This window comes from Pongo abelii, chromosome 10 (genome assembly GCF_028885655.2).
Source record: "Pongo abelii isolate AG06213 chromosome 10, NHGRI_mPonAbe1-v2.0_pri, whole genome shotgun sequence".
In the NCBI taxonomy this organism is placed as follows: Eukaryota; Metazoa; Chordata; class Mammalia; order Primates; family Hominidae; genus Pongo; species Pongo abelii.
Window position 1 is genome coordinate 86893019 of NC_071995.2, and position 128649 is coordinate 87021667.

The 128649-nt window shown below is 36.8% G+C and overlaps 1 protein-coding gene across 2 annotated transcripts; it reads right to left on the bottom strand.

The window, feature by feature from the left end:
• Positions 1-28513: 28513 nt before the first annotated feature.
• KITLG (KIT ligand) lies at positions 28514-105545 on the bottom strand. Of its 2 annotated transcripts, XM_002823566.5 has the most exons (9): positions 105287-105545; positions 71069-71182; positions 55733-55795; positions 42000-42170; positions 39637-39793; positions 38836-38919; positions 30387-30496; positions 29671-29738; positions 28514-28590 (listed from the first exon to the last, which is right to left on the bottom strand). In XM_002823566.5, the coding sequence occupies exons 1-9, from the start codon at positions 105299-105301 to the stop codon at positions 28551-28553; spliced, it is 822 nt and encodes a 273-aa protein (XP_002823612.2). In that variant the 5' UTR covers positions 105302-105545; the 3' UTR covers positions 28514-28550. The 2 variants fall into 2 exon arrangements, with proteins under 2 accessions (XP_002823612.2, XP_024113035.1); XM_024257267.3 differs by lacking the exon at positions 38836-38919.
• Positions 105546-128649: the final 23104 nt, after the last annotated feature.

A 128649-nucleotide genomic window follows, 5' to 3' on the forward strand; every position in this document is an offset into this window, starting at 1 on the left:
AAATAATGAGTGAACTCCCATTCACAATTGCTACAAAGATAATAAAATACCTAGGAATACAACTTACAAGAAATGTGAAGGATCTCTTCAAGGAGAACTGCAAACCACTGATCAAGGGAATAGGAGAGGACACAAACAAATGGAAAAACATTCCATGCTCATGGATAGGAAGAATCAATATCATAAAAATGGCCATACTACTGAAAGTAATTTATAGATTCAATGTTATCCCCATTAAGCTACCATTGACTTTCTTCACAGAATTAGAAAAAACTACTTTAAATTTCATATGAAACCAAAAAAGAGCCCATATAGCCAAGACAATTTTAAGCAAAAAGAACAAAGCTGGAAGTATCTTGCTACCTGACTTCAAACTATACTACAAGACTACAGTAACCAAAACAGCATGGTACTGGTACCAAAACAGATATGCAAACCAATGGAACAGAACAGAGGCCCCAGAAATAATGCCACACATCTACAACCACCTGATATTTGAAAAACCTGACAAAAACAAGCAATGGGGAAAGGATTCCCTATTTAATAAATGGTGTTGGGAAAACTCGCTAGCCATAGGCAAAAAACTGAAACGGGACTCCTTCCCTACATGTTATACAAAAATTAACTCAAGATGGATTAAACGTAAGACCTAAAACCATAAAAACCCTAGAAGAAAACCTAGGCAATACCATTCAGGACACAGGCATGGGCAAAGACTTCATGACTAAAACGCCAAAAGCAATCGCAACAAAAGCCAAAATTGACAAAAGGGATTTAATTAAACTAAAGGGCTCCTGCACAGCAAAAGAAACTGTCATCAGAGTGAACAGGTAACCTACAGAATGGGAGAAAATTTTTGCAATCTATCCATCTGACAAAGGGCTAATATCCAGAATCTACAAAGAACTTAAACAAATTTACAAGAAAAAAACAAACAAACAACCCCATAAAAAGGGGGCGAAGGATATGAGCAGACACTTCTCAAAAGAAGACATTTATACAGCGAACAGACATAAGAAAAAATGCCCATCATCACTGGTCATTAGAGAAATGCAAATCAAAACCACAATGAGATACCATCTCATGCCAGTTAGAATAGCAATCATTAAAAAGTCAGGAAACAACAGATGATGGAGAGGATGTGGAGAAATAGGAATGCTTTTACACTGTTGGTGGGAGTGTGAATTAGTTCAGCCATTGTGGGAGACAGTGTGGTTCTAGATCCTTAAGGATCTAGAAATACCATTTAACCCAGCAATCCCATTACTGGGTATATACCCAAAGGATTATAAATCATTCTACTATAAAGACACATGCACACGTATGTTTATTGCAGCACTGTTCACAATAGCAAAGACTTGGAACCAACCCAGATGCCCATCAACAATAGACTGGATAAAGAAAATGTGGCACATATACACCATGGAATACTATGCAGCCATAGAAAGGATCATCAGTTCATGTTCTTTGCAGGGACATGGATGAAGCTGGAAACCATCCTTCTTAGCAAACTAACACAGGAACAGAAAACCAAACAATGCATGTTCTTAGTCATAAGTGGGAGTTGAACAATGAGAACACATGGAGACAGGGAGGGGAACATCACACACTGGGGCCTGTCTGGGGATGGGGGGCCAGGGGAGGGAAAGCATTAGGAGAAATATCTAATGTAGATGACCGGTTGATGGGTGCAGCAAACCCACCATGGCACGTGTATACCTATGTAACAAACCTGTATGTTCTGCGCATGTATCCCAGAACTTAAAGTATAAAAAAAAAAGATAACTTAAAAAAATAAGCTTTTTAATATACATAAATTCCAAAATAAATATTTTATTTTAGTTTAAAAACACACTTATATTTGAATTTTCTCATATTTCAATAAACTCTACACCATGTAGAGTTGATATACATAAAATTCCAACTACTATTGTGTATGTTTCCAAATCATGTATATTTTAAAATAAATAAATGTAGCTATTATCTTAGAAAACAGCTTTCTACCTTAGAAGTCGATCATTTAATGACATCATTGCTTAAGATAGAAAGTGGTCATACAGAAAATAACAGGCTACAAACAAACGATTTGCTTGCCATTCCATTTTCACCTACAGAAAAAACCCTTCTGGTAATTTAGCATAGTAGTGCTCAATCTTAAATTTAAAAACAATTGTGTGTATAGAATAGCGGGAGATAATTTTATTTTACAATAGTTTTTCACCATCAAACATCTAAAGAATTATAAATAGTGAGTGAATTATTTTTAAACAGTAATCTTTAAGGTTATATTTTCTGAAAACTTTTGGAGGGATGTTATGCTAACACATTTTAAAATATTTTAAATGTCAAATACTCTATATTATATAAATATTCTCAATTACATACAATATTTTCTTTCACCTGAGATTAAAATTCGATAGTCTTTGTGACCCCACATAAATACTATAACTTGAGTTCATTTCAGAATGAGAACTAGGCAAATTAGTAGAGACAAATTAGTATTAATTATAGACAAATTAGTATTAAAGTTACTGTTCATATCCTGAAAAGAGCAATATACCATCAGATACACTTAAGTCACAGCACAAGTATTATTTGTGTAAATATTATTCTGTTGAATAATTTTTAATGTAGTAAACAATACTGGTAATCAAACATTTTTCAATTAATAGAAGTAGAGGAGCTGAGTGGAGCAAGATGGCCAAATGAAAACCTTCACCAATCACCCGCCCTGTAGGAACACCAAATTTGACAAGTATCTACACAAAAAGCACCTTCATAAGAAACAAAAATCAAGTGAGCAATCACAGTACTTGGTTTTAACTTCATATCTCTGAAAGACATACTAAAGAGGGTAGGAAAGACAGTCTAGAGTTGTTGATGCCATCCTTACTCCATTTGCTGGTAGCAGCCACATGGCATGGAGAGAGAATCTAAGTGCTTGGGGAAAGGAAAATGCAGTGCCTATGGGACTGTGCATTGAATTCAGAATTGCCTTGTCAGAGCAGAAAGCAAAACTAACTTGGCTGAACTCAGCAGATACCTGCCCACAGAAGGACCATTTAGACCAGCTCTAGCTAGAGGGGAATAACCCATCCCCGTGGTCAGAACTTGAGTTCCAGCAAGCCTCGCAACCATGGGCTAAAGTGTTCTGGGGTCCTAAATAAAATTGAAAAACTATCTGAGCCACAGGGACCGCAATTCTTTTTTTTTTTTTTTGATGGAGTCTCGCTCTGTTGCCCAGGCTGGAGTGCAGTGGCGCAATCTTGGCTCACTGCAGGCTGCACTTCCTGAGTTCACACCATTCTCCTGCCTCAGCCTCCCGAGTAGCTGGGACTACAGGTGCCTGCCACCACGCCCGGCTAATTTTTTATATTTTTAGTAGAGACGGGGTTTCACCATGTTAGCAAGGATGGTCTCGGTCTCCTGACCTCATGATCCACCCGTCTTGGCCTCCCAAAGTGCTGGGATTACAGTTGTGAGCCACCGCGCCTGGCCAGGGACTGCAATTCTTAGGCAAGTCCTTGGAGCCTAAGGACTTGGAGCCGTGCTGGGCTCCAAGCCAGTGGACATAGGGGACACATGACCCAGTGAGACATTAGCTGGGGTGGCTAAGGGAATGTTTGTGCCACCCCTCCCTCAACCCCGGGTAGTGCAACTCACAGCAACAAAAGTAATTCCTTCCTTCTGCTTGAGGAGAGGAGAAAGAATAGTAAAGAGGATTTTGTCTTGCATCTTGTAGCCACAGTAAGATAGGGCTACAACATCAGGCCCCCTTTCCAGACTGTAGCTCTCAGATGACATTTTCAGACACAACCTTAGGCCATATGGGAACCCACTGTCTTGAAGGAAAGAAACTATTCCTAGCAGGTTTCATTACCTGCTGACTAAAGAGGCCTCAAGCCCTGAATAACCAGTGGTGATACCCAGGTAGCATGCCGTGGGCCTTGGGTAAGACTCTGAGATATGCTGGCTTCAGGTGAGATCCAGCATGTTTGCTGGGGTGGTGGCTGTAGTGAGAGACTCCTTCTGCTTGAGAATAGCAGAGGGAAAGGAAAAAGGGACTCTGTCTTGCACCTTAGGTACGAGCTTGGTCACAGTGGGGTAGAGCACCAAGTGGGCTCTTGGGGATCCAATTTCAAGCCTTGGCTTTTGGATGGCATTTCTAGACCCACTCTGGGCCATAGGGGACCCCATGACCCTGAAAGGTGAGTCTCAGGCCTGGCAGCATTCACCACAAGCTGACTGAAGAGCCCTTGGGACTTAAATGAACACTGACAGTAGCCTGGCAGTACTTCCCTTGGGCCTTTGATGGTGGTGGTCATGGGAAGAGGCTCCTCTGTCTGTGGAAAAGGGAGGAAAAACTGGGAAGAACTCTGCCTTGTGATTTAAGCGCCAGCTTAGCTTCAGTAGTACAGAGCAGCAAGTAGATTTCTAAGGTTTTTGACTCTAGTCCCTGGCTCCTGAACAGCATCTCTGGATCAACCTGGGGCCTCAGAAAACTCACTGCCCTGAAGGAAAAGACACAAGCCTGGCTGGTTTCACTACCTGCAGATTGTAGAGTCCTAGAACCTTGAACAAACATAGGCAGTAGCCAGATAGTGGTTACAGTGGACCTTGAGCAAGACCTAGTGTTTTGCTGGATTCAGGTATGACCCAGTACAGTCTCAGTGGTGGTGACCACTGAATTGCCTGTGTCATCCCACCCACAGCTCCAGGTGGCTCAGCACAGAGAGAGAGAGAGAGAGAGAGAGAGAGAGAGAGAGAGAGAGAGAGAGAGAGACTACATTTGTTTCGGAGAAAGTGAAGAGAGCGAGAGTTTCTGCCTGGTAGTTCAAATAATTCTTCCAGATTTTATCCAAGACCACAAAGGCAGTACCTTTACAAGGCTGTAAGCACAACAGCATTACTGGGCTTGGGGTAATTAGGGGTGCGCCCTAATGCAGATGCATCTTAGATCACAACACCCAAGTCCCTTCAAATACCTGGAAAGCCTTCCCAAGAGAGACAGGTACAAAGAAGCCCACACTGTGAAGACTACAATAAATACCTGACTCTTCAATCCAGAGACACCAACATATATCCACAAGTATCAAGACTATCCAGGAAAACATGTCCTCACCAAATGAACTAAGCAAGGCACCAGGGATCAATCCTGGAGAAACACAGATATGTGACCTTTTAGACAAGAATGCAAAATAGCTGTTTTGAGGAAACCTAAAGAAATTCAAGATAACACAGAGAAGGAATTTAGTAATCTGTCAGATAAATTTAACAGAGATTTAAATAATCAGAAAGAATCAAGTAGAAATTCTGGAGCTGAAAAATGCAATTGACATGTTTAAGAATGCATCAAAGTTTCTTAATAGCAGAATTGATCAATCAGAAGGAAGAATTAGTGAGCTGGAAGACAGGCTATTTGAAAATACAGAGTCAGAGGAGACAAAATAAAAAACAATGAGAGAGAAAGAGAGAGGTAGAAAGTTTCTTGAAAGAGATAATAACAGAGAACTTCCCAAACATAGAGAAAGATATTAATATCCAAGTACGAGAAGGGTATTGAATATCAAGCAGATTTAACCCAAAGAAGACTTCCTCAAGGCATTTAACAATCAAACTCTCAAAGGTCAAGGATAAAGAAAGGATCCTAAAAGCAGCAAGAGAAAAGAAACAAATAACAAACAATAGGGCTCCAATCTGTCTGGCAGCAGACATTTTAGTGGAAAGCTTACAGGCCAGGAGAGAGTGGCATGACATATTTAAAATGCTGAAAGAAAAAAAAACTTTTACACTAGAATAGTCGTTCAGGAAAAATATTCTTCAAACATGAAAAAGAAATAAAGAGTTTCCCAGACAAACAAAAGCTGAGGAATTTCATCAACACCAGATCTGCCTTATAAGAAATGCTGAAGAGAGTTCTTCAGTCTGAAAGAAAAGAAAGTTAATAAGCAGTAAGAAATCATCTGAAGGTATAAAACTCACTGGTAATAGTAATTACACAGACAAACACAGAATATTACAACACTGTAATTGTGGTGTATGAAATACTCATATCTTAAGTAGAAAGACACAAAGATGAACCAATCAAAAATAATAACTACAACTTTTCAAGAAATAAACAGCACAATAAGATATAAATAGAGACAACAAAAGTTAAAAAGCTGGGAGACCAAGTTAAAGTGTAGATTTTTATTAGTTTTTTTCTTGCTTGTTTATTTATGAGATCAGTGTTAAATTGTCATCAATTTAAAATAATGGGTTGTAAGATATTATTTGCAAGCATCATGATAACATCAAATCTAAAAACATACAATGGATACCCAAAAAATAAAAGGGAAGAAATTAAATTATACCAACAGAGAAAATCACCTTCAACAAAAGGAAGACAGAAAGGAAGGAAAGAAGTAAGAGAAGATCAGAAAACAACAAAATGACAGGAGTAAGTTCTTACTTATCAATAATAACATAGAGTGTAAATGGACTAAACTCTCCAATAATAAAAAATAGAGTGACTGAATACATTTAAAAAAAATAGAGTGGCTGAATGGATAAAAAAGAAAACAGACCAAATGATCTGTTTCCTATGATAAACACACTCTACCTATAAAGATACATATTGACTGAAATTAAAGGGATGTAAATAGATATTCCATGCCAATGGAAATGGATAAAGGGCAGAAGTAGCTATACTTATATCAGACAAAATGGATTTCAAGACAACAATGGTAAGAAAAGACAAAGAAGGTTATTATAGAATAATAAAGGGGTCAATTCAGCAAGAGGATATGACAGTTGTAAGTACATATGCACCCAACACTGGAGCACCCAGATATATAAAGCAAATATTATAAGAGCTAAAGAGAGAGATAGACCCCAATGCAATAATAGCTGGAGATTTCAACACCCCTCTTTCAGCATTGAATAGATCTCTGACACATAAAATCAAGAACACAATGTTGGACTTAATCTGTACTATAGAACAAGTAAACCTAATAGATACTTACAGAAAATTTTATCCAATGGCTGCAGAATACACATTTTTCTTAGCACACAGATCATTCTCAAAAATACACCATATGTTAGGTCACAAAACAAGTCTTAAAAGATTTAAAAAATTGAAATAATATCAAGCATCTTCTATGACCACACTGGAATAAAACTACAAATCAATAACAAGAGGAATTTTGGAAACTATACAAGCACATGGAAATTAAACAATGTGCTCCTGAATGACCAGTGGGTCAATGAAGAAATTAAGAAGGAAATAAAAAAAATTTCTTGAAACAAATGATAACAGGAACACAACATACCAAAACCTATGGGATACAGCAAAAGCAGTAGTAAGAGGGAAGTTTATAGCTATAAGTGCTTACATCAAAAAGGAAGAAAAACTTCAAATACATAATCTAAAAATGCATCTTAAAGAATTGGAAAAGAAGAGCAAACCAAATCCAAAATAAGTAGAAGAAAAGAAATAATGAAAGTCGGAGCAGAAATAAATGAAATTGAAATGACAAAAACAGTACAAAAGATCATTGAAATGAAAAGTGGGGGTTTTTTTGAAAAGATAAACAAAATTGACAAACCTTTAGCCAGATTAAAAAAAAGAGAGAGAAGACCTAAATAAATAAAATCATAGATGAAAAAGGAGACATTACAACTGATATCACAGAAATTCAAAGGATCATTAATGGCTACTGTGAGCAACTATATGCCCCAAATTGACAAATCTAGAATAAATGGATAAATTTCTAGACACCTACTAAGATTGAACCATAAAGAAATCCAAAACCTGAACAGACCAATAACATGTAACAAGATTTAAGCTGTAAAAAAAACCTCCCAGCAAGAGAAACCTGGGACCTGATGGCTTCACTGCTCAATTCTACCAAACATTTAAAGAAAAGCTAACACCAATGCTACTCAAACTATTTTGAAAAATAGAAGAGGAGGAAATAATTCAAAACTCATTCTACAAGGCTGGTATCACCCTTATACCAAACCAGACAAAGGCACACACACAAAAAGAAAACTACAGACCAATATCCCTGATGAATGATAATGCAAAAATCCTCAACAAAATCTTGCAAACTGAATTTATCAACACATTAAAAAGATCATTCATCATGACCAAGTGGGATTTACCCCAGGGATGCAAGGATGGGTCAAGGTTCAACATACACAAATCAATCAGTGTGATACATCATATCATATCAGAATGAAGGATAAAAATCATATGATCATTTCAACTGATGCTGGAAGATGCACTTGCTAAAAGTCAACGTCCTTTCATAATAAAATCCTCAAAAAATTGGCTTTAAAAGGAACATACTTCAACATAAGAAAAGCCATACTTGACAGACCCACAGTTAGTATTATACTAAATGAGGAAAAACTGAAAGCATTTCTTCTAACATATAGAACACGACAAGGATGCCTACTGTCACCACTGTTACTCAACAGTACTGGAAGTCCTAGCTTGAGCAATCAGACAAGAGATAGATATAAGGGGCATCCAAATTGGAAAGGAATAAGTAAAATTTCCTTGTTTGCTGGTGATATGATCTCATATTTGGAAAATCCTAAAGACTCCACAAGATAACCATTAGAACTAATAAACAAAGTCAATAAAGTTCCAGGATACAAAATCAACATCCAAAAATCAGTGGCATTTCTATAGGCCAACAGTAAACAATCTAAAAAAGAAATTAAGAAAGTAATCCTATTTACAATAGATAAAAATAAAATACAAATCTTAGGAATTAACTAAAGAGTGAAAGATCTCTACAATAAAAACTATAAAAAACATTGATGAAAGAAATTGAAGAAGACACACAAAAATAATGGAAAGATATTTCATATTATGTATTGGAAGAATTGTTATTGTTAAAATGTTCATGCTACCTGAAGCAAGCTACAGAGTCAATGCAATCCCTATGAAAATACCAATGACATTCTCCACAGAAGTAGAAAAAAGAATCCTAAAACTTATAGGGAACCACAAAAGACCCAGAATAGCCAAACCTGTCATGAACACAAAGAACAAAACTGGAGTAATCACATTACCTGACTTCAAAGTAAACTACAGAGCTATAGTAACCAAAACAACATGATACTGGCATAAAAACAGACACATAGACCAATGGAACAGAATACAGGACCAAGAAGCAAATCCATACATCTATAGTAAACTCATTTTCAACAAAGCAAGAACATACATTGAGGAAAGGACAGTGTCTCTAAAGGTGCTGGGAAAACGACATCTATATGCAGAACAATGAAACTAGACCCCTATCTCTCATAATAAACAAAAATCAAATCAAAATGGATTAAAGACAAATCTAAGACCTCAAACTATGAAACTACTCGAAGAAAATATTGGAGAAACCTTCCACGATATTGGAGTGGGTAAAGATATCTTGAGTAATACCCCTTAAGCACAGGCAACCAAAGCAAAAATGAACAAGTGGGATCACATAAAGTTAAAAAACTTCTGCACAGGAAAAGAAATAGACAATCAACGAAGTGAAGAGACAATCCACAGAATGGGAGAAAATATTTGCAAACTACTTTTCTGACAAGGGATTAAAAAACAGAGTATATAAGGCACTCAACAACTCAATAGGAAAATATTTAATAATTTGATTTAAAGCTGGGCAAAAGATATGAATGGACATTTCTTAAACGAGGACATAGAAATGGCAAACAGGCATATGAAAAGGTGCTCAACATCATTGATCATCAGAGAAATGCAAATCAAATCTACAGAGAGATATCTATCATCTCCTCCCAGTTAAAATGGCTTGTATCCAAAAGACAGGCAATAACAAATGCTGGTGAGGTTGTGGGGAAAAGGGAACCCTCGTACACTGCTGGTGGGAATGTAAATTAATAAAATATATGATCTAGAAATCACACTGCTAGGTATGTACCCAAAAGAAAGCAAATCAGTATATTGAAGAGATATCTGTACTCCCACGTTTATTGCAGCACTATTTGCAATAGCCAAGATTTAATAATCCATTTTAGTGGATCCAGTTTTTTGGGGGACTCAAAACTGATAATTTAGTGGGTTCTTTAAGAAAAATAATATAGATATTATGAATATAGAAGTAGGTAGGAAAATAAATATTTTAAGAACGAAAGGATATAACAAAAACTTTGTTATAAGAAGTTGACAAATACAAACATTATGATAATTTTAAAAATAGTATTTTGATTAGTTAACCGCCATACATATACCTATAACAATTATTTTCCCTTTTGTGGTTACATACATTTTTATCACTTCTTCATATGGAAATATGGAAATATGTTTTATAGAAATAATTTAGTATTCCTACCACTATCACACTACCATGATTGATATGATTGAACAATTTTATTTACTTATTTTTTTACTATTGGTAATGTAGAAGGTTTCTTTCGTCTTTACAGCTCATTTCGGCAATATCATGTAAATTTGTAGAATTGTCAAATTTGGTAAAAACTCTGTAAAGTTTTTTTCTTATACATGAGCTCTGTAAGATTTGAGGACATTTTACATTTTTCTTTTGGTGTGATTAATTTTTAATGTTTTAAAAATTGATGACATTCATTAACCAGTTTATATCTGATACCCTTGTTGTGAAGATGTATTGTATTTTAAGTTATTTTCATCAATATAGTATTTTGTATTAAATCAGCGAAAAATCAAAATCATTTGCCATTGTGTTCTAGTGACCCACTCTCTTTATTAGTTTGATTGTAAAGCAATCTAAGGGCCTATTTATAACTCCTATTGGAAAGTTATCTTTTCCTGTTAACACATTACTGCTTTTGATGTGATACTGTTTTGTTACAGTTTGCTTCTCAAAATTAGAATAATTTAAATTTATTTTCTCAATTATTTATATTGATCTTTGTTTCATATCAGTTTATTTTGTATTTAAACATACTCTCAATTCTTTAATAAAATAAATACAAAGATGTCAGAAAGAGATCCTTTATATTCATTTTATATGTTTGAATCAGGAGCCCATAATTTCATATTTGTTTTTATAAAACTTTTAAAGCATCTTTTAAAATTGGAGTTAAATGTACATGAATTCCACCAACTTTTTACTTCTCATGTGTTGGAGCTTTTTAAGTCTTTAAAAATATAGTTCTAGCCTAGGTGACAATGAAACCCTGTCTCTAAAAACATAAGAAATAAAGATAAAAATATATTTTAGAAGTAATCAAAATATTGTTAATTATGTTGCAAGGTCTTATAATAAGAGAGCATTTCACTACACAAAAACTCTTAAAAATCCAAGTTTACATGTATTTAAAATACTCCTTCAAAAAGAGAAACTTGAAAAGAAAATATGATACATGCAAAATATCAAAGTAATCAACTTCAGGTACTGTGGAGACTGCTTTTTCTCTGTGAGATTAGGGAATAAATCAACCAAGATATATACTCTGTTCTTATGTTTTAAAAAAATGCTTGCAGCTGGTCTGTGACAAACAGGAGAATGAAAACACAAACCATAGACTGGAATAAAATATGTGCAAAACACATACCTAACAATGAACTTGTATAAAAATATACAAAGAACTCTTAAAACCCAACAATAAGTAAAAGAACAACCCAATTTAAAAATGGACAAAAGATTTGGACAGAAATCTCATCAAACAAGTTACACAGATGGCAAATAAGCATATGAAAAGATGCTCAACATCATTTGTCATTAGGGACTTGCAAATTGAAACAATAATGATATAACATTACCCTCCTATTAGAATGGCTAAAATCCAAAAAACTGACAATAGCAATTGCTAGCCAAGATGAAGGACAGCGGGAACTCTCACTTATAGCTGCTGGAAATGCAAAATAGTACAGCCACTTAGGAAGACAGGTTTGCAATATCTTATAAATCTAAACATAGTCTTACCATATAATCTGGCAATGGTGCTCTTAGGTAGTTATCAAAATGAATTGAAAACATGTTCACACAAAAGGTTGCACACTAATGTTTACAGTAGCTTTATTAATAATCGTCAAAAAGTGAAAGCAACCAACATGTCTTTTCTTTTAGGTGAATTGATAAACAAACTGTGATACATCCTTACAATGAAACATTATTCATTGACAAAAAGAAATGAGCTATCAAGGCACAAACTACATAGATGAATCTTAAATGCATGTTGTTAAATGACAGAAGCCAGCCTGAAAAGGTTCATACTGTAGGATTTTAATTATATGACATTCTGTAAAAGGTAAAAGACAGTTAAAACATCAGTGGTTCATGGAAGTTCAGGGAGAGGGAAGAATCACTGAATACATGAAGAATGAGGGATTTTTAAAAAGGGTATTTAAATAATTATGTATGATAATATAATGGCGGATACATGACATTACGCATTTGTCAAAATATGTATGTGAGGTCACCTGTTTTAGGCTTCCAATGTACTTTCAGGAGCATAAAACATGTGACCTGATGTACATATTTTCTAGCTTTGTAACTACAGCAGTTTTGTTAAATTCTATTGTGTTTCTTCATTATTAACAACCAAAAAAAGGTTTTTTATGGTCTGTTTATAACTGTATACTCTACATTACTATTTTCCTGACAGGAGAAAATTTCTGTTTTGGTCAAGCACTAATAAAAGCTGAATTCCTACTTAGAATTTCACCCATCAGGGGACTGTTATGATTGTGAGAATTTTCCACAATGGGCTGCTGGGTCCATTCATTTCAAACCTTGTTTCTCCTCCATTACATACATACTTTTGATGCCAGGTCTACAGGACATGTTCACATCATGATACAGCCTCTGCCCACACACCTTTGGGTCATGATGCCCTGGTGAGCTGTTGCCATGATCAGTAGGAGTGTCGTTGAAAGCCATTCCCACACCAAAACAGCCACTGATAAATAGAAGTCGCTGCAAATTTTACGAAAACGTATTACGATGTGAACACATTCCTAGGTCCCCTCCTGGAACTTATAAATAACCTGGATAGGTAAGAGTTTTTGAAATGTAAGCTTCAGAAAATCAGCCTCTAGCTTCTAGGAGTCTTTGAAAGTTATCTTTTTTTTTTCTTCAATATTCAAGGTGCCATAGTAGTCAAGATAATAAGCTAAGAGTGAGAATGAGAACAAGGTGTGTGTTTTGGAAGAGAAAATAATGTATGAAATAGTCTGTTTTGAGAATAGAAAAGCAAATGGACTAGGGAAGTATAGTGCCTACTTGAAGTTCATGGGAAGGAATTTACAGAGACCAGTAGACCTGAAGGTGCCTTGTGCTCTAGCCATGTTAGCCATACAAGTATAGACAAAGAGTGAGTAGCGAATGGGATTTGAGCTGGGCTATGGTTTGCCAAACAAATACTAGAAAGTGAGAGGGACCAAGGGTGAAGAAGGTGTATGCAGGAGGACAATGATAATGCCAGACCACAGATTTTAATAACTGCCTAGGAAGGGAAGAGAGGGCATCAGAGATGACAGTAGTAAAGAATGGTAGAATCAATAGGTTGACAGGCCCAGTGAGTTAAAGGACTGTTAGGATTGAGGTGTATGAGGGAGTAAAACGGAGAGATACAAAGTTGTGCTCAGAGATGGAATGAATGCAATTGACATACGAATGGGTTGCAGTTAATGGCAACAGCAAGGTGTATAGGAAGACCATGAGACCGATCGGTTAGAATAGTGTTGAAGGCAAGTTTCCTAGGAGGACAGAAATTCAATAACCTGAAAGTGCAGAATGTTTAAAGGCCCATTTATGGTTATATTAACACCCTCAAGAACTAAAACAATAGTATTATACAAATGAATCCAGTGACAGTGATCCACCTAGGTGCTAAACCCATCAAGAAACCAGGTATAAAAACCTGGGAGTTAGTACATGAAAGCAGAAATGAGTGGCAGTGGGTATATAATCTGATAGCAGGAGATTCTAATCTACAAAGGTCTAAGGATGAGAAAAGAATGACCCAGAAGCTGCAATGAGGAGCAGGGAACCCACCTCCAGACCCGGTAACACCTGTAGGGGGAATAGAGCCACCAATTGAGAGTGTTGCTGAGGCTAATATGTCCTTGAAAGAGAGCTTCATTTTGAGTTAGGTAATTAAAAAAAAATTCTGATAGTATGTTAGATTTTGCTGAGTACTGAAATTCCAAAGGGCACACATTATATTACAATCATAATGCCTATCTATAATTTCTTGGTTATTATGGTGCAGTGGGTAAAGATTTATCTAGGCTGATAGAGTGTTCCACGTTCTCCTAATAAATGAAAGAGATAAGGTTAGAGACTAGTATTGCATATACATGTATATATAGTTTGTACATGCCAAAAAATTCTAGAAGTTAATGAGGAATAATTAGCAGTGTTTACCTCTGGGGAAACTAACTTTAATGTTCAAGGGGGACTTTTAACTGTATTTTATACCCTACTCTAGTGCAATACTGCAGTGTACAGTGTAAGAGAGTTAAAATGTAAATACTTGTTGGCTCCTTGGTATTAAGAAATTATTAATAACTTTTCTTAGGTATAACAAGGGTATCAGGGTTACGCTTTCTGAAAGTTAACAATTAGAGATATAAATAGAAATATTTCCAGATCTAATACTCTTAAGTACTTTCCTGAAAATGATACGAAATGGGGAGTGGATAGGGAGTTTAGATAAAACAAGATTATTCAGGAGTTGAGTAAGGTTGAAGTAGGGTTATGGTTATATGAATTTATTACACTATCTTATCGACTTTTGCATATATTTCGAATTGTTCATAATAAAAATCTTAAAAATAACTTCTTAGTGCAATAGGTGATAGCTATTTAGATCACATTTTTTCAATTCCATTAATTATTTGCACTAAATTTGAGGACTGCAGTTATATTAGTATTTATGGGCCCAATCTTCATGTTGTTTATGGATTAAAGGCAAAAACAATGAGCAATCCAAAACAAAACAAAAAAGATGAGATGGCTCAAGTAGAGCCTTGTAGGCTATGTTGAAGAGTTTGGGCTTTATCTAAAATATAATGAGAAGCCATCCAAGTGTTTTAGCCAGAAACACACACACACACAGACACACACACACACCCACACCCACACACACCCACCAGATGTCTCCCTATTATTGACTATAATGTGATGAACTGATTGAAAAAGGGTGAAAGTAGAATCTTGTGATCAGTTAGGAGGCTATTCTAGTTATCTAGTCATATATTGGTCGAAGTTGGCAATATAAAAGGTAAACAGAGAAGAGAGGATCAGCAAATTCTGAAAAGAAATGGTGGGTGAATAATTGTGGTGTCATATAGCAAGGGTATGTGCTTGAGAGTCAAATAGCAACCAGTGGTTAAGCAGGATGATTATCTACTGCCTAAATCACAGGAGCCGTAGTGAGTTTTGATCTTGTCATTCCTCTTCTCAGAAACAAGCAAAGGAGTCTAGGCTTCTCAGGGACCCTAAGAATAGTGTCTGCACTCCCTGTTGTTACACTGAAGGGTCTGGTCTTATCTCTCTGTGTGTCTTTTTATTTGGTGTATGCTAAGGACATACCTGTTTGATTTGGTAAAATAAGCTTAGAAATTTTATAACTTATTTCTATGGAAAATGCTGCTCTGACTGGGCATAATTCTCACTATAAAAATTTGTCTCATCCTTCTAAGTATTAGCCCAAACATCAACTCCTCCACAGTCCTCCTTATTCTGTATCCATTTATCCTTCCTGCATGCCCTAAGCACATTAACTGGACCTCTGTTTTGCATGTAGGTAGTTACTTCAGGGACTATACATATTATACTGCTTTTCTATATCTATATCTGTATCTATTTTCTGTATCTATATCTATTATAGTGCTTTTCTGTATATCTATTGCATTTCTTTTCTCCAACCAAGTTATAAATCTCTTGAAAGCAAACCTTGTGTTAATTCATTTTTTATTTTCCTTGATTACTTATTTTAGTAATCAATAAATATTTATTGAATTTAAATAATTTCTTATCCCCTTGTGCCCATATTTCAACAAAATCTAGATTAATGACAAAAGTTTCCACAGACTGTAGCTTAATAAATGCTCAACCATGTTGTAGACATATGTGATAACCTTAAGATATAAAATGACAGGGCAAATTTATGAGAGTGCATAAAATTCTTTATTTAGAACAATAAAGTATATGTATATATAATGTAATTTTAAATTCAAACCTGTATAAAAAAGGGTTGGGACATACACCTATTTTAAAAAGTACACATACAGTATATACACATACACATCACATTTTACAATCTTTTTTATTTAATTAAATTTCAGTCATAATAAAACTATTTAGAATAGTGTTGACATACATTTACATTATTATATGCAAACTCCAATCTATGACTGAACTAAGGGTATATCTGCGCATCCGTCTAAATTAATACTTTTCAAGTCCATTGATTTAAAAAAAATGGTGGCAAGTGGACACCATAATCACATATTAACCCTTAGAATATAGAATAGAATATTTTGATTGGAAAATTATATTTAGTGAGTATTGTAGCTCAGAGATCAAGTACTGGAAAATGGTGTGGTTTTTAGTTTAAACAGTTGTTTTAATTTTAATTGTTAAAAACATCATAAGGATGTAGTTGGAGATGGCAGTTATAAATAAATTTACAAGGCTTAGTAAACACTTCAGGATCACAAATATCCATTTTAGCATGGATTATTTCTTAAAAAAAACACCTTGTTATAAAATGAAAGTACCATTATTTTATTTTTACAAACAAAGGCATTTCAAGACTAGTTAATGGAAAGCAGCAACATTACCAATTGTGTGATCAAATTCCACAAATGAACTAATTAGAATTTCAATCTGAATGGTTTTATTTTAAATCCAATTTCAAAACAATATTGTTTCAAAGATAAGCTGGTTTACTTTAGAATTCTTATCCCACTTTCCAATTTTAAAGTGTAATTAATGAATTACCCCTTTATAAATTGATTCTAAAATATCTTTTGGCATTCAAAACCTTCATGAGCATTTTACATTTTCTGCTCTTAGTTTTCAATAAAATGAGAAGATTTAAACACTCACTTTGGTGCATTTCCAAATGTTACACACATCTTATAGTTTCTCATCCTGACTAATATGACTAAAACGTACTGCTGGTGTTCATTCTTTGGAGGTGATCCAAAATGTTTCTTCAAGCAAAGGAAAAAGCCATCTCTTGTGTAAATGGTGATCCAATTCACCCTACTTGAGACTGAATTTCACTTTTACTAATGGACACTATTTACATTAGAAACAAGAACAGCAATGACTTTTTATGGTCAAGGTACTTATTCACAGAATCCAGAGTTGGATATTTTGTATGGGTTAGTTTCAATGCTATTTTGTCTTCTTTGTCAGTCATATTGCAATAGGACTCACCCTTAAGGAGTGATCTCTGAGTTTACCATATAGATAAATAAAAAATTGAGATCCAAAGAGGAGAGGTGATTTACCGTATCAGTTAATGACAGACTGGAGGCTCCGGATATCTTTTGCAACATCCATCCCACCATGCCAAAATGCATTTTTGAAGAACATATTTTTTAAATATACAGAATGCCTAAAAGCTCCAAACTGGAATTGCATTTTGAAATGAAAACTTGGCTGCAGTAAAACATTTTTAAAATCCATGATTTCTGAATGAATTTTTCTCTTTATTTATAACTTTAGTTGAATTAGAGTAGCAAAACGTGCCCCAAAGTTTCTCCAAAGTACTTTAAAGCTCAATGAAATGTATTTAATTCTTACTAAAACCAATACTTCATTAGGTATGCATAATTTTTCATAATTTTCACTTTTTCACATACTTTTTAAGGGAATAGGCTACTTGTTCTATTATTGTATTGAAGAAAAATCAATTTGTCTCTGACTCATTAAAATGTGGCAGCGTGGTAAGCACATTAAATTACAATACAATATCCAGGAAGACTTCATTATCACTCAGGAGGCACCATTTATCATAAAGCCATTTTCTAAATAGACTTGGTTTCTACCAAAGAGGTGCGAAGCTTTCAGTATCGTTGAGAATCTACAGACTTCTGAGATCATTTTAAAAGGTAATTTTGAAAGCTTCTAAGATGGAACTATTAGATACATGGCACCAACTGAAAGGGCGATTTCATGGTTTACTATCTCAGCAGTGAGTTTTCCATGATTTATGAAGAAGGCTATTCAGAACACATCTGGGATGAAATAAGCAAAGATAAATATATATTTTTATCTCAAAGCAGAAATGACAGTTAATGTCCAAGCAGCTAGCATCCAAAATAATGTTCAGCATTTTTCTATTGTTCATGCATTTTATTCAACTTTAGTGTTTTAAAAATTGGCAATCCATGTAACTTTCAATGGACCAATACATTTAATAAGCAGGACACATCTCCCCTCTCCTACCATGTCAGATTTAATAACTTGCTGAATTTGTTTATTTAACTCCATTGATTAAGACCATGTCCATCAGTGTTAAAACCCAGCTACTAGGTTTGAGGACAAAAGTACATTTATTATACTCTTAAGCACATTAAGCAGCATTTTCATATGCTCAAGCAAACTGAAACCATTGGTTAAATAAATCAAACTACTAGATTGAGAAGTATCTATCTTCTCAATCTATACACAACCTACACGCATAACTCATATTAATCTGTATCTATTTTCCTGAAAACAATCAATGCCACACACTGAGACAGGACCTATCAGCAATTAAATTGATCTCTGGTTTTATTACTAATCAAGTGTACCATGTGATATCTGAGGGCCTGAACACCTTAATGCAGCTTCTCAAAGCACCTGGGTTATATCTTAGAGAAATTACTCATATTTAAGGAACCACAGCATGTTAGAGAAGAAAGGGACTGTAGGAATCATCTGGGCTCTTTGGTACAAAAAAGAGCAAAGGCCACTTACTGGAGTTGCATCTGGATTCGCTTTGAACAGAAGCTAAAATCCAAATATACTAGAAATTCTTGGACTTTTGAAATGAAAGGAAAGCTAGCAGTTAGTTTTTCATGCCCTTTTGTGTCACTACATTGAAAACTGTCATCTTATGGTTGTAGAACATGGCAATAATGTTATCACAAAGATTAAGTTAGAATGGAAAGCTTTGGATTCCTTTATGTGTACATTCAAGACATGTTAAAAGAACTTTCATCAAAATAAACCATAAGAAGTCATTCTTTGACTTTAGTCAGATGTTTTCTTGATTATCAAAAAAATTGGCAAGGGATATTCACATAATGTCTTACAAGTTCTAGTTTAAAAGCACAATGTCCATCTTGGGAATTCCTGCCAAATTCACTCTTAATATGACAAACACTGTCACACATTTTAAATAGCAAACTGACATGCATAACTACATAAAGCTTTCTTTTTATTTTTAATTCATAAACCTTAATGAATATAGAGTGCCCGATTTTAACTAAATGGATCCTTTAAACAGATAATGGTGATTATACTATAAATAACTAAAGTTTCCTGATTCCTTGCATTCCAAGTAACCTAGTTTTCAACACCCATATTAGCACGTGGGCGTGGTTTTCTAACCTTAGATACTAAATGTCATAATTTATTTTTAGTCTCTCCCATGGTGGAAATTGAAATGGGACCATCTTACATTCAGCATTTTCTCCTAAGTCCCTTTACAAAGCTCTGTAATAGTTTTAGAATATAAACACGTCATAACACATTTTGCAAACACGATTTATACACCCTATAGTGGTCAAGGGAAAAGGCAGACTTTCCCAGGATGCCAATGTCCTCCTTAGCAGACTGTTCTGATGTTCAGTGTTCTTAACTTCTTCCTGCGATGACTCTTTTGGAGAGTCTCCCCTCTGCCAAGGCATAATTCAGTACTGGCTCCCTTGCATAAATGGAACCAGGCAACCATTTGCATTTGTTTAGTGGGATATGGGTGAGCATGGTTTACATCGGGAAGAGATCAAAATCAGACCCATATCACTAATCAGCAACTATAAAGCTGACATGTTGCCAACTCCAATCACAGTTCCCACTGCTTTCTACACTGTACAGTGGCTGATAACTACTGAGTTTTAAACACTTTTTCTAGATCCCTTTGAGAAAAATTGTTACCCCTACTATCCAAGCTGAAATCTACTTGCAGAGACCAGGATAACTACAGGCTGCAGTTTGTATCTGAAGAATAAAGCTAGGTGTTTTTTCAGCATTTAGACATTTCCGGAGCCATGCAAATGGTACATGCAGTCTGAGACACGTGCTTTCTCTTCCAACATCAGCTGCAAGTTCTAAATGAGACCCAAGTCCCGCAGTCCTTAAAATAGAGTCCTGCTCCATGCAAGTTCTTCTTTATAGATGATTAATCCAGTGCCAGTTTCACAGTAAAACATTCTGTTCCAATTTCTGAATCATCCATATAAAGTCACGGGTAGCAAGAACAGATAAAGATGTGGTCTGTCACTCCAGACAGAATATGAATTTGCTTAAAGCTGCTTCATTTATGAAGCAAACATGAACTGTTACCAGCCTAGAAAGGAAGGAAAAAAAGAGAGATTATGGTGTATCTGCCTCCTGCCTGTTTAAAAATCTCAATAGCTGAAATCATATATGACCACAGAATGAGTAACAGATTTGCAATGTATGCTTCACTTATATAGCATAAAAGAACTTGATAAATGTTTTCTTAGATGCAGTGATCAGTCATTTTCTATGATCTCCTTGGTAACACATTATCTGAAACAATACTTATTGTTTATTATCAACAATAAAGATACTTACTGTTTATTATCTATGTCCTCCCATTAAAATGTAAGCTCCATGAGGGCAGGGAGCTTCTCTATCTCTTTTACTGCTGTACCTCCACTCTTATAATAATGTCTGGCACTTAATAGACAATAAATATTTCACCCTGTGACTTTCATACCTCCTGACATTCTACCAATGATGTCAGTTTGTGATAATATAATTATCAACTTAGTTAGCTTTGAATTTCTCTAGCAAGACTATAAAAGGTAGTAGACAGGGGTGAAGGGAGAAGGATTGATGAGCAAAGTGTCTGGAGAGTGGAGACTAGAGAAGTGGAGATAGATGGAGTAGCATGAAAGAGATCCCTAGGACAGATGGAGAAGCTGGTCAATGGCCACCAACAAGTAATAGCCTCACATGGCCACTGAGCTGCTCTAGTATCTTGACTATCTAGTTAGGTTCTAGCAATCATTTCTCCCAGCTGAGGAAATAGCAGCAGAAAGATTTCATTCAATACTTCCAGCCAAAAAAAGAAAGACTGTAATCTTGGCACCGCATCCCAACAAAGTTCTGGGTAAGGTTCATTTGGCCTCAGCATAGCTTATTGTACTTGTTGAAGCATGAAAGCCATATTTTGTTTTAGTTCTTCAGTACTTGTGTTAATCTACTAGCTTTCAGATGTTTCAACTTTCCTGTAAAGTATTTGTATTTCCTTTTCTACTTAAAAAGAAATATATAGATGGTATCATCATCCCATCTTCAATCCCAGTCTCTAAATAAATGTGTTTTGCATTTCTCATCTTCTCTGCTCAATCTCTTTCACTACTTTTGTCCTTGTTTATCAACCTAGCGTCACAGATCACTGTTTTTAAAGTATTGAGATCATTACACAGATTAGCCATAAAATTCCATAGTGTAATAAGAATTGCAATATTTTTCCGGTCTCTCTAAATGTAATATGTTAAAAACTGTCTTATACAACAATTTACCAAGCAGAGAACTCTAGAAGCTAGACAACCTGTATTTAGGAAATCAGAATTAAATCTAGAACAAAAATTAAGAGATACTAAGATAAAACCTCAGAAATCCAAACTATATAGAAGATATTTTAAAAGCATGGTTAGAAAGCAAAACGGAATCACAAAAAGCAAAAGGACGTATTTTTTAAATGTATAAATAATTGGAAACACAAAGCTTAATGTAGAGAATTAAATGTAGGATGGGCATGGTGGCTCATGCCTGTAATCCCAGCACTTTGGGAGGCTGAGGTAGGCGGATCATCTGAAGTCCGGAGTTTGAGACCAGCCTGGCCAACACAGTGAAACCCTGTCTTTACTAAAAATACAAAAATTAGCTGGGTGTGGTAGTGCACACTTGTAGTCCCAGCTACTCGGGGGGTGAGGCACAAAAACCCCTTCAACCAAGGAGGCGGAGCATGCAGTGAGCTGAGATCACGCCACGGCACTCCAGCCTGGGCTACAGAGCAAGACTCTTAAGAAAGAAAGACTCTCAAGAAAGAAAGAGAGAGAGAGAGAAAATTAAATGTAGAGAAGATTGGAAATCTATTTTTGATTTTGTCCCTGGGTCACTTAGCAAAGAAAATAAACTTAAAGACTGGCACGTGCTTTCCCATAGAACAAAACTACAATTTTTATAATGATAACCTGGGTTCTTGCAAGAACCCTTGTGAAATAAGAAGAGTAAATTTATCATTAACCCTCGTTACACATGAAAAACTAGGGTTTAAAAGACATGAACTGATAACTGATATAAACTCATCTAGTATTCTACACCAAAGAGTCAAGGCTTGAACCCAAGTCTAATCCTTTCTAATCATCTGCTTTACAATGTATCTACAGAAACCAAACTCCCAAAGATTTGAAAGTCTTAGGAAATATCTGGGCAAAGAATCACAGATCTTGTTATTTGGTAACCAACCATTCCCAAGCCTTGAGGCCTAAATTTCCAAGCTTGTCTTCAGCTTGTCCTTTATTCCAATTCTAAGATTTATTTTCTTCCCCCTTAGCTCAGATATACCGAAATTTTGTTTGTGTTTCTTTAGTGAATCTCTCCACAATCAAACCCATGCTATTTACTATCAACCACACGGGGCCATTTCTGTGACTAAGCAATTTTTCTTTCAAGGTCTCAGATAAGATTCTTTGCAGATAACTCTCAAATTGCAAATCATTCTTTCGAGGCCTGACTGTTATCTGAAGTTCCAGTCTAACATATTTGGCCACTGGTCAGTTTCAATAATATTTACCAATAGCTTCTTCTCCTGATTTTCCATTTCCTGTTAATGCCACCGCACTCTGGTAAGTCCCATAGTCTCCAAATCATTCTTGAGTTCTGCCTGTGACGCCAAGTCTCACATCCCATTAGTAACTAGGATTTGTTGATTCTTTTACTGCAATGTCTTCAAATGGTCTATGCTTTCTTATTTCCTGGCCCTGATGCTAACTGAGTTGTCATTCTCTCTCACATCTTATTTAAAGACTGGCCTGGTAAGTGGACTCCATTTCTCTAGTTAACCACTCCCGTACATCTTGCCATACCAACACCCAATTAGTTTTCCCACACCTCAGCTTTGATTGTCACTGACATCTTTCCTACACCATTTTCTCCCAATACCTCCTTATGTGACACAAGGCATTTAAGCCCCATTCCTGGAATTCAAACCCTTTCTCAAACCAATGCTCACCCTTTCTTCTCAGCATTTTAACTCTTTATATGTGACTTCCACTGGAATCCAACTGTCCAAACTGACCCTGGAACACAGTTTCTACTTTGGGACTTTCCTGACTTAGTTTACGCCATGTGCTCAGTACAGATGCTACCTCCACCACTTACAAAGTGAAGCTTTTCTCCTATTGTTAGTGATTTCTCTCTCCTTTCAAAAATAGGTAATTGTATTTGGGTGTGCTCAATTCTAAGATGTCATCCATTCCAGTATCTAGAACTGCGTTGAATTCACAACTTGTATGACCATATGCAGACGCCTGGACTTTGATCAAAGTAACTCTGTAAACTTTTAGTTCACTTATAAAAATTGGTTATTATGTATATGTCTGATTTCCTTTTGTAGGCTATAAACAATTTGAGGACACAACAAAGTTATATTAAGCTTTGCATCTATCAATGAACCTACTAGAGTTTGTTGGAATCACATTTGTGAGAAGAGTAAAGAGCAAAAGTTTCCTGTAATGTATTAACATAAATAAAGTTTTTAATGCAATCTATCTGTTTTATTTATTTATCTTAATCTTTGCTATATACAAACCAATATGAAAAAGGTTTTTGTAGGATGCTACTATGGATATTTGGCATAAGCTATGTGACCAAGTAAATTTTTAACTTTTCACATAGCTGTTCTCACGCATGGTGTCAAATAAACACACTTCAGTTAATTTTTTATTTTTATATTTTGAGACCAGGCCTTGCTCCATCACCCAGGTTGGAATGCTGTGATTTGATCATGGCTTATTACAGCCTCAACCTTTCGGGCTCAGGCAATCCTCCTGCCTCAGCCTCCTGAGTAGCTGAGACCACAGGTGCACACCACCATGCCCACCCAATTTTTAAATTATTTGTAGAGATGGGTTCTTCCTATGTTTCCCAGGCTGGTCTCGAACTCCTGGGCTCAAGTGATCCTCCCACCTCAGTCCCCCAAGGTACTGGGATTACAGGCATGAGCTACCACTCCTGGCCTATTTATTCCTAGGTGCAACTTTTTTTGTTGTTGTTTCTAGTTCAATACATTCCTTCCACGTCCGTTCCTTGTATTTAAGATATTAAACCCTCCTTCTTTTCATTTTCCAATTATAGGTTATTTCCTTCAGAGAACTAGCCCATATGTTCTCTATTCTGGTGTTCCAATATTTGTCTTGCTAATTTGTTTTAGTTGGTGAAACTTCCATTTCAGGGAGAAATCCTTGCCATAAACCTGAGTCATTCCTTGTATTTTTCCCCTTCCTTGCTAACCAAGAAAATGATTATAATCCAAATTATATCTATTTTTTAAATGTATAATTGCAACTCCACATTTTATTTCTGTCTTGGTATTTTTTACTACAGTTATTCTTATTTTTTAGAAGAATTTCTCTCCAACCACATCATAGTTTGTTCTCCCAGACCTTCCCTCTACTACACACCTATCTAGGAACTAGACTTAAGAGTTCCTTGGAGAGTTTTCCATCTCTGTTAGTAGAAGGCCAAATGTAAGGGTTTACTTCATATAATGGGTAGTCAATAGATGATTACAAATGATAGACACATTTTTACTTTGGGGTTTTCAGATTCTGATGACGAACTGGCCCTTTTCTCCTTCTTTTCCTACTTTTCCCTCAGCATTTGAATTCTTATGTACTCATAGACACATACAAGTTTATTTCTGTTTTTATTTTCATATATTTTATTCTCATCTTATTGTAATTCTGAGCTATTCACTCATCTTTCCATTAATTTATTCAACAAATAGTTATTCATCATTTATATGTGCACAGTATAAGTGACATTGTTTAGTGGGGCTCCAAAATTAAATTAAGAAAAAAAATCCTGCCCCCTAAGAGCTTATGGTTTTGAAAAGGGCACAAAATGTTCATTTAAGTGACCGTGATGTCCTACCAAGTGTCATATGAAATCTATTTAGAGGGCCACAAATAGAGATTATTTTCATTTGGGAAGTCAGCTTTTTGTAGGTGGCAGTATGTGACCTGAGCCTTGGTGGAGCTTTGCAGAGATGACGAGTAAGGCACTTTGTGAAGGAGAATGAGTCATGTTTTCATTCACTCTGCCATCTATTTCCCATTGACTACTGAATAAGTGAGCTGGGTTTTTTTCTGGATAATTCTGGCTTCTTTAACCTGGCTAATGTGATTCATTTTATACACGAGTAATAATTCATACCTTAAGAAAAATAATTTATTAGTTAATTTCCCATGTGATTATATTCCCTCTTGATATGCATACCTTGTGTCTCATTAATCCAACCCAATAAATTAAACACACACATTCACACAAAAGATAAAAACAAACCCTACTTCAGAAGAACAATCTTTGCCATTTGCTTAAACTTTCATTTAGGGCTGAGTCACTCACTCAGTGTCTCATTCAACAAACATTTATAGAGAGCCAACAATGCACAGGCAGCAAGTTAGGTGTTGAGGGTACAGCAAGAAACAGAAATACCTAGCTCTTGTCTTGGAATGCTAACTGACTATTCAACACATGCATAAGTTGTTTGACTATGGTTGCTTTAAAATACCATCTTTTTTCCTCCTAAACAAGTGGCCTGGGTTTCTGTATCCTAATCCACTCCCAAATGTCATGGGACAAATGTCATAATTAAAACCACATGATTAAAGACCTGTGTGCGAAAACAGGATCCCAGCAATGCAATCCCAAATCAAACAACAGAGGACATTACTTGAGCATTTGAGCATTTAAGACTCAATTAACCATTTAATGTGTGGTTTGTGAATGCCGTTTGAGAGAACTGAAATGGCTGTCAAGAAGAAGAAGAAAGGGAAGGAAAAAAAAAAAAAGAAAACAGTGAATCTCATCTTATGGTTCAAAGGCAAAAAAAATGAATTTCTAGGAAAAAGCATGGTTTCAGCTTGGGAAATATTACTCCAGAAAATAAAAAGTGTCAAGCAAAGGGTCTATCCATTTACATTATTTGACAGGAAGAATGAGCCTAGAAAGAAGTGGGAATGTGCAGCAGAAAATAGAGGGTGCTATTCATGCTACGGACATGTTAATCAAGAGTATGATTGAAGGTAAAAGTGACAGAGTGTGTAGAATAAAGTATTACGGTGTTAGAGAAATGCGCAACATAATTATATCATGTTATCTTGAGTTGTTAAAAAAATGTTTTTGTATAACCCTAAAAGTAAGCTCATACAGGAGGCAAGATAATTTATGACTCAGCTCCACTGAAGAAGATTAAGTCTGGAGACAAACTCTGAACCTGGGACAGGAGTTAAAGCTGGAAGGGCAGTGACTAGCAGGGTAAAGAAGGAACTCACCACAGACTATCTAGGTAATAAAGAGGAGAGTAAATAATCCTTTGACAATGAGGGAATGCACAGAAGAAATGAGGAATTAGAAAGAGGAGAGAATATTCGCATGCAACTGTGGTAAATGCTCTCAGGATTCCACACCAGTAACAAAAATAACAGCCAATTAGCAGAAGCAAAAGTGAGGGACAGCATGAATCAATACTGATTAAGTTAATGCAGCTGTGGGTCTTCCCGCAACAGTATCTGCAGCAAGGGAGCAGAGAAAGTAGACGGGACAGGAGATAATGATACCAGTGCCTTCTAGCCACGTCTTACTCTCCTTTCTCCCACAATCCCTCCGCAGATCCACACAATCACAGCACGTGTCTGCCATGCGTTTATGTTCAGTGCCTCCTGGGCTCTGAACTATTATAATGCATAATTATTACTAGTCATGTGGAAGGTGGCAATTGACCTGGAAAATCTTACTCTCCTGACTGTAAGATATTTGGACGTTTTCTCTTTTTCCTTAAAATGGCAGGGAAACATTCTGGTTTTCTCTCGTTTCAGCATCTAACACACGGGATACAGTCATGTTATAGTGGTCACACCTAAATAAAATTGATTCCATGTATTTTTATTCTATTAGTAATACTTAATTTTAGTCCTAATTTGCTATATTCCCTTGTCTAATTAATTTTCTGGCCTCAAAAACAGTCTAAGTAAACATACAACTGTTAATTTTTGTGCATCTCCCACACTAGATGAATCCACTAGTCAGGACAAACACTGCTTACCTTTCAAAACTGGAGAATACACAATGAATTAGATACGTACATTTCAATTATGTAACACCTTCAGCCAACATACTGACATCTGCTTGATAGAAGACTTACTAATGAAGTTTGTTTCTAAATTTTGGCATCTCATATGCTGTATAGTTCTTGCTAAATATTTCAGTTTGAATTAAAATTTTTACAATCTACCCATCTGACAAAGGACTAATATCCAGAATCTACAAAGAACTTAAACAAATTTACAAGAAAAAATCAAACAAACCCATCAAAAAGTGGGCGAAGGATATGAACAGACACTTCTCAAAAGAAGATATTTATGCAGCCAACAGACACATGAAAAAATGCTCATCATCACTGGCCATCAGAGAAATGCAAATCAAAACCACAATGAGATATCATCTCACACCAGTTAGAATGGTGATCATCAAAAAGTCAGGAAACAACAGGTGCTGCAGAGGATATGGAGAAATAGGAACACTTTTACACTGTTGGTGGGACTGTAAAGTAGTTCAACCATTGTGGAAGTCAGTGTGGTGATTCCTCAAGGATCTAGAACTAGAAATACCATTTGACCCAGGCATCCCATTACTGGGTATATACCCAAAGGATTATAAAATTATAAATCATGCTGCTCTAAAGACACATGCACACATATGACCGAGGCTGGAAACCATCATTCTGAGCAAACTATCACAAGGACAGAAAACCAAACACCGCGCATTCTCACCCATAGGTGGGAATTGAACAACGAGAACACTTGGACACAGGGTAGGGAACACCACACACTGGGGCCTGTCGTGGGGTGGGGGGAGGGGGAAGGGATAGCATTAGGAGACATACTTAATGTAAATGACGAGTTAATGGGTGCAGCACACCAACATGGCACATGTAAACATATGTAACAGACCTGCACATTGTGCACATGTACCCTAGAACTTAAAGGATAATAAAAAAAAGAAAAAAAGGAAAGAAAAAAAAAACTTACCAATGTACGAAAGTAACAGTGTTGATACAAGCCACAATTACACTTCTTGAAACTCTCTCTCTTTCTCTTGCAACATACTGAAAAACAATAAGAAAAAATGCTTATTTGCTCTTGGTCAGAGATTCTGAGGTACACCATGATCTGGGCATTGTAAAAGGCAGCTTTTCTGTAAATATAGTAGCAGAAGATTGCAAAATTGAATGGGGAGCTTACCTTCTTATTACTATAGGGAAGAGTGAAGACTTCATTTGTCTTAAGGTAGTCTTTCCAAGTAGTTAAAACATTTCTTTCTCTGTATATGCATATACACATACCAAGCGTGCCTATATGCATTTCATATGTGTCTATGTATACATACAGGCATGACATGAGAGAAGGCAACACACCAAATGAGAATTATAATCAAAGGTAAGGGAACATATGAGTGCTGGGCAGTATACGGTAAGGTGAAAGAATGACAAGAGCCAGCTACAGTGAATGGAAAGTCATCTTACAGCAAATTTTGTATTTGGCTTTAGAGAAAACAATGAGTATGTTGAGAATAGTTAAGGGCTCTGAAAGCCAGAGTAAAATAAAAGATGTATAAAATATACAAGAGAAAATCACTGAACGTATTTTGAATAAGAAGTCACACTATGAACCAGGGTTTACAGAAGAGTGTGACTAAAGGTTGAGTTTAGAAGGGCTAAAGAAAAGATCAGTGACAGCAACTCATGAGATCATAAAGATGTCAGTGATGATAATGCTTCCTACCAAAAGAACTAAGCTTAGGAAGAGGCTCCAAGAGCTGAATCAGTATGTTTTGATAAAAGTGTGGAAAAGAAAGAACATGAGCAAATGTGCCTCCAGAGCTCCACAACCAGGAGTCTGAGAAGATTCTGCTGCCTTACTTAAATAAGAAAGCAGAGGTAACCCCTTTATAAACCCTAAGAAGAGTCATGAAGACAATTATGGGAAGGTATTCTATAGGTAAATGGAGATGCAGCACTGAAGAGAGAGTGAGACATCAGAAACATGGATAAAGAGTTGGGACTCACTGGTTAGGAGCTACTACTGTCATGAGTGAAGGACTTCTTAAAGACATTATGGGCAGGTACACAGTGTGTGAAATGGTAATGCCATGCTTGATTGGGCACACATTTAGCAAAACAAAGTACCTTATCTCATTATCCTCTTCATTAATTTGTATATTTTCAACTGCCCTTGTAAGACTTGGCTGTCTCTTCTGGAAAAAGAGGAAAGACACATAGTGTAAAATGATCAGTGAATGGTCTAACATTTAAGAGGTAAGTGGACTCCACTTTTATCTTTTATGTCAATAACTCCAATAACAGTTTTTTCAGCATGTAGCATGCAAAATGTCTTTGTAATAAAAAATTATGAAAGCTGCATGGTACTATCAACTCAACATTTTTAGGATGTTGGGGGCTAAAGAGTAATAAAGAAGCTGACACTTAATCAAATTCAAAAGACATTTCAAGAAGCTGAGTCACAATGATTTTTGCATGTTTTAAAATTTTAGACAGGCTTCAATAAGAAGAGAACAAAAGAGTAGAAATCCAAAATAGCAGATGATACAAATGACATTTCTATGTCTTTTAAGTATATCATATGATTTTTGTCAGATCTTCCTTTTCATATTTAGTTCAGGCTATTAACACCAGTTCCTAATTCTTAAGTGTGAATTATCAGCTAGAGGGATTGTCTCCAGACATAATGAGAAACAGGAAACTTTATAAAATTTAAATCTTGTTTAGATTATAAGCTAAGGTAGAATTCACTGTTTTCTTAAAAGATCATTTCTTGAGGAAAAAAAGATTAATAATTTATATAAACATAGCATATTTTTTAAAAAAGGAATGGTACCACTTACCTTCCAGTATAAGGCTCCAAAAGCAAAGCCAATTATAAGAGAAAACAATGCTGGCAATGCCATGGCTGCCCAGTGTAGGCTGGAGTCTCCAGGGGGATTTTTGGCCTTCCCTATAATTTAAAGAACACAGTGATGAATACAGCATATCCATTCTAGAAGTTTTGCTCTTAGGCTGTGGTTGTTTTTAACTGTTTCTGTAACACATTCTGGACCTATATCTGTTTAAAGTGTTCAAAAGATTGATTTTTCTGCTGAATATTGCTTTTGCAAGGCAATATAAGTCCATGTAGTCTCCAAACGATGAATGCATTAAAAAAGAAAGAAATCACAGAGACAGAAAGAGATCTGGCTTGGGTAATTCTGACACATATGGAACACAGACTTAATATATTTCTGGGGTGAAAATGATTTATACTGTCAAGCAAATCTATCTCCCATGCCTTTATCTTCTAAAGTCTTTTTGCTTTCTCACTCTTGACAGCTTGCTCAGAAATTTTAAACATGACATTTTACAACCTGGATCAAGATTGTATGCATTCAGCTATGTTTGGACTGTTGAAAATATTAAATAATTGTATGTGCACTGTGGTTATAGTATTTTTAGGTATCTCATGCTTAGAATCATGGCTGTTTCCACATTCATATCTTCAATACACATTTATTGGATGCCACTGTGCGACGGACTAAGAGTTTGGACTTTTAACGTTGGAAAGCTTAAGACTAACACTAAGGGGAATGGTTGAAGGCACTAGTGTTGTCCCATACTAAGTCTAAATAAGAAACTCAATGAGAGAGAACACATATGGAATTGGCTTGGGACAACTTTCTTGATCCTGCCTGGCTCTTCCATGAGAAACAAAATGATTCATGAATTTAGGTTGGATGTGGTGGCTCACACCTGTAATCCCAGCACTTTGGGAGGCCGAGTCAGGCAGATCACCTGAGATCCAGAGTTCAAGACCAGCCCAGCCAACATGGTAAAACCCCATCTCTACTAAAAATACAAAAATTAGCCGGGTGTGGTGGCACATGCCTGTAATCCCAGCTACTCCGGAGGCTGAGGCAGGAGAATCGCATGAACCCGGGAGGCAGAAGTCGTAATGAGCCAAGCTCATGTCACTGCACTCCAGCCTGGGCAACAGAGCAAGACTCTGTCTTTAAAAAAAAAAAAAGGAGCAGAATGATTCACGAATTAAATAAACAAAACACATCTCCCACAAGGGTCTCTTCCAACATGAAACTTATTTTGACAGATTTTTCTATATACCTATACCTATTTAACATACAAAGTACCCAGAGTACATAATATAAAATAATGGATCTACTATGTGTGTATCAACATCTTACAGGGAAAAATTAATTCATAGATTTAACTTGATAAGTCAGAAATAGGTTTTATCTACTATGGTGAGGACAGGAACAGCCCATTTCTCTACCATATGTGAACTGAGAGCAGGAAATTCCCTCATCCTATAAATGGTATGTTTCCAAGGAGACTCTAATGATGGGATGTATGCATGTGTGCTCACGTGTGTGTGTGTGTGTGTGTGTGTTGGGGGAGGAGACAGTGAGGGATGAACAATAAGGTGCTGGTGATCCCCAGGTAGGGAGTTGTCAGAAATAGGGTTGTCCATTCACATAACCATGAATTTCCTCCTTAGGATTCCTCCTCCTGGCCCACCCCACATCCTATAGCCCCATGGGAGATATGTTTTACCATCTCAAGTTGGAGCTCAATGTGAATTTTCTCACAAAAATAAATCTGAGTAATAAAATGGGATTTAGTATAATTAAAGTACTATCATTACAATAACAGAGCTATTTTAAGGATTATGTAAGATTACGTGGACTACTTTGGGATTTAACTACTATCTATAAAAGTGTTCTCTATATGAAATGGATTCAGGGTTACAAACAATTCGCACCATTTGAGGAATTTTAACAATACTATTTGTAAATAAATCATTTGGCTGTTTGTGGTTCTCCTTGAAGGCCAATCTGCTGTGGCCCCCATTATCTATTGGGATTGCTGGTATGTAATTATGATAGATTTACTAGGTAACCTCCATAAGAGGCCATAATCAATGTACACAGAGAGAACAAATTAATTAATTAAGATTTTGTCCTTAAAATCCAATGGAAAACTCTAACGAGCTAGGAAGATGCTATGGAGAACTCCATTATCTATGTTGGGTCAGCCAGACGCCCTGGAATCAAGGTAGCCAAACACCATGTTCTTCCTGTTCTATACAAACACCAAACCTAAGTCTTGAAATTCACCACTCAGACCAAAGGAAAGACCAGACTCAAAAGCAAAAAGCAGCTTACTAAAGAGTGAGATATTCTGGAATTTGCTACCTAAAACCTTTCTCAGGCAGAAGGATAGCATCTAAGGAAGGGGCTTCAAACAAAGCTGTGTGGGAGACCTCACTAAAGAAAGCTCAGACTTGCTCTCTGAGAGTGCGGTGACTACCATGTTGACAGTTCCATCCCTGAGACTGTGAGCCAATACACAATCCCGAAATCTGACTAAGACACAGCAGCAATCTTCCTGCAGGAGAAAGGGAGGGAGAGAAACAGCAAAGACTGGATGGCGGGGCGGCAGTGGAGGGGAGGGTTGGGGGAAGCGCCCATAGGTTACTGAGCTTCACCTCCCATAGAGGTCAATGTTACCTCACTTTTTTATTTCATTTGTTCATGCGTGGGGCTTAAGAACCAGGCCCTTGGTCCATCAGGGATACTACTGTCCCTCTTGCAGGCAGACAAAAAGAACTTTATCAGAAGAGATTTGCTTATACCTCCAGGGAATGACTTTCAATACTTTCCACTGCAGCTATCGAGTAGGAATCAATGAGATTTGAATTGCATGCCTCAAGGCCCAGATGAAGGGTATTTGGGGACAAAATTTAAGCTTACAACAAAGTTTTGATTTTATGCAAAGATAGCCTGCAGAGAATTTGTGTGGAGAGGAAGTTCATCTGGGCAGGATTTGAGTAATCCCAAATTCCTGGGTTATTACCATATTAATTATATCTCCTTATTACCAAAACTATTCACTGTCCAGAAATCTTGGGAACTGACTTGTTTCATTTGACTAATAATTAACCAACATCTGTAGAAATATAGAACACAAAGAATTGTGCTATAATTTTGCTGAACTTCTTTTTAGAGTGAGCATTTTTAGGAGCACTATGCCTGTGACATGGTTATCTTGGTGCTTATGAAACAAGCAAATGAGTATTCTTCCTTGATTCAGATCCAGAGCTCACTAAAGGTTCAACATAATTACTGATCCAAAGTCTTATTGCATCTCATTGTTCTATTACTTAATGATGAACTCTTATAAGACATCAGTTATGTCTCCAAGTACCTGTGTACTAACTCACTTAAAACTCACAGAAACTCCGTGAAGGAGGTATTATGATCTTCCATTTGACCGAAGAGTCAACAGAGTTTAACTTGACTGGTATATGAGTCCAGGAAGGCTGGGTCAAGACTATTTCTAGAAAATGTATAAGGTAATGTCAAAGTTAGGATTTCTTTCTCTATCATTTAGGTACTGTCTGCAAGAATCTCAAACATAAAACATCTTTTAAACATTCTCTTTGCTTATCATAAAGGATATTACTGTTGTGCTATAAACATAATTCCCTTTGGATAACTAGTAGGTTTGTTTGTGATTCCATTATCCCATGACTTTTCCTTACACACTCACATCTCTGTAATAAGTTTTCATATGCCCTGGTCCTCTGACATGGCCAGCTTTTGAGTTATCCCCAAAAACTAGCATGCTTTCTTCAAATTTCCCTAACCCTTCTCCCAAAAAACAGTCTTACCCCCTTTGTGCTACAACTAAAAACATTTGCATAATTCTATTATGATAAATATTGTATATTGTACTATGAGTATTTTATTTACGTCTGTTTCTCTTAGAATGTGAGCACCACAAAATCTTGTCTTGTGCATAGGTATCTAAGTGGCATATTCATGAGTGACATCACCTAACTAAAAGTTGCTGACAATGCAAGACCCAAAATTTTTTAAAAAGGAAGAAAAAAGAAACAGTGAACAAAAAAGAAGGCTGTCCATTCATCTTGCAATTTAAAAAGTAATCTCAGATTCAGAGGCACGGGATTCAATAGGTATTTTATATTTAGTTTGTCTTTTAAAATTAGTAGGAAAGACTTTTTTTTCCAAACACAATGGTAGTAGACTAGCCTTTCCAACCTAAGTAATTATAATTCTGGACAAATTATGAGGCAACTCTTTTCAGAAATCAGCAAACAGCAGCACAAATGTGTAATTCGCGAGACAGCCTCACACTAAGTGAGGCTCATGTTTGCCCTGGCTTTCTGGCTTTCAGCTCTCCTGTCTGGGGTGCACTTTCAGATTGAGGTGTGGAAGACAGAGTCCAAGCAAGGACCAATGGCCTCACTAAGCTAGGGAGTCAGAGATTGAAGTTCAGGGCTGCTGATGCAGCTGGAGTTTCTAGATCTAGGTTATTTGGAAGAAGGGAGCTGTGCAAAGAAGGAGCATCAGAGATCTCTAGATGAATCTCCTTAAGTTAGTGGTCCAATAATAAGCTGTATACACAACAGTAGAGAAGTCACAAAACCTGACCAAAAAATAAAATAATAAAAAAAAATAACCAAACACCAAACTTGTGGGAAGCTATAATCTTAGTAGAGGCCCTAGCAGTCACAGAACAATGGGGACAAAATTGTTAAGACAAGCAATACTGGAGAGATTTTCTGAGCACTTTACAGATATCTCAGATATTCCATGCCTTAAGAATAAGGCTACTTTCCCTTGTACCCAAGAAAGTTTAAAAACAAGGCTGGGAGAAAAGATAAACCTCATCTGCTAGTATTCAAACCTCCTACCAAAACACAATTCAATAGCCTCTAAAGAAACGCTATAGAATCTGAAAGATATTCAACAGCATAGAATTCATAATATCCAGCATATATTAAACAATCACTAACCATTTAAAAGGAAATGTGACCCCTAATCAGAGAGGAAGAAGTCAATAGACATCAACTCTGAGATGACCTATGTGTTGAAATTTGGAGACAAGAACTTCAGAGCAGCTATTATAATTATGTTTAAGTGACAAAAAAGAATTTTTTTTCATAATGAGCACGCAGATGGAAAATTCCAGCAGAGAAATATAAAATACATTAAACAATTAACTGGACATTCTAGAACAGAAAATATAAATTTATAAATAAAATAATTCACTGGATGAAAAATTCAGCAGATCAGAGACGGCAGAAGAAAAGGTCAATGAACTGAAAGCAGACAAGTAGAAATTACTCAGAAGAACAGAGAGAAAAGAGAATAAATAAATGAACAAAACTTCTGTGACCTATGACACACTAGCAATCTGCTAAATATATGCAAGTAGTATCTCAGAATGAGAGGATAGATAAAATGGATTAAAAAATTTGAAAAATTTATGGCTATTTTTTCCCCAAATTTGAGGGAAAACAAATATATAGATCCAAAAGCTTGACAAATCTCAAGAAAGATAAATACAAAGAAAACAACTCATAGGCATATTCTAGTTTAACTGTTAAAAAGGAGAGCACTTTGAAAGAAGGCAGAGGAAGAAATGACCCAGTACATACAGGGAAAAAATAAGACAAATGGTGGCTACCTTTTTTATTTTTTTCAGAAACAATAACTGCAGGAACACAATAGTGATATTTTTAAAAGACTAAAAGAAAAATAAAACCTGTTTACCCAGACTTCAATATCTAGTAAAAAGTACCTGCTACATGGAAGACAAAACAAAGATATTTTCCAATTAAAAAGAAAAAAGAATTTGTTGCCAGCAGATCTGTATTATAAGAGATGCTACAGAATGTTTTTCAGCCTGAAGGAAATTAATACCAAATGGAAACTTGGACTGACAAGAGGGAATGAAGGGTACAGGAAATAATAAATATGCAGGTTAATATAAAAGACAATATATTTCTTCTTCTCTTACTTTAAAATACATATGACAGTTCAAAGCAATAATTGAACTGCATTGTGTATTGTAGACTGTATTGTGAAATTTATAACTGATTAGATATGTTAATATATGTCAATGATGACACAAAAGATGGGTATGGGTAAATAAAACTATCCTGTTTCAAGGTTCTTGTATTTTTTTCTCAAGTGCTACAATAGTAACTCTAAGTGGAATATTACAAGTTAAAGTGTATACTTTAATTCCCAAAATAACCACAAAATAATGCAAAAGGGTGCTGTTGAAAAGCCAACAGTAATTAAAATTAAACACTAGAAAAAAAATAATTAACCCAAAAAAAAGGGCTAGAAATAAGGAACAGAAGGTCAATAGAAAAATGGGACAGATAAAAAACAAGTAAGAAAATGGTGGATTAAAATCCAACTATACCAATGATTTACTACATAGAAATGGATGAAACAGCCTAATTAACAATCGGAGATACACTAAATAAAATAGTGAAGCCCAAGTGTATGTTGTCTACCAGAGATGTACTTTAAAAATACAGACAATAGACTGAAAATAAAGGAAAGCCAAACATATACCATGAAAACAGTAAGCATAAGAAAGATTTGCTCTAATATCAGACAAAATAAACTTCAAGACAAAAAGCACTATCAGAGATAATGAGGGATATTTCAGTAAGATTAAAAGGTCAATTAAACAGGGAATATCTAACAATAATCAATGTATAAGCCCATAATAATAAAGCTTCAAAATATATGAAGCAAAAAACCCAAAACCAAAAGGAAAATCAGACAAATCCACAATCAAAAGTAAATATTTTCAATTCCCTTTTCTCAATAATTAACAAAAATTAGACAAAAAGCTTAATAAGGAAGGGAAGATATAAACAACACTATCAACCATTCTGGCCAAATTTGAGTGCTGCATTCAGTAGTTAAATAACATACATAAAATAGTTTCAGTACATTTCAAAAAAATTATAGACTATGTTTTCTGACAACAAAATTCATAGACTAGTAACAATAAGATACATAGGAAAATCTCAAACTTTTTGACATCAAACAACGCACTTTTATATTATCCATGAATCAAAGAAGAAATCACAGTTAACAAATATTTAGAAAAATTATAAAATCACAACACAAAAATGTGTGAGGTGCAGCTAAAGCAGTGTATATAAGAAAATTTATACCTTTAAGTGCTTATAATTAGCAAAAATAGTTTAAAATCAATGATCTAATTTTTCCACTTTGAAAAGCTAGAAAAAGTGGAGTAAATGAAACACAAAGCAAATGGAAGGAAATAATACAGATTAGAAATCAATGAAATATAAGCAGAGAATTTAAGAAGACAAAAGTTGCTCCTTTGAAAATGTTAATAAAATCCACAGTTAGTAAGAAAGCCCTTAATTGACTAACACACAAACAGGGCTCTAGTCCCTTTTTGACACATTATAGAACTGACATGCTATGTAATTTAGAATTTTAGGTTTTAGAAGATTCTGTCCTGCACATAATGTATAACATATACTATCCCCAGTGAATCCTGGGTAGCATTCTGTACTCAAATACATTAATATTTCATTAGTAAAATATATATTCACTTTTAGAAAGATAAATAAAGACTATAAATAGCCTCAAATCACTTCAGGTCAGGTTTTGGTGGCAAAAAAATTCCAAAATAAGTAAACTGTATTTTAGAGTTTTTTTTTTTAAATGTTCTGCATTGTAACAAGCTATTATGAATTAGTAATAAATTGCTTACTTCTTTTCACAGATAGGTCTTCTAAGTCCCTGAACAAATGACAGTGCCCCATTTATAAGTCTTAAGGGATGACCTTTTTAGCTTAGATCACAAGATGGTTTTTTTCTTCCTGCACCTTCCATGAGGCTAGAGAGTATTTAGTAAATACAATAAACTTTATAATGACCTTTGCCTGGATTTTCAAAGAAAACTGAGTTCTTGGCCAAAGAGGACAGAAATTTCAGAAAAATAAGCCTATTCTCACCAAGCATATAATTCTGTAGTAAAATAACAAAATCATCAAATTTCCAAATGCGCAATAGTAAATGCTGATATACACAAATATGAAAATATCTTTGGAATTCTATACAACCAGCATTTATACACTTAATTTTAAATTTCCATTTTAGTCAGACACATTCCACACAGAATATATGTTAATGATTCAACAAAAGGCAAAAATCATATTTCTAAAATTAATTTTATGTCTTATTTAAAATAACCTCAGCAGAAAATTTATTGGCCTAATTCTCTAAACATTATCTCCAGCTCTAGGGAAATTTAATTCTACAAACTTAAGTCTCAGGAAGACCATAAAAGGAATAACAGTAACAGAACAGTATCAATAGTAATAAATGTAGAAGTTTCCTTGAAAGCCCATGCAATACTCCTATAGGTGCTAATTGGAGCCATGCATGCATTAAATCAGATATATGTACTTACTATTACTGCTACTGCTGTCATTCCTAAGGGAGCTGGCTGCAACAGGGGGTAACATAAATGGTTTTGTGACACTGACTCTGGAATCTAAATAGAAAGCAATAATGTGTCAGTGTTATATGGTGATTTGTATGAGTTATAGAGTCCCTGAAAGGTGAAGTGCAATACCAGATTACTTGCCAGGTCTGCTTCCCAAATCTAGAGTATTCAGATCCTATTTATTTCATACTGGGTCCTGCTATTCTATTTTACTAAGAAATTCACCATTATCACCTTGTAGAACAAATATTTATTGAATAAATATGTTAATAAATACAAATAATGACACATTGATGGTAATTTCTCATTAAAAAAAGAAAGCAATGAATCCAGGTTTGTATTATAGGGACCCAGTGAAGGGAAAAAAGAGTCTTAATACAGAGTAACTGGGGAGGATCAGAATTTGTGACTTAGAGTTAGATCCTTAAGGAAAAAATTTAAGAAGGAACATTAAGTAGACTGGAGGTACAGAATAATATAATTGTAATTACTGGCAAATATTAGATGAGAAAAGGTATGAGTGGCCATCTCATATATTGTTTACTCACAAACAGCTCACTAATTTGAAACTGATGAATATTGCTTTGGGTTGGAAACCAACAAATCTATAATCATTAGTTTCTTCCGTGCTATTGATATCTGCTTTTTTATTAGACATACATGCATGTATCTTGCTACAGCTAAACACAGAGGTAGATTCTTACTACATAGGGAAGATTTAAGTTTGTTATTTACATTTGAACTGGAAATGCTTGCATGTCTTACCTTTCTCAGGACTTAATGTTGAAGAAACCACACAATCACTAGTTTCCGATGCCACTACAAAGTCCTTGAAGGCATCAATGGATCTATTAAAAATTCTAAAGAATTCTTCAGGAGTAAAGAGCCTGGGTTCTGGGCTCTTGAATGATTTTTTTAGATCCTAGAAGAAAAAATAGGATTACATTTTTCAAATAGTCTTTAGACTTAACTGAGGTGAAGATAATGGACTATAAATATGTTCCTCAAAGATTCAAGTATTTAGACTCTTACAACTAGCACTTTTAGGTGGCTGTTTTAATGCATGTAATTCGGATTGGTAATGTACGGTAGTGATCCCAGTGGAATCACAAGTTGAATCTGGGGCAGTGAACACAATGTCATGGCAAAAACTAAAATAAAATAAATAACCTTAAAAACAAGCTGGGGATATTTTTCTTTAGAGATGCTCATTAAAAACATGAGGGTTTATTTTAAAAAGACCCCTCCATTACAAGAACTTCCAGTCTTTAGAAAAAAAAAAAACCTCTCCATAATGCATGCTCTAATATCCAAAAATTAGAAAGTCAGATGATACTAAATATTGGCAAGGGAACTCTTATATACTGCTGAGATAATGTAAGTTGGTACATTTGATATTATCCAGTAAAGTTAGACATGTGACCATACTGTGACTCAGAAATTCCATTCTCAGGTAAATAACCTACTGAAACTATTGCACATATATACCATCAGACACATAAAAAAGTTTTTTTGCAGCAATATCTGTATCACTTATGTCAATCCAGACAGAGTGGCTTAATAACTAGTGATATATTGAATTAGTGGAGTTCAATTCAAGAGAAGGTTAACTACAGCTATATGCTTTAAAGTGGTTACATCTTCTAAACCTAAAGCTGAGTGAAAGAGGCAAGTCCCAAAATAATAAAAATGGTATGATTAATTGATATAAAATTAATATAAAATTCCCCAAAGCAAATCAAAGCTATGTTGTAGGAATACATAATGGATTATAAAGAAAAGTAGGTAACCAAAATAAACAACTATCTGTTACTTACTATGGACTATTCTAAGTGCTTTATATACATTAACTCAATCTTCAAAACAACTGAGAAATATCATCGGTAATCTCCTGGGTTCCCATCAAAGTGCCATGATTAGTAAATGCACATTCTTTGTTGTTTGCAGTGTTCTTCCCAACATCACCATTGACCTAACTCATTTACCTAACTCATCTTTAAGGCTCTAATGCACATGTTATTTCCTTTGTGACACCTTGTGTGATACACTCTACTTTTTGTGATCTCTACTTCTTTTGAATGCCATTGGCACACTATATGCAGTAGTAATATGAAAGAGTGGTGAACACTACATTCTGACTTTGGAAATCAGAAAATAATACAAAGATTAAAGGTAGTGATTGGATTATTAGTATGGTAAGAATTATAAGATAGGAGAGCACAAATGGGATTGAAGTTGGGTCTTACAGAGTAGCTGGAATTTAGATGGGACACAGGAAAAAGCATTTAGGTATTAAGGTACAGAATCCTGCTTAAAACTTTGAATTTAAACTTATATATATAAGTCTCCTAAGCTAATCTTTGGCCATTTGAACTGTATACCAAATCAGGTCTCCTAAGCATGATTTTGCTATAGACACAGTGTGATGAAAAAACGTCAAATTTTATTAATATTTATTTTGCTAGGTAGGGTGTTAAAGTACTCATGGCAAATAACCTAATGTCGACCCTGTTAGATGAAATCTGGCATTGCCCCCATTTTAAAGATAAAGAAAGTGAAGTACAAAGAAGTTATGCTCATAGAACGCATTAGTGACAGAGCCAGAATTTAAACTCCAATATCTCACTCTTATTTTCTGGAGTACATTGCCTATTCCATATGTCATGCCCATATCCTGAAGTTGGTGATGATCAGTTATCCAATGACTTTGAGGAGCCAAAATGTATTCCTTTGTTGTGACCTACGGGGTGATTAAATTATGGATAAAAGGATATGTGTTTATTACAGACAATTTTCCATTTAAATGAACACTTGTAACTTAACAGAAAGGTTTCGAGGACTTCACTTATGAAAAATAAAGATACAGGCAGGACTGATTTTGCATTGTAATGTAAATAAGTTTTATTTTTATATTAGATGACAACATTTAAGTCTGAATGTGCACTTCAGTATTGCAGTATAACTGCAAATACTTGTTTTCTTTGCTCCTCTGAACGAGATTTTTAAATTTGAAGTTTATACAATCAAAATATCATAAATAAAGGTGCCTCATTTTCCCCAACAGCACCAAGAAGCATGGGTTTTTAGAGAAGGGTAATGAAAAATAATCCCAATGAACACAAAGTTACCTTAGATGAGTTTTCTTTCACGCACTCCACAAGGTCATCCACTATATTCACAAGTTTGTCTATGATGGAATAATTACTCAAGCCTTCAGAAATATTTGAAAACTTGTCCAGAAGATCAGTCAAGCTGTCTGACAATTGTACTACCATCTCGCTTATCCAACAATGACTCGGCTGCAAGATATGAAAAAAGAGACAAAACAGCTCTTAATAAGTGCCATAAAACTCGGAGTACTCTTCAAAGCTATCGTTTTAGTTACTCAAGTGATTCTCCTGCCTCAGCCTCTCGAGTAGCTCGGATTACAGGTGCCTGCCACCACGCCTGACTACTTTTTTATTTTTAGTAGAGATGAAGTTTCACCATGTTGGCCAGGCTGTCTCAAACTTCCTGACCTCAAATGATCCGCCCGTCTCAGCTTCCCAATGTGCTGGGATTACAAGCATGAACCACCATGCCTGGCCAGATTTTTAAAATTAATATTACATTACTTAAAATGTTGTAATAGGAGGACAGGGGTTATTGTAACAGGAAGAGAAGGGACTAGTGTGACAGGAGCAGGAGGGACAATTGTAATAGGAGGAGGGACTCTTGTAACAGGAGGAGGAGGTTGTAAGTTTGCATACTTTATATGATTTTAACGTGTTATCTTTTCTCTTATAAAGATCTTTTAAGTAGAAACTCTGATGTATTTTGAACTCTGCTGAAAAGCTGCAGTGACAAAAATAACATTATTATTAGGAATAACTAACATTGAATTGGCTCATTAAAAGCACAAATAATTTAATACAACTTGTAACAAAAATATTGTACTCAGAGTAACTGATGTCATGGAAAATAAATCAAACTACTAAGCTTTATTTCTCAATTTACCAGTAGAATATCTCTGTGGGAAAAGTCAAGCCTTTTATTTATTTATTTATACTTTAATTTTTTACAGAGACAGGCTGTCTCTCTGAGTCCTGGGCTGTAGTGCGGGGATGCAATCATGGTTCACTGCAATGTTGAATTCCTGGGCCCAAGTGATCTTCCCACTTCAGCCTCCCAAGTAGCTGGCACTACAAGGCGCATGCTACCAAGTCTGGCTAATTTTTAATTTTTTTATATAAATGGGGTCTTGCTTCGTTGCCCAGGCTGCTCTTGAACTCCTGGCCTCAAGCAATCCTCCCTCCTCAGCATTCTAAAGTGCTGGGATTAGAGGCGTGAGTCACTGCATCTGGCTCAAGTCATTTATTTATTCTAAAGTATAGAAGGGACCACTTTATATTCATTTAACAGAACTGTTTTACTTAATATAATACAGCCAAAAAGGAAACAGGTTTATCTGCAGATAGGTAAGCCCCAATTCCTGGAACCATTAAATGTCACTCAAAACTTTTAGGATTGTTGGCTCTGGCTTCAGATAAGAAGGATAAACAAATCTCCACATGGGAATTTAGTTCAAGTGGCCATTTCAACTCGTCATAACCAAGTTCTTAAAGAATATGTGTTTCCAAAGTATGTGCAGAATAGAGTCTTTGTTTTGTTAAATCAATGCTTACTTCAAGCACATGCAAGTTCCTACTTGCATCATTATCAGGTCTCTTTCAAAGCTGTCAGTCTTTCCTTGGATGCTGAATTGCTCTGCAAGTTTCTCTCCTTTTAGGGAGCGATAATTCCTTATAGACCATCAGCCCTATCAACAATGAACAGATTTCCTAGGATATGGAACACAGCATACACAGTAAATGCTATTTGAATAGTATTTATGTGATAGAGTAGCTTTCACCAATTCATTCCGTTGAAATTGCGCAAATTTTTCTAACAATGAAATTCCAGGTATTAATCTCTTAGGACTCTATTTCCTCACTTTATGAATATGCTTGCCTAGGATCTCTGGCAAGTAAGAACCAAAATCAAATTCCTTGTTTTGAATTAAGACATTCCTTTAGTTTCTGTGGTAGTTTTCTTATATGAATGGGTACTTTGTTCATTTTGCTTTTTTGTGTGTGGTTAAAGTAGAAAATGTTTTGTTGATTTGTTTCTTATTTTTAAGCTGGGGAATTCTGGGGTGCTTACTGCCACTTCTGTTGATCACTATTTTCAACCGAACTCTATGTTTACATTTTATATTCTAGTTCCTATTTAGCTATTACCTTACCTCCTCCCATTTTCACATACCTAAATCAACAGTCTAAACAATCAACTCTTTCCAGTAAAATTTCCAACCCCAATCCTGTGCTTTCTTAGAGTTAAACTATGGAAATTCCACAATCTAATCCTACTCTAATGTTTGCCCTTCTAAAGTCATGAACAATTTGTTGATAGTTGATATAAACTACATGCCTATGCAGCTGAAAAATCGTGTATTTCTAAAACCCTTGCAATCATGTTTCATTCATTTTTTATTTTTGCTTGTGCTATTGTTTCTTTGGAAAAGGCTGAATCATAAATTCAAAGTCCTATTTTTCAGTAATTTGTTTAACCATGTATATATTGGCTTTTTAAGATTCTTGAGTTTATTAAAGATAAAATGAAGGTAAATAAATAATATTAAATGTCGGTGAGTTTTGATCTGCCTGCTTGTAAGAGAGGAAACTAGTTTTGACTGGAATGTCTAGCAGTTTTGTAATTTTTAATTAAATATCGTCAATGATTTGCAAGGAGAATAAAACACAATGAGCTAAGTATTTCATTTGTGAGGTGATAGCAGGTATTTCTGTGTTTCAATTCCTCCACGATTATGATTATGAAATAAATGATTACAGATTGTCAAATTCACAAATGTACTTTTTCGTTTGCCTTAATAAATGACATTATCACTGTTTCTTATTTTTCAGAGATATTTTAAACTTAAATAGTTTTATATAAATATTTACTCGATATTCGTTAGAAGAAAGTAAGATATAATGTTCTCTCTTTCACTAGAAAATATAAAGGATTAAGAAAATTGACAGTCATACAGGATGTCAAAGGTGACACAAATGATGGCTTTTAAATTCCTGATGTGCATGTAAATTGATGCTTTATTCGCCTGTATGTATAGTTTCCAAAAGAAGAAACATATAGATTCTGCTTTGAGTGTAAAAACTTTTTTCTTGACTCCATGCTCTCAATTTCTTACCTTCTTTCTTGATAGCTTCTGTCTTATGTTTTCTTGGTTAATTATAGCAGATCTAGCTAGGACTACTAAAAACATGTGCTTTCTATCCCTATGTACTTATAACATGTATTATTCTAGAATCCAAACTGACTCAATGATATTGAATCAATATCCTTGGACTGCTAGCATCTCATTACCACTGACAATTCAGTTAAAAACTGTGAACTTCATTAGGAATTTTAAAGTACTATGAACACCAAATCATGATCTCACTAAATGATTAAATAAAATATATAATTTAAAATGAATAAAATTAAAAGTATTCTAAACATAACTAGGAATATGTTTCCAAAGACCAACAACAGAAATATATGCACATTCTAAGACTAAGCATAAATTTTTAAAAGGTAATATATTAATTCCACAAAATATGTGACACAGAATCTCTGTAGTTCCAGAACCAGTAAATTTGAGAAACTGGCTGAAATAAACCATGTGTTTTAAAATCATCCTGGGGACTTGCTAATTCTGGCATGCTTTCTCCTTTCCATCTCCTGCCTCATTCAAGAAACTGTGCTGGTTTATTAGGTGAAATAATTTGACACATTATTCCACATTGGTATTAGATAAACAGACAGTCTTTTTATTTATTTATTTTTTTTTGAGACAGTCTTGCTCTTGTCACCCATGCTAGAGTGCAATGGCGTGATCTCAGCTCACTGCAACCTCTGCCTCCTGGGTTCAAGCGATTCTCCTGCTTCAGCCTCCCGAGTAGTTGGGATTACAGGCATCTGCCACCACGCCCAGCTAACTTTTGTTTTTTTTAGTAGAGACGGGATTTCACCATGTTGGCTAGGCTGATCTTGAAGTCCTGACCCCAGGTGATCCACCCATCTTGGCCTCCCAAAGTGCTAGGATTACAGGCGTGAGCCACCGCGCCCACCCCACAGACAGTCTTTAAGAGCAGTCACGGTAAGATTTATGGATTAAGAAGCTGAAAGTAGACAAAATAATACTATAACACTTCTTCACTGAGGCACTTTACATTACTTTCCATTTGGTAACTATTCACAGAGAGATATCTATGTTCTTTCTTATAGGGCCTAAAGCTAGTATCTACCCAGTGAGAGCGTTCTTTTCACAGGAGTTGGTGAAATACCAATTAGAGATTCTCGGAGAGAAAAGCCTGGCTCATAAACTATCAGATTTCTAAGAATATTCATAAGGAGTATTCACCCAGCCTTCTAATCTGATTAATCTAAATACCAGCATTACCACCCAGTTTGTTTTTGTTTTACTTTCTTTAATTCGTGTCAAACTTCAGTCTTGCTGGAATTAGACATATGCAAGCCTAGGGCACAAAGCGTACCTTTCTGTTTGTGCCTTCAGCATCTACCTCTGGGATGAGCAATCAAAATCTAGAGCCATGTCATCAGAATCACCAGAATTTCAGACCTAGAAGGAATACTGAGGACCAGTCTCACCAATTGCATAAGTGGGAAAATCAAGGCCTAGAGTAGTGAAGTGTCTCGTTCCAGGTTACATAACAAATTTACACAGAAACATGAGAAACCACGACTCTCGATCACTCATTTTGTTCTAGTAGCCATGAGAATAGTGAAAGCACATAAAACTGAAGTGTTTTTTTCTGCTGAATTCACTATGACCCATGTGGTCTCACGTCTGGACCAGACACGATGATTCTTAGGCTCAATTAAGAAATCTCTTTGGAATAGAAATGGTTCTTTCTGTTTCATTTCAATTAATCCAGAGTCATACCAATGAAGATAAATTTCTCTGAGGAATCGTGATGATTGCCATTTGTGGACTTTATTTACTGTTCTTTTGGTTTTTATCGTTGTGGCTAGAAAGCTGACATTCTACTCTCAAACATTCCATGGGCAGGCAAATTTAAAATTTTCCCATCAAAGCACTTTGCAAAATATTGCATGTTCATGTTGCCAGTGTAGTCTCCGAAATCTTAACTTCTCTTTGGATTAGCTGGGTTTTGTAATGATTTATTTTAGTCCTTTCCCTAAACAATTAATTTGTGTCTTCGGTGTTCACTTTAAGCATCTAACTTTGCATTTCTTGTTTGAATTAAAGTGACGTAGAAATCTCAATCTGATTAAGATGGTAATTAACCAAAGCACTCCAAATATGTGTTATTTCCCAGGGCAGACCTATAAATGGCCCCTAGGCTAGCCCTGAAATAGAACAGTGAAGGAACTGCACAGGGGTTTGGGGAGTGAGGGCAGCAACGACGAACTAGAGGCCCAGTTTTTAGTCCCAACTCTGTCAATTCACTTTGTGATTTCAGGCAAGTCATTTAATCTTTTCAGGGCTTCAGTTTCTCCATCTGGAAAATAAAGGGGCCTGTCTAATCTGTGCTGGCCAATATGGGAATCCCACTACCCATCTGCAGCTCCTCTCACTCAAAATGCATTCAATGTGACTGCAGAGCTAAAATTTTCATGTTACTTAACTATAATTTCTTCAAATTGAAAAGTCAATAATATCACCCTATTTAGAGGCTGGAAAACTTTTAAGTATGTTTGGAAAACACAGAAATGTGACTATCTTTTCAATGGTAAATTTTATAAAAAAACTAAATATGGAATAACTATTTCTAATGATAATTTAGTGTATAAACTGTATTATGTTGCAGGTGTAAAACACACTGTGGATTTTCAATAATATGAAACATATAAAACATTCCATTAATAATTTTTGTACTGATTTTAAGGTGAAATGACAATATTTTGGATACATAGGGCTAAATAAATTTCATTATACTTAATTTCAGCCGCTCCTTTTTATTTATTTATTTTTTTAGTGTGGCTACCAGACAATTAAGATTATTAATGTGGCTTCCATTGTATTTCAATCAGACAATAATGGCCTAGATAATCTGAACAGCATCTTAATATAATCACTTATTAGGAAGACGGGCCCCTGTGCTATAGTATAATATACAAAAGAACTACTTAAAATAGCATTTAATGTCATATTTTATTCATTCAACTAACATTTTATGCTTATTCCTTTTAAATAAATACTTTCTTATTACATGGGAGATTGAGGCAGATAAATAGTTGACTACAAGTGTCTATTTGGCTGATGTCTATTTTTATAGACAGAATGCCACATCATAGGAGTGGAGCCTCAGAATCCATGCTTACAAACAGTGAACTTTCCCTGTAGCCACAGTTGGTTGGATGATGGTAGACACCTGACTTGGTTGGGCCAATCAGAAAGTTTCTCCCCAAAATTGGTATTGATCATTAGAAACTGATAATTAGTCTCTGAGTAGGGCTGAAATTGAAATATGTAAATCTGACAGCTCTTGGGTAGTTACATTCTACCAAGTGATTGGAACAAAGGAGAAAAAGTCTGCACAAATAGAATGAAGCAGAGAAACAGAGATTCAGAGATGGAGAAGGAAAAACTGATAGTTTCCAATCCTGGTTCCAGTCTTTTCATGAGGCCTGTTGCACCCATGCCCTTAGGTGGCATGCTATTCTTTAGTGTTCTTATAATAATGGGACTTTTACTATTAGTGAAAACCACAGGAGTCTAAACTAATAAGATGGGCTCCTTCAAGATTTGGAAATCTAGCATTTTTGCCAAGAGTTAAGTGTTTATTCATAACTATTTTTTGAGGAGCGACTATATGCATTGGATTGTCTAAAGAATGGTGAGGAGATATACAGGAATAAAAGATTTCAACCTTGCTCTGTAGATAGTCAAAATGTAGTGAAAAGAGAACATAATAACAAAATAATAATGATGGTATCTGACAGTTATTATATGCACACCACAACTCATATTTTTTGTATCTTAATTATTTCTCACAATAATACTTTGAGACAAATACATAACACTTAAAATATTAAGCTCTATGTAAGCAATATATGATCATGTACCCAAGATGAATAGCTTCTGGACAAATTCCATAGGAGTCACAAGATAATAAACTAAAAGATAGGGTCCACATAGCAGGTGCAATGTTAGTGTTGCTGACCACCAAGCCCCAGCATCAAGCAAAACACTCAGCACAGAGTAGATGTGATGCCAATTTCACCTGATCAAATGATACAAGGGAGAGAAAGTGTGGTCTGAAAGAGCAGAAAATGTCCTTGCGTGCAAGAGAAATCTTAAACTGACCTTGGAGGAGATGACCACTAAGATGGGTTAAGCCCCAAGGTATTGCATGATTCTGTGGGTAGAATTTGCATAAGTGGATGGGAGAAGAAAGGGCATTTTTTGAGAACAGGCGCATTGATTTTAGGAGGCAGTGATGCATGTGGCTGAGGTGGCAAGTTTGTGTTGGGGAATAATGGGTATTCAGATGAGTTGGTTAGGTTAGGGCAGGATTACGGAGAGTCATGAACATTAGGTTCAGGAATTTGGCTCTCAGCCTTTAGTAAATGGGAACAATAAGCAGGTTCTTGAATGCAAAAATAACTCAATTAAAGCAGTAGAACAGAAGGCTTAAAGAAGCTGTGATTCCCCAAAGTTGCATAATACAATTCTTACACCTAAAATATTTCAAAAAATTCACACGTATCTAAAAGAAGATAATAACGTTGGAGTGCAGATACTGTGTGATGAGTTAAAGGCACTCACCTCATCATTATAACCTTGTGAACTATACTCAGTTCAAATCTGTGCCTCAAGGAAATTACAAATGATTATATGGTAGGGAACTTTTCTTCTTCCTTACTTTCTTCACTTTCTTACAGCAAATATTCATTAAATGCCTATGAGCATCCATGAGGCACTGAGAATCTAATGCAGAGCAAAAAGAATATAGTTCCTACCTTCGTGAAGTTTACAGCTTGGTGGAAGATTATCCATTAAATCATCCCACAAATACATCCAAAACTGCTACTCTGAGGAGTGCTATGAAAAGAGTTTCCAGTAGAACAATTTGGTTTCATCAAAAATCAAAACCGAAATCTAAAAGAATCAGGTGTTAGCTAGACAAAAGAACCAATCAGGATTCCAGGTACAGAGAAAGCCAGGCAAGAAGATATGTGGCAGCAAGGAACCAGTAATGATAAAGGACTGAAAAAGGATATGGAAAGGTGCCAGATCAGGATCAGTATAGTCTTTTTTTTTTTTTTTTTTTGAGATGGGGTCTCGCTCTGTCACCCAGGCTGGAGTGCAGTGGTGCGATCTTGGCTCACTGCAAGCTCCACCTCCCAGGTTCATGCCATTCTCCTGCCTCAGTCTCCTGAGTAGCTGGGACTACAGGTGCCCACCACCACGCCCGGCTAATTTTCTGTATTTTTAGTAGAGAAGGGGTTTCACTGTGTTAGCCAGGATGGTCTCAATCTCCTGACCTCGTGATCCACCTGTCTCGGCCCCCCAAAATGCTGAGATTACAGGCGTGAGCCACTGTGCCCAGCTAGATCACTATAGTCTTGGAGGCCTCGTTGAAGCACCTCCTTTTCCTGTTTCCTAAGAGCAACAAAAAGCCATTCAATGAATATAAAGGAGGAATGAAATGATTGGATGTATTTCTTTTTAAATCACTCTGTCTATTCAGGAAGAATCAAAACATCAAATAATAAATCCTGAGGTATCAGAGAAAATGCAAAGAGCCCAGAGGTAAGTAACAGGGCCAGGCAAAAGAAGATGAGAATAGCCAAGAAGTGAAATTGTGCATACCTGAGGAAGGGTACTGAAGAGGAAAGAAGGTTGGAAGGCTTATTGTTAGAGTAGCATCACATGCTGCCAATCACTTCCACATTTAGCTGTGCCTTTAAAAAGTCTGAATGAAAAACTGACAATGATAGCAAAGATTGGTTCAGGTAAGTATCATCAATAGATGCTGAATCTGTGGGAGAAACTTTGATAAGGAGAAGGTTTGCTTACATGGCCTTAAAGTGTCTCTCCCAAAATTGTGAATGAGTAAATATACATAAATAGTTGAACATCTTAACCAGATGATCAAAACAAACAGCACCATGAGGAGAAGATGGACTCTGTGTGCCTCTGGATGTGGTTACCTGAGCACAAATCATCACTTATGTAGCATTGTCACTTGAATTGCATAAGCTCCACAGAAGCATTAAGAAACATCAATCAAATGTTGCAAAGAGAAACACTTTTCTTAAAGGGGAGGACTGTCTCATTCAAAAATATCAGTGCCATAAAGACAAAGAAAGCCTGAGGAACTCTTAAAGGAGACTAGAGAGACAGGATGTAGTAGCTTATTATTGCTGCTATAACAAAGTACTACAAACTTGGTGGCTTAAAGCAGCACAAATTCGTTATTTTACAGTTCTGGAGGTCAGAAGTTTAAAATAGGTCTGAATAGGCTAATACCAAGGTATTCATTAGGGCTGTGTTTCTTTTGGATGCTCTAAAGGAAAAATCATTTTCTTTGCCTTTTCCAGCTTCCAGAGGCCACGTGCGTTCCTTGGTTTGTGAATGCCTCTTCCATCTTTGAAGCCAGCAGTGTGATATTTTCAAATCTCCCTCTCTGGCTCTGACACTCCTGCCTCCCTTTTATAAGGGCTCATGTAAATCAGAGTGGGACCACCTAGATAATCCAAAATAACTTTTCCATCTATAAATCCTTAATTTAATTACACCTGCAAAGTCCTTTTTGCCATGTCAGGTAATACATTCCCAAAACAAGGTATCTTTGGGATTCATTATTTACATGGTATCAAAATGAAAATCATGATCCTAGATAAGATCTTATACTGAAGGAAAAGAAATGCAAAAAAAGAAGGCTAAATTGAAATACAGACCTAGATTAAAGTACTATAATTATTGTAAAATTTATTGAAGTTGCAAATGTATTGTGTTTAGGTAAGAAAATATCCTTTACGTAGGAAATACACACTGAAGTATTTAAGAGTAAATGGCCATGTATGCATCAGTATACAACTTATTCAAGAAGTTCAGAAATATAATAAAACACACATGCATACATAGAAAGAAAGCAACTGATAAAGCAAATGAGGCAGAATGTTAAAAATATGTGAAATAGGTGAATTGGGATTAAAGGGCACATGGGTGTTCTTTAAATATTCTTGCAACTTTTTTGTAAATTTAAAATTATTTGCAAATAAAAAACTAAAAGAAAGCTGATGAATATATACTTTAAGTAAAAACTGAAGAAGGAATAAGATCTAGTGTTCAGTAGCAAAATAGGTGACACAGTTAATAAAAATGTGTGTTTCAATATAACTAAAAGAGTGGAATTGGAATGTTCCTAACACAAAGAAATTATAAAGTTGAGCTGATGAATATTCCAGTTACTCTGATTGGATCATTACACACTGTGTGCTTGTATCAAAATATCACGTGTACCCCATAAATATATACAACTCTTATGTATCCATAATAGCTAAAAATAAAAAAATTTAAAAAATTAATGAAGATTTTTAAACTCAAATATTACAAGCAACCCACAGTTTATGTAATGCTATGGAAGTTCAAATGAATGAAGATGTGTGGCAACAATTCAGCAATGCCATTTTTATTCTTTCTACAATAACATTACTAGTAAATGTAAAAGACCACAAATATCTAGGTATTCTTTAAGGTTAGGAAGTTAAAGGAAATTTTAACAGTCTGGCAATATAATAGTTTCAAAGAGTTTAAAATAGCATTGGTGATTATCATTAGATTTAAACACTAAGTGGTTGATCACACTCTGCTATTTGTGAGAGAATCTGCTAGGTAATTTTCTAAGAAGGACCTTGGAAAAGTGAACTCCCTTTTCTAGGAGAATTTAGCTGTTTTTTAAAACGAAGGCAAAATAAAAATAAAAATAAAAGTGTATTCTATTCTAGAGCTTTCTTCTGCCCAGTGCCCATGGGCAGAATTTTATTGCTTTGGCACCAGAGAATCTTTTTGGCACCTATTCCCACTCCACCCTCTATTGTTTAAAGACAAAAGATAAGGCAGCTGGGACTCTGACCACTCGCAAATAATCAGAGGCCTCCCCACTGGGAAACTCCTCTGGTCTTGGCAGAAACGAACATTTCAAAATGAAGGTAAAACAAAGGGTGAGACCCCTGGTTCTGTCCAATGCTCTAAACATGGCCTTGTTTTTCTTGCCCACGGTGGTGGCCAAGAAGAACAGTGTTTCTCCAGTTGTGCCAGGACAGCATGCCACAATCAAATAATAGTAGACTTTTCTCAATGACAGAAACAAGCACAAAATATGTGGCAGTGAATCAGCTTTATTTTCACAAGCTTGGCTCTTGCTATCACAAGCCGACATTGAAATCTATGATTTAGCACATTCTATGATTATACCAGCACAAAAAATTCTACTTAGTTGTTTTCAGTTTAACATTTGTTTTTCAAAGAGCAGCAGGTTATCTTTGAGTGCTTGGCAATCACAATCCTAAATGCTGCTGCAGTCAGGAAGGATCTGGGGTGGGTCTTTATTACCTAGAGGCTTCCCTTCAAACACTTTCCCTAAGTATTGTAATTATTTAGATCCTCACTTTCTGTAACCCAGGGTTAAGAGTCTGATGACCCTAGGGGTTTCTTTTTAAGACTCTGTCACTTTCTAATTGTATAACCTTGGGCAAAATACTTTTGAGCTGTAAAGCTCAATGTATCATTTGTAAAATAGGAATCATAATAGCTATTTTACCTTCCTCAGTTTTTGTAATCAGCCAAGAAAATTAATATGTGAAATCATTTTGCAAATGGAAAAGTGTTATAAAAAGGCCACATAATTCCCCCTGCCTACCTTCCCAATTACTAAACTTTTTGAACAAAAGATCATTGCCTAATTGATGTGTGTTTGTTTCTTCAAGTGTCTGCCAAAGTGCTGGCTCCTGGTTAGTTTTTCCTAACTAAATACTTCCTAAGTACCAAATAATAAAATTAATTAACTTTCAGGCTGCTAATAATTTTCCATTTCTATTTCCAGAGAACTCCCCCTAACTCAATAGGATAGACATTGACGTAGGCTTGAGGATAAATGGTTCAACATGAAGATACATGTTCTAAGGAATTCTAAAAAAAACTTTAGGTAGTTCATGCTAAAATGCTTACCAATAAAAAGAAATGTAGCTTTGACATTCTCTTGAAATGACAGCCTTGTAGTCTTTGAAATGCATTTTAAGCAAAAGCACATAATAACGTGTTTAAATTGGTAACAACTTTGATGGACTGATCCACAAAAATTGGTCAAAACCTAAAACAACTTGCACAAAGTAGATGTATAATAAGTTTTGGTAGATTATGGAAAGATGAGAGTTGTAGAGAAGAGAGTAACTCAAACGGTTTTAAATTTACTCAAGAAACACAGTACAGTAGTTGAAATGAGTCAACATAAAACAACTTGTCAAAGCATGTTGAAAGATATAAGCGAACTTCAAAGTATAGAAGCTTAACATAAAATTATTAAATATTCAAAAAGTTCCATGTCTTATGTATGGGTGCATACATTGCAGTAAACATATAAGAGAATGCTCCTCCTGCTCTACATAACACCAGGGAATGCTGTCCACATTACAAGCCCTGAAAGCACACATTGGAATGAAAAAGTCCAGCTCAGAATAAGTGTTACCACTAAGAGACAAAGTGGGGATTAATGAAGACAGAGAAGGAGCATACATAGGGCATTAGTTACATTTGTAATGGTTCATTATTAAAAATATATTTGAAGCAAGTATTGCACAATAGTAAGGTTTGATAAGCTCTGTGATGGGTATACAGATATTACATTATTCTCTATGCTTGAAATATTTCTTAATGTATGAATTCTGATATTGTGTAATGAGAAAATTAATTAAAATTTCTTGGTTTCAGCAACAGAATAGTACTTATAATAGTAAACACATACACTTGTTGTAAGGTTCTAAGAATCTATTGCACTGCTAGTAAATCAAATCGTGTTTTCAAATTAAACAAGTGAGATAGGTCAGCTATGAAAAAGAATTTACATAAACTTACACTCAAGTCCTTTTTAGGGGGATGCTTAAGGAAAATGAGAAAATCTGTGGCTAGGTCTAACGAAGATAATCGTATTTACTTTGGAAGTACAGATGGCCCTCTGTATCCATGGATTCAATCAACCAAAGAGGGAAAATATTCAAACAATAAGAAAACATAAAACAAATTTTAAAAGCAGAGTATAACTATGATTTATGTAATATAGGCATTATATTCAGTATTAGAATTAATTTAGAAATAATTTAGTTCCAAATTCCTGGAACTAAACTCCTGTAACACACAGGAGTTCCAGTGTGCCTTCCATGGTGAAAAATAAAAATTTAAAAATCAAGTATACAGAAGAATGTGCATAGGTTATATGCAAATACTATGCCATTCATAGAAAGGACTTGAGCATCCTAGGATTTCAGTATCCTGATGGTAGAGTGAGTGGGGAGGATGGAGGGTTGGAAGGTCTCCTGGAACCAATTCCCTAAGGATAGTGAAGAACAACTATACAGGTCTAGGATATATGTGCTGAAATGATCACTGATAAAGTTTAACAGTTGCTTAAGAGGGGAAAAAAAACCATGCAAGTCAAATTCCAAAGATAAATTCTTCAAATCCTGACAATAAGCAAGCTCCTAAATAGCAGCTAGTGTACTATCTCAATATGAATGATCCCATTTCTTCTATGAGCTACTAAAATGAAACTCAGAAATGTAGTTTACTTACCAAAACATCCATCCCGGGGACATATTTGAGGGTTATCATATAGTCTTTTGGAAGATTTGCCACCTACAGAGACAAAAAAAAAATTCCATAAGAAAATTCTTATACATCAATTAATCATATTTGTAGTGCTTTGGAAGAAAGCATACAAAACTGTTGTGCTTTTTAGAGTTACCAATGAATTTCAATATTTACATGTATATTGATTTTTAATCCTTGATTTCCCTCTGTAATCAAAAGCATCCTTCAAAATAAAAAAGTGATAACACAAATCTTTTAGACTCCAAATTCAGTTATGGCTGGCTAGGTATAACCTACTGAGTTTTGGAAACATGATCTGAATTTCAGCTTCCACCTGTGATCTTGGAATTCCCCTCCAGGACTATTTTCCTACTTGTTCCTCCATAAGATTAATCATAAAATAAATCCTTTTTATGTCAGTGGTTCTCAAAATGTGGACCTCAAAGTGATGTGCCAGCAATAGGGAACCTGTCAGAAATGCATATTCTCAGGCCATACCAGACCTACTGAATCTTACTTAACAAGTCCTCCAGGTGATTCTGATGTGCACCCAAATTTGAGAACTACTATTTTATGTTGAACCTAAAAAATGATCAGTGAAACTTCAAAAGAACAATGCTACTTACGAGATGCAAATGCTTTACAAGAAATAATTTAGAAAGATTCATTTTGTGATGTAACTTAATTCTCTTACCTTGGGCTGAACATTTGAGAAGTCTCAAATATTTGCCTAGGTTCTTTTGAAGGCTTTAAATAATGTCTGACTTACTTACATCAGTCATTCTGGTGTAAGTGAATAAGCAATAGGTTTGGGACAAAGGAATCTGGGACAAATCTACACTCTGTACATTGGTTCCTCTCATTTGTAAAATGAAGATCAAGATACCTATGTCAAATGGTCATTTAGAATTAAGATAGATGAATGTGCCAAACACATTATAAACAATCCATGTTCTTTACTGAGAGCTATACTGGCAACTGACTTTGGAGGCATATAACCCTATTAAGTTACAGAGTTCTAGGTTCTCTTCCTTCCTACACACTGTACCAACTTTGCTGTACCCAACCTTCTCTTATATCACCATTAAAATTCCCAGTTGAATAATTTAGCCAACAACTGACTTAGCCCATTGGGTATTAAGATAACATACGTTAAAAAGTAGTTTTGTACCATTACGTCTTCAAGGGTCTATCTTGCTTTGTAGACTTATTTTTTCCTTCATCTTGTCTCTAAAAACTTCTTCCTTATAGAAAACTGAGATCATGTATATGTTTGCTAGACTAGGTCATCTTGCACAAGTTTACCATAACATTTTCTGTATGATTCTGCTTGGTCTTGTCAATAGCTTCTAGAATCTGAGAACAATTTATCGATAAATGAATTTAGGCATGGGCATAAGTAGTCAGATGGGAGCTAAGGTAGTAACTGATCTCATGGTGCTTACTACCATCCTACTTCCAGTAATGCCACCTGACACTCATTTCAGCTCTGGACTGAGGCACTTAGTATGGTTCCTCTTCCCTAAGTTCACATAATCATAAAATAGTAACAGTGTCTAACACGTATCAAATATTTACTATGTGCCAGGCACTGTGCTCACTATGGGCTTAGGCTGCATTATTACAATTTATCCACAGATCCCGCTGACATATTATCTCTATTTAACAGATGAAGAAACTGAGGCTAGAAGGGGTCAAGTGCCTTGACTAAGGTCACACAGCCATCACATGTTAAGTCTAGACTAGAACCCATGTCCCTTGAGAGCAGAGCCTCCCTTGTCTCTTAGCTCCACTACATATTTTCACACTCTACACCCTCTGGGCACTTGTTCTGGGTATTTTCCACTTGTGAATCTTCACCATCAACCTTCTTCATGCCACCCTAAATAAAATATTAGTATCATTGTTGCTTTTTTTTTTTTCTTTTTTTGGTACAGAGTCTCACTCTGTCACCCAGGCTGGAGTGCAGTAGCACGATCCTGGCTCACTCCAACCTCCACCTCCTGGGCTTAAGGAGTCCTCGCATGTGTCAGCCTCTGGGATTACAGGCACGCACCACTACACCTGGCTAATTTTTGTATTTTTAGCAGAGACGGGGTTTTGCCATGTTGGCCAGTCTGGTCTCAAACTCCTGGCCTCAAGTGATGTGTCTGCCTTGGCCTCTTAAAATGCTGGGATTACAGGCTTGAGCCACCGTGTCCATTCCATTGCTGCTTATTGAAAACACATCTGAGCTGCCAGACATGACGGCATTTTTGTTCATTTATTTTTGGCATTAACTCCCTTACTCTTTACACTTAACTTTCTTCCTCTCAAACTTTCCACCAAGCTTCCATAATTTCTTTTCTCTTCTTAATCTTCACCCTCATCTTTGAGAGGAAAAAGAGTCTAGTCATTTTATGTAAACCCTAGTGACAAAGACACAGCAGACCTGTTGCAGGTGTGAAAGCAACAACTAAGCAGCAATATTCTATCTCATTTTGAATAAACCAGGTAAATTAAAGGCATTCCAGATAGAAAAATGCAGCAAGAGTGGCAGGTATTCTGAACACAAGCTGCTTAACAATCCAGCCCTTTCTTAAGCATAATTTATATTATTTTAAAAATACAAAAATACAATCAACTAGATTAGTATTTAGAAAGTGTGGGATCTGAGTATATGTCTAAAAAGCAAAGAAAATGTAAAGAGTATGCTGACCAATTCCATTTCATGAATAATTTATATACAAATATTGGTTCAAAGAAGGCTTATAGGAAGTTCCCTGACAAAAACACCGAAATCAACACTCTACCACTGGTGGTAAGGCAGTGTACAATAATACAGTAATTTATTCGTTAAGCTGATTTACTGATATTCAATTTCTGCTGAGACTGAAAAACAATACTGTTTTTGAAATGTGCTTTATAATTTAAAACAAGTTTTCATATACAGTCTCTACCACAACCCCATGAGAGATTATATTAAGCTTATTTTACAAATGAGGTCATGGAAACTCAGAGAGGTTAACTGGTATCACCAAGGTATAGGCATTTAGGAGCAACTGGTGCAGGTAGGATGCAAACCCTGGCTTTGTGTGCTGGGGCTCAGCACATCTACCTATAGCGCAGTCTCCCCATTATTAGGTTCTTGGTTTTCATTGGTTTCCTTCTAATTACATTTGGAAGAGAACTTAGAAAGTCAAGTTGTAGATATTTGTGGTCGCTTAATAAATTATTGTATTAATATTACTTTCTAAGCATTTATACAGATTGAACATCTCTAATCTGAAATCTAAAACAAAGCTGCATGCATACAAGCCATGTGATCTTTGACAAAGTCAATAAACATACATAATGGGGAAAGGACTCCCTATTCAATAAATGGTGCTGGGTTAACTGGCTAGCTATATGCAGAAGAATGGAACTAGACCCCTACTATTCAACACATACAAAAATTAACTCAAAAGGAATTAAAGATTTAAATGTAAGGCCCCACACTGTAAAAATCCTGGAAGAAAACTCAGTAAACACCATTCTGGACATTGGCCTTGGGGAATAATTTATGACTAAATCCTCAAAAGCAATTCCAACAGAAACAAAAAATGACATTGGGAGCTAATTAAACTAAAGAGCTACTACACAGCAAGAGAAACTACTAACAGAGTAAATAGACAACCTACAGAATGGGGGAAAATATTTGTAAACTATGCATCCAACAAAGATCTAATATCCAGAACCTAAAAGGAACTTAAACAATTCAACACGCAAAAAATAACCCCATAAACAACAAGTAAGCTAAAGACATAAACATTTCTCAAAAGAAGATATGCAAGGGGCCAAGAAACATGAAAAATTGCTCAACCTCACTAATCAACAGAGAAATGAAAATCAAAACCACAATAAGACACCATCTCATATGGGTTAGAATGGCTCTCATGTTGGTGGGAGTGTAAATTAGTTCAACCATTGTGGAAGATAGTGTAGCAATTCCTCAAGGAGGCAGAACAAGAAATACCATTTGACCCAGCCATCCCATTACTGGGTATATACCCAAAGGATTATAAATCATTCTACTATAAAGACAAATTCACACGTATGTTTATTGCGGCATTATTCACAATAGCAAAGACTTGGAACCAACCCAAATGTCCATCAGTGATAGACTGAATAAAGAAAATGTGGCATATATACAACATGGAATAATATGCAGCCATAAAAAAGGATGAGTTCATGTCCTTTGCAGGGATATGGATGAAGCTGGAAACAACCATTCTCAGTAAACTAACAGAAAAACAGAAAACCAAACAACACATGTTCTCACTCATAAGTGGGAGTTGAACAATGAGAACATATGGACACAGGGAGGAAAACATCACACACCAGGGCCTGTTGGGTACTGGGGGGCTAGGGGAAGGCTAGCACTAGGAGAAATACCTAATGTAGGTGACGGGTTGATGGCTGCAGCAAACCACCATGGCACGTGTATACCTATGTAACAAACTGCACGTTCTGCACTTGTACCCCAGAACTTAAAGGATAATTTTAAAAAATGTCAAAAAACGACAGATGTTGGTGAGGCTGCAGAGAAAACGGAATGCATATACACTGTTCAGCCACTGTGGAAAGAAATTTGGGGATTTCTCAAATAATTCAGAAATACCATTCAACCCAGCAATCCCATTGCTGGGTGTATATCCAAAATAAGTCCTTCTACCAAATAAAACCATGCATTTGTACGTTCATCACAGTACTATTCACAATAGACCTATGTGCCTATCAACCTATGTGCCTATGTGCACATAGGAATCGACCTATGTGCCTATCAACAATGGACTGAATAAAGACAATGCAGTACATATACACCATGGAATACTATGCAGCCACAAAAAAGAATAAAATCATGTCCTTTGCAGGAATATGGATGCAGCTGGAGGCCATCATTGTCACTGAATTAACACAGGAACAGAAAACCAAATATTGCATGTTCTCACTTATAAGTGGGAACAAAACACTGCATACACGCGGAAATAGACAGCAATAATAGACACCAGGGACAACTAGATAGGAAGCAGGAAGACAGGGTTAAAAAAACTACCTATTGGGTACCATGTTTACTACCTGGGTGATGGGATCAATCATACCCCAAACTTCAGCATCACACAATATACCCAAGTAATAAACCTTCAAATGTAGCCCCTGAATGAAATAAAGGGTATTCAATTAGGAAAAGAGGAAGTCAAATTGTCCCTGTTTGCAGATGACATGATTGTATATCTAGAAAACCCCATTGTCTCAGCCCAAGATCTCCTTAAGCTGATAAGCAACTTCAGCAAAGTCTCAGGATACAAAATCAATGTACAAAAATCACAAGCATTCTTATATACCAATAACAGACAAGCAGAGAGCCAAACCATGAGTGAACTCCCATTCACAATTGCTTCAAAGAGAATAAAATACCTAGGAATCCAACTTACAAGGGATGTGAAAGACCTCTTCAAGGAGAACTACAAACCACTGCTCAATGAAATAAAAGAGGATACAAACAAATGGAAGAACATTCCATGCTCATGGGTAGGAAGAATCAATATCACGAAAATGGCCATACTGCCCAAGGTAATTGATAGAGTCACTGCCATCCCCATCAAGCTACCAATGACTTTCTTCACAGAATTGGAAAAAACTACTTTAAAGTTCATATGGAACCAAAAAAGAGCCCGCATTGCCAAGTCAATCCTAAGCCAAAAGAACAAAGCTGGAGGCATCATGCTACCTGACTTCAAACTATACTACAAGGCTACAGTAGCCAAAACAGCATGGTACTGGTACCAAACCAGAGATGTAGATCAATGGAACAGAACAGAGCTCTCAGAAATAATGCCGCATATCTACAACTATCTGATCTTTGACAAACTGAGAAAAACAAGCAATGGGGAAAGGATTCCCTATTTAACAAATGGTGCTGGGAAAACTGGCTAGCCATATGTAGAAAGCTGAAACTGAAGCCCTTCCTTACACCTTAGACAAAAATTCATTCAAGATGGATTAAAGACTTAAACGTTAGACCTAAAACCATAAAAACCCTAGAAGAAAACCTAGGCATTACCATTCAGGACATAGGCATGGGCAAGGACTTCATGTCTAAAACACCAAAAGCAATGGCAACAAAAGCCAAAATTGACAAATGGGATCTAATTCAACTAAAGAGCTTCTGCCCAGCAAAAGAAACTACCATCAGAGTGAACAGGCAACCTACAAAATGGGAGAAAATTTTCACAACCTACTCATCTGACAAAGGGCTAATATCCAGAATCTACAATGAACTCAAACAAATTTACAAGAAAAAAACAAACAACCCCATCAAAAAGTGGGCGAAGGACATGAACAGACACTTCTCAAAAGAAGACATTTATGCAGCCAAAAAACACATGAAAAAATGCTCACCATCACTGGCCATCAGAGAAATGCAAATCAAAACCACAATGAGATACCATCTCACACCAGTTAGAATGGCAATCATTAAAAAGTCAGGAAACAACAGGTGCTGGAGAGGATGTGGAGAAATAGGAACACTTTTACACTGTTGGTGGGACTGTAAACTAGTTCAACCCTTGTGGAAGTCAGTGTGGCAATTCCTCAGGGATCTAGAACTAGAAATACCATTTGACCCAGCCATCCCATTACTGGGTATATACCCAAAGGATTATAAATCATGCTCCTATAAAGAGACATGCACACAGATGTTTACTGCAGCACTATTCACAATAGCAAAGACTTGGAACCAACCCAAATATCCAACAATGATAGACTGGATTAAGAAAATGTGGCACATATACACCATGGAATACTATGCAGCCATAAAAAAGGATGAGTTCATGTCCTTTGTAGGGACATGGATGAAATTGGAAATCATCATTCTCAGTAAACTATCTCAAGGACAAAAAACCAAACACCGCATGTTCTCACTCATAGGTGGGAATTGAACAATGAGAACACATGGACACAGGAAGGGGAACATCACGCTCTGGGGACTGTTGTGGGGTGGGAGGAGGGGGGAGGGATAGCATTAGGAGATATACCTAATGTTAAATGACAAATTAATTGGTGCAGCACACCAGCATGGCACATGTATACATATGTAACTAACCTGCACATTGTGCACATGTACCCTAAAACTTAAAGTATAATAATAATAAAATAAAAATAAAAATAAAAATAAATAAATAATAGTTGAAAGTATATTAAAAAGAAAAAACCACAAGTATTCTAAAATCTGAAAAAAAAAAAAAATCTGAAACACTTTTCGTCCCAAGCATTTTGTGTAGGAAATATTCAACCCCGTAGTATATTGATTCACCTTCCAGAAAGCACAGATAACCATGAAATAAATTCTGCTTCTCTAATACATATCACTGTGGAAAGTTTTACAGAGTAGAGGGAACCTGTGGCCTGGAACTTAGAAAATACTCCTTAGAGGCAGTGAATTTAATGTATGGATTAATAGCACAGGTTCTGGAGACAGACCACTCAGGTTGGATCCTGGCCCTGTAACCTGCTAACTCAGAAGTCTTGGGCAAGTCACTTCATCTACTTCAGCCTAAATTTTTACGTGTGTCACATGGGAACCATGTAGAATCTAGCTGATGGATTTATAAGGATTAAATAACTCATGTAAAATACTAAGTGCTTAGTTAGGCATGGTATGTGAATGAGTAAGAATTTCTATTAATACTAAATGCAAGGGAGTGGGACAGTCTAGATAGAGGAAGGGTCTTATGCAAAGGCAAAGACATGGGAAAGCTCATAGTGTGTTAGGGAGACCAGATAAAAGATAAGAAATATTCCAGGAAAACTGAATTTGAGAGAGACCCTCCAAACGTTGAGCTAAGGAGGTCAAATGGGAGGTAGTAAGGTACAGTAGGAACAGTTTTACCGTCAGAACTCCACAGAAAGTTGCTTCTGCTTAGACACATAGCATCATCTCTGTGGAATTTCTACTCCTTGTCTGTAAGATAGAGGGCAAACTAGATAATTTCCATAAATTCAGTCTGGTTTGACTTACTTATGTAAGTGGTGATGCAACACTAAACGTGTTTCAGCAGAGAAGGAACATGGTAGTAAAATACCAAGATTAGTATGGTAAGACAGTTTGGAGCAAAGAGAAAACAGAGACAGACAAAAGATTAGAAGACCCCTAGGAATCTGAATATACATTAAATGTTTACATGTAAACTGGAAACTAGAAAAGCAGGAACCAGGTCTAGAGTCCAGGGCGGTATTCCCTATTGGTAGGGTTAAATGGATAAGTAACCAACGCTACATGTTTTAAAAAACAAATCTGTTCTACTAAAGAAATTCATGGCAAAAAAAAAATTAATTGACGGAAAATTTTACCAAAGGCCAACTCATTCTAATGAGCTCTGGTTTGGAGTGCAAGGATGTCAATACTATGCCAGATTGTAAAATAAAAAACTGCAAAAACAAGTTACTGGATGATGAGCTAACTGTGCTAGGTGGGCCCCATTTACTGTCTTCTTTGGATGTCCTAAGGATTGACCATGTCCAGTGACACTGGAAAAACATCCACAGGAGAACAGCGTTCCGAAATGCTGGCGACTTAGCCAAGAAGAAGTCTTTGCAAGCCAAACTGGCACTGGCTGCATACCACACCCTGCAGGTATTTGGACTCAGAAGAAAAATAACTCAAAGTCAGAACACTTAACTTCCTCTCTAGATCACTGATCTAAAAACCTTTGGATCTCATGGTTCAAGGGTCACTGAGGTCCCTAAATCTCACGAGATCAGTGGCCACCTTGGACACGTTTGCAAGACCCTTACTTGTTATGCTGTTTCTCCCAAGTCCAAGGCAGGAATCAAAATTCAGTAGTTATCTATGACTCCCTTGACACTTTTATAAAATGCTGTACATATGTCAACTTTTCTGGGGAAAGAGTCCATGATTTTCAGACCTAGCAAAGTTTAATAATCACGGCTGTAGAGGAAAAAAGCTCTACACTTCTATCTAAATGTCATCATTCACTCATGTACGGTAGCTTACTATAATGTTAGTTGTTCAGTCTTCAGAAATAACACCCCCCAAAAAAGCTTTTTGCTTCTTTGTTTCTCCTAAAAAATTATCTACCACTAATATTGACTAAAAATCTAACCAACCAGGTGTATTACCTATAGTTTTCAAATGTAACTGGACTTTTTAAAAATGGTAACTCAATTAGTGATTAAAAATAAATTGGCAGGGCACAGTGGTTCATGCCTGTAATCCTACTGCTTTAAGAAGCCAAGGTTAGAGGATTGCTTAAAGCCAGGAGTTTGAGACCAGACTTGGCAACAAAGTGAGAATCCATCTCAAGAAAAAAAATTTAAAAATTAGTCAGGTATGGTGGCAACTACTCTGGAGTCCCAGCTACTAGAGAGGCTGAGGCGGGAGGATCACTTGAGCCCAGGAGTTTGAGGCTCCAGTGAGCCATGATTGCACCACTGTATCCCAGACTGGGTGATAGACATCCTGTCTCAAAAAAAAAATTAAGATGACAACTTCAGGAGGATTTTCAAGGTCATCTTTCCTCGGTAAAGAATATCTAAATAAAGATAGATAACAATATTTTCTTTCAAATAGAAAAGATTATAAACTACAATATTTGGGGAGTGTATAATACTTCATGATGATGACACACCTTATGATGATGACACACCTTATGATGATGATTCCAATTAAGTAACTAACTAAGCTTCTACAATATGATAGCTTCCTAATCACAGTAAGATAAGGTGACTACTATTCAGGAAATAAAATTCAGTAGGTTACAATGATAATTCATTAATTGTAGTTGAAACATCTTAAACTACTGGGAAGGCATTATAAATTATGAACTGCATTACTGTGCCTCAACGATAGGTAGTTAAGGGGTCAAACCTCTACTCAACTATTTCCCAAGTGATGATAATCAGATTACTAAATACCACTAGATCTCAGCTTTCTAACCAATATACTGGGGCTAAAAATAGTTATCTTGTAAGGTTATGAAAAGTAAAGGAGACAATCCATGCAAAGTGTTTCTGCATAGTGTCTATGTACTCATAACTATTGTTTTAAAAAACCAAGGAGCAGGCTGCACATGGTGGCTTACACCTGTAATCCCAGAACTTTGGGAGGCAGAGGTGGGAGGATCTCTCGGGGCCAGAAGTTTGAGACCAGCCTGGGCAACATAATGGGACCCACATCTCTACAAAAGATAAACATAAAAATTCAAGGAGCAGAAGACATATTATCCAAGTAGTTTATTCTATAAAGGAAGAACAATGTTTTCCTAACAATAAGACTGAGACGCTTGATAATACAGCAATCTATCTAGAGTTTTAATAAATATTCTTTCTAATAGTCCTTTTTTTAAAATACAAAATGTCCTAAATTTAGCTTTAAATAGAGAAAGAATTTTCTGCTGACCACAGGAGCAGAAATTAAAATGCTAAATATTGCAACCTAATAAAATAAAATTTGAAAACTATCTTTCAAACAATTATTTTTCGAAGGTCAAACAAAATTATGTGAAATCTTCACTATTAATGATATACCTAGGTCATCTGAAGGAAAGCTTAGAATTCATCCAGAAATGGGGACATTCAGAGACTCCAATTCTTCACTTTAATGCAGTGGTAATTCTATTTGAGGAACATAATATTTGAAGACGAAAAGTAATCAGAATTAATCAAAACTGTCTATTCAAAGTGTAAAAATGTGTTATCTGAGGATATTTTTATAATCTCTCATTACGTTAATCTCCACGAATCATGTGTAAATATAGCCAGCTTGAAATAAGTGCCTACCACAAGAACAGGAAAACAACAGATTCCTTTGTTCTAATGCTATCTTACCAATTTGTAGACTGACCTTGAAAAGACAGAGTAATTTCACCTGTACGAGATGGGGATGGAATCTTAAGAAACATTTTGAGGAAGACAAGTCATTACCCAATAGAAAGTTAAAGACAAAACATTTTTTCTCTTTAGCAACAAAATCATATTGAGTCAAATTGCCTCAAATGAAGAAACAAAGTCATCACAAACAAAGAGAAGAGTAGGGAGAATACACAGAGAAAACTAGTTTGAACTTTTTCAATATCTGGATTTCCTTCTTATATGAACAATTACAACTACTAAAAGCTGCAACCTAATTATCCCACAGATACAAGTTATAAAAGCTTGATTCATCCTCTTCCCAGATACCTGACCCTTTCTTTAGGTAAGTCTGAGTTTGCCATTTAAAACAAGTCTTGCAACATTTTTTTAGAAACAAAGCAAAATGTTATGTAAATAGATGAACTATTATGCTTAGTAAACAGGCCAGAAGCATTTTGAATAAAAACCATGGGGACTGTAGGGGCAGTACAAAGTGTTCAAGAAGAAATTTTTTAAAAAATTGACATTAAAGTCATAAATCATGTGCTTCTGTGACATGAGAATCATTTCAAGCAAAAAAACTTAACGTGTGTGGGCACAGTGCAGGTTGCCACCTAATGCAAAGATGAAACTGGTAGAGGCTGCAAAGGAATGATTTCCATTGAAGGAATAACTGTGAGCACAGGCAAAAATGGACTGTCAGGCCACTTTCTTTCCCTCACATAAAATGTAGCAAGGTTATGTCTGCAAAGCAAATTCCTCTCATCCTATATAACCTCCTTTAGTCGAGTCATTATTGAATTGTTCCAAGAGGAGCAACCTGAAAAAACATCATTATGGAATAAAACAATTTCAAATCTGAAAAGGGCCTCCAAATTTCTCTAATTTAGTAGTTCTTATCTTCTTTGGGGTCATAGATTTCTCTGAGCAATGATAAAAGCTACACACTCTCCTCAGAAATGAACATAAGGCATACGAAGGCAGCACAGTTCAGAGCTTCATGTGTAAGCATTTGAAGTTTATCAGCCCTAGATTAATAACTATTGATCATGTCCATGTTCCTCATTTGAAAAATTAGGAAATTGAATGCCAGAAAGATTCAGTGATTTGTCCAAGGCCACACAGCCAAGTAATAGTGGAGCTGGTATTAAAACAACCTAGTATTCCCAACTTCCATCAAGATGCTCTGCCCCACCATGTATAGAGAAAGGCTGTGATTATCTACATCCATAAATCTCAACAGTCACTCATGTTGCTGTTTGAATAAATGAAATTAGCAAGTTAGGATAGGAACACTCCACTTCTTTTCAAACGTTAAAATACACACACACCACACATGCGCGCGCGCACACACACACACACACTCTATAAACATTACGGCCTAAGCAGTCCTGATACTTCTACATAAATAACTTTTATGTAGACGGTAGTTGGAAACATTAGGGTTCTTATACCCCATCTCCACAAGTTGAGATTCAGTATAGTGATGCCCTTAGAGCTGTACCTTAAATAAGTCCCTGAGAGACTGTGATCTGCTGGTTCTAAAGTAGTGACCTACTTTAAACATATTTTGAAGATTTGTATTAATCTGGCATCCTTATAAATCTATACAACACAGATAATAACTAGTCATAATAGGAACTGAGATTAAATAAGAGTCAAGACATTTTGGTTTCTAAACAATGACAGAAGAGACCATCTAGAGCAATTGCTCTTAAGCCTCCTTTCAGAATTTTGTTGAAAATATAGATGTTTGGATCCCTTTCTCAGACTTACCAAAGCAGTTTCTTGGTGTAGTCCCAGGTACCTGTAATTTTTTTTATTATTATTATACTTTAAGTTCTAGGTTACATGTGCACAACGTGCAGGTTTGTTACATAGGTATACACATATCATGTTGGTTTGCTGCACCCATCAACTCGTCATTTACATTAGGTATTTCTCCAAACGATATCCCTCCTCCAGGCCCCCACTCCCCAACAGGCCCCAGTGTGTGATGTTCCCCTCCCTGTGTCCATGTGTTCTCATTGTTCAACTCCCACTTATGAGTGAGAACATGTGGTGTTTGGTTTTCTATTCTTGTGATATTTTGCTGAGAATAATTGTTTCCAGCTTCATCCATGTCCCTGAAAAGGACATGAGCTCATCTTTTTTATGGCTGCATAGTATTCCATGGTGTATATTTGCGACATTTTCTTTATCCAGTCTATTATTGATGGACATTTGGGTTGGTTCCAAGTCTTTGCTATTGTGAATAGAGGTACCCATAATTTTCATCAGCATGACAGGTGATTGTGACGCTCACTAAAGTAAAGCACATCATTTCTTCTTCTTCACTCACCCAGTGAACATTTAATGAACATCATCTACTTTGCTTTCCCTGCCGTTCTCATATCACCATTAAAATTCCCAGATGAATAATTTAGCCAATAACTGACTTAGCCCATTGGGTATTAAGATAACATACGTTAAAAAGTAGTTTTGTACCATTACGTCTTCAAGGGTCTATCTTGCTTTGTAGACTTATTTTTTCCTTCATCTTGTCTCTAAAAACTTTATCTTCCTTATAGAAAACTAAGATCATGTGCATGTTTGCTAGACTAGGTCATCTTGCACAAGTTTACCATAACATTTTCTGTATGATTCTGCTTGGTCTTGTCAATAGCTTCTAGAATCTGAGAACAATTTATCGATAAATGAATTTAGGCATGGGCATAAGTAGTCAGATGGGAGCTAAGGTAGTAACTGATCTCATGGTGCTTACTACCATCCTACTTCCAGTAATGCCACCTGACACTCATTTCAGCTCTGAACTGAGGCACTTAGTATGGTTCCTCTTCCCTAAGTTCACATAATCATAAAATAGTAACAGTGTCTAACACGTATCAAATATTTACTATGTGCCAGGCACTGTGCTCACTATGGGCTTAGGCTGCATTATTACAATTTATCCTCAGATCCCGCTGACATATTATCTCTATTTAACAGATGAAGAAACTGAGGCTAGAAGGGGTCAAGTGCCTTGACTAAGGTCACACAGCCATCACATGTTAAGTCTAGACTAGAATCCAGGTCATTCATAAAAGTTAGATTTTAAACACATACTGTCCTTTTAGTATTGTTTCTTGGGTGACAAACTAACAAGCACTCAACGAAAAAAACATGATGTATTTTTAAACAGTATGTCTTTTTAAAAAAATACTCCCCCCTTACCCCCATCCCTATACACAATAGCTAACTGGGTATATAGCAGGAAACTCTTGCATGGCTTTGCTCACAGTGCCCTCAAGTAAGACATACTGATACATCTGCTGCTGCTGCATGGAAGAATGCTTTTAAACCTGAACTCTCTGGGTCCTAAGGAATTTGTATAAATTGTGTCTGTGTGTTTCTAATTCTATATTGAGGCTAAGCTAGCAAGACTTCAACAGTGGCCTTAAACTTCTGTTTTGAAGTTCTATTATAAACCCAAAATAAAACATATACACCAGAAAATATATATCAAGAGGAGGGAATATAAATAGAGCCCCTTCTACTCCTCATCCCAGTACCTCAAAAAATAAACTTCTCATTCTTTTCTCCATATCACAACCCTCATTTCTTACCTATTCTCGCATCACCTCGGTTCTCTAGTCAGTATTTAAATAACCAGGAATTTAAAAAATTGCTTCTCAAGATTTGTTCATCCTGAAATCACACATGATTCAAAAAAGCATGTAAGATCTCCCCTAGATCGTGAGGGTTGGGAAGGATGCATTCCAGATGTGTTATGCCCTCTCTGTGGCTTGATCTTGAGAGAAAGCATCTGGAGAAGCATAGCACGGAGCTGGCAGTGACTTGGGGCAGCAATGCAAATGCTTTTGTTGAGGGAAGAGTTCAATGTGACAAACCAGGGAGATGAGTCCCTTCAACATGCGGGCAATGAATCACCTCTCTATGTTCCCTGAAGGAGCAAACACCCACTGACATGTGACAGGGTCTTCCTGCTGATAGAATTGGGAGAATAGCCATTTCAGATTTCCTTTCGTTAGGCTTTTTAAAGAAGGTAGGAAGGCATGTGAAGGGGAAATAGAACATGCTGGGGAACCCACTGGAGAGATTATGGGGAACAAGCTGGGGCAAGCCCATCAGCACACAGCGAACTCTCCAAGGTCCTTCACTGCCTATGAAGGACGGAGAGAAGACCAGCAAAGAAGCAGTCATAGCAGTGGTGCGCAACTAGCCAGTTTTACCAACAAATTGTCCATGACCCTAAATATCTCACTACCTGCTTTCTATAAACCCTTTATAGTAACCCAGTGATTCCTTTCCCCACCATAGGAAAACATTACTTTGGGGCAAGAAAAATCTAAATCTTTTATCAACAAGCGCAGGAAAAAGAGCCACAGCTCTTTTTTTACACAGCACGGTAAAGCATTCCTTACTTACCAGTTTAGTGACGTCTTTTACATTATTAGTCACACGATTCCTGCAGATCCCTTCAGTTTTGACGAGAGGATTAAATAGGAGCAGCTGAAGATAAATGCAAGTGAGAATCCAAGTCTAAATGAAAACAGAAAAATTGCTCGGTGATCATCAGTTAAAATCTGTAATCATTCTAACTTTTAACATCTAATGCCTTGATGCACAAAAAGACCAGTCTAATATATGTTATTGGCTTGAATGCAATTAAATATTACGCATTCCAGCTATGCTCACCAAAGTTTTAAAAAGCTTTTAGTTAAAATCCATTTTGAATTATTCTCTCAATGACAATATTGTTAACTTTTGTCAAAAACTTTCTTCAGCCAATATCCCAATGGCAATTAGGAATAAACTTGTGGCAGCATGTTAAAGACTTAGCCCTTAGGGTGTCTTCTAAAAACTAGAGAATGCATAAAATGTATACCTTATGGCACCAAAAGAAACATCTTATTTTGTACTTTAAATGTAGACTGCTTGGCAAGTAGCAGCATAATCCCTGAGCAGTGCTTTAATCCAATAATCTACAATAGCACACCAAGTTAAAGTGAGAGAGATGTATATTTTTAGACCTAAGAGAATTCCACTTAATTTGTGAGACATCAAAAGAATATTTTGAAACACAGTTTTTTAGCCACTTAAGAAAAATATTTCCTTAGCCAATAGGAAGGCATTCTTGAACCCTAGCAGAAAGTAATCTGTCTTCTCTCTCTCTCTCTCTCTCGAACACACATAACCTACACATCAGCTTGAAAATAACATTTTCTGTCATGTATTTAGTTGTTTTTATGCATGACTTATTTTTCCTTATTACACTATAGAGTTTCAAGAACTTGTGCAACTGATTTATCTTTGTAGTATCTTCACAACACATAACACAGTGTCTTGCATATAAAAAGTCCTTAATAAATATTTGCTGGGTCAATCAGTGGTCAAGGTAAAAATATATCCTGATGCTCAAATTCAATAACCATTTATTGAATATGTATTATGCGACAGGAACAGCGCCCGTCACTAGGGTAACAAAGATGATGAAGATGCCCTTGAAACTCAGAGGCAGGTAAATAAATAACACCCACATCTTGTGATAAACACTTTGGGAACACAGAAGAGGAAGCAATTAATCAATTAACCTTAACGGGGAGAACCAGTTGCAGGAAAACAGTGCCAAGAAAAGCCAGAAAGAAAATGTGACTGTGGCCGGATTTAGGAGGACAAGGAGGATTTGCAAGGGCTGACGAAGAAAAGATGAACGTTCCAGGAAAAATAAACAGCATGACAAAACCATGCAGATGTGAAGACATCTTAAAATATGTGCACATTCTTTTATGAGATACCATTCTTCTGTAAAATCTTAAAGTTACACAAGAGTCCAGATGCACATGGCTAGAAATCTTCTCTATTTACATAGCTAGCCATATTTAAAAGGAACTGGATTATTATTTTCAATTAATATCTGCATGCTAACTAGATACTATACTAGAACAAATAATGATTATTATTTGCTAAAGTTTCTAAAACTACAATGCTAATTACATGGATATAGTGGTTTGTATTCAAAATTGAAATCCTTTTATTCCCTTACCACCGTGGTCTATTTTAGCAGTAATCCTGCATAATTTTATTTAAGGCTACTTCTAGCATTGTGGGTCACACTCTTCATAGTATCATCTTTCTTGGACCACAGTGAAGACTAAGTTGTATAAATTATCTCCGTTTGAGGGTTCTTCTTTTTGGACAGACAACCCCTACATACAAACTCTCCCTTAATAACACAGTCTTCCTTCACATGTGTAAATATAATTTATTAAACTCAGCTTTCTTTTATATTGTCATTGCTAAGACGTAACCTCCCTGGAAATATATTTCTCTAAGCCCCTCTTTCTGATGTGATTTGGGAACTTTCTCTAATGATCTCTGTAATGCACCAATCTCAGAAATGACCATAATCATATCCTTGGCTCAAAGAAATGTAACGGCAGAAATTCTGTTACTGGTCTTCACAATCCTTTACGCCTTGCATTGAATAAATACTAAAGAAACATTTGTTTTCTCATTCGTCTAACAAGTATTTACTGAGCATCTGGCATATACCAGGCATTGTTCTAGGTGCTAGGCCTATATAATGAACAAAAAAATCCTGCCCTCATAAGGCTTAATCAACAAACATAAGTAACTAGGTTATACAGTATGTCAAAAGGTGTCGAAAGCTATGGGAAAAAAAAGATTAGAGCAAGGTAAAGTGGATTGGGATCATAATTTCTACTCTGCCTTACTGGTGATCTTGGGTTCAGAGTGACAATCACAGTCATGAGTCACAGGAGGCTTTGCCCAGCACCAAGTGTACTGCTGAGTTTTAAGAAAGGTTAGGTTGGCCGGGTGTGGTGGCTCATGCCTGTAATCCCAGCACTTTAGGAGGCCGAGGTGGGCGGATCCCAAGGTCAGGAGATCGAGACCAGCCTGGCCAACATGGTGAATCCCCATCTCTACTAAAAATACAAAAATTAGCTGGGCGTGACGGTGCATGCCTGTAATCCCAGGTACTCGGGAGGCTGAGGCAGGAGAATCGCTTGAACCCGTGAGGCGGAGGTTGCAGTGAGCCAAGATTGCGCCACTGCACTCTAGCCTGGCGACAAAAGCTAGACTCCATCACAAAAAAAAAAAAAAGTTAGGTAACAAAAGAGTACATACAGCACAAGCAGAGCAGACTCCCAGGCCATCTCTAATATCAGAAAATCACTGAACACTCAAGATATGTGTGGCAATGACAGGTGATGTTGGGTAGGTAGAATCATTCCTTCTGCTTATACCTTGCTAGCTGAGCAGCTTTTTAGGGATATGGCATGAACTTCTATTCATTTTCTAGAGCAGCTACCCCCACCAGTACCAGTCTCAACAATAAAATATTAATACATATCAGTGCATGATATATGCTTGTAGTAAAGCACACATCAGTGCCTGCTACCTAGTAACTTCAGCTGAATTCTCTTGGAGGAAGTATAGTGTACAGCTAAAAGTTTCTTGAGTCCTTGTTGAAAGAAGACTTATAGGGAGGGTCAAATCACCAGGCATCTCTGAGTCTAGAGAAGAGCCATAGAACGAACTGTACTCTTTTCCTTCCAAAGATTGCAGTATGGGTGCAAACAGCTTGAAATTTTTAACAGGGTAATATTGATAAGTGTCTCGTTAAGAAGACAAAATTTCACAAAAGATTGGACAAAGCTAAGGCAGTGATCGACGCAGACATCTGTGGGAAGAGTACTGCATACAGAGAGAAAAGTTGGTGCCAAGGTCCTAAGGTCTATTTAAGGTATCTGTTATTTAAGACATAGCAAGAGTAAATTAGGGAGCAGTAGAGGATGATGATGTCAGAGATACAATGAAGAGGACAGCTCATGTAGGGCGTTGAAGCCTATTGCCCAGACATTGACTCTTACTTGAATAAAATAGGATTCATTGCAAGATTTTGAGCAGAGGAGGGATATATACTTCAGAATAAAAATAAATTAATTAAATAAGATCAGTCTGATTGCTATAATAAAAATAGACTTTAGGGTGACAACAGGTAGAAAATGAAACCGACAAGTTGGAAGGTTGCTGCTGTAATCCAATCAAGAAAGGGTTATAGTAATACATTGACTGAAAGTAGTTAGATTCTGGACATCTTCTGAAGGCTGAACCATGAGAATTTCCTGACAGAGTATGATTTGAGAGAAAGAGTCAAAGATGACTATAACAATTTTGGTATGAACAACTGGAAAGATGGTGTTGCCATCAACTGATATGGGGAAGACTGGGGGTAGAGAAGGTTTAGGGGCAGATCAGGAGTTAAGTTTTGAGTATGTTAAGTTTAAGATGTCTTTGAGATATTCTAGTGATAATGCCAGGTCAAGATATTTAAATCTGGACTTATGAGGGAAACTTCGGGTGCAGATATAAATATGATAGCCTTCCATATATAAGCAAATGAGTGGATGAGATCACCAAGGGAGTGAGTAAAGTATAAAAAAGAACAAAGGACTGAGCATGCTATGGTGTTCTAACCTTAAGGGATCTGACAGAAGAGTGAGAACCCACAAAAGAGTCCAAGAGAGCAAAGCAAAAAGATCATGGAAGGAAGCCAAGACTTCAAAAAATTACTTTAAGGAAAATAGGGTCAAACTATGTCAAATGCTGGTTATAGGTCGAGTAAGACAAGGACTGATAACTGACCACTGGTTTGGCAGCATTAAGGTCACTGGAGCAGTTTTATTGAAGTGGTATGGGAAAAAGCCAGTCTACAGTGGGTTTTAGAAAGCAAGAGATGAGACTAACCAGAAACAGTGAGTATGAACAGCTGTTTTGAAGAGTTTTCCTTCAAAGGACAGCAACTGGATAAACAAACACATAAATAAATAAAACCAAGATGGGGAAGTAGCTGGCAAGAAATTGGGGGTGAAGAGAGTTTTATTTGTAAGAAGGTTGAAATACCAGAATGTGTATATGCCTATGGGAAGGATCCAGTAGGAGGAAGCAATTGGCAATATAGGTCAGAAGAGAGGGGACTGCTTGGGCAACAGCCTTGAGCAGGAAAGAAGGGGTGAGATTCAGTTCTCAAGTAGAAAGTGTGGCTTTAAATAGGAGTATAGGTAGTTCAATGCTATCAGGCAGAGTGCCGGAATGTGAATGCAGATGCTGGTGGTGTTTTGGGAACAATTCCATGAATAGAGCTAAAAGTTACTGAACATTTACTATGTACCAAGCATCTTGGATATCTAATAAGGAAAAAAATAACTTTCATATATCCTAATTTTAAAGATGAAGGAGTTGAGGTACAGGGAGATTTGGTGACTTCTGAGTGGTGAAATCAGTAAGCCAAGGTCTGTCCAATTCTAACTCCTGTCCTTTTAGCCCCTCTACACTGTCCCAGAACTCCTGCAAATCTGTTAGATGATTTGTGAGAACTGTGATGCGACAGCAGATCTCTAAAACTTTAATACTTTTGCAAATATCAAGCATATGGAGACAAGTCTGTTCCATATTCCATGCCACAGCTGAATAGTCTACATTATTCAAATCATCATAATTTTTAATATATGTCCTTTGATAGTTTCTTAAAATGTATCTACACAGACTGCTATAATAATTGAAGAATGATTTGATCAGGGCAACATAAATTTTTTTTGAATCAGTTAAATTCAATATCTTACAAAGACACGGTTTTGTTCATTTTATAAAAATCCACTGGGTCAATGCTAAAATTAAATCTATGTTAGCTTATGAACATTCAAATATCTCTGAAAAACCTATATTTCGTAAAGCCCTTTATTTTAAAGCCATTATAAATAAATTCATATTGTAATTTAATTTTGCATATACTTTGCTACCATTAAAAATATCCACCTTTCATAAAATTAAAGAATTCATTCTGGCATAGCTAAACATTAGGACAGGGAGGTAATCAAGTTGAAAATATTGAGATTTTTGCCAAGCAGTAATGATACCTCCTTCATCAGTACACTCAGGAGAGAGCTGAAATGCAGAGCTTACTTCTTTATATAAAAAAGAAATTTTTCAGTATTAACTTTTCTACACAGAAGTCTTTCTAATATTGTACACACACTTTGATTTCTTAAACAGTGAATTGAAATATTAAACTTTGCTTTTCTTTGACAGTTCAGGTTCATCAAATAAAAGGAAGACTTTCAAAGTATCTCAGTTATGTAGTTGTAACTTCCCTTCTCCAAGTGGTTCCAAATTACTGTACTTGTTTGCATAACTTTTAAAAATTTATTTTAGGTTTCATTTGTTTGTTCCTTAGTTTTCCTGTTTCCCCCAGATTGTCAGGTCATTACTTGCAACATATTGTTACTGCTAACATGCCTATTTCTAGTCTCCTGAACTCTTGATGATGAACACAACATATATCACCACACATGGCAAAATGGACTTTCCAGACATGATTACGTTAAGAACTAGAGATGAAGAGACTATCCTAGATTCCCTGGGTCCAATCTAATCCCCATGGTACTTAAAAATGGAGACTATTTTCCAGCTCTGTTCAGAGAGAGGTGCAATGATGGAAGAAGAGTCAGGGAAACGTGACCTGAAAAGGACTCAACATGTCCTTGCTGGCATTGAAAATAGAGAGAAGGGACCAAGAGTCAAGAAATGTACGCAGCTTCTAGAAGCTGGAAAAGAGAAAGAAATAGATTCTCCCCTAGAGCCTTTGGAAAGCAACATAGTCCAACTGATACTTTGATGTAAGTGAGCCCTATTTTGAAAATCTGATCTTCAAAATTATGAAAATTTTTTTTCTTTTTTTTGACGGAGTCTCTCTCTGTTGCTCAGGCTGGGATGCAGTGGTGCAATCTCAGCTCACTGCAACCTCCGCCTCCCAGGTTCAAGTGATTCTCCTGCCTCAGCCTCCCAAGTAGCTGGGATTATAGGCGCCTGCCACCACGGCTGGCCTTTTTCTTTTTCTTTTTTTTTTTTTTGGATTTTTGGTAGAGACAGAGTTTCACCATGTTGGCCAGGCTGGTCTTGAACTCCTGAGCTCAGGTAATCCACCCACTTCAGCCTCCCAAAGTGCTGAGATTACAGGCATGAGCCACTGCGCCTGGCCAGTCACTGAATTTTTGGTAATTTATTACAGCAGCAATAGAAAAATAAAACACAGCTCAATTGAAATACTTTTGGAATGAATGAATGAATGAATGAAAGGTGTAGTGTTGTGATGGTCAAGCTATTCCAAATGAGGAAAGTGAATTGCCTCTGCCAGAATTCTTGGCCCGCACCCTTTATTTTAAGCAGAGCAGCTCAGCTTTTTTTTGTTGTTTTATTTGTTCATGCCTCTGAGTAAGATTCTGTTTAAACAAAGGTTTCCAAGGGCAAGAAGAAATAAAAAAAAAAAAAACAAAAAAAACAAAAAAAAAAAACGCTTTTGGAAACCAGGGGCAGAATATGGATCCAGAAAATCTCTCAGCCCCTTCCCATGTGACTTCAAACAAGTCAGCTAATCCCCCTGAGTATCCATTTATCAGCCTATAAAATGATAGGAAAAATAATTTTTGCCTTACCCATCTCATGAGCTAGTAGTAAGAATCAAATGAGAAACTATTCAAACTATGGGTGTTATGCAATTATTTGCTGTGTGGTTTACGGGCTTTGCATTGGCTAGGAAACCAGGAGACAAGTACTTCAAAAATGTTTGAGTAAAACTTTCTGAGAAAAGACTTTATAGAGTAAATCTCCCATGAACAAAGAGTATGACGTTTAGCACATGAATATTTTGACACTGACTTTGAGTTCACACACCTTTTTCATTTATTTCTTAGTTCTGAACTGTGTTTAGAGTAGCTTCAGTTAACAGACAATTGACTTCCAATTAAATGAGATGTTCCAATATATCAACAAAATATTTATCTTTGTTTTCTCTTCCTCTTCTTACAATTTCTGGAAACTCTGAGGGAATAGGGTGCCTAAATGTGTGGGTGTGCACACACGCTCACACACACCCTAATGGAGATATACTCCTGCAGCAAAATGTCCCTGTGTTTGTGACTTCTGCTCTAAAATGTATCTTTTCAGTTTGGGTAATCATCTATTTTTTTTTTCTGTTAACATTCTCTGCAGCTGTATATGACATTTTTCTTTGGCTACTTTGTTTTATCATTGTACAACTTTTCTCTCTAGGTCAAGCTCATTGTGTGATAACCCCTCATTTCTGGATAGTCTTTCATTGTGTAGACACATATTGTCCTGGGTAGTTCTCGATTTTTGTTTTTAGAAATATGCATCAAAAGTGTCCCCATGTATTCCCCGCAACACACAAAATTCCAATAATCCTTTCATTGCTAAATGTTGCCTTCAAATTATTTACATGATTAGGAAAAAAAAATAATGAGAAATCTGTGTGCACTGTTACAACCAAGGCATGCAGTAGAAACAGTTCTGGTCGAGGGAAGTAATACTGACTAAAATTTATGTTAACATCAGTGACAGATGTGGCTGCTCCTTTTCTGGGAGCAGGTTTTAACAGTAGCAGACAGTACTAGAAAAGTACGTTAAAGAAGTCTGGGGTGGGAAGAATTTACAAGAAGATGAGGTTGAAGACCTCAAAGGCAAAGGTCTTGCTTAATTTTCATTTTTGTTGAGAACGAACATCAGCAGACTCCAGTGGACTATTCACTCAATAACCAATCCCTCCTGAACACAGAGCTTTCCTTACAGTAAAAGGCCACATGCCAGGAAAAGGAGCTACAAAACCCCCAAAACAAACCATGGACTTAATCTGAACGTGTGTTGCGACACATAAGTCACACTGCAGATTCCTTTCCTTCAGTAGAAATTAAAATGCATGCAGCCTAAGAACATCAGGGGGACATATGCTGTTCAAGAAACCAGAAGATACCAATCCTCTGAACTTGGAAAAACAAAAAAATAAAATACAGAAAAAAAACCTTTTTTTCTCTATGAATATGAGAAGTGATTTTAAAATATGCATTGTCAGGGTCCACATTACAGACTTCACAAAGTCAAAAAGAGAGTGAAGTGTTTGTGTAGCTCATTTTCTTTATGCACAGACCTACGAAATGGTATTAGAGCTGCCCTGAACAAAACAGCAGCTGCTGCCAAAAACAACATTCATCTTCTCTTTAATCCTGCATACCAGCTATTGAAGCAGGCAGTTCCCTTGTAGCCCAAATGTATTTTGGAAGAGAGCCAACTGGCTCAACTACCCAAAGACAGGAAAGCAAGTTACCAAGATACAGGTATAGTAATTGGTCCTGAATTCAGGTCTTCTTAACTCACATGAACCATATCTTCCAAAAATAATCTATGTAAACCAACAACAGGATCCTCTTTTGGTGAATAACCATTCAGTTCTATATGACTCCTTTTTTCAGATATTTTTAATTGCTTAAAAATTTACCATTAAACATTATAAGGAAAATACCTAATCATCTTACACAGACTAAAATTCTTCCCTAAGCACAGTTAAGTAATCTCAAAGGGACAAATGAAACATTTAGTAGGTCTGTTGGTTTTTGAAACTTAACTACTACCAATAAAGCAGATGTTACCAGAGTAACTAATTGAAACTCAGATCAACTTGGAGTCCAAATTGGTGGGTGCCAAAATCTTGTAAAGATACTCTTCTAACTTCCCTTTTGTGAAGAAGTAAGCTAAAAATGTTTTAAAATATGGGTGATCATTAAAATATGTAATGAATATGTTCTTATCACAAAAGAAAACATACTAGAAAGAAATTGTACAATATGAAAAGGCAGACAATGTAATATAAAAAGGGAATTTAATGTAATAGGGGAATTTAAAGATTTCAAGGTATTCAATGCATGAGAAAAATTTGGGGAAATTCACCCTTTAATAATCAGTCCTCGTTCTACATGTAAATACTACTTAAAGCGGAAATAACTCAAAATATATTGACTTCTAAGGGGCTGCACATAGGACAAGCAGTTTGCAGATATTATTTCCTGTAATCCTCCCATCGACCAGGTAGATATTATTACCCTACTCTGCAGGTGAGCAAAATACAATTCGGGAGAGATTAGGTAACTTCCTTATGGCCACTTTGCTAGGAAATTGCTGGATTGGATACAAACCAAAACCTACACTGTCTATGCCGGAAAGAAAAATACTAGGCCAGTTAGATAATAAAACTGACTTCATTTATATTTAATGAACTACTAAATTTTATTTAAAAGGGTCATGTTACAGAAGGCATATAGGTCTCCTTAACTCAATCAGTTTCAAATTGAAACTACATGTCAAGTTATTACTAGGTTGAATAAATGAGTCGCGCAGGTAAATCAAGTTACACTTAGCTACAGCTTAAACAAAAATTTACATAGCTAGAGGGAGGTGAGAAACCCAAAAAATAAAGCGATAAGTTGTTTCTTCTCATACAAACAAAACTGGGTGCTTTCAGACTTCTAGTAACATTATCCCAGGGGCCACTTCTTCATTTAACAGACATGTATGGAGTATCTAATAAATACATAAGCTAAAAACAGAAAGACTATGATCACTGGCCTCAGGAAGCTCAAGCTACTGGAGAACACAGCACAGTGGTGGGAGTCAGAGAGAAAAGGCCCAGCCCCTCCCTCAACTGCCCCCTGCCCCAAGTACAGCTAAACCTGACTTGGGGAGGGGGGCATTTCGGGGAGGCGGGCATTTGAGGGAGGGGCTGATAGTTTCTGGGGGGAGAAGCTTCTCCAAAGGTGATCGGGGGCAGCCAACTCAAAGACAGTGAGGGAGAAGACCCCTGACAGAGGAAATAGCAGGTGCCCACAGAAGTGTGGAAACAAGGCATGTTCTTAGAATTCCATGATTTTTTTACTCCATTGGAAAATGAGTTTCAAAGAATAAGCAAAAAAAAAAAAAAAAGGCAAGGCTAGAGAGACATGTAGAGGCCCTCCTAATTTTGCTAATTGATGTAGATTTCATTTTAAAAGCACTGGGGAGACCTGGAATGATTTTAAGCAAGGGAGTGTCAAGATCTGATTTATTGTTAAAAGGTTTATCAGGCATCAGAATGAAGGATGGACTGGCGGGGGGGAGGGCAACAAACCTGGGGGCATGAGGCCCATTAGGAGGTCACTGAAGTAATCCAAAGCTGAGATGATGAGGGCCTTAACTAGGGCAGTGGCAGTGAGAATGGAGAGAAATGAACACGTTCAACAGGATATGGAAGTAGAACGGAAGATCTTGGTGACTAATGAAAAAAGGGTAGGGTCAAAAGGGGAAGAGGCACAAATGACTTTCAGGTTCCAGTTTGAGTGACTGTGTGAAAAGTGATGCTATTTGCTGATCCAGATATATAGGAAGAGAAGAGGCAGCAGGAGTCTAGGAGTTTATCACCAAAAACCTTAGAGAATACTACAATACCATAGATAGATACCATTCTATCATGAACTATCTGTGTAGGAGATGAGAGAATGTGAAGCCAAATATATGAGAGGGAAATCAGTTGATTGTGGGGTACAGCAGCCACTGGGAAAAAAAAAACCCAAAGGGAGAGGGCAATGAATAAAACAAGCACTAAAAGATGTCAATATGATGTTTACTAAAGAGTACTTAATGGAGCTGACCTTAATGAGGGCAGTTGCCATTGAGTTGATGGAACTAAAAGTCAACCACAGTGGATCGACTACAGGAGTGAATGAGTATGAGGGAATTTCAAGGGTATATTACTACAGTTTGCCAAAAAAGAAAGAAGAGAGTGAGTGATCATGGAAAGGGCTAGAAAAGTTCACTTCAGTCTTGGTAGAAGGGAACACACAGCCCTGAAAGAGTGGGACTAAAATAATAAACTCAGCATTTCTCTTTTTTAAATGGCCTAGGAATAGGGAACAACTCACCTGGGGTTAACAAAGCCAGGTGAGCTCAGAAGTTTTGACCCTGTATAAAAATCCCTGATAAAAGACTGGTACCTCAGGCAAGAATATAGGGCCTGAGCGTTCAGGTTTTTACTGTTACTAATTTTAATAAAGATGTACATAATAGAGTAAGCATTTGTGACAGCAGTATAGACTATCTAATTAGTAACAATGGTTTAAAAAGTAGATATTAGCTATTCATAAATAAAGCTCTTTAGCAGTTACACAAAGCAGAGGAAAAAAAAATCCCCTACACAGTATAATCCACTTAATTTTAAGGAGATGCGAGCTAATGACTAATTCTAATTTCTATGAGTATAATGTTGTGTAACAGACTGAGCTAGTCTAGAAAACTGATGGGTACTAGTTTAATTCTCAACTATCATGTCTGGAAAGCTAAAAACTCCATTTCTCAGATGCTCTTTAAGTTAGCTAGGTTTATATATCTACTGCCAACTCTGCAATAAGTGTGTATTTTCAAAGAAATAAGACGAACAGACCTCCCCCAACACCGGCCAAAGTATGGAAACATAATTTTAAAAATTCATGAAAGTTCTGAAATCTGCATCTTCAGCACTCCATGGACACTGGCACCGTTTACTCTTATGCCAACTAGCTGCTCTTAAAATTGAACTACCCTGATGTACAAGAATCTGAGGGTTGTATATCACCCTGATGTACAAGAATCTGAGGGCTGTAGCTCTCTAAAAACAGCTACAGAAACATAAATCATAATTTATACTCTTTCAAATACGTGACTTGCTTCTGAAAGTGAGATCTCATGTAAATCAAAAATTATGTAATTATTTAAAATCTCTAAAATATTTTGAACTCCAAATCATTTAGTGATGTGAAATGAGCATAGGCTTCAGTTGCCATCTGATCCCAGGTGTCCAATCTGAGACCGAATGCCTGAATTTCCTAGAACCTTTCTGTGTTTTTTCCACTATGGTTGTAATTAATGTGCTCATATGTATTTTCACATCTGTTACTGAAAATCTGACAAGTGTAGTCTCACAAGACCTTTTAATTAAATAAATAAATAAATAAAAATCTAAGGAAGCAGCTCAGAAAATTTTCAACAAAGTTCCCCCCACCAACCTGGATCTTTTACTACATGAAAATAAACTAAATCTTTATACTCTACTCTAATTGCTTCCAAATATCATCAAAATGAGTGGAGCTAGAGACATGAGCTCAAAGAACGTTCACAATCTTGATCGTTTTCTCCGTCACATCAGATGACAAGCTTGATTGGCAAAGGTCACAAACTGGCTTTCCGAATTTTGCAATGTGTGCGAGACATACCAACTGCCTTTTTAGTGGGATGGAATAAACTGTTGAAATGTTCCTTCTTTCACTGAAGGTGTTCCAACTGAAACCAAGGGAGTCAGCTGTGTTATCTTTAGATGAAAGTATAATCATCTGGGGTGTTTACTTAAAATACAGATTCCTGCATGTCAGAGGGAATCCAAATTTCTGAGGGTGCATCTCAGGAAAGCACATCTTTTAATAAGCCCTCTATGTGATTATTAGGTACTCTATAAAGTCTGAGATATAATATTTTAGATAGTTCATGAGTGTTATATTGTTAAAGAAAACAAACAAAACAAAAATGTCTTAAAAGGTGCACAACGTTGTATTTGATTGAAGGGCTACATACTAGGTGCTCTTGATTTAGAGTAACTTGAGGGGGGTGAGGGATAAAAGATGACAAATTGGGTGCAGTGTATACTTCTTGGGTGATGGGTGCACCAAAATCTCACAAATCACCACTAAAGAACTTAACTCATGTAACAAAACACCCCCTGTTCCCCAATAACCTATGGAAATTAAAAACAAAAAAGATAAGAAAAGTTAAGTGTATTGAGTGCACAGAATACTGTTGATTGTCTCTTTCAATTGCCATTCCAATATTCTCCTAGCATATCCCTCTAAACTATCATGGTTGGAAAGCTAAAAACTCCATTTATCAGACGCCCTTTAAGTTAGCCAGGGTTGTAGATGGGACTTCGGTTCTGCCAATTAGGCATGACTGCAAGATCTGATATGGGAAGGAAATACTTGAGAAGACAGGCTGGCTGTGGGCATGCATTTTGTTGGCTTAGTTGGTACTGCGGGCAGCAAGACCCTCCAGTCAGCAGCAGTAACAGCTTTCTGCACTGGCTGCAACATATTTACAGACTGCAGTGGACTTAAGTTCTGAGTGCTGGAAGTGATCTGGAAGCGTTCTGGAAGCTCAGCTTGCAGTCTGCTCCTCTGGCCCTTCCAAAAATTCCACAGGCCATCAGATGTACTTCAATATACTCTTTGAAGTATATTCCAGGTTTCAATCAGGCAGAGTGGACTGTATTGTCCAAAATTAAATCCTAAGCAAAACAAGGGGAAAAAGCCAAGTAATTAAGCATTTATTCCTCCTAAGGGTGGTCAAAACTTTCCTTAGAAATTTCCCATTAGTATTTCACAATTCAAGTTGAAAAATAAGGATTATTTTAAATTTTAAAAAAGACCAATTTTTCACAGGCAATCCATGAGAGTTTAATACAATTCTACCAGCTGAAACACAGCAAAGCATTTACAGTTGGCCTGCCTGGGACAAGTTCCTCTGGTAACAATAAACTTCAATTGCAGATTCATTGACACGCCTGAGACATGTTTCTCTGGTAACAATAGTCTACAACTGCAGGTTCAATGACATGCCCAGGACTTGTTCTTCTGATAACAATATATGTCAATTGCAGGTTCACTACTTATGAAGCTGATGATATTTAAAACAGAGAACGTTATCAAAGTAAGACATGAATTCAAATCCTGGTGCTGTCACTTACGTGTTGTAATCCAGAGCAAATTATGTAACCTCTCTGAGACTCAGTTTTCTTGTGATGATAACATGTTTTTGCAGTTTTGAAAAGATTACATAAGACAATGTTATGTAAAGCACTCACAAGCCAATTGACAGATCTATGAGATCATTACATGACTATTAATGCTATAATTATTATTTTGTTAATTATAGCTAATAGTTAACTATAGCTAGTTCAGTTAGCTACAGTTAAACCACAGTTGATGCTACAGTTATAATTTTACTTTATTGATCCCTTAAATATTCTAAAAGCTGTGCTAACAGTAAATGACTATACAATCATTCACAATACAACCCATTTTAAAAAAAATGTATTTTCTTTTTAATTGCACATAATAATTGTAAACAATCTCATTTATCCTCTGCCTCCCTATAGATTAAAGATCAGCCCAGGAAAGTGAAATAAAGAGGTTGTGAAACTGCCCCCTGAGCTTGGATTTGGATCTGCTTTTCCAAGCAGGCAGGCTCTTTTCTACCTAGTATAAAAGTGAGGCAAAAATTGTTTGGGCAACAGATGAATGTTAACCTAAATAGCAAAGTTTCAAAGGTCAACTTCAGCTTCACTAATATATCCAAAACAGCTTTAGAAAACAGTGTGTTGGCCGGGCGCTGTGGCTCACGCCTGTAATCCCAGCACTTTGGGAGGCCGAGGTGGGCGGATCACGAGGTCAGGAGTTCAAGACCAGCCTGGCCAACACAGTGAAACCCTGTCTCTACTAAAAATAAAAAAATTAGCCGGGCATGGTGGCATGCGCCTGTAGTCCCAGCTACTTGGGGAGCTGAGGCAGGAGAATCGCTTGAACCTGGCAGGCGAAGGTTGCGGTGAGCCGAGATCACACCACTGCACTCAAGCCTGGGTAACAAAGCGAGACTCTATCTCAAAAAAAAAAAAAAGAAAAGAAAGAAAACAGTGTGTTTACTCAGGCACAGAGAAGCGGTATAGAGTAGGGGGTTGGAAAACATCAACCTTAGAATCAGACTGCCCATATTTTAATTTCTACTTTGACACAATCCTTGTGGCCATTGGAAAGTTATTTTATCATTCTGGGCCTCAGTTTCCTCATCTGTAAATGGGCATAATAACAGAACTGACTTTATAGGTTTGCTGAGGATTAAATATAGTTATGTTAAGTAGGCATTTAATATAGTACTTGTCAAATAATGCACCTTTATAAATGTTTGCTATGGCTATTGTCATTGCTGTGTAGAACAAGCATTCCTAGTAACATCATGCCCAAACTTGAAGAATGGTGGTTTAAGCCAAAAATCTGGGCACCATCCTTGATTCTTCCCAGTCCCCTATTTCCACATCTGATCATATTTTCTACCAGCAAAATAAATCTCAAAACTCATTTCTCTCCATTTCATCTTGTACAACTTTAGCTCGTGCTAAGCTCTTAGCATACTGTTACTGGAAGATTACAGGGATCCTCCAAACAGTCTTCTTCGCTTTCGGACTTATTACTCACAGTAGTATCTTCTTCTGGGAATACATAAAACATGATCACTACCTGCTTAAAATCTCCCAATGCCTTGCCATTACATTTACAGTAAGACTTGAACTCCTAATCAAGGCCTACAGAGACCTTCGGAACACAGACTTGTCCAACTCCACGTTTACGCCTTAGTAACCTTTATCTTCCCACCATGCTCTAGCCACACTGGCCTCCTTTATGTTCCTGAAATACCTGGAAGGTAATTCCTGCCTCAAGCCCTTTGTACTTGCTGCTGCCAGTTTTCTCCTTTTTGGGCTTTGCCAATGGCAAGTTGTTCTCATCATTCAGGACTCAGTTCAAATATCACCTTCTCAGAGAAGCCTTCCCAGGTAACCTGTCTTAAGGAGCACCTCTTATCACATCACATCACAGTTTTGCTTTCCCTTAAGCACTTTTCATTCTCAGAAATTATTTTGATTACCCAATTAGTTTACTCTTATCATCTGTTCCTCCCAACAAGAATATACATGGTATAAGAATGAGGATTATATTATTCTTATCCGTCATTCTTACCTCTAGCACCTTGATTTGGTCCTTTCTCATAGTACATAATCCTCCATATTTGTGGATTGCATGTATTGCTAACTGTTACTAAATTGCTCATAAAAGTGCTCCTTCAATAAAATTCTCTTTTATATGGTACAGACCAAGGTACTGGCACTATCTAAATTGTGTGACTAGAGAATAAACCCAGGTACATATAATGGGGAAGAGATGAAGGCTGGACAATGTACAATTCAATCTTCAGCAGGTGGTTTCCATATTTACACAATAGAATTGCAACATCGCCAACCAGTTTTGCTTGTTATCTGTTTCTTACACTTGACTGTGAGCACCATAAGGTGCCATATGGACTTTCAGTCCCTCCCTGTTTTGTCAGACTGACTAAGGCAATGCCGGGTGTGAAGAAGCCCCTCGTAAATATATTTAGAATGAATGAGTGAAGGATAAACAGGAGGGCTTTGTTCATCAGTTGGATATAAACCATTGTCATCCTTCTCACTCTTAGGCTCAATAACTGCTAAATTCAAATAGTGACGATTAGCTAAATGCTTCTGTTTGAATTTTTAACCATTTTCTTTGTACCTTTAATACTTCTCTAGGTCCATGTAAGTGGAAAACTAGGCTACAAAACCAGGAGTAGACTATAAGCTCCAAGAAGGGCAGGGACAATGTAACTGTTCTGCTTACTACTGTATCTCCGGCCTCTAGCACAGTGCCTTGATTGTAGTAAATGCTAAATAGACAATTTTAATGAATGAACAATCATTGAAAAATGCCTCTCCTGGTAGATGTGGCCCAAAATCGAAGTGCTGGCCTGGCTATAAAATCCCCAGAGCTCCCTTTCTGAAGAAACTACATAAGTATAAAGTGGAGTTTCTTTCCTTTATTGACAAAAAGGGGCATATTAAAAATGCAAAAACACTGAAAGTATCCTACAGAGCTGAAATGTAGACACTGTCCTGCAGTAAGTTCACTGGAAGTCTCTGAGAAGTCAACAATTCCATACTGCTTTATTTAGAATTTATTGTAATATACAACTATAAATTTCTTATTTCCCCAATGAGTTGCAATCCATCAACATTTCTAAAGTAGCCATTCATAAAAAGTATTCATGGTGATTCAACATTCAAAATGCATGCAAAGAATAAGATTTCACTCAGGGAAGACATACCCAGAAGTGATGACATGGGTTAAGCTTTTAAATGCTAATCTTATCTCTTCCCAAAGCATTGGCTGACTCTTATCTGTCATCTTTTCTAAAGCAGGCAAAACAATGCTCATAAAACTGAATCCCTTTCCAGACTCATTCCTACTTTGACCAAAACAAAACCAGCTACCTTTTCTTCAGGGTCACACTGGAATAGTGTTGATGTTCCCCTATCATGCAACTTGTTTGCAAGAAACAGAAAGTCACATGCCAGACTACTCATGAGCTGATTCGATGACACTTCATCCCTCCCCCAAAATAGGCTGCATCATCACATTTTCATGCTAATAATCATGACTAAGTGGCAAGCTCTTTTATTCCAATTCTATATCATGAGATCCATGGAATTATGCTTAGCATTCTCTCTAATACCATTATGATGTAGGAGGAGACTCTAAATTCATTAAGAAAGGAAAATGTGGCCGGGCACAGTGGCTCATGCCTGTAATCCCAGCACTTCAGAAGACCGAGGTGGGTGGATCACCTAAGGGCAGGAGTTCAAGACCAGCCTGGCCAACATGGTGAAACCCCATCTCTACTAAAAATACAAAAATTTAGCTGGGCGTGGTGATGGGCATCTGTAATCCCAGCTACTAGGGAGGCTGAAGCAGGAGAATTGCTTGAACCTGGGAGGCTGAGGTTACAGTAAGCCAAGATTGCGCCATTGCATTCCAGCCAGGGCAACAAGAGCAAAACTCCATCTCAAAAAAAAAGAAAAGAAAAAAGGATGTAGGACATAGTAAGGAAGGAGAAGATTTTTTACAATGTATCAGGATAGGAGTACTGGCATCACACTTGTTATTGTTATCTCTATTTTAGAAGATTCTGACATAACAATTTTCTTGGTAAATGCAAGTTATTGTGCATTCTGAAATTCATCCTCATGGTAGACTTGGGAAGATTATTTTGCTTTCAAGTTTAAAACAAAAGAACAATATAGGAAATGTACCTTAAGGCCTCAAGTCTTGACTCTTAATAATGCTGGGAAAATACAGAAAGAAACTTTCTTCTTGGGGCAGAAAAGAGGGAGAGTGGGTAACCATTTCAAGATAATCCTTTGAGCTTCTTTTCAAAGCAGCTGCTTTGCTGAGGAATCAGAAGGGGATGGAAGAACAAATGTAAACAGGGAAACTGTTTGGACAGCAAAGAGATTTTCTCACCATATGGAAGAGAATAGGGATCTACTTCCTCAGGAAATGAAGAGAGGGACTCGTGAGCAATATATTCACTAAATGAAATTTAAGATGTACTTCAGCTGCTGTATGTTTTAAGTGCCAAATCTGCACAAACCATTTTGTACATCTACTTTATTGCTCACTATTTGTGTGTTATTTCCTCTTCTTTATGGTCCTTTTTGGAGCTTTTCTTTGCAAATCAAGGCAGAAGGTAGACTTTGCTCTTTGTGATATAATTATATAAAACTGGAAACATTTTATTGGTTCAAGAAATGTTAACTTTTCAGATCTACACCCAAAACCAAGAAGCTTATCTGATTAAAAAAAAAAAAAAGGAACACAGATCATGCTCTAAGTTTGTATCATTTTAAACACTTTAGAATTTTTAAAACTTGGCATCAAAGAGTATCCCCAAAATGATATATGTTTTTTAAAGTACATGCAATCTCTGTAACATTATTTTAGGGCACTGTATTGTAAAGCAGTAGTATTACTGCCTTGAGTCCCTAAGACGATGGCTTCTAACCACACATGAAATTTGAAAACATCACTTCTTGTTAATCCTTCTCCAACTTTCTTCCTCCACACTTAATCTCTGATCTTATGTATTGAAACATTATTTTTGCTAAACTCCTTAACCATATCTGTCTTAAATACATAAATATCATTCTAATAGAATCATCTAAACCCTCTCATATTGTCATATTTGTCTTTCAACCCCTTTTAGACAAAGACTATACATCTCAGTATCCAAAACTACACAACATCCTTTACTTGAGTATTGTACTAGCTACCTATTAACCAGCACAAATTGTTAACAGAATTTTAAAGGAAGCATCTTGAGTGTGGGTGAGCTGGGAAGGAAGAATCCATTTACTATATTTGTAATAGTCTCATGAATTATTATGTATCAAAAAAAAATCTCGGCTGGGCACGGTGGCTCAGGCCTGTAATCCCAGCACTCTGGGAGGTTGAGACGGGCAGATCACGAGATCAAGAGATCGAGACCATCCTGGCCAACATGGTAAAACCTCATCTCTACTAAAAATACAAAAATTAGCCGGGCGTGGTGGCACGTGCCTGTAATCCCAGCTACTCAGGAGGCTGAGGCAGGAGAATCACTTAAACATGGGAGGCGGAAGTTGCAGTGAGCTGAGATCGCACCACTGCACTCCAGCCTGGTGACAGAGCGAGACTCCAATTAAACAAACAAACAAACAAACAAAATCTCTAGGTGAGAAAATAAAATGTCAACAGTACTAATACTAAGCAAGAAATTAGGAACAAACAGATCAGGTTTGATGACTGAGAGTTGTAAAATGCTGAGCAATTTGCTCAGCCTCTGTGAGCTCACATTCCTCCTCTTGTATCAAATGGAATAATCACACTACCACCACCCTCACAGGTGGGGAGAATCAGAAGCCATAAAGTATGTAACACATTTAGCTCAGGACCTGGCACAGAGAATAAGCATAGGAAATCAACATTTTTCCTCTTCATCATCATCAACAATATTCTGCCCTAAAATCCTTTCTGGTTCTTAAGTCTTCATGTATCTGGCATTAGCAAGTTTTAACTGGCCCCTGTCATTCAGCCTATTGTGTCATTTCCTTAAGAATGGCAAGCAATTGCCTCACCTTCTCCTTTATTTATTTATTTATTTATTTATTTATTTTTTCTTTTTTTATTATTATTATTATTATACTTTAGGCTCTATATTTATTTATTTTTAATTTACTGTCTCCATTCTCTTCTACCACCCAAAGTGGCTCATTTATCATTTCTCTTTCTGAGGAAAATTCTGTTTGAACAATGTATGTATGTTTATACAGGACAGTGTTACATGCACAGTTTCATGTGTCTGCTGAGGTCGGCGGGCACAAAATTGTCAAATGTCTGGATCCATTCTTAGAATGCTGACAGGTGGATGTTGTCCCTCAAAGAGACATTTGGCATTAAATTCATAGTTTAGTTCAGAAAACCTTTATCAATATTTTGGCACTGTGTCACTAGTTAGGGATACCAGTGTTAGACAACTTAGCTAGGTAAGTAAAAAAATAACTTCAGTATAATGTGATAAGTGATACGATTTTTTTAAAATGCTATAGGAGCTCAGGGTAAGATCACTAAACAACATAGTAGGGAGTGGGGCTGAGGAAGAAGAGCAAACAAAAGTCAGGGAGGACTTCCTGGAGGAGAGACCATCAAAGCTACTCAAATGCGAGGCCCCCAGGGCCTTGGAGACCAAGTGCAGCAATATAGGTATGTCATTTTACATAGTTAGGTGACACTGGAATGAAACTTACCTCTCAGGGAGTGGTGGAGATAAGCAACAGCCAAACCACAGAGGACCTTGTATAGTGTGCTGAGGGTTTGGACTTTATCCTGAGGGTAATGTAAAATCGGTAGAGGATTTTAGCCAGGGTAATGACACAGTCAGACTTCTGTTAATAACTCTAGATTGTGTGCATTAGAGAGAACCTTTAAAATTATAGGATCTACCCCCACATTTTGATGGACAACAAAATGGACATCCTGAAAGCTGCATAGCAATACAGTACCACATACATGAATTTAGGACATGGATCTCCTGTGCTGTCAGCAAGTTCTTGTTCTGACTTTCCTGTATTACTCCTCAAATGCTAGGACACAAATCTTTAGGGAAAAGTGCAAAAGGAATTCCTTTTTAAATCTAATTCTGTTCCTAAGCGATTCACAAAAATAACACACGTCACTGTTTCTATTACATTCTCCTTTGGGCCTTAAAAGCAGGGACTTTAATATATATATATTTGTTTTTCTTTTTCAACATCTAAAAGAGATTTCTGCATTTTAGTCTTGGTTCAAACTGTTGCGTTAGATCCCACTCTGAACTGAACCCAAAATTACTTCCCACAATTTCCGGCTTTGTAAATTAATCACTGTGGTATCCACAATCAAAGATTCAATCAAGAAACTTCCAGAAAACCTTTGGAAACAAACTTTGTATTACAAAAGAGTTATAAAACAGGAGCTGTTTTCTCTCTTTCACAAGTGTTTTGAACAAATCAGCACTCCATCAAAAAGAACATAACAGTTTAATGTTCTGTCAAAGAATGGAATGCTTGTTTACCTGAAGTAATGGACTGATAAAAGTAACTTGCGTCTGTCTTGATTGATACAAAACTTACTCAAAGATGAATCCGGACAACCAAGCCCTTAAACTAAACAGAATCACTGACAAGAAAATAAAACCTGAATTCATAATGGAAACATTTCCAAACTGTTGATTCTATACAGTTATTAAATTCAACACATGCAAAAAAAATAAAAACAACAAACGAACAACCTTTGAATGCAAAACTGCATTTTATTTGAAAGGAGCTAACATTTACCGAGGTTTTCTGGTACCTGTCCTAATGCCCTTCTTATGCATTAGCTCATTTAATCCTCACAGTCACCTTAGGAGTTAGACACTATTATAAACCTCATTTTACAAGTGAGAAAATCAGAATGTTATCAGAAGAATCAAGTGACTCAAAGTCATACAGTTTGAAGAGATGATTCCAGATTTATGAGTCTCCAATGCTATTCATGATCATACTATACAAAAAGTAATTTGAGGCTCATTTTAGAAGACATTAATAAACTAAAGTTTTCATGTACTTGGAAAATTTAAATTTTTTATTGCTCAAGGCTGAGAACAATACAACAACACTAAGACTCTGAATGGACAGTATAGTATATAGAGCACTGCTCAGTTAATTACTCTCTTGACTTTCACAACTTGTGAGGTCGCCAACATGTGTCAACATTCTTACAGACACAGAGCAGACAGTCTAATACATACTGATGTATCTGCTGGCATAATCCATTCCCTAAAGCTTACAGATACAATTTATTGAGCATCACTTCTGGGTCAGACAATTTCCACACATTATCTCATTTACTTATTTATTTATTTATTTTTTATTTATAATATTTTTGTAGAGACAAGGTCTCACTATGTTGCCCAGGCTGTTCTCAAACTTCTGGGCTCAAGCAATCCTCCTGCCTCTGTCTTCCAAAGTGTTTGGATTGCAGACATAAACCACCATGCCCAAACTATAATCTCATTTAATTCTTGTGTTCTTCCAACTATGCACTATTACCCCTACAACCCCATTACACCAATGAGGATATTGGGGCCTAGAGGAAGGAAATAAATATCATGCTGTAATCATAATAGTAGAGCTAAGATTTAACCCTCATTCTGTCTAACTCCAAACCCCATGCTTCTTCCAGTCTACACAAGGCCAATGAGCCAAACACTTTGAGAAATATAATTTACTGCTTAAAAGTAGAGCAGGAAATCATGTTAATTCTGAAAAACATTGTTTTCTAATAGTACAATTATTTGAGTGATTGTGATTCGTGATTACAAATTAGGTATATAACATTATTTCCAGGTTTTTAAAAAAAGGAAGGGAAAGAACAAGGAAAGAAGGGAGAAAAAAAAAGAGTGAGGAAGCAAGAGAAGGAAGCTGCAAAGTATTATTCTTCCATTTTACAGAAGGTTAAGAGAAGGTTAAGGAAAGATAAATAAATTGCCTAAGGTCCATGTCAAGCTAGAGTCAAGAGCCAGAGGTAAAATCTATATGCTTTTGACACAAAAGCCATGTTCTTTCCATTTTCTTTTGACAAGTGGCTATGTTTCTACGGATGCTGAAAATGACTTCACTCATATAGGGAAAAGTAGGCAATCACTCACTGATTCAAAATGGGAATGACTCATGTTCTGTCTCCCTAATTCCAGGTAAAGCAAAGAGCTTGGGAATGCGAGCTCTGAATCCGAATCTGTTTCATAAGCCAGCCACCACATATTGGTGCCATGATCTTGGGCACATGATAGAAAGAAGTAACTTTGCTCTAGGTAAACTCTTTTGTGATTCTAATTATACACATTTTTCTTTTTCAGTTTTTGTTTTAAAAAAATAATAAAAACAACTACATTACTCAGGACAAAAGTGAATTTGAGGCTGGAGTTACTTGGATAAATTGCTTCAACTTTCCCTTTCACTCTGGTAGTGGAGATTTTGCAGTTATCTGACTGCAGAGTTTGGTTAAGCACATCTCTGTTCTGTTGTCTCCTTTACCTGTGTTGAGATGATGCCAGGACTTTTTAGTCAACATTTTCATTTGTACTAAACTGCTATTGAGTATGTTACAAGGTGATGCTGCTGATAAGGATGTGCTGACAATCACCCATTTAAAATCTTGCGATATTAATGCAGAATTTTTTTTTTTTACTATTAATGCAGTTGGATTGATAAGAAATGAACAAAACAAAGGCCACAATATAAATGGCTGGTAGCTTTAAAACCCAGACATAAGTGACATTATTATCAAATAGTTTCCTAATATGATCACAGACATTTAAAACCGTCTTCCAAAACAGCACATAAAGAGGGTCAGAGCAAATAGATAAAAGTAATTTCTGAAGTATCTTTCTATTTCCAAGAAGTTATTTTGAAACATAACTTTAAAATATTTTAAAATCTGCCCTCTGCCAACAAAGTACCACTTTATTTGAAAGACAGAAAGCTTTCTGGCAATGAAGTAATTCCTAATTCCATAAAGTAAGACGACATCTTTAGAGTTTACAATGAGATTCCCTCACAACAGTCAGACGAGTCAGGCAAGAGGTTTCCATTTGACTGCTGGGGAGATGGGTGGGAAAGCCTGATGAGGAAACCCAGGCTCCCTGACCTGTGGGAGTGTTGCTTATATACAGCCATTTACACTTCTGGTAAGTACTGAGGAGTGTGGGGTCAGAAGCAACTCATCACTCAACCAGAGGACTCAGCTTTGCCTGCTGTCTGTCTTTCTGGTGTAAAGTTAAAATGCACCTTCATCTCCACACATAAATTTGAAACAACAACAAAAAAAGAACAAAGAAGTTCAAGCCTTACAGTTTGTATGTGTATGCATGCGTGTCTATATTGGTGCATTATATTGTAGTGATTAGAAGGAATCTGGCCTTTAGATTTAAATAGGCTTGCCTTCAAATATAAACTCTTCCACTTACTTGCACTTTTTAAATTCTCATTTTGGGCAAGTTTTCTTAATCTCTCTGAACTTCAGAGAGATTTTTATTTTTCTTTGTTAAAAAAATGATGCCAAATAATAATATGTACTTTACAACATTTTGCTACAATCGAATGAGATATACTTGTGCAGTTTGTGGCATGGTGTTTCACCCATGGGGAGTAATTCACAGTTATTAACTTATTAATTTGTCTTATTATTTCCTTATTCAGTAAGCTGCTCTTTTACTTCTTAAACAGCTTGTCTTTGGCCTACTTTGTATAGCTATTTCCTTTCAACAAAAAGGGAAGAAAAGTAAAGAAGATAAAATTGGGAAAAATTTTAAAAAATTTGCTAAGGGTGTTTATGAGTGTCAAACAAGATAGATAATGTATAAATAAGAGAGTTAAGCTATTAGTCTCTAAGGATTGGTTTTAATTTTTTTATTTATGAAAGCCCTATAGCCAAAGCCAGGAATTAATAACACTGAAGTTATTTCTTACAGCATACAGATTTGTATAATGTTCTGTGTGATTTACTATTCTTTTAGAGAAGGAAACGATGCTCTATTAAGTAGGTGCCAGTTGCTGTGATGTTAGACAGTCTATCTCTTTTAATTATCACATCAATACTACCACTAGGTGGTTACTTCTGTGCCCATTTTAAATATTGAGAAAGTGCAGTTCAAAGAGAAAAACTTACTGGGGTTGGTAAGTGGCAGAACCAATACTACATTTGATCTATACCCATTCAGACCTTTGCTATTCTCTCACATTGTCTCCAGTTTCACTAAGTAAATGATGTTACGCATTCACTGAAAATTAATGCTGTAAAATAGTGAACAAAGTAGCCTTGCCAGTTATGCACCAAACACATTTGTGTGTATAACAGACCTAGCACAATTGTTAAAATTTTGCCATTAGAAAAAAGGCCTATAAAAAATGTATCAGTATCTAACAACCTGAATTAGGTCTCCATTCATTTCACAACATTCCAAGTGTATTTACTGAGCAGTTGGCAGGAGCCACTCTTTGAGGCAACTGCAATCATGAAATTTTTGTTGTCCAAATTCTATTACTGGCAGCTTTTTTGAACATCTGAGTTGCATTTGTTTTTGATTCAATGTTCATGTAAACAGAATGCGTATCTTTGAGGTATTAAATAAGCCACACTTATGCGCTGTGGTTAATGTCAGCTGAGTCTCTTTTGCAATATACACCTGGGATTGGCAGGAGAAAGACCTTGTCTTAGTTTTCTTATCTGTGAAATGGGGTTTAAAAAAATAATAACTACCTCTCAGCGGAAAAGTGCTGTGAATTAATTAATCTTGGAACTGTTTTCTACTAAGTGCCATTTTGGCATGATCTATTATCAGGATGGTTTGATTTTACAATATAATGATAGAAGCTATTTAAAATGGCTACACATTTAAATGCCAAACACTTGACACATAGTACAGTAAATTTCATCTCTTCAAGTTGAATCATTATGTGTGACATTTGTACAGAAGTGCAAACAATAAATGGTCAAATCAGTCTTGGATTTAAAAGTCTCATTATTGAAAAATATAAATAAATAAATGCAAAGGGCTTAGAACAGGTCCTTACATTGTGAGCATTATATAAGGATTTGCTAGTATTATTAGAAGCTACTTATAATTTTAAATTAAAATTAGCTACAGTCATATGTGTATCTATATATGAAATAAATCAAGCAAGCTTAATAAATGCCTAAATAAATTTTTTTTTCTTAAAGACCCTAGTTTCAAATTAAAAAAAAGGTACATTATTTTTAAAGTATTATTAAAGCATAGAGTACTGTGGCTTCGGTACATTACAAACAGGAACTAAAGTTTTAAAAACACTTTTTTGGGCAGGGGCTAAGAATAAATATAAATACATACATTATGTATATATTCTATATACATATATATAATTTGTTACAAAGATAGTGGAAGAATTATGTAAGCCCTATTTTGTAGTTCAGTGCTTTTCTACATAGAATTAGTCATCCAAATAGTAAAAACATTATGCTAATAATTTCCTCTGAATTTTTCATGAATGTTGCCTAATCTCTTTATTATCCCCTCATTTTGTTTAGTTCCCACTTTGGACCACCTGGAAGTAGAAAGTACCAGCTATTCTCCTATACTGTGATAATGTACCTTTCAAACAGCAGAATGACATATGTGCTAAGGTCAGTCCTCTGACTAACAGAGCACATCAAAGATTTGTGAGTAGGGCCCACGGAATACAGCAGTTTTCTAAAGCTGCCAGAAATCCAAACTAAAGCAATCACAGAGCTTTTGGTTGTTCATCAAAAAAGGAAATCCCTAATGTGTTTACTACTTCAGAAGCGTTAAATTGTACATTTACACAGAACCATAAATAATGACGTATGACTGCTGAGGTCTGTTTTGCAATTCTTGGGTTTTCTAGTCAAATTAGAAACAATTTTATATGAAAACATCTCTACCCTCCCTTCTCCCCACTCCTCCATCTAAAGTTCTGCAGTGAACGTGAATTTTAACAGCCAGTACATCCATATGAATAACACATCCCAGGGGGTGACAAGGCCTTTATAACAAAGCACACTTTCTCTGTCACACTCTTCTTCGAAGCCAAAGAATCTGTGTGTTTTCCCAAGGCAGTTGTTTGGGAGGGCACTGAGAAAGGAACTCCAAGTAAACAGTAGAAAACTCAGCACTGTAGGGCCCTAAGAGGTTCCTTCACAATAGACCACCACTATTCAGTTGTATTCCTTAGAGGCAACCTGGTTCACTGCCACTCAAATACTCACATTTAGGTGAAACAAGCCAATAATGAGATGCGATTCAGCCCTGGAGCAGAGTGAAGACACTGAAAGGGAAAGGTCCTCTGCTTTAGGGATTTTATGTCAAGGTGAAAAAGAGGGAAAAGTTCTAAGCACTCACAGGGCTTATGTTCAGCAGATGAACTTCTGCTCCTGAAAAGGCAACAGAGTATGGGCATACAAGACAAACACAACGCCCCCCTTCAAGCTGTGCTCTTTCTTCCCAGGTTTGCACAGGGATGCAGTTATGCAGTGGGGATGCCCTTTCTGCAAAGGTGAACAAGGCTTGCTTTTTCAAGTGAGCACCAATGAGTTTGCGGTGGTCCTTTCATGTCCTTTTACATGGTCACTCTAAAGAGCAAAGGCATTCTTTGTGAGCAACAGACAAAGTTTGAACTGCCGTCTGTGTACCTGGAACACAGAAAAGGCTACCTTATTGCCCCGCTCCCTCCCAATTTACCCATGTTCTAATCAGCAGCATTCAAGAGCCCCAAGGCAACAGCTACAGGCACAAAGTCAAGTGCTGAATTTCTGCATCCAAATATCCCAATAATAGCCATTGCTACATTTTTTTTTTAATTTTCTAGACTATTGCCTCAATTCTAAACTTTGTTTTAGTGGATAGCTCAGTGGGCAATGCCACTGATTAGAGAAGAGCATTATCTTCATTGTTATGGCCCTGTTTTCTGAGAAATGTGTGTTCTCCTAGCTTGAGGAGGGTCCAGCTGATCTTGGAATATTCTCATGTCAACAAGAAAAGACTGCCATAGCTTCTGACTGCTTAAAAAAAAAAAAAGGCTACTGCTAGCTACTGGGTTTGCTCCAGCTCTCAGCTAAGGAAAGGAGGTAAGCAAGCACTGTTCCAAGGATGGTACTGGACCCAGACAAAAGCCAGCCAAGGAGAGACTTGGCATAGTATCATCTGCAGGAACTGCCTTTCCTTGAGGCTCCCTCCTCTTTCCACCTCTGTGTCTCCAGCTGCAGCCTCTCATCTTCACTATCTTCTCAGGATTAACTCTTGGGCATGATTCAGAGATACTAAGACTGGGAGACTAGTCCAAGGTCACACATCTTGAGGCAGAGCAAAGGGTAGGATCAGTTCCTCTGATTCTCCCCTCAGTGCTCTTTCTACTACATCATCAGATCCCTTCTTGGTTTTCTTTCTCCATTTCAACTCCATGCACACACGTACTGGAAGTTAAAGGGACAGAAAAAAATAGGCAAATACAGGGAAGCATTACCTTTTGTAAGTTTATCTCCTCTGGTTAGCTGACTTTATCTTAGAATTCTTTTTCATAGAACTTAAAAATTTAGAACAGAGAAAGTAAAGATCCTCTTTAACTATGGATTTTGCTAAAACAGGAAAGTGTAAATACCATTCTTTTTACACAGAAATATCAAGCAGTAGGTGAAATGCATAAAAGTAGAACAGTCTGAATTTAAATTTCCTTCATTTCTCCCCATTGGCTTATTCATAATCATAAAACAATGGTTATAATGTGTATTCACACTGAAGCAATGGCTGCATAAATCTGAGAACTGAAGGAAGCTTAAATACCATCTGGTTCAAATATCTATTTTACTAGTACTTTAGAAATAGAGAATTTTCGAACCAGAAGGCACTTAGAAATCACCTAGTCTCACTTACCCATTTTACAGTTGAGCAAACTAAGACCTGGAGTTCAAATAATTTTCCAAATTACTACTACTTATTATCCAGGTTAATAAAAGAAATCAGCCTCCTAATACCCAAGCCAAAGTGGCAGCCTACAAAAATAGTAAAATGTAGCCAAAGGACAAAGACAGGTACATAAAGAACAGTCTTCTTTTAGATGACACACATTATGATTGTAAAGAAAGAACCATGAGCCCCAACTATGAGAAAATCACTTCCCCACCTCTTTTTTCTATAGAGAAAGAAATAAGTAGAGATGGGATCATGACAATTCTCTTAAACTCCCAGCCCCTGTAAACAGTTTTTAGTATACCCATAATTAAGTGAAAAGGCAAACACATCTTGCTGCGTCTATAAATCAGAAAGGCTACAGTCAATTGTTTCTATGAAACAGAGCCTATACAAAACAACCCTGAAAGCACCATATATTATAAAACTATCTTGGTGTTCCCTCAACTTGTTTTGTAAATTGTTCTGGCTACACACGTGACTAAGATCAAGAACAGTGTGTAAGACCAAGAACAGTTTCTTGCAGCTGCTCATGATTTATGTGCTAGAAAGAAAGATAAAAGATCACTCCTCAGAGATTTATATCCAAATGCCTTGCCCTAATTTACAAAAGGGAACATTAAGATAATCCAGAAAAGAAAAAATAAAAGTCTCAAACTAGCATAATGAAAAAAAAAATGCCACTGCACGTTGCCTGGTAAAGACAACAAAGACACCCCACAGAAATGAATGCATGGCCTCACTCAGAAAAGCAAGTGCGAGAATATTAGGGATGGGAAACTGACCAAGTCTCTTTAGTCCAATATAAAATAAAATAAAACGAAATAATTCCTTAGAATCATACAAAGAGAACTTAGCAAGAGTGTGGAAATATGAAACTGAGTCAGCGATAAAGATAATATTTCCATTTTCCATTTCTATTTTCTATTCTAATTATCTCATTCATTTGTACTTTAAAAGAAAAACCTTCAAAAACGTAGCACCTCTTATGCCCACATATCACCTTTGTCTTCACATATTCCTGGATTGATGTGTCTTAATTATAGTCTATAAACAGATATTAGCCTATCATGGGAGTCACCAAATCGACATGTGTAGATTTAGGAAAACTTGGTCTCTGTGCTTGGTTCATTAGGCATAATTTACCTGCAATAAGTCAGTTTTTCTCTGGCTTGTAAAAGTAGGCCAGCAGGCACTCTCTTCTCAGGAACAGTAAATTCAAACTGTACATATAGTAAGCTACTATGCTGGTATAAAGACACATATAAAATTTCATTTAGTCCTTAAAACCACCATGTGAGAAAAATCTTTATAACTTTTATAATCATCATACAGATTACAAAAAACAGAAATCCCAAAAAGTTTAACAAATATTTGCCTAAGGTCATTGGTCTCATGAGTAGTAAAACAGGAATTAGAATCTAAGTCTTCAGAAGCTAGAGCCTAGAATCCTTCCACCAACCATATTTTAGGTGTTTCTCATATATGCTCAGATATGCTTTATTCTCAGATATAAAGTAAAGGCCACATGTAGTGGAATTTGCCAATCCATGTAAAAAACCTCCAATACCCAGACTTGCTATTTGAGTGAGAAATTTTTATGTGATTTATGGTGATGGAAATATTTCAGTCACCTGTTATTAAAAAAACAAATGTGGCCCAGAATTTGCTATCTTCAAATCAGCAGTTAGATGTAAATAAAATTTAGCAATTTTAATTGGTTTGGCCCAGACTTTCAGATTTCCATATGGTTATTTTCCTTGTTTTATGTTAAATGTAATCAACTTAGCACTTGGGTTTTAAAGTCTTGGCAGAATGTATCAATTAAAAGCTACATAAATTAGAATTATTCAAAGCATACATTCCAAATTGAGTGATCTTAAGGACAAGACTAAAAAAATGCTCTTTTCATAAATATGTTAATTTTCTTCTACAAAGTAAACTTGCATCATCACCTACATGACAAACTTCATACAGACATAAAAGAGATCTTTGGAGTAGTGAAAATTAGCATTATATTTGCTTATTCTCTGAGGGTTAGTATGCCTAAAATGGCCTTTTTTTGCATTGTTTGCAAGATCAATGTTTCTTATCTCAGTATTTCTGAGATTGACAGCAGTTATGACACTTCTCACAAACCATCCCCAAACTAAAATGTAAGCACAACATTGATAAATATAACACCAGGCACATTAAGCTAATGGCACTTTTAACCAAATCTTAATCAGTGTTGCAAAATATGGTGCCTTGATTGTTATCCAATATGGTGTATCAGAATATTATGTTTAAAAAACAGTTACACATTGAAAGAGATGTTTTTTCTAAGCCCAAGCCACAAACACCTGTAGAAACTGTAAAACCACACAATCTGAATAAAATAAAATCAAACAGAAATCTGAAAAATTCAAAAGACATTCATTTCTGTAGAACTGTGATTAAATTTATTGCCTCTGTCATTATATTGGAAATACTGAAGTGTACCACACATGCTAAATGAATGAATCATTCATCAAACCCCAAGTGGTTGTTGATGGAATTTTCACACTTATTTAGCTTGATGGAAAGGCCAGAATACCTGGAGTCCCCATGATTCTTGGAGAGCTGTGTAATTCAAATCAAACCCCATTTTAAAATATTACTATTAATTTTTTTATATGTGGGGTAGTAGGAAAGTACAGAACCAGTTGCTTTATAATAGAACCATGGTATTGATGCCATGTTTATAAATGACTATTTAAACTACTAAATATTAATAGATATTCTTCCCTGGTGAGGATAACATTAGATTCAGAATAGTCGATCCTATTTCTTAGTGTCCGATTTACATAGGCTACTTTCCATCCACGCAGCATTGCACAGAAAATGTCTTTGTAATTTTTGGATTAGAAAATTTAACAATATGAAAGAAATCTAATCCCCTCCTCCATTTCTGCAGATTATTTTATTGATTTTGGGCTATTTCCAGTGTCCCGTTTTTCAGTGACTGTGAAATCGCTAGAAGTATTCTTAAAAAAAACCTTGAAGGTCATTAGATCCTAGGCAATGAATGCCTTCATTCAACAAGGGTACTGCCCTCCTTTGCCTACAAGCCGTTTAACATCAGCAAGTTCCCCCAAAGGGCCTGCACTTTAACTTGTGTGATGTGTGACCGAACAGGTCACATATCTAAAATACTTAGCTTTCTCAAATGTCTCTGGTCGGCAGCACTGAGTCACTAATGCCACAGTCACAATGTTTCAGACTAGATTGACCTCTTTCTAGTTTTCTATGGAATTATTCCATGTAATCCGATTTACACAGCCATTTAATCAAAGCGAGAAAGGAGATTACAGAGCTCACATTTGTTCTGCAAAGCAAGGGTGCAAGGATAATCAATCCCACTGCTTCTCAAAGTGACTTGATAGTACATCCCCTGGCTTTGGAGTGTTGGACATTAGCCTTATCTGTCTCCTGTGTTCTTGTTTAAATAGGAAGGTTTAGGCTCTTTTTCTGAACTAGAAGATAGCAGCTTCTTCCCCCAGATCTCACCACTATTCATGGGAGCAGATGCTACTATAAGAAGGAATAGGTCTCTACCCTTCTTATAATTCCGCAGAAAGCTTGTCTAAATCAAGAGATTACAATAAAACTTTTCTTTTGTTGCAAGAATCTTTAACATTCGCATTTCGACAGCACGCTGTGGTGATTCCAGGTGTGGTGCTCAATGCCTTGCCTGAAAGCTAACCTGCTTGTAAGAGTGGGGAGAGGCACATCGCGTCTTTTCTCTTAGAGAGTGCTCTAGAAACTATGCAAGCCTCTTTTAGCCAGGCAATGTCCCTTTCCCCTGCCTTTTACCACACCGGTACAAGGCGCTAGAGTCTTGCAACTTTTTGCAGGCCTAGATATCTGTTTAAAATATGATGCTAAGCAAGTCATTTGATAAAGCATTTTGAGCACATTGATGCCTTCATTCTAGACCAACGATGTGTACAAACACCCCGATTTCCTTTTTCCCCACCACTTCCACCCCTTCCACACATTTCAGGAACTGCAATCTCCAACAGAACCTCTGGGGGGTGAAAGGGCAACCCTTACCCAACCGCGGCAGATAACACATAACAATTTCTAAGGGGGAGAAGTGAGAGGAGGTAACAATCAACAATGGTGAAGAGAACTGTGGATAGGGGCACCATGGCGGCCCTTTCTAAACGAAGAACCAGGTATTTTCTTCAAGGGAAAAAAAAAAATCTAATTGTCCCTCCGGGCAGCGTTTTACCCACAGCGCTTTATGTATAATGCAGAATTTAGCAGCACTGGGAATTATCTCAATCACTATCATTTAGAGGTGCCTATTTTATAAAAAGCCTTTATCCCTTCTGAAATGGAAAAAGGTGCATGCATTGTGGAGGTACTAGAGCTCTTTAGAGCCCACACAGAGCCGCAAACTAGGCAGACACTGCCGAGAGCCAAGTTTCCCGGGCAGGCGGGCAGGTTCCCGCCCCGCCGAGAGCTGCCGCTTAGGAGCTCCGCGTTGGCTTCCCTCCCGCGGCTGCACCCGCGTTCGCGCCGCTCCCGGTGCCCGGCGCCCACCTCGGGGATACACAAATAAATCTGAGTGAGAGAGCTAGTGAGGGTGGCGCGTGGGGTGCTGTTTCATAATCTCCTGGAATCCACGGGAAAACCGTCTCCTATGCAAAGACATGCCTTCCCGTGATAACTTAAGATTCCATGGCCCAAAAGCCAATCTTTCCACCAGACGGGAATTGCGGTTTCCGACTGACAGCTCAAAACTTAACTGCTGAGGCTCCAAACTTGACACCGGCTCCCTCTCAGCACTCCCACTCCTTTTCTCCCTGGCTCACCCGGCTCGGCTCGGGATCACACACCACGCCGGCCTCCCCCGCATCCTCTTGGCTCACCCGGCAGGCACAGCCCTGCACGCCCCAGCTGCAGGTCCCAGGGAGCGCCGGCTTCCCCGGGGCACCGGGCGCGATTTTTCTTGGAGAGCCTGGGAGCTCCCGGGCGCGCCCTACTCACTTGTGTCTTCTTCATAAGGAAAGGCAGCGCTGCGATCCAGCACAAACAGTGGTGTGGCGACTCCGTTTAGCTGTTCTGGAGCTCCAGCATATTGCACGAACAGCGGCGGCAGATAGTCCACGCATTGGGTAGCCCGAACGCAGCGCCCTCTCCACGGTCCCTGCTTCCCGCAGCGCTTCTAGTCTCGGCGCGAGGCGGCGAGCGAAGCCCGGCTGCTGAGCCGCCGGCGCTTTTATACAGTTCCCTCCCGCCTGCTCCGGACACGCCTCCTTCCCTTCCGGAGCCCGGGGTAGGCGAGAAGCAGGCAAGGGCGCGGAGGGAAGAATCGGTAGGGCGGCCAGAGCGCGGTAAATGCCCCAGAAGTTTGGCAGATTAGGCCAACCTCGTCCCCTCGCCTGGGGGCCCCGGACCTGCACTGGCGGGAGTCCGCGAAGGCGCGGGGACGCAGAGGGCGAAGCTTGGTACCCTACAACTACTGCTGCGACGAGTCTCAGCTTACCCTCCCGGATCCGCTGAGGCTCACCTGGCACCCCCGGGGACAGACGAAAAACCTCGCGCGCCAGAGAGGGCTCGGAGCTCCCTCTGTTATACAAAGTCGGAGAGGGAGAGGAGTCCGGGAGGTTCGGAGCAAAGAATTCACCCTGCCTGCCTTAGAGCAATAAAGTTTAATTGCGATCTGTAGTTAGGCCATTGTCCTATCACCTGTATTTTTTTTTAAAAAACAATTACTTTAGTGAATGAATATTTAATAATTACAAGAATTGTTGACTCAAGGTTAAGTATTGCAAGGGGAGATGCTTCATTTGGAATGGTTTGTTACTGTGTCTTTAGAAATTAAGATTGAAAGAGAAGCGATAGATTATTAAACTACAGGTCTCCAACACAGCAAGGCTTTGAAAGTTGTACTTTTTTGAACGGAAAGATAATGCAACCACAATAATAATAGCTAACATCATTATGTGATGCACTTATTCATGTGCCAGGTGCCAGACTAAGAACTTCGCATAGATTATCTCGTTGAATTCTTTCATTAAATTTATCAGTATAGATCTTATTATTTTATTCCCATTTTATGGACGATGAAATACAAGGTTAATTTTCTTGACCAACCATATCTAGTAAATGGCAGAGCTCTAATTTAAACCTGGAGCTCCAGCTGTACAGTCAAATATTTTATTGATTCTCCAAAATGTGTCTGTTTTTGTTTGTATAACTGGAGAACATTCCAAAGCATTTCATTAATTTTTTAAAAGAAAATATTAGCTGAATATTAAAATCAGTGATCTTTAAAAGAAAGAATAATGTATGAGTTTAGGAATTAGTTATTTTAATAATAGAGTAGGATTCCAAATTTGCTCTAATTAGTTCCGGTGCGTTTGTTAAACATGGATATGCCAAATCAGGGCGAAGCTTGTTTATTTCACTCCAGATGTGCTGACCTCTGTGATTTCCCCAAATGTGGGAAACTCGACTGCATAGTTTAGTGGGGGACTGCGTTCTCACTTTCTCATGTTAGAAAAAATATGTATAGACAGCACATCAATCATGATTCCAAGTTGATAGTTGCTTAGAAAGATTTTTATACATTAGGTACTCTTAGTACAAATATATCGAACATCAAATATCAAAATGAGCTTAATTTAGATACTGGAGGCATAGCAAATGATTTTTTTTTTTCTTCGAGATTTATTTTTATTTTCATTTTTTATTTTTTAGATGGAATCTCGCTCTGTCTCCCAGGCTGAAGTGCAATGACACAATCTCGGCTCAATGCAACCTCCGCCTCCCAGGTTTAAGCGATTCTCCCGCCTCAGCCTCACAAGTAGCTGGGATTACAGGCGCCCACCACCACGCCCAGGTATTTTTTTTTTTTTTTTGTATTTTTTTTTTAGTAGAGACGGGGTTTCACCATTTTGGCCAGGCTGGTCTCGAACTCCTGACCTCAGGTGATCCACCTGCCTCAGCCTTCCAAAGTGCTGGGATTATAGGCATGAGCCACTGCGCCCGGCCTCTTTAAGACTTTTTTGAAGTCAAGCATTTTATTTTTTTCTCCAGCTTCATTAAGTTATATTTGACAAAAAGAGTATCTATTTACCACGTACAGTGTGACATTCTGCTTTTGTATACATTGTGAAATTATTATCAGGCTAAATAATATATCCATCACCTCACATACTCATCATTTTTGGGAGATGAGAGTATTTAACATCTACTCTTTGTAGTTTGAAGTACCTCAGTATATTCAGGGGATTAATTCCTAGACCTTTCGGGTATACCAAAATCTACATATATTCAAGTCCCACAGTCAACCCTGCAGAACCTGCAGACACAAAAGTCAGCCCTGCTTATACATGGGTTTTACGTCTCTAGAATACTGTATTTTCTATCTGAGTTTGAAAAAAAATGCATATAAGTAGACCCATACAGTTCAAACCTGTGTTGTTCAAGGGTTAACTGTATACAGTACATTTACTGTAGTTATCGTGCTGTACAATAAATCTCCAGAACTTATTCATCCTGTCTAACTAAAACTTTGTACCCCTTTACCACTATTTTCCCCCCAAGAAAAGAAATATTTAGTGTTAATATAAACTCACTTTAATTTATAACATTAAGTAAATAACAAGTAGTACTAAAGGAGGACAGATACGACAAAAATAATCAAAATGGTATGAGAATTACTGAAGCCTGGGAATCATAGATCTAACCATACGGATTTTATGAGACCAATGGAAAGGAATGGCCTAATTTGTTGGACCAGGTTTAAAGAAACCAGGCAGTGTTCCTAACAGAACTTCAGTTCAATTTCTTTTCATTCAACTCAGTAATACATGCTACGTTCATCTCCTACAATGCATTCTCATTCTCCTCTCTCTTTCTCCCTCTTTCCATTTTTTTTACGCTCTGTTTTCTCTGTCTCCTCCTCCCACCTCCACCATTCCCTGGTTCTAGTTTCGTTAATATCACTGACTTTCTCATCTGTAACTGTATCTTTTGTTTCCCTCATACTGCTGCATTACAGTTTTGTTGTGTAATAATGTTACTTGAAATTAAATCAAGAGAATGTCAAAGCAAATATCCAAGGGATTAGAAAGAGCTAATATGCAAATGAAAGATTTTGGGTAGGCATATATGGAAGTCACAAATGGGTCAGGATGACTGAGATCTCTCCTTAAGACTGGCTTTTGATAGGGGATGCAGGCCAGCATTCAGTTGATTTGCAGAAGAAAAACCAAGGAGTTCCTTTAAACTGAACAAGAGGCAGGGCTATGTCCCAGGTGGACAGGAGGCATGGGGGATGTTTTCTTATGGAAATAGCAGGCTACCATTATACAACTCAGGGAGTTCAACATTTAACACACTGAGTAGAAAGTTATTTCATAATTATCTAATTTTTACTTGAATACTTTCAATACTATTTGTCAGTCATGCTACTAATTGATTAATCCAATTTTGAAAAGCTTTTTTCCTGAGCTTTATCGTTTTTGTTAAGAGGCAGGTGTAATTTACCAAATAAGTCTTATCTTGCTTTGTGCATGTGAAATATCTCTTGTTCATTCACTGTTTGGTGGATATCTTCTTTTAGACACACATACTGTTTTCAATATTTTTCTTTTAAAAAATGTCTCTCACAAACTGAAACTTATTGCCTGACCAAGCCAGACCGGAGACAGGCTGTCTATATCTGTCTTTGAGTGACTAGAGGAGGGGGAAAAGGAGAAGAATGCCTCTTTGATCATGAAATTTCCTCTGCTGAAAGCTCTTTGGTGGCTTGCCATTGCTCTTGGAATAAAGAAATTAGCACCTTAGCAAAGTCTTCAAGGCCTCCAGGATCTCGCCTCTCCCTCCTTCTCCAAGGTCAATTCATTATGTGCTCCCTTTTTTCCAGGGCCAAGGCCCTTCTGTCCTCATAATTCTCACCTCAGACCATTTGCAAATACCCTTCTTTCTGCCTCTGTTTGGACCACTTTGTTTCACCCTATCATTGTGCCCAGTAAGTATGCATTTATCATGTAGATCTCAACTCAGTATTCCCTATATTTTCTTCCTCAGGGAGTCTTTCCCTGATCTTTTTGCTTTGTTCAATTCTCCTCTTACTATAAAGTCGAGCATGAATTACCTATTTTTTTACAAAACAACTGCAGTTTTATATTTGTTTGTTTGACTATTTGGTTAAAGTAATTATGACTGCCCTTGCTCATTATTTTATTGTCAATATCTGTCACAGGGAAAAGAACAGAGCGAATCCCTTAAATATTGGTCAGTTAGGTTGCTGTTGCCCATATAAGCCAGGAATTGGTCTAAGCCCTTAGTTGATATTCTGTCAATAACTTCTTATGACAATCATGTAAGAGAGGTAATTTTTAACTTTTCTACTTGATAAATAAAGAAACTGAGGATCAAAGAAGTATGGTGATTTGCTCAAGATCCCTCAATTGATAAGTGGGAAAACCATGATCTAACCTAGACATATGGACTGTGGTTAGGAATTTTTTTTTGGTGGGGGGGACAGAGCTTCACTCTTGTTGCCCAATCTGGAGTGCAATGGCATGATCTTGGCTCACGCAACCTCCGCCTCCCAGGTTCAAGCTATTCTCCTGCCTCAGCCTCCCGAGTAGCTGGGATTACAGGCATGCGCCACCATGCCTGACTAAGTTTTGTATTTTTAGTAGAGACGGGGTTTCTCCATGTTGCACGGGCTGGTCTCGAACTGCTGACCTCAGGTGATCCGCCTGCCTTGGCCTCCCAAAGTTCTGGAATTACATGCGTGAGCCACCATGCCCGGCTTGGATTTTTTTTTTTTATTTGCTTAGCACACTTTCCTGTCACTCTTCTTCCATTATTAGCACTCACTTTCACTTAGAGAATTCAGACTATTTCTTATCTTTCAAGAGAGACTGTCATTCACATGGTTCTGTTTTCCCACCTCCCTCCACTATCGGAGATAGGCTTAGTACCCTGATCTGTCCAGTCCTGATTGGTGGAGGAATGGGTACATCACATGAGGTGGGCCAATCAGAATCCACTGTGGGACTTTTCTGCTAGAGCTGATGGGGAACAGTATCTCTTTTCTATGGAGTTTCCAAACTACAAGAATGTGAAGTTCTCTTTGCCTATGTGAAGGCGTGTGATTTTACCAGCCTTGAAAATGATGAAATACATAATAAGTTCACAGAGTATTCTTTGAATAATATAATTTTTCTAGTATTCAGAAAACAACATCAAACTCATTTGTCTAGTTCAGGGTTTTTCTTGATTATGTAATAAGGGTTAGCAATATTGTGAAGGATAGTGTATTAGTCCACTTCCATTACTATAAAGGGATGCCTAAGACTGGGTAATTTTTAAGAAAAGAGGTTTATTTGGTTCACAGTTCGGCAGGATGTACAGGAAGGATGGTGCTGACATTTGCTTCCGGTGAGGCCTTAGGAAGCTTACAGTCCTGGAGGAGGGTAAATCAGAAGCAGGTGTGTCAGATGGCAGGAGAGAGCACAACAGAGTGAGTTGGGGAGGAAGTCCCAGATCTTAAACAACCAGATCTTTCGTGAACTACCTGAGCAAGAACTCACTCATTACCAAAGGCATGGTGCTGAACCATTCATGAGGGGACCACCCCCATGATCCAATCACCTCCTATCAGGCCCCACCTCCAACAATCAGAATTACATTTCAACATGAGGTTTGGAGGGAGATTATGAGAAACCATATAATTCTGCTTTTGGCCACCCAAATCTCATGTCCTTCTCTCATTTCAAAACACAATCATGCTTTCACAATAGTCCCCCAAAGTGTAAACTCATAAGTTCCAAGTCCCAAGTCCAACGTCTCATCTGGAGATGAGTTCCTTCCACCTATCAGCCTGTAAGATAAAAAATAAGTAATTTACTCCCAAAATATAACAATAAATAGTACAGGCATTGGGTATATGTTCCCATTCCAATAGGGAGAAATTGGCCGAAAGAAAGGAGCTACAGGCCCAATGCAAGTTTGAAACCCAGCAGGGCAGTAATTCAATCTGAAGGCTCCAAATGATCTTCTTTGACTCCTTAGGACCCACATCCAGGGCACACTGGTGCAAGGGCTCCCAAGATCTTGGGCAGTTCTGCCCTTGTAGCTTTGTGGGTGCAGCCCCTGTGCATGCTCTCATGGGTTGGAGTTGAGTGCCTGAGGCTTTGCAGGTTCAGGATGCAAGCTGCTTGTAGATCTACCATTCTTGGGTCTGGAGGATGGTGGCCTCCTTCCCACAGCTCCACTAGGCAGTGACCTAGTGGGGGATCTGTTTAGGGTCTTCAACCCTACATTTTTACTCTACACTGTCCTAGTAAAGGCTTCCTGTGAGGGCTCCACCCTTGCAGGAGGCTTCTGCCTGGTCACCCAGGCTTTCTTGCATGTTCTCTGAAATCTAGGAGGGAGCTGCCAAGCCTCCTTCACTCTTGCATTCCATGCACCTGCAGGCTTAACACCATGTGGAAGCGACCAAGGCTTACAGTGCCTTATGGTCTCCAAAGCAATATCTGGGGCCCTTTGAGCTGATTCCAGAGCCAGAGCAACCAGAATGTGGGGAGCAGTGACCTGAGGCTGCACAGGGCAGTGGGGCCCTTGGCTTGGCCTCCAAATCCATTTGTTTTTCTTAGGCTTCTGGGCTTATGATGGGAGGGAGTTCCTCACAGACTTCTGAAATGACTTTGAGGCTTTTTTCTCATTATCTTGGAAATTAGTTCTTGGCTCCTTTTTAGTTATGCTAATCTCTCTAGCAAGTGGCCACTCCAAAGCCTGCTAGTATTGTGTCCTGAAAATGACTTTTCCTGTTCTATCACATGGACGAGCTGCAAAATTTCCAAACTTTTTTGACTCTGCTTCCCTTTTAAATGTAAGTTCTAACTTTAAGTTCTTTCTTTGCTCCTGCATCTGAGTATAGATTGTTAGAAGCAGCCAGGCCACATCTTGAACACTTGCTGCTTAGAAATTTCTTCCACCATATATCCTAAGTCATGACTCTTCAATTCAAAATTCTACAAATCTCTAGGACATGAACACAAAGCAGCCAAGTTCTTTGATAGGGCATAACACGGGTGACCTTCACTCCAGTTCCCAATAATTTACTTATTTCCACCTGAGACCTCCTCAGGCTGGCCTTCACTATTCATATTTCTATCAGCATTTTGGTCACTACTGTTTATCCATTCTCAAAGAAGTTCCATATTTTCCCTTATCTTCCTGTCTTCTTCTGAGTGCTCCAAATTCTTCCAGCCTCTGCCTATTACCAGTTCCAAAGCTACTTCCACATTTTCAAGTACCTTTATAGCAAAATCCCACTCCCTAGTACAAATTTTCTGTGTTAGTATTCCTATAAAGGAATACCTGATACTGCGCAGCTTATATAAATAAAAAGAGGTTTAATTGGCTCAGAGTTCTGCAGGATGTACAGGAAGTGTGGTACTGAAATCTGCTTCTGGTGAGGACCCAAGAAGCTTACAATCATGGTGAATGGTTAAGGGAAACAGATGTATCACATAGCAAGAGAGAGCACCCAAGCAAGAAGAAGGAGGTTCCAGACTTTTAAACAACCAGATATTGCATGAATTAATTGAGCAAGAACTCACTCATCACCAAGGAGTTGGTGCTAAAAATCTTAATATTATTTTTAAGCCAGGATCCACCCAGATCATTTGGGATCCACCCAGATGATCCAATCACCTCCCACCAGACCCCACCTCCAACACTGGGAATCATAGTTCAACATGAGATTTACAAGGGACAAAACATCCAAACCACATCAGATAGTAAATATTTACATTGTTGGTGGTTGGCTTTTTTCCCCCTTTATACTATGCCTAAAAATTAATTGTATGATCAATTTAAAAATCAACAGTAAATAATTACATTCCTGAAAAAAGTTGAGCTTGTATAATAACTCATCTTAGAAATTTTTATTTTTTTACCCCTCTTGTGAACCTCTAGAAATATTCATATTAACTCAGAATGTTCTGTTTAGTCTTATCAATAAACATTAATTACATATTAAATGGAATTTATTTGACAAAAAATAAAAAAAGCATGAGTGTCCCTGGAGATAATTATGATATGTATAAGTAATTATACTCCATATCTATAAAATAATCAACAAGCAAGCTCAGCTGCTCACTGCTTGTAACAAGCATGAAGTGCAGTGGAAAGAAAATTACTTTATTCCAGGGCTTGCAATGAGGAAACGGCCAAGGCTAGTGCCTTAAAGAAACCATTTCAAACTTTAGGCTGGAGAGAGGGGCTTAAAAAGGGAACTTGGAATGGGAGGCATGCTGGAGTGGCACTGGGTACAAGGTCTGTGTGTCTTGTACTAGTGGCTATCTTGAGTTACGGTTCGCCTAGAGTGCAGGCTGGCATCATCTCAACAATGGTGGGGTTGTTGACTAGCTACGTTGAGGTAATCTCTGGAATTTTGTGTCTGGGTCTTCATGCCTGGTCTGTCTCAAAATTAGCTTCTGGAACTTCTAAGTAAGCACAGCTTCTAAGTGTGCATGGTGTAAGTTTAACAAGTATACAGTTAGATAAATGTTCATAGTATCAAGGAAGTGTGTGGTGAGAGAGGGACATAGCATTCCAAAGAACACTTCAAGGCTATATTTTAAGACTAAGGAGAAAAAAAGAAGGTTTCTGCAGTTTGCTTCAAGGTTACATGTGGAGGGTAGGGGGAAAGGAGAAAAAGGAAAGAAGAAAAAGACAATTCTCAAAAGAAGAGATACAAATTGCCAACAAACATATGAAAAATGCTCAACATTACTAATTAACATGGAAATGAAAATTAAAGCCACAATGAGATATCTCCTTACTCCTGCAAGAATGGCCATAGTTAAAAAAATCAAAACATAATAGATGTTGGTGTGTATGTTTAAAAGGGAACACCACACTGCTGGTGGAAATATAAAGTAGTACAACCATTATGGAAAACAGTATGGAATTTCCTTAAAGAATGAAGAGCAGACTTACCATTTGATCCAGCAATCTCACTACTGGGTATCTACCCACAGGACACTTGCATATGCATGTTTATAGCAGCACAATTAGCAATTGAAAAAATATGGAACCAGCCTAAATGCCCATCAACCGATGAGTAGATAAAGAAAATGTGTTATATATACATCATGGAATACTGCTCAGCCCTAAAAAAATGAAATAATGGCATTTGGAGTAACCTGGATAGAATTGGAGACCATTATTCTAAGTGAAGTAACTCAAGAATGGAAAACCAAGTATTGTATGTTCTCACTTACAAGTGTGATCTAAGCTATGAGACTGCAAAGGCACAAAATGATATAATAAACTTTGGGGACTTGAAGACAAGAGTGGGAGGGGGTGAGAAAAGACTACACATTGGGTATAGTGTACACTGCTCGGGGGCAGGTGCACCAAAATCTCAGAAATTACCACCAAAGAACTTATCCATGTAACCAAAAAACATTTGTTCCCCTAAAATTATTGAAATTTAAAAAGAAAAGAAAAGAAAATTTTTAATGTATTTTGAAGCTAAAGTGCTCATTACAGTATTGGCTATCACGATCCAATGAGAGAATGAGATTACCAAGAACATCTAAAGGAATAAACTTATTTACACATTCTAGTAGCAACTTGAGGGCAAATAAATCCAGTGGGTCTTAGAGATAGGATTTCCTGGTACATTTCAAAGGTACAAATTCAGCTTTGCAGAGAGAACTTCAATTATTTATTCATTAGTCCCGTTGTTCGGCAAATATTTGTTAATACTTCCAAATGATACTATTTCCTTCAAAGCACATGATTAATAATTAATATTTAAATAATAACTGATTTTCTCTAACTTATTTTATTGTTTAATAATTTCATCCAAAACATATTATTTATTTCTTTTGTCACTGCCCTACTTTAGAGTCTCCTGAATCTCACCTAAACCATTCACCAATGGTCTTCCTATCCTTGGTCTTCTATTACTACAGTCCATTTCAACATTGCTGCAAAGTTACAGCTGCACATGTAAAAATCTGGTCATGCCACTTTTCTGTCTGTCGTAGTATTTTTACCCTTGGTACCTAGAGAATAAAATCCAGGGCTCCTTACAATTTGGCCACAATATTTATCATTCTCTATGTTCATCTGCTATCTACTTCCTTCCAAATAACCATATTGAACTTCTCAACATTTTCTCTTTGACACCTTTATTCCTCTGCTACATTGTTCCTTTAACATGGAGTAGCTTTTCCTCCATTTTCTGCCCGAAATCTCCTTTTCATCATTCAAAGCCTGGTTCAAATATCACTGTCTCTTTGAAGCAGAGTGGCTGCTCATTCCTTACAATCTTAGGTTTACTGTTAATGGGAAAATTAATTTGTAGTACATGAGCCTCCACTCAGTGAAGGAGAAGCTGTTGCTCAAAACATGCTGAGTAAAAGAGTAAAACGAGTTGTAGAAATGTGATGGGAACATTCTAGAAAGAGAATGCACATATAGGACTTGATAAAAGTCCTATATGTGTATTCTTTTTTTGCAATTAAAAGTTTTATTAACATAAATATTTGTGACTCAAAATTTAGAAACTAGAGAAAATTTAGAGATTTTTAGGAACTATGAGTCTGTGAGTTATTTCATGAATGCAGGTTTTAAGACTAGAAGAAAATTTTGCTAAAATGTAGTTTACACAATTAATCTGCAGATGATGAAGTTGAGGTTACAGAGAGGCTAATTTATGATAGAATGAGGAGTAGAACCCACATCTTCAGACTTGACTTACGCAAAACCTTCTGGTTAGTCCAGAAGCAGTACTTCCAAGGAATCAAGATCAAAGAGTAAATATTCTAGTGTTGTTTATAGTAAAGAGTGACTTATTGTTAAGGAGACAGTGGTTTTAAGATTATTCAGAAAGGAATTTCTAGAGAAGAAGAAAAGGTGGAATTGATTTTCTACATGATATGTATTTCTATGAATATACTTTTTATATTCTATATTACCAGAATATAGGAGACTGTTGAATGCATACATTTTAGATGCTCAAATATAATGTAATACCACAATTTTGATAAATTTTACCACAGGTCCCTCTTCTTCATAACCACTTAAAAATCTATCATATAATTGTACATTTCAGCGTCATTTCCGTTTATGGCTTTTTCTGTGTCTCATAACTTTTATTTGTACTAGATAAATTAGTTTAAGTTGGTGGTTTTGGCAGCAATGTTATTCTTTTTGGTTATTTGATCTTAAAAAAGATTTGTGGCTTCAACTGTGGCAATGTTGTTTTTCATATTCTACTTTTGAAACGTGTCCTCTAGTGAATCATTTAAATGAGAAGTTCCTAGAATATGGCTTATTTCTTAACTGACAAGTTTGTTTTGCATCACTCTTGAAATGACAAAGTTAATAAAGGGTGTAGGTATATACACAAAAGCAATGTTTTGGAAAGTTCTGTCACAATATGCAATGCAACTCCCATGGTGTATTTTCCTATGAAAACTATAAACAGGGAATACTGAGAAGCTATCAAACATTTGGGACTTTCTTCTTTCTGTCTTTTTGGGGGTTGGGGTGGATAGGGAATGAATTTGACGTTAAGTCAACTAGGTAACAGATAACTTTTACCATTTTGGGTTCCACAGTCCGAAACAGGCATTGTAATATTTCTTTTCTTTTTTCTTTTTGTGGATGTGCAACTTAGACAAGTTGTAGATTTTTCATGTCTCCTTTCAACATCATCAGACCACTTATCAAGTTTGCATAAAATACATTTGTTAACAATGTACCTCATTGTCTGAGTTTTCTCTCAGCTAGAAAATGACTGCAGTGATCCCCATCGTCACAGGTTATGGGGATCTTAATCAGTTTTCAACCTATTTTCCAGAGGCCTTGAGGGTAGAGATGGCTTTTGGAATTTAGAGTTCCAAACTTAGACTGGTTAGTAAGCCCCAGGCATTGTCATCATTGGCCGCATACACTACCTGCCCTCACCTATTTGTTTTTTTCTTTATTTTTGTTGGCAAATGCCAGACACTAATTTTCTTGTTCTGAAAACTATACCCAAGGTGAGACACAGATTAAACATGTTCATTGTCATAACCTCTGAATTTTTAAATATGTTTCCTTTATCATTTATAAAAAAATGCATTCTTGGCCAGGCACGGTGGCTCATGCCTGTAATCTCAGCACTTTGGGAGGCCAAGGCAGGTGGATCACGAGGTCAGGAGATCGAGACCATCCTGGCTAACATGGTGAAACCCCATCTCTACTAAAAATGCAAAAAAAAAAAAATTAGCCGGGAGTGCTGGCATGCCCCTGTAGTCCCAGCTACTCAGGAGGCTGAGGCGGGAAAATCACTTGAACCTGGGAGGCGAAGGTTGCAGTGAGCCGAGACTGTGCCACTGCACTCCAGCCTGGAAAAAAAAAAAAAAAAAAAAAAAGCAAAAATGCATTCTTAAATTGGATTGATTAATGCCATGATAGCTTTCATTTACCTTAAAATATGCAGTGTGGTATTGTGTGTTTGCTATTTGAGTGAGGCTACATCCCACATGCTAAGAGCATTCCATTCAAGAATTTCAGTCCACAGCTGACCAGCAGGCTTTCTTTCTTTTTTTTTTTAATTATACTTTAAGTTTTAGGGTACATGTGCACAACATGCAGGTTAGTTACATATGTATACATGTGCCATGTTGGTGTGCTGCACCCAGTAACTCATCATTTAGCATTAGGTATATCTCCTAATGCTATCCCTCCCCACTCCCCCACCCCACAACAGGCCCCGATGAGTGATGTTCCCCTCCCTGTGTCCATGTGTTCTCATTGTTCAATTCCCACCTATGAGTGAGAACATGCGGTGTTTGGTTTTTTGTCCTTGTGATAGTTTGCTGAGAATGATGGTCTCCAGCTTCATCCATGTCCCTACAAAGGACATGAACTCATCATTTTTTATGGCTGCATAGTATTCCATGGTGTATATGTGCCACATTTTCTTAATCCAGTCTATCATTGTTGGACATTTGGGTTGGCTCCAAGTCTTTGCTATTGTGAATAGTGCGGCAATAAACATACGTGTGCATGTGTCTTTATAGCAGCATGATTTATAATCCTTTGGTATATACCCAGTAATGGGATAGCTGACCAGCAGGCTTTCTAATGAGGAGTTCGATGCTTGATATGGTTTGGCTGTGTTCCCACTCAAATCTCATGTTGAATTGTAGTTCCCACAATCCTCACATGTTGTGGGAGGGACCCAGTGGGAGGTAATTGAGCCATGGGGTCAGTTACCCCCATGCTGCTATTATCATGACAGTGAGTGACTTCTCACGAGATCTGATGGTTTTATTAGGGGCTTTTTCCCTTTTGCTGGGCACTTCTTGTTGCCATCATGTGAAGAATGACATGTTTGCTTCCCCTCCCACCATGATTGTAAGTTTCCTGAAGCCTCCCCAGCCATGCTGAACTGTGAGTCAATTAAACCTCGTTCCTTTATAAATTGCCAGTCTCGGGTATTGTGAATACTCAGGTATGTCTTTATTAGCAGCATAAGAAAGGGTTATGGAATTTAGAGATCCAAACTTTAGCAGGTACTGATATAAGCATTTGTATTACCCATATGTAGCTTATCCATAGATGTTGGAAATATGTTCAAAATAAGAATGTTATTAATAGATATTATTCATGAATAGCATACTATATGGAAAAATGGTTTTTTAGAGGTGAAAATAGTGGCTGACTGATCAGCATCATTAATGTAAAAAGAGAGCTCTAATTGGTAAGATTAAAGTTCTTAAGAACATATGGATTTGTTAAACTTCTTTTAGAGACATAAACATGATCAGGGTATAAGAATCCAGGGAGGCCTGAAGCTTGTAGCAGTAGAAATGATGCTAAGGACGTGAGCCCTAAACAAACTGGTTCTAGCCATTGACTGAGAGAAATTCTAATGATATGTTTGTATTCAGTGAATTTTTCACTTAAGATGTTAAAGGGAGCACTTAACTGTACCAAGAACTAGTACTTACTCAAGCTTTAAATAATATTTTGTGTGACCTGACTTGTGTCCACTTGTCAGTGTATTGGTTAGTCATATCTACGTTTGTGAGAGATTTGATCTGTGATTTACTTTCTCTATGGTCTGGTAGCCAAATAATCTACTGTAAATAACCTAAGAATTATGCATACTAAATAGACTTAAGATCAGTTCATAATTGTTTAGGGAGCATTTACCAAGCACTAAGTACTTTCCATATATTGTTTTATCTTTACTATGTTCTCTACAATAGTCCTCACAACACTCCTAAGAATGCTATTGTTGTTTGTTTTGGTTTTGGTTTTTGGTAAGCTCACTGTGAATAATGTGGTGCTTATCACTGTCATTATTTAGAGAAAGGGAAAAAAGACAATCAAATCCATCTATGAGATGGGTATAATTACCCTGTTTTGCAGATGAGGAAACTAAGTCACAGGGGTAGTTTAGTGACTACTCTAGGTCACAAAGCTAGAAAGTGGCCAATTTTGGATTCAACTGGTGTTTGAGTGACTCTAAAAATCCACTCTTTTAACCATGATATTTTAGTGTATCCCTTAATAATACTTTGTTGTTAAATAGGAACATTTATGGGCTAGGAAGTGAGTTCAACATTTCTGATAAGACAGTGTAGTATTTACATTGCAGAGTTTCCTTATGTAGTCAAAAGGTAAAAAAGTAACTTGTCTCCTCCTAGGGCATGCTGGATAGCTACCCGGACTACAGGATAATTAGACAGCTTTCAAAGCAGTACTCACAGCTTGGAAAATGTCCTTAAGGATTTTGATTCAATGACTGATTTCATGACAATGAAGGGCTCCGAAAGCGGAACAAGGTTCCTTTATGTAGAGTAAAGGAAATAGTTAGGCTAGCACTAGACCTTTTTGGTGCAGACATTGGAAACTGAAGATTATCTGTACTGATTTTCCCCCAATCCCCATTATTGGGTTTTTGGTTACCGACCTTAGTACAGCTTGTACAATATCATCTCTGTAACCTTTGTGTTGGTTTATCTTGATCAACTGTCAGTGCAAAGTGAGAAGCTGCCTTTCATCTGGTTTCCAATGGTGTTAACTAGAAAAAGAGAAACTAAAAAGTTTGCGTTGAGCAGAAATAGGTAGTCAAGGTATTAAAGCACTAACAGTGAACCTAAAAAAGGTATTTGAAGAAAGAAGGATTCCTGGAGAGAAGTTTCACTAAAAAATAGCCTACACCGTAGGACACTGCGAACAAAGAGAGTTGGCTAAAATCTGGATTATTTGCAATGGTACAAAGTTTTTCTATTTGAACTTCAATGAAAAGTTTTTTGTCAATTTATCCTTGCACTGAAACTGTCCGCTTAAATCTAATGCATCAAAGATCTGGCATTGTTAAGGAAGAAATCCTTGAACTCTAAGCAGGGCTGGCCAAAAAAAAAAAAAAAAAAAAAAAAAAAAAGATAATGGTACATCAATCTTCCTCTCTGGAAAAAATGAATAAATAAAGCCAGTTTGACTTTTGGAGTCCAGTTAAAAATCAGTTAGAAGAATAGAGAAAGAGCTTTCTAGCCAAGGAGGGAGGAGAAAGTGAACAAGGAAGTTGTAAAACACAATATGATTCTTTTACAATGGTTTATTAAATGAAAGGAGGTAGCACTTTGCTTATCTAACATAGATCATTTTACACTGTGCCATAGTAGAAATGACATCAGCTTTGTGATACACAGACCTCAGTTTAAGGCCTGGCTCCACCACTTTCTGCCTGGGAAATTCGCAGCAGCTTCTTAACTCCCAGTACTTGCCTCACAGTAGTACTGGGGCCTGTGTGTGACAGTAACCTTCTGTTTGACTTTGGCCAACTTAACCCCAATGCCTCAGAGGCTTCATCTCTTAAATGGGAATAATAATGCTTTATCACTCCATTCTAGAACTTCTTCCTGCGCATGGAGACAAAACATACAGAACTAATGTTCCTAGTGGTTTTTGTTCTCTCAAATGAAGATAATAATGATGACTACCAATAGTGGCATTTTGAAGGTTAAGTGTTAGTGTATTTAAGGTCCCTAATTCTTAAGCAGACAATAAATGCTGCATAATAAACATGCAGTAAATATTAGAGCTACATTATTAAATTCATACAAGATCTATTGATGGCATTAACTTAGTACTTACTTTTATAGAGAAAAATATATGCCACAGCAGACAACATACAGGAATATCATCTCATATCTGAATTGTGCTCCTGATTGTTCAAAGCATAATCACATTCTAATGGAGAAGGGCATGCATACATCATAATTCTCACCTTCCAGAAAAGGAGGATGAGATCCAAAGAACTCTAGTGATATTAACCAGAGATGATGTAATTTTAAATAGGGAAGTCAGGGCTGGAGTCTGAATTCCTGAATCCTGTCTTAGTGATCTTCCCATTACTCCATTTATTTTTATTTTTATTTATATTTATTCGTTTATTTTGCTGTTCTATAGGTCTGGCATACTTTTCTAGAAATCCTTTGTTAGAGTAAACTATAAGAGGAAGAAATATGCAATCAAATGGCCTTTCATCTTATGAGTTTATGATGCATTGCTATCCTGAGTTTATTGTTTCAGTTTTTTGAGTGTGAAAAAAGATAAATTCTCTGTAACATTCAGAGAAGAACAGAGAAAACACACTTGTGCTAAATTGAGTAGACTCGTGCCATTATCAGTTTTGAGCTTTGAACTGATTTCAGACCCATGAAAGTTGAAAATTAACACAATGCTTTGCTTTTTTCAAAAAAAGACTGAAATTTCAAAAAATCACAAATCAAATTTATCCACTCTAAGTAACTACAGAAAGATAAATATTTTGATCAATAAAACAAATTGGAATATCAACAAAATTATTAAATATTCTGTGAAACATGTCTATTTAGAATACAGTAATTGGTTACTGACTCTATATTGTTTAAAAATGTTGGGATTAAGCCTGAACTGACTTTGATTCTTCAATATAGTTTATTTTACCTACCCAGTTAAGTACTTTAATATTTGATAAATTTTTTTCTTTGCAATATCAAAATACTTTTAGAAAGTAACAGAAATTTACAGCATTGTGTAAATATAATATTTGTCTATTTTATTTCAGTCCAGCTGAATTTAACCTACACTATCATTAAGAGTCTACACCACCAGGCATGATGCTTTCCCCAGATAACTACAGTCTCTGCCTTTGAGGAATCCAATGTCTGAGCTTTATGGCAATAAAAGCTTATAGTTGCTATCATTCATTAGCCTCTTGCAATGTATGAGCCACTCTGCCAAGAGTTTTGTACATGTTTTCTGATTTAATCCCATTGTCCAAGGTTCTGGAGACAGTGTTTTATTAACCCAGTTTATAGATGAGGGAACAGTGGCTTAGAATAAGGAACTTATCCTGAGATACTCACCTCATCAATGGTTTAATCTATCTGATATGGTTTGGCTGTGTCTCCACCCAAATCTCAACTTGAATTGTAGCTGTCAGAATTCCCACGTGTTGTGAGAGGGACCCAGAGGGAGGTAATTGAATCATGGGGGCTGGTCTTTCTCATGCTATTCTTGTGATAGTGAATAAGTCTCACAAGATCTGATGGGCTTATCAGGGGTTTCTGCTTTTTCTTCCTCCTCGTTTTTTCATGCTGCCACCATGTAAGAAGTGCATTTCGCCTCCCGCCATGATTCTGAGGCCTCCCCAGCCATGTGAAACTGTAAGTCCAATTAAACCTCTTTTTCTTCCCAGTCTCAGGTGTGTCTTTATCAGCATCATGAAAATGGACTAATACACTATTCTTAATTGATATGCCAACACAAATATAGAGACACATAGCAACATATATACACAAAATGCAAACAAAATTGCTTGCAGCTTTAGTAGATCTAAGTATACTTTTCCTTCTTCAGTGGGAACAAAGGTGTTGTAATTGTTGTTTCTGCCTACAGGTTATGCTTCAACATTGATTATGTGATAGTAGCATCGCCGTTGTGCAGAGAAGGCAATGCATTAATAATCATAGAGCAGTACAAAAGTCCATCATGGCTAGTAACTCAAATCTCAAATGCTCTGACCTTGACCCTATAGCCTTGATTCTTCTTAAAAAAAGATTATAACCAAAATTATATTGAAACTTTAGGTTGACTTAAAGGTCTTTAATTATTTTTAATGTTTTAAGATCATTAAAGATCTTTAAGTCAATCTAAAGTTTATTAAAGATAATAAAACTTCTCATCTTAACTCTATCTTGTGCTTTTTCTAGGAAACTGAAGTAATAAGAAATGCTTTGAATATACTCAGAACTGTATCTTATAAAAGGATCACATACACACAATGCCAGAAGACCTTAGACAAGAGTGTATGAAGGGCACAAATGTAGGAGAGAAATTAGTGAAGACATAGTACTTTAAAAATAATAGACTTTCCGCCTTTTTATTTAAATTTTTGAGAGTGAAAACTTATGATAGAATATTTAGAAAAATATTAGAGATACATAATTTCATCCTTATTTATTTATTCATTTATTTTTAAGACAGAGTCTTGCTCTGTTGCCCAGGCTGGAGTGCAATGGCCTGATCATGGCTCACTGCAACCTCTGCATCCTGGTCTCAAATGATTCTCATGCCTCAACCTCCCAAGTAGCTGGGACTACAGGCGTGTGCCACCATGTCTGACTAACTTTTTATTTCTTTGTAGAGATGGGGTTTCACCAGGCTGGTCTCAAACTCCTGGACTCAAATGATCTGCATGACTTTTCCTCCCAAAGTGCTGAGATTACAGGTGAAAGCCACCATGCTAGGCCTCATTCATGCATTTAAATAGTAAATGGAGTGATTGTATTCTAAATTTGCTAGGGCTTCTATAACAAAGTAACACAGACTGGGTGGCTTGAGTAACAGAAATTTATTTTCTCACATTCTGGAGGATGGAAGTCCAAGATCAAAGTGCCAGCAGAGTGGTTTTGTCTTCCTTGGTTTGTAGATGGCCATCCTCTTGCTGCCTCATCACACTGTGTCTGTGCACACCTGGTGGCTCTCCGTGTATCTAAATTTCCACTTCCTATAAGAAAACCAGTCAGAATGGAATAAAGTCTTCCTCAATGACCTCATTTTAACTTATTACCTCTTGCCCTATCTCCAAATACAGTCACATTCTGAGTTACTGGGTGTTAGGGTTTAAACACATGAATCTGGATGAGGGGACACAATTCAGCCTGTAGAAGTGACTTTAATTGCGAAGAGCTTAGAGTTTCTTTAAATCTAGAATCTAGTGCAACTTCTTCAAAATTTTCACTCTATATAAATTAACCATGATCTAATTTGCTAATAAAATGCATTTATTTATTAAAATGACATTCCTGAATTAGTTTTATAGGACAATATACACACATGTGTGTACATATTTGAGTACAAAGAACTTAAACCTACAGAATGGGAGAAAATTTTTACAATCTACCCATCTGACAATGGGCTAATATCCAGAATCTACAAAGAACTTAAACAAATTTACAAGAAAAAATCAAACAACCCCATCAAAAAATAGGTGAAGGATATGAACAGACACTTCTCAAAAGAAGACATTTATGCAGCCAACAGACACATGAAAAAATGCTCATCATCACTGACCATCAGAGAAATGCAAATCAAAACCACAATGAGATACCATCTCACACCAGTTAGAATGGTGATCATTAAAAAGTCAGGAAACAACAGGTGCCAGAGAGGATGTGGAGAAATAGGAATGCTTTTACACGTTGGTAGGACTGTGAAGTAGTTCAACCATTGTGGAAGACAGTGTGGCGATTCCTTAAGGATCTAGAACTAGAAATACCATTTGACCCAGGCATCCCATTACTGGGCATATACCCAAAGGATTATAAATCATGCTGCTATAAAGACACATGCACATGTATGTTTATTGTGGCACTATTCACAATAGCAAAGACTTGGAACCAACCCAAATGTCCATCAATGATAGACTGGATTAAGAAAATGTGGCACATATACACCATGGAATACTATGTAGCCATAAAAAAGGATGCGTTCATGTCCTTTATAGGGACATGGATGAAGCTAGAAACCATCATTCTGAGCAAACTATTGCAAGGACAGAAAACCAAACACCACATGTTCTCACTCATAGGTGGGAAATGAACAATAGGAACACATGGACACAGGGTGGGGAACATCACACGCCGGGGCCTGCAGGGGGGTGGGGGGAGGGGGAACGGATAGCATTAGGAGATATGCCTAATGTAAATGACGATTTAACGGGGGCAGCACACCAATATGGCACATGTATAGATATGTAACAAACCTGCACATTGTGCACATGTACCCTAGAACTTAAAGTAAAATAAAAAAATAAAAAATAATAATAATAAAAAAGAAGAGTGCTCGTCCCATTCATGAGGGTTCCAGCCTCAAATTAATTACCTTCCAATATTCCCACCTCCTAATACCATCACATTGGGGGTTAGAATTTCAACATACAAATTTTGGAGTGCATGAACAGTCAGTCCATTGTAACTACTCTGCAATAAAAAGGAATAAAATTGATTCATGGAAAGGAAATAATAAATAAAGGAAATAAATTGATTCATGAAACAAATTAAATGAATCTTGAAAACATAAGTGAGAGAAACCAAACACTATATAGAATCATATCAATCAATTTACATAAAATTTTAGAAAAAAGTAAAGATATTGTGCTAGAAAACTATGGTTGACAGGTCCTAAGGGTTAGGGGAGGACATTGACTGCAAGGAGACATAATAAAACTTTCTGAGGTAACAAAAATGTTTTGGTCGGGTTCAGAGGTTGCGGTTAAATTCTACATTTTTTCAAACTGCACTGAAGCATATACTTAAAACTGGTAAATTTTTATACATAAATTATGTTTCAATAAAGCTGATTGTATCTATATAAGCATGTGCAATAAAAACTGTTAAAATAGAAGTGGGAAGAAACAGAATGTTGATGGGAGTTTTAACATGCTACCTTTATTCTCAGTAGATTCACAGATATATTTATTTTATCCAAAAATACTTGTATGCCTTGGGATTTTTTAAATAATAACATAAACTTGAATTTGTTTGTGAAAAACTCCAAGGAAACAATGTAAGTCACTGACAGTGGCAGGCCTTGAATTCCCTGATTGTAGCTCTGTCCGGGCAGTCCCCACTCTCCATTCCAGCATCTTCATCTAAGTATAGACAGTATTGCACTTTTGTAAAGACAAAGACATTCTGCATTTACCATCACACACCATTTATTCTTGTCCTAGTCATCCTACATACTCTTAATCCTTATCTCTTCCCAAACAATGTCCATTGTTATTGTTCATCTATAAAGCAATACATTTCATGCTATATCCACTATGTGCTCTGCACTCCTCTGGATGCTACAGGTAGGGCCATGGACAAGCAGAAGTTTCTGAACTGTATATGTCATCATCAGAAAAAGTAAATAAGTAAATAACTAATATAGTTCAATTAACAATAAAAATATTTTGAAAAAAATTAAGAAAGTAAGGAAATAAAGAGTAACTAGGAAAGAGGAGTTTGTATTTCTCTAGAATAAACATGAAATGTGGCACGGCTGGGTCATATAGTAAGATTATTGTTTTATCAAGTAACTGGGTACTATAGCCTAGTGAAGCTGATACATAAAATTAGCCATCACATTAATCCCTTAGGAAATGTAACTAAAATCATATTGAGATGCCACTGGACAACTATTAGAATGGCTGAGAGAAAAATACAATACCAAGTGTTAATGCTTCGTATGGCTAACACTGATGCAAAGCAACAGGAATTCTCAGATACTGCTGGTCATAATGTACATTTCTCAATATCCCCTATGTTGAAAAGGAAGTCAAAAGGGAAGTTAGTAAATATTTTGAAGTAAATAAATATAAAAACATAGCATGTCAAAATATGTAGGAGGCAGTTAAAGCAGTGCTTAGAAGATAAACTGTAGCATTGAATGCTCACATTAGAAAAGAAGAAATATCTCAGATTGATTATCTGTTTCCACCTTAAGAAACAGTAAAAATAAAAAAACTAAACCCAAAGAAAGCCAAAAAAGGAAGTAATAAAGACAAGAACAGACATCAGTGAAAAAGAAAACAAATAATAGTAGAAAAAAAGCATTAACATCAAAATCTGGATTCTTTGAAAAGATCAGTAAAATTAATAAACCACCAGCCAGAGCTACCAAGAGAAAAGAGAAGACACAAATTACTAGTATCAGGAATGAGAGTAATTTGCATCAACTAAGGGGCAAAATAACCAGCTAGCATCATAATGACAGGATAAAATTCATATATCAAAATATTAACCTTAAATGTAAATGGGCTAAATGCCGCAATTAAAAGACACAGACAGGCAAATTGGATAAAGAGTCAAGACCCATCAGTGTGCTGTATTCAGGGGACCCATCTCATGTGCAAAGACACACATAGGCTCAAAATAAAGGATGGAGGAATATTTACCAAGCAAATGGAAAGAAAAAAAAAAAAAAAAAGCAGGGGTTGCAATCCTAGTCTCTGATAAAACAGACTTTAAACCATCAAAAATAGAAAAAGACAAAGAAGGGCATTACATAATGGTAAAGATTTCAATGCAACAAGAAGAGCTAAATATCCTAAATATATATGCACCCAATTTAGGAGCATCCAGATTCGTAAAGCACGTTCTTAGAGACCTACAAAGAGACTTAGACTCCCACACAATAATAGTTGGAGACTTTAACACCCCACTGTCAATATTAGACAGATCACTGAGACAGAAAATTAACAAGCACATTAAGGGCTTGAACTCAGCTCTGGACTAAACGGACCTAATAAACGTGTACAGAACCCTCCACCCCAAATCAACAGAATATACATTCTTCTCAGCACCACATAACACTTATTCTAAAATTGACCACATAATTAGATGTAAAACACTCCTCAGCAAACGTAAAAGAACAGAAATCATAACAAACAGTCTCTCAGACCACAGTGTAATCAAATTAGAAGTCAGGATTAAGAACCTTACTCAAAACTGCCCAACTACATGGAAACTGAACAACCTGCTCCTGAATGACTACTGGGTAAATAACGAAATTAAGGCAGAAATAAATAAGTTCATTGAAAACAATGAGAACAAGGACACAACATACCAGAATCTCTGGGACACAGCTGAAGCCATGTTTAGAGGGAAATTTGTAGCACTAAATGTCCACAGGAGAAAGCAGGAAACATCTAAAATCGATACCCTGACATCACAATTAAAAGAACTAGAGAAGCAGGAGCAAACAAATTCAAAAACTAGAAGACAAGAAATAATTAAGATCAGAGCAGAACTGAAGGAAATAGA

Excerpts from the sequence above, each read along its gene's own strand:
- KITLG (XM_002823566.5), bottom strand. Across the intron at positions 55,796-71,068 it reads TAAAAGACGTCACTAAACTG|GTGGCAAATCTTCCAAAAGA; the intron begins GTAAGTAAGGAA and ends TTGTCTCTGTAG. Across the intron at positions 38,920-39,636 it reads AACATTAAGTCCTGAGAAAG|ATTCCAGAGTCAGTGTCACA; the intron begins GTAAGACATGCA and ends CTTTCTATTTAG.